Below are 114,479 nucleotides of genomic sequence, written 5' to 3' on the forward strand. Positions count from 1 at the left end.
ATCTCTAGTCAGAAATAAGTTTTGTATTTTTCGAGAACTTGCTATTGCAAAAGCTCAAATAAGAATGTTTGGAGCAACATCTGTGATAATTCTTTCAGAGTGGTCCAGTGTTTATATGGTGGTATGCTAGTCAGAGAATATATATATTGTTTTTCCTTTCGAGATTTAACTATTGTGCTCAAATAAGACCAGAGTGTTCAACAAGATATCTGTGATATATACTTCAGATTGCCCAATTGTTTACAAAGTTCCAGTCAATGCTCAGTTTTACTTCCATGATTGAAATATTACATTCCATGTTGTCACACTTTTATTCATGAAGTCACAGGGGGTGGTGGTGGTGGTATAACTTTATTTTTCAAAAGGTTAGGAGACTGACGAGTCCCGGTCGGGGCCCTTAGTCCAGGGCTCCGTTGGTTTTTCTTTAAGAAATAAAGCAATTTTCAAAACAAACTACCTGTGCACTGTCTTAAGATAACACAATCACCTAACTTTGATGAAGTGCCATAAAAGAGATAATGAAATGGAGCAGAAGGCAGGACGCTTTGAAGCATTTGTAATATGAAACAATCCCAAGCAGCACCAGAAAGTGAATTTCGAACGGCCGACGGTTGGCCAGTGTCTGGACAGCTTGGCCACTTTAAGTGCTTGGCCACCGGAGACATAAACAAGGCCGGCAAGGGTCCGGCCACAAACTAGCTGTTTTTAGCTTGTCCGCCGGAGACATAAACACTGCCGGCAAGCGCCTGGCCAGAAGTGCTCATTTTCAGCTTGGACGCCGGAGACATAAACACGGCCGGCAAGTGTTCGGCCAGCAGTGGTGATTTTCAGCTTGGCCGCCGGGGACATAAACACGGTCGGCAAGTGTTTGGCCAGCAGTGGTGATTTTGAGCTTGGCCGCCGGGGACATAAACACGGTCGGCAAGTGTTTGGCCAGCAGTGGTGATTTTCAGCTTGGCCGCCGGGGACATAAACACGGTCGGCAAGTGTTTGGCCAGCAGTGGTGATTTTGAGCTTGGCCGCCGGCGACATAAACACGCCCGGCAAGTGTTTGGCCACAAGTGCTGATTTTCAGCTTGGCCGCCGGAGACATAAACACGGCCGGCAAGTGTTTGGCCAGTAGTGCTGATTTTCAGCTTGTCCACCGGAAACATAAACACGGCCGGCGAGTGTTTGGCCAGCAGTGCTGATTTCCACCTTGGCCGCCGGAAACATAAACACGGCCGGCGAGTGTTTGGCCAGAAGTGCTGATTCTCAGCTTGGCCGCCGTGGACATAAACATGGCCGACAAGTGTTCTGCCAAAAGTGCTGATTTTCAGTTTCGCCGCAGGGACACCCATAATCTAAACTTTCATCGCGTTGACGAAAGTTTGGCATAACGACGGGCAGCGAGAGAAGCATCACGAGCGAGTGGTTGGCAGAATATTAGTGCGTGCATCGCGCGAACGCTGTTAGCGCAAGCAAACGATCACCGTTTTATTCAGTTTTTTTTTTCGTTAGACTTGAAAGGCTATTGTCTTAACTAGCACTGTCGTGTTATATGTTCATTTGGAACATTATACTAGAAGTGGGAAAATATTGTGCCCGTCGTTGTTCTATGAAAATAAAATACGAAAGCAGCGCCGACGTCATCTTCGCGTTAACAATACCGCTCTGTCGCCGCGCGGCACTCTTAGCGCGAATGCCACATCCGTGATTTTTCGGTTACTGCTCCACATATTTACTTCCCAACTGCACTCGAAGAAAAAAAAGTTGTAGTCGGGTGCATCGGGCGCAGATGCTCCCCTTTCCTGGAAGACGCACCCACCGTTACCCAGCCAGTGTACCTGTATACCGACCATAAGCCCCCTTTTCTACCTTAAAAACCTATAGGTGTATCAATGCACTCAGCTTAGTAAACCGCCACGCTAGCCATGCACCCCGATCAGCTTGTGCTTGAATCGGATAAGATTGGATATTTCAGACTTTGTGTTTTGGAAGAGCCTAAACAAGACGTCTCTCATATATTGATTAAACTTAAGCTAGTCTCAGTAATGTTTTATATAGGTGCTAGGATACTGATTTCCTGAGCCAAGGAAAGCTTTAACAGCTTCGGTTAAAACCGCAACGGAAACGTTCAAAATCGAGCCACACGTAAAAGAAAAAGAAAATGAACATCTCGACCTAGATGTGCAGAACGCTGGTTTTGTTGTTAACAACGTGATTGTTGGCGGGTGGTGGGCAACGCCGTGACGCTATTGACGCTATCGTGGTGATTGACGCCAGTGATGCTCGGCCGTACTACACAGTAAAAGTTTTTACACCTTTAAGGGTGTAAAAGGGGTGTTGTAGCAACTTACACCCTCGGCTACACCTTTTTAACAACCTAAAACTAGGAATACAACCTCATAATTTTACCGAAAAAGGTGCTGTTTCGTGTTACACCCTACATTTAGTGAAGAATGTGAGAAGGGTGTAGAAGAGGGTGCTAAATAAATAATGTGAAATGGTTTTGGAAAGCTTATATATGGCTCTGTACATAATGTACAGGTAAGATTTCTGCTTGAAAAGCAACAGTTGTTAGCAGTCTAGTTTCTTATAATGTCAGTTGTAATTAGGGATGTCGCGAACCACCCCAGGTTCGATTTCGAAAGGTTTCGATATTTGCGAAGCGAACTGAGGTTCGATTTCGAAAAATTTCGTTATTTTCGTACCGACCGAGGTTCGAATTCGAAAAATTCGCAACTTTCAATCACAGTGGAGTTTCGAATTCGAAAAGTTCGAAGCTTTCACGGTTTCTAAAATTTCGAATTCGAATATTTCGAATATTTTTTTACTTCAGGTTCGATAAATTCGAAGATTTCGAAATTCTTTAGAAATAAAATTCGAAAACTTCGAACGCTTCGAATTTTTATAGACATGAAGTTCGAACAATTCGGAGATTTCGAATTTATTTCCGCATAAAGGTCGAAAAGTTCGAAGGTTTCGATTCTCTTTTACCGCTAAATTCGAAAAAAAAAAACTTCAAAGATTTTGAATTCCTTTCTAGTCCAAGTTTTCAAAGTTCGAAGTCCGGTTTTCAAGTTCCTACACCGTTTGTTTCAAATAACGTTTTCACGACTCACAGGTTTTCAGAAAATCAAGTTTAGAAAAGTTAGGGTGTGATATCTAGATTCTGCGAAGTTGGTCAGGCAATTAAATGAGACGACGAGTGTCCCGGATGTGCTGGAATATTTGCCAGTGCAGAGTGACGTGTGACCATAGATCAGTAATTGTGACCGCCAGCCCGGGAGGGGGGAGGGGGGGGGGGAGGGTCTTTAACCTGCATCACATAGTAGTGATCACACGAACACACTGTTTTACGAGACTCATCCAGTTCGAAACGGCCAGGGGCGAGCAGGAGGTTGAGGCTCAGAAAAACTTTGAAGCGACCTGGCAAACTACCTCACCACCCCTTGCACGCTGGTAGTAATCCGATCGAACGCCGCCCGAGTGACGCTGGCATATAGTAAGTTAAGTTTGTAATTGTCCTGGAGGTTTATTTTCTGGGAGGAATCGCCTCGCAAAAAGCCGATACAACTCGAGGTCGAGGAGCGTTCTACCATACAAGTTATGTCGGAAGAGGAAAAATGGGGAGAAAGAGGGTAGCAGAGGGGGGGGGGGGGGGAGCTTCAGTTCCCTTCCTCCCTTCCAGATATTTCGGACTGTTAAAGAAAACAATACGGGGAAAGAGGGCGTAGTCGAGCTTATTTTAATCTGAAATTATTTATGCATATGTATAGCTACTGTCGCTCTTCACTGCATAAAAGATTGCGTAGATGGTCATTGTTAGAAACTCGTCAGAAGGCACTACTCGTCACATGCTTAGTGGTCCGGAAGTTCAAAGGCAATGATATGTACTGTCTGTGGTGTTAATTTAAATGCGATACCTCAAACAACTTAGACGAAAATAAATATCAAGTTTAGGGCATAATTGCATGTAGATACATGTTTGCACATTTCTTCGAAACTCACGTTGAATAACAAAAATCACATCTTAAAACGGTACTTACCTAGGCTATACGTAGATCATTCTTAAAAAAGTATAACATCTCTACCACAAATAGCTTCGGCTACAGCGCGCTTCGAATCTGGCACAAACGATAATCGTCAAAAACCCGTCGTCCTTCCTCGCCCCTTCGGGAATTTATTTCTTTAAAACTAAGCATGCCAGAACATTGAAACAAACGGCATTGTCTTTCGTAAGGAACGCAGCACTGCGTGTAAAAGTTCGAGAGAAAAAAAATTACGAATGTACCTCACTACTTGAATTCAAATGAAACCGTCCGCTGATCTTTCGAAGTTCGACGAACGTCGATCGTTTACCCTAAAAGGTCGAAGTTCGTCGAACTTCTGACTTTTCAGGATTCGAAAGTTCGAACCTTTTCGAATTTTCTTGATAAATAAGTTCGAAAGTTCGAAATTAATCGAATTTTTTGGTCAGTCAAGTTCGGAAGTTCGAGAAGCATCGAACTTTGCAGCGCAATAAATTCGAAAGTTCAAAAAAGATCGAATTTTTTAGCGTAATAAGTTCGACGGTTCGAAAAGCGTCGAACTTCTTAGCTTAACAAGTTCGAAAATTCGACTTCCATCGAATTTTACGATGTAGACAATTCGAAAAATCGAAATCTTTTGAACCTTTCGAACCGCTTGATTCGATCATCGAAACTTCGATTCGAAAAAGTTCGCGGCATCCCTAGTTGTAATTCATGCAAATAGCTGATAATTAAGTGCCTCTTTTGCATACAATTTTTATGTTTGAAAACAAAATTTTATATATGAGTTCATATTTAATTTTCTTACAAATCACTCCATGCTCAGAAATCGGAAAGTAGGGTGAAATGCTCTATACTAGCATTTTTTACAAATATTGATTGATGGAAGTGTACAGTAAGAAAATCAGTTAGTCTCGAGTTTATATCTGGCAACATGAAATCAAAATATTGTGAAAATGTTTGACAAATATTCATGACATGCTGCTAGAACCTGTCTCATGACCATGTCAACCCGAGTAAAATATTCATTTGAGAATATGGTGACATGCACAAAAACTCACACACATAAAGAGGCAAATCCCATAATAAACCAATCCGAGACATCCCATAAAAAATGGCCTATGGTCGTCTATGGGAAATTCAATGGGAGGCTATCACCCCCTGTAGCTTCGCATGGTCGGCCTTAAAAATTTATAGATACAGCTACAGCCAGCTATAGAAAAGTTAAGGGCCCTGTGTCTAAAGTCTCAGGGCTATGTTTCAATAACAACAACAACAATAATAATAATAATAATAATAATCAATAAGTTAGTGTTTTAACAGTGTCCAGGGACATCCAATTGTTCTTCTTGCGGGCGCAGTGCAATAGAACGAACAAACAGACGCTTGCGCGCTCGCAGTCGCACGCATACACGCGCGCACGCACGTACACACGCATGCACACGCGCAAACCCACGCCCGCGCGCAGGCGCACACGCACGCACAACCAGAAACGCACACGCGCATGCACGCGGACGCATCCACACGCGTGCGCACAAACACACGCACGCGCATGCACACACGCACACGCAAACAATTACGACGAAGGAAACGTTGCTTGAGTTAGTTTCGGTTTCGGTTTACACAAAAAAGAGACAACCTAAAGTTTAAATAAAACCTCAGATTTACTCACTTTTTGTCATGTTTTACATTATTATTTAGTGAAATTCTTATTGTTACTAATATAATTTATTTTGCTTAGTATAGTTCTAAAAAAAATAACAATAAATAAAAAGGAAAAGAGACTCTTGAAGACTGCGCAAGACCATCGCTATCGCAATCAGCTTCCGTTGGGCTCGTTTGAATGGTCGTTGAAGTTCGAGAAGCTTCGGAAATATCCTTTTTTTTTACGTTTTAGCCGTTTTAGTGGATATTTTAAATATCTTCCTTACGAATACCGTGCAAGAATAACAATCGATGACTGAGAGCTGGGAGACGCTGCGTCTTGGCAACGCCCGTAAGTTCAGAACCGCCCATGCACGACTCGTGCAAACGCCGGTTAGCCACTTTCTTCTGTTTCTGCGAAGTGGGCTGCTGTTTCAAACTTTGTTGTGTACCGTGTGCTTGCTAAGCTATGCTTAATTCTAACTATGCTTCTGCCCTGTGTTATTTCGTTATTTGAAAAGAGCGTATCTTCTTCAAAACCTGTGGCTCGCTCCGCAGTGTGAGAAAGATTCCCGCGCGGCGGAACCTTGGGCATGTTCTTTGCGCCGTTGTGCGGCGCTCGTCCGACGACGCTTGTGCGGAGCGTTCAAGTGCCGTCTGACGGCAGTTCAAGCATTCAGTCGCCGTCCCAAAGTGTTAATCACAGGTCATGCTAGTTTTGACATCTTGTCCTAACAGCCGCTCGCCACCGATTTGTTTCATAAAGCGGGAGCGAGAAAAACGTTAGAAGAGCGAGCATGCAGCATGTTTTTTGCATAAGCTAATGCCTGTGCGTAGAGACGCGCGGTCGCTTCGTTATTATTCCGAGTGTAAAAGCGCTAAAAACAACGGACAAACAACGCCCTGTGTTTGTTTCTTTTACTTATCCGTTGTTTTTAGAGGTTTCACCCTCGGAAATTAGGTCTCTTCGCGTTTACCGAACCGGCACACTTTTTAAGTTTACGATTGTGTGATGCAAAAAATAAAAGGAGTTTAGATGTCACGTTTTTTAGTAGTGGCAAAAGCCCTTACAAAAATCAGAGCAGCTAGAAAAAACAAAAACGTGAAAAAAGGCGGAAAAAATTAAAGGCGCCCTCCGGAGCTTTCTGCGATCGTCTGTTTATGTTGTTATATTGCATAGTAGGTGCAAGTTAATATGTATACAAAGTTTTAGATTACAAAACCGTTTATTAAGCAGATGACAGAAGAAATATATCGGGACTATTTCCTCTTGGAAGACGATCCCCCATTCCCTGCCCATCGCTAAAACTTGACCAATGGAAATGCTGCATCTCGCGGTGAATGCGAACGTTATTATTGCAACACTTTTTAAGGTTGTAAATTAGAGTTTGAGAAAAACGTAAACTGATTGTGGTGCGGGAAACATAGTCCGCAATTATCGCTCCAATACCAGCGAACTATGTTTTCTCCCCGCAAGCTTGTTGCTAGTGGGCGATGCGTCGGCGCGTCGGCTCGTCTGCTTCCCGGGGCGTCTGCAGGCGTGCGTTTGCGGGACACATGTTCCTCCTTCCCGTGGATCCCGACTCCGAAGCCAGCTTTGCGATCCTTCCACGTCAACGAGTCAAACTTTTCCTTGTCATCTGTGGAATGCGACTGCGTATTGCAGTAGCAGCGCGACGGTGCGGTGCGACGAACGACGACTGCCGAGCACAAAGTCCGGGTTCCTTGACGACGGTCCGCGCGTGTTCAAGAGATTCCTCCGCGGGTCGGCGGTCGGCCGCGTTGGTGACGCGCAGTGACGCCGGAATCCTTCGCTTGCTATTGGCTGACGCGTAAAGAGATGCCCCTCCCTTTTTCCGGGCTCATCTCAGAAAGGGGGGCGTGCCGTGGACTTTGATAGCAATTTTAATAGGGAAATCCGCCGCGCATGACCGTAATTTTATGATTTTTAGGATCCTTAGGGCCTGTAGATTGAGTTACCGCCATAAATAGATCATCGCATAACGATCCGGAGGGCCCCTTTAACTAATGTCAAACCTGAATATTTGATGGAGTTCATAGACTACCACCGTACCAACTCGCCCGGTTATTCTTTCTGTCAAAGAATAATAGCCAGTAGTAATAAACAAATAAATGCCAACTATTAATTGGTTACGAAGACGTAATTGGTGCAGTGCAGCCCTACGCTACTCTACTCTTTTAATGATATCAGGTAATGTGTAAATGTATAGGGCAGTTCATAGCAACCATTTATGTCCGACCTATTATATTGAGTTTTTTCTTTATATAAAAGTTATATGAAAAAAGTGCTCTTCCTAAATTAAGCCGCACCACTGAATGTACAATAGCGTGTAACGTTTATGTATGTTCTCAGCGAAAGAAAAGGATGCATTAAAAAAAGGCCAATCATTTTGTTTCCTCTCTGTTAGAGCTTCTTTCACGTACACGCAAAATGTGGGTGTCTACGTCTAAGAGAGTGGAATTGACATTTGCTGCAGGGCTGGAAGGCCTGACTCAGTTTGGCTAGCAGCTTGAAACCTATGGGAACCTGGGGAACTGAACCACAAGAGTGAGAGTGACACCCGCCTTGCACTTCCTGAACGAGGGCACCATGAGGAAGGGGGAGCTGCCCTAAAGTGAATGCAATAGCAGATGGGTCGTTCCAGTGAACCCCTATACAGATGATACCAAGCAGAAAATTATTAATAAATGTGTTATTAAAAATATGGAATGTGAATGGCACGGACAAGAAGGAGGAGATCAACACAGCGCTGTGTTGTGTTCAGATCCTCTGTTCCCATATTATTCATGATTTCTTTTCAATAAATGGCTACTAACTAGTCCAATCATCACCACTAGTCAATAAAAGTATGCTGCTATTTATTAGTATCCATTAACACCGTGCTTGCAGTTGAATCCTACAGTCATTTAATAATGGTCAAAAACAAAAACGAGGGTGCAAGCTAGCTAAACAGGCTAAACACATAATTTATTAAAGACGGGTTCTCTGAAGGATGACACAAACGCAGAGAAGTATCAAACACAGCTGAGTATTAATGGGCAAAAAAATGAATAGGCGACCCAAAAAAGAAAACGCAGGAGAAGACATGAAGTCAGTCTTTACAATTCCTCTTCTGCTTGCCACCACTTTACAAAGGGAATTCCTTCCTGGGCCTTACAGCGTTTTACTGTTCACAACCCCTGACATAGCCAAGGACAGTAAACATAAAAAAGCAACCTACTAACATTTGGGTAAATGTGGTTGAACAAACAACAGGGAATGCCTTGAGCTTTCAACCTAGGAAATAAAAAATATGCACAACATCAAGATTAAAAAAAAAAACAGACGGACGCATCACACCTGTTTCTAACAAAAATATAGGCCAAGAAACTTCTTCCACTCAATGGCAAAACACAGGGAAGGCACTAATAGATTTCTAGGTTTCATCATTGTTAGTGATTCTTTCAGTATACCCTTGTGGTCACTCTCTTCAGTCAAAATTGTTTCATCATCATCATTCATTAAATCATCATCACAGTTGTGTTCTTTAAAGGGGTACGGAAACAAAAATCGAAATATTCAAGTTTCGTTTGGAAGTGAATCAAGTATGAGGGATAATAACCGTAAATGATAATCGCACGTTTGTATTTTGAACGGCTGGCTATATTTTGCGTTCCAAACGGTGCACTCCAGCAAGCGCTCGAAGAGAAGCGAACGGAGAGCGCGATGCGTCAGGGGATATCCGGCGCAAACAAAAGCAGAAAGAAAAGATTCCCCGCGTTCGTGGAGTAGCAAGGCAGGCGTGGTTATCAGCTTTGCCCTTGGTGGCGCTGGCAGCGTTGTGGTGGTGTCAATTAGCCCCGTGCGCGACCGAAAGCGTCGCTGTGGTCGGCCTTCCACGATTGGCCCAAAAGCTGACTATGACGTCGGAAAGGGTATATCATCGACGGAAATAAGAGGAATGAAAGAACTTTAATTTCGACGGTGTTGGCAGTGTTGCTTTGAGAGCGCAATGATCTCAGGCTTCCACCATGCTATTTACAAACACCATCGAACTTGTTGTTCGCAAGGTAATGACGTCACAAGGGGGAACCATAGGAGGGCGCCACCAAAACATCTTGCCGCTAATAGCGTCAGCGCGTTACAACCGAGCCGTTCGAAGTACCCGTGGCGTGACGAGCGTGTGGCTGGCCCACGTGGGCTGGCCCAAGGAGCACGTAGCTTCCACAACACTGTCAGCTTAGGGCTGAACGGGGTGGGGAAAGCAACTTTTGTTCGAGTTTTAAGCGACGGGCTAATTAATCTTCTAGGGGGAGAATGGCTGTTTCCGGTTGCACGAACGAGGGTCCGAGAATGAGGGGAGTCCTTCCTTTCCGTCTTCTTGGACCGTTTGGTACAATGCGCGATTTGTGAGTTGAGCCAGATGCGCGTAGGAGACAAGTGATAAGCGAAGCGTGGGTTGCCTGCAATCCCCTGAGACAAACAAAACACGTCACTTGATCTCCAAACAGGAAAGCTTTACATGCTTCGTTTGTGGCAGACCATGATGTTCACAATGGTTCAGCCGTGCAGTGCGATGCTTGGGGCCACTGCTTGCTCACTTAGAGTTCGAGAAAGGGGGGTGCCGTAGCACTTCCCAATTGCCCACGGGGTTATGATGTGGCTTGCAAGGAGCTCTTTTGTATTACTTCTTCATGAAGTGAGTTGTGTTTAGTGTGACTCATTATTTCTTTATCACATGCCTCGTATGTGGTGATGTGGCAATCCCTCTAAGTGAAAAAGTGTAAATGTGTTCAGTAAACATGATAAGCTGTAAATCATGTAATAATAATATAAGAATATGCAATACCATATATGATTTTTGTACAATTTACAAGTTCTGTTATGTGTATTGGACACATTCCAATGTAATGTTCACTGGGGTCTATACTTCATTTCACCCTTCGTCCGAGCGCGGCGGACGCTACCAGCCAATCCAGCGTCGGGAGAGCGTCATGTGACCTTGTACTCCACATAACCAAAACGTCGCATGATACTCTCCCGGCGCCAGATTGGCTGGGGTGGCCCAGCATCCACTGGGCCACCCCAGCAGGTGCCCATTTCATGCCAAGCACCCTTTACCAAGGGTGTTAGCAAGCACCCTTTATGAAGGGTGCTTGCCTGAACGCCATAAGGGTGTTAGCCCAGGGACAAACTGATTTACACCCTTAAGTGTGTAAAAACTTTTACTGTGTACTCAAGGCTTCTCTTTCCCATTAGTGCCAGTAAGCTTGTGTAAACTGAAAAAATATTGTAACTGAAGAGTAGAGAGTTTTAGTAGATCGCTCCCATGACTCCGATAACGATACCCGATACTCCGCCACCGCCTCCCTTGCGCATGCATAGTATCGTTATCGGGGCTATCGGAGGTATCGGAACGATCTACTAAAACTCTCTATTGTTGCACTGTCCCTTCACCTAAAGCTATTTCTTCTTTTTTTTTTTTTTTTACTGCTGCACTACCGGGGGATCTTAATGGCGGGACAACATACCATCCCTGAACCCACGACGACTGGAATGGTGGTCGCAACCAGCGTCGTAAGACTTAGTACTCAAAAAGGTCCAATAAATATTGAGCAGACTTGCAGCAGCTTCGCGTGTCATTACTATGTAAAAGTTTCTGGGGTTGAGTTCTCAAACTTGACCTCCCGAAACTCTTGACAGTCTTCTGAGGAACACCCAAATTTTCTGGCAGTCTGTGATAAATTATGTATTAAGTGTATAACTACAGCCACTTTCGGCCAGTGACTGGCCGGAAGGCAATGGCTAGTGGCTGGCCAAACGTGAATGGCCAGTGGCTGGCCGAAAGTGACTGGCCAAAGCTGCATGGCCATTCTCTGGCCTAAAGTGAATGGCCAGCCACTGGACAAAGGTGAATGGCCAGTCACTGGCCTAAATTGAATGGCCAGTCACTGGCCTAAAGTGAATGGCCAGTCACTGGCCTAAAGTGAATGGCCAGCGACTGGCATAAAGTGAATGGCAAGTCACCAGACGAGGACGAAAACACTGCTATTGCCGAGCACTTTGGCCAAGCTTGGGCCATCGAAAATCTGGTTGGCCATAGTACACTTGCCAGCGATGGCCCATTCACAACGTGCTGCTTGGGATGTCCACGACAACAATATCCCTGGTTCAATCAGCAACTAAGAAAGCAACCTCTGCTAAAGCAAGCATTTCTTTCTAGAGGTAATCTAAATTAATTCTCAGTTCTTTGCAGGGGCAATCCAGATGACCTGTTGGTTTGGCAACTAAACCTGCGAACCTTTTCTGTCATTGTCGACTGCGTCTCGTGCCTTCTGCTCATAAAAAGTAAAAAAAAGGCTGTATCGATATCACCGCGATGCACTCGACACGTATCCGGAGGCAGCACGCTGGCTGTGCGACGAACTTCACAAGGTGTAGGAGCTGAAGAGAGTATGTAGCTTGTGGACGGCCATGACTGTGGAGCAGGAAGCGAAGTGTGCACTTTACGGCTTCCAAGGGGAGGGCTTCACTGAGGGCAAGGATGTGACGGGGTCCTTGGTGGTCAGGACCTCAGTCGTGGTGGCGAGAGGTTCCCTGTCGCTGGCGGCGTCCATGCTGGGCACCACCGCGGCGAGGGCGCTGAGGGGCTTCCCGACGGTGTCCCTGGTGGTCGGGACTACCGTCGTGGCGGCGGACTCCTTGCGTGTGGCGCTCCGCACGGGCACGTCTGCGGCGGGCTCCGAACCGGGCGACAAGGCGCTGCCTCAGAGCCTTCCCCCTCTCCGAGAGGCCAACCGGAAGGCCGACCGGAGGGCCGGCAGGAGCCAGCCTCTCGGGAGCCGATGCTGACCTCTCCGAGCTCGGCTCAGAACCGTCCGTGCTCGGCTCAGACTCCAACTCTGACTCTTCAGGGTCGGAGTCTGACTCCGGTTCTGGCTCGCTCGATGCAAGGCAGATGTTGTGGAGCACTGCACATGCCGAAATAATGGCGGTGGCTGTTGAAGGGTGGTAATGCAGAGCCCGGTGCCTTTGCAGACACCGGAATCTGTTTTTCAACAGCCCGATGCAGCGCTCCACAACAGACCTGATCGAGGAATGCGCCTTATTAAACCGGCCGCAAGCGGTGGAGGTCGCGTGGTTCCCGGGGACAGGGGTGATGAGCCAAGGCTCCAAGGGGTAGCCGCTGTCACTTGCACATGTAGAGGATGGAACATATTACATTCTTTACTTTTTAAAATGAAAGGCAAGAAAACAGCTGTGTGCAACTATGTCAATTATAATGTAACCTAAGTGTGACTTAAAAGTGTGTTAATATTTCTGCACTACAGTATCAGTTTACATTATATTTAATTAGCACCAGCTTGCCTGCAAACTCCCTGTTATTTCATGTAACTATGTGTTTTCCTGGTGGGTTGTATGGGATGTGTGCACGATTCCTTAGGGGTGCTGTGTTGTATGCAAGTGCATTATTAGGCCCTTGCATCCGACAGATAACAGCTCTGTTGCTTTTGGGAGTGTAGCCGTGACCTTAGGCACGGGCAGAGCAGGTATACACGCTGGCCTTGTCTTTGGCAAGCAAGGGGATAAGGCGCCAGTTCGACGAACCTCTTTCCTAATCCTCGGTGGAGTTGGAGATGGGGAAAAGAGAGGGGGTGGTTAGATTGGAAAGGAGTCAGGTCCTGTTGGGACACGGAGGGTCTAATAGGAGGAGCTATATAGGCAGACCGAAGAAGAAGGGTCAGGGAAAAGAATCCAGTGTGTGGGACAGAGACGACACGAGGACAGATTTGGCGAGCCCCAAGTGGCCAAGGAGGAATTGATCCCATTCCGTACAAACTGACTCAAAGCGACCAGGCGAGCCCCCAGGGATCGGCGAAAGAGCTCCAACTTCATGCAAAAACCAACCAGCAAGAGGGTACAGGCAGACGGTAACAGTGAGTGGGCCGAACTGGACAGCGAGTCGCACTGCGGTTGCATGCCTTGCGCAGTCTATCACTGTCGTGAGATTGGTGTAGTGTGGCTTTCGTAGCCTGCAGAGTGTGAGAGTTATGTGGACATAAACAGAGGTTAATGGCCAAACTTTGGGTGTTGTCTCACTTCAAGGAGTTCCAGCAACTGTGTCTGTGTGCCTCACAGCAAGCACAGTACGTGTGGTACTGTGGCTTTCAAGCAGTGGGAGCCACCGTGTGCGTAAGGAATGAATTTAGTATGCTCACCAAGCAGGAACCGGCCGTCGCGTGGCAGCTGCCCTTGCTCGAGTTGGTTTCGGAGCCAGGAAAATTGCCACACGAAGGAGTCGTGCACCGACCCGGGATACCGTGGGTCGATGCACATTATCCGGCAGTCGGCGTCACACACCTGAAAGTGAGAGAGATATTGACGTGTAATTACCTGAATCCACAAGTCGTAGATTGTACTTATGGTTCACAAAGCAGTCGCAATTTCAGAACCTTTTAAGTTATTTTGTCTGACACATGCATGTCAACACACCTTCCTGGATGCAAGGTACCTTGAAACAAAAATAATGTTTTTTTTTTCGTTTTGTTTTTTACGGAAGCTTTAACAGACAAGTATTATTTTTGGGAGAAGAGTCTCACGGCTCACATGCTACGTAGAGCACACGCTCGCGCAGTCGTGAGACCCCACAGCCCGCTGTCATAAAACGGCATACTTAAACCGTATCGGCAATACGTTTTTTTTTTCTATAGATTTGGGGCGCGTTTTGACAACGTAACATGAGTGTACTTACCACCATCACGTTGAGGGCGTAGAAGTACTTGCGGCACCAGTACGCCGCCTTCGTGACGGTGGGGTCGTTCTTGGACGGGCCGACGATGGAGACCATGGTCCCGTCCACGCAACCGATGACGCCGGGTATCCTGCCGAGCAGCCTGAAGCCCTTCTCCGCGTCGAACCTCTCGCTCGGCGTCTCGGGGAAGTGGATCCAGCCACGCTGGACCCCGAGACGACGCACGATAGCGACGGACACGGCGCGGACCGCAACGCTGACTGTCTTTTGGTCCCGCGCTACGTGTTCGTCGCTCGCCACCATGCCTTGGAAGCTCCCCGTGCCGTAGAAGCGCAGTGCACACAACACTTGAAGCTCCACAGTCATGACCGTCCACGAGGTACGCACTCTCCTCACCTCCGGTTCCTCGCGAAGTTCGTCGCACAACCACCGCACCACGATCTTGGGCAGGCGGTATTGCTTCCGAAAGATCTCCTCCGGGAGCTCGAATGAATCGCGGTGTTCCCGATACAGCCTTTCGGGCGAAAAAAAAAAGCTCTATTAGAGAAAAAGTCGAATTGACGAGACGGCAACGCCTCGCCGCCGAAAACATGGTGCCAATGACACCTAGTTCCGAGCAAGTACCTTTTGAAACGTACTCGGTACAAAACGAAACGTAATTTTGTTGTCACGTCCGGTAGCCGACTCCGCCCAGTTTTGCCGACTCCGCCCACATTTTTCTAGGGAAATTAAGTCACTTTTGTTTCCAACCAATCAGACGTGATGACGTCACTTCCGTGTACTAAAAAAAGGTACGTGTACAATGTCGAACCTAGCTATCCTGCTCGCTGACATGAACAAACATAGGTGGTTGACCCTGGCGAAACTGGAGCTGTGCTCTCAGGTGAGACCCTGCATGGTTTGTGTAAATTTCGCGTTTCCATTGTTTCTAGCACAGCTGCTCTGTCTGGTAAAGAGTTACTTTTTTCTATACGCAAATAATTTGTCTTTACTTTTGTTTGGGCACAAAAAAACAACAACAACAACTACAACAAGGTGTACATGGGCAGTGTCAGGACAAGTCACGACGAGCGCGTTAGTAATCTGTGAGCTTTAGTATGAGCCCTCTATGCTCTACTTTACGCTCTGCAAGAAGCATCGTTTCCACCGCGCATGCTTGGCCCGCTCTGAGTTGGAGCGTATAGTTAGCGGAGTGAGCGTGCGCTACGCTTCACAAGTTGTAGAGCGGACTAACCTCAGCGTCCTTAGCGTGATCGCTTAGATCTCAAGATGGCTGCACTTACTCAATACGCGTCGATGTTTTTCACCGTGACCTCAGCTTGAAAGAGGCGAATCAAGAAGTAAAGCGGACGCCGCGCGCGTGAAAAGTAAACCATTCGATTTGAGTTCTATGTAACACAATACAGTATAATCAAACGAAGTGAATGAGTTTCACTTTGCAACCAGCACGGCGTCGGTAAAGTCGTCGCGTTTTTGTGGACGTTCTAAGGCTACGCAGTCAGATGTACGGCCGGAGCGCGTGCTTGAACGCCGATTATACCTGTACACGCGCCCTCCTGTCGAAAATGCCACTGAAAGCTGACCACGAGCATAGCGCTCGCAAGCTGCACCAAAGAAACCATTCCTCTCAACTTTATTTATTCACATTCGCTCGCAACTTTTGAATTGTTTAACTTTCCTTCAGAAATGTTCGCCTTTCCTTGCTAGATTTAGAAAATAATAGAGACTTGAAAGGGGCACTGACACATCAAAATCATATTTTATTTTACTATCCGAAACGATTGAAAACGATGCCTGGACATTACCCTCAAAATTTGAAACTTGGGAATTCAGTAGTTCTGAATTAAAAAAACAATTTCCAAATGCCGAATTTGAAGTTCCCGCGCGATCCGCGCCAGTGCAGTGAGTCTAATTTTGCGGTCTCCTGCGACTTGACTTTCTTTCGGACCTCCGCTCCACGCTGTGAAGCTAAGCGCCGTTGGTACCGCGGCCCGAAGCGAGGAGGAGGCGAGCAGGCGGGATAAAAGGGATAGAAGGGTGCCGGCGCGGGAAGAAAACCGGTTTCGTCCCCGACTCGGCGATAATCCTCTGCTCGAGCGCCGCCAAGTTTTCCGAGGGAGCATACAAATCCAGGAAGCGACATCACACCGAAATCTTATTTTCGGTATTTCAAAAAGAAAGGCCGTAGTGCGTCCACAATTGCGTTAAAAAAACATGTTTTACGATTGCCGTTATTAAATGTTATAGAAAGGTCGCCTACAAAGCTTCTAAATTTCCTGATTTTTGACGTCACCGATCAAAAGAAGCAAGGAGGTGAGCGCGGGAAATATAAACGCCAAAAATAAAAAGGCGCGCGCGCGCGCGGGGAAATTTTTTTTCGCGATGCGGTTTTTTTTGCGTGTCTATGACTACAACTTGCTTCGTTTTAGACAATAAAAAAGAATACGACCTTTGAGGTGTCAGTGCCCCTTGAATGCAGCCTTTTTAAAAGTGCAACCCATGGTGCCGCTATTCTTCGAGGCCGCCTTATTTTGGCCAAGTGTCTAGGGAGCAAGAGAGCTGCGTCATTGTCTGTCGCGGATGCGAGTCTTATGGTGAATTCCGCTCGCAGATCTCGAGCGCTCCAGAAGCGCTCCATTTGGAGTGCGCATATTCCGCTCGCAGATCTGGCTCAAGTTGGTCATCTTCCGCTCGTAGATCTCTGGCAACGCCCGCTTCACGGAGCGCCCCAAACTCCGCCGAACTTGCTCTGCGGGTTTTCACGGATCTCTCCGGAAGCTGACAGAGCGGCCCACGTGATTTCCGTCTAAATCGGCGGTGCGCATGCGCGGCGAGGTTGGAGAGATCGGCGGGCCGGTCGGGTCGTGGAGTTGGATCTGTTCGGGTGCGTCGGTTGTTTACTCTGGATTGTGGCGGCTCGAACGCTTCTACCTCGCGTAGATCAGGGATAAAAAGCCGGGAATGTGGAGCGTGGCAAATCGTAAGCGCTGACGTCTGTGATCGTGAGAGGAAGAACGACAGAAAAGCCGGAGGCAGACGCAAGGTTAGGCCTATTCATTTTGCAGCCAGTGATTGTTTACCTTTTTACACTGCATTCCGTCGGCGTTTTCCCGTGAAATAAAGCAAGAAGTGGGTAGGCAACGACCGCGCAAGTGATGGTTTGTTACCTGTGTTTATTAAAGTCGTACTAGAAATCTGAACTCCACCGCTGGCAATCGCTGCATGTCCGTGCCCCGCCGCTTCGAGGCAGCCGAAAGGTATGTGACGGTGCCGAACGCGGACGTCTTCGTTATTTGTGACTGCGCCGCGGTACGTATAATTTCGCCCGGCCTGTGTCGCGTGTTACTTCTGCAGCTAAGCAGTGACAGTCGTCACTGGTCGTTGGAAAGATCAGCCGGCTAAGGCGTTGGTGGGCTTGTCAAATTCGAGCAGCGGCCATTCTGTACGGCGGAGGGAGAAGGGGTGGGGAGGGGTGTGGGGGGAGGTCGCTCCAGAAATGCAAGTTTATCTTCCCCTCGTCGATTTGGAGCGGGTCCCACGCGGAGCGGAATTTTGCCTCCCTCGCGGATTTTGGAAAGCGCTCCAGATCTACGAGTGGAATTCACCATTAATGAATTAGACACGAATGCTGCGTCAATTGGTTCTAGTCACAAGTCTCGCACTAAAAGCGATGCCCAAAATATGGCGGCCGAATATGTTACCCGTTTGAAAAGAGTTACCAATAACGGTCGAAAGAATATTCCACGTCAAGTTTTTGCCTGGTGAAAACCAGACAGGCATAAACAATGCAAAATGTATCTAACACAACCCTGGACTTCTAAGCAATAGTGGTAGATTAGAACACTTTTCAGAAGTTTCGTTTTAAATTCCGGCGTAGCGGGCCTCGCATGCACAGTTTGACGGCCTCAAAGCTTAGCGGCATTAAGGAACTATATTTATATATATATTTTTTCTTTAATTTACGATACAGTTTTTTTACAACCCTATACAATGAAAATGTGCTTTATCTTAGAGGACTAACAAGTCCCATATCACATGTTTTGGAGTGTTTAAATCCTGCCGTGTTGTAAGAGTGCCTTTTTGTTCTTTTTATTAGGCCGTCAAGGACAAGGGAGCGCCCTTGGACAACTGTTGGGGTTTTGTTGACCGCACAGCATGCCCACATGCCGTCCATCAAAAAATCAGAAGAGGACCACAAGAGGGTGCTCGTCGTGAAGCACCAGGCAGTGATGTGCGCAGACGGCATAATTTGTCAGCTGGACGAACCCTACAAAGACCATGGCCATGATTTTTTATTTGTTGTTCAATATTAGAATGCATAAAATGAACACAGTAAATCCCATTCAAGCGTTGTACTGAGCGAAATACCTGTTCAACTAGGCTGAAAGGCATCTAGAAATATTTTAATAAAAAAACATTTACTAATGACTCCCATTTTACTTCTCAGATGTGCGTGTGAATACTGCATCTAACCAAATTAGAGTGTTACTGTCGAATTCAGAATTGTAAAAAGTAGCCTGTGTTGCGTGGCCTTCTATTGCAAGAAAAGACCGTAGCACAAGTGAGGCTGAAACTAGGCAGGAGCTTAAGCTGAAAAACGCACTTTCAAAAACACACAAAAGAAATAAAAATAAGTGTAGTCAAGCAAAATGGTTTCATGTCACCCCTCAAGGCCATACACTACGCACCCATACACTGCGCTCCACTGTTAATACGAACACGAGAAAATCGCTTTTATTTGCAGTTTATTTCTTTGACAGCTATTGAAAGTGCTGATAATTTGTCGCTCAGATTAGTGCCCCAAACGAGCGCTTTATTCCACACCAATAGGCTGATGTCAGTCCCTCGAATTTAAGGTGAAAAATAAAAACAGGATATTGATTGTTCCCGCTAACAGTGTCGCGCAGTGTACATAAAGACCAAGGTACCCTATCACAAACCGAAGCATACGAAGATGAAAAGACTCATTTCATTGGGGAAAAAAAGTAGAGATATAAATGGAGCATTCAATTTCACTCATTTTCACTGTCTTGCTGCCTAAAGTAACCAAACAAAATATGTGTCCGTTTGCCGACTGCTTTAGTCTTTGGTCTTTATCCTTTTATTTTTGGCTCTGGAGAGCCGCGGCACCGCAGAAAGGCAGCAGCCCGTACCACCGAGGCCCGCAGTGCCGCGTCTAGGGAACATGGTAATGTAATGAGTATATACGTGCAAGATGATGACGACATGGGTTGTTGGTATTGCGGAGGGTGGCATTCCGATTCGCACAAGTCCAGACTTTGTGGAGGCGGGTTGGGCGGGTGAGCAGCGAGCCATGAGGATCTTGCACGCCGTTCGATCAGTGCATGAAGGAGCACCAGGAACATGATGGCACTGTTGCTCACTGGGGTCCACTGGGGTCAAAGCATCATGCTCCAAGGACGTAGCCCAGACAAAGTAGAAGCTGCCGCCTCCAAGGAACCGAGGCCCAGAGCTCAGATTGAGGCACCGCCGTCGCCCGGTGTGTCATCCTCTCAACGTCGTCGTCGTCATCTCGCATAGAAAAATCGAGCCCGCTGGCTTAGACAAGGCAGCACCTGTTCCCACCGTTCAGAAGCCGTGAAAGGATTGCGGCCAGCGATTTCTCGAAGCAGCCAGAGGTTCTTGACCACCGTGAAACGTTTTCTGGGGGACGCCTTTTCAAACAAAGTTTGCGCAGCCATCTTGGTGCAGCGAGGTTCATTACGGTCAAGCGCGCTCCCAAGCATGATTTCAAATGGTGAGCACCCATTTCGAATTCCTTTCCAGAAAAACACCATCTAGTGAACCTTTACTGAGAGTGGAACGTGCTTCTCGAAATGGCGACGAAAGCGGAGCTAACGCTTCGCGCTCAAATCCCAGAGCAGGTCGCGCCGCGATGGCGACTCCGCTTTCCATAGAGCGGAGCGAGAAAGCGAAAACGGTCTACTAAAACTCTCTAAAAACGCGGTGCAACTTCTTTAGGTTTAATGTAGAGCACGCCAAAACCTGAAGAGCATACCAAAATTTCGCAAGTAAAAAGATATTACACACAACTACCGAAATCCAGTCTGCATTAAGTTTTTGTATTGCTGCCAGTGGAACACCCAAATAGTTGGTCGTCGTCGACGTAAACTTATATCTTGAAAAACATCGGGTTTAGTAGCCCGTGTTCCATGCCAAAGGTCACAACACTTCTGCGATTTGACAGACGCGCCAGTCACTTAACAATAGTTCTTCACATCATCCGCGTAAGCGAGCAGTTTGATTTTTTGAATTTTGGCCTGAAAAAACCTCTAATGAGACTGTTCTTCATTACGCTTCTGCAAAAGGTCTCAAAATAAATGCTAAACGGTAATGGCGACAACGGACATTCTTGTTTTACTGATGACTCGACTCTAATGCACGGTGTTGGTTTGCCGTTAACGACGACCAGTGTAGTACATCCAGTGTATACCATTTGAACAAAACTAAAAATAATTTTTCTGACTTCAACATTTTTCAGTATTTTATATACTACCTGATGTTGGACACAATCAAAAAGCCTTTTATAGATCTATTTGGAGCATGGCTACCTGATCCAGTTCCTCATCACGCAGTTTTAATACATTTCTTGCAGAAGCGCCGAGCTAAAACTTTCATTGTTACTTTGTAGTCGACGTTCGCTAGTGCTAACTGTTGATATTTTCGGATGTTTCTTAACATTTGCTCGTCGTCTTCTTTGGGAATCAGTACAGTGTGCGTGTTCAGAAAAGAAGGCGGCAACGTTTTTTGTTTCGTACGCCTCAATTAATACAGCATGAAGATGACCAGCCATGAGGTGTTCATATTTCTTGTAAAAGCCGGCAGTCAGCCCCTCGAGCCCCGGAGAGTTTCTTTGACGCCAGTTCGTCAATGGCTCGCTCGATCTCGGCCACAATTACAGGCTCTTCAAGCCACTCCTTTATCTCGTCGCTGAGGCGTGGCCATTACCGCGAGATACTCTTCAAGTCGTGAGTCGCTGCCGTGATCTTGTCGCCGGAAGAGATTACTGTAGTAATCAGTAAATGATTTTTCTATGGCTTCGGGACGCCTGCTGAGCACGCCGTCGAGTTCTATTTAAAATATGTTTTTCTTCTTTACGTATTCTGCTTCTGCACTTAATGCCTGTTTGGTTGGCTGCTCGCCCAGGATACATTTTTCAGCTCGAGCTTGAACAAGAGCTCCTTTATACTTTTCTACTTCTAATTCGGCAATATTATTTTAACTGTCTTAAAGGAGCTCTGCAACAATTCCAGTGCTTTGCTTAAATAATTTGGGAGTGGGTGTCTCGACCTTTCTGAAGTAAAGAACTAAAGACCGTTTCCGCCCGCATGTCCCGGAGGGAATGGCCGGACCCTCATCCGGGTCCGGCCATCCCCTCCAGCTCTGTCCCACTCCGGCTTCTGGCGGCTGTTCGCGGTAGCACATTGAGCTGACGGTTTTGTTGACCTAGGATAGATGGCGCCACTAAAACTCCGTATAAGGAAAGTTTCGTCGATGATACCAGGTTTTCGACGCATATATATTTATGTTGGAATGATAAGATTTTTGGAAATTTACTTTTTATCAAGCAGTTATTCGCACAACTTACTATCTTTCTACAAGACCCCCATCGACGTCATGCCGCGTGATTCGCATCGCCGCCGCTCGCGGCTGCAGGTCGGGAAATATTCCAACATTTGCCTCACGATTACGCGGCGGAATCGCAACATTTTGAAGAAAGGAAATGTGTTGTCTGTCTTTTGTGAAAAGATAAACATTCTCAAGAGTAGAAGATGCCAATTCTTCAGCGTTAAAATTGTTGCACGGCTCATTTAGGCTCATCCGCCAACCTTCCTGGATTTTCGCGTTTAAGTTTACATAACTTTTGAAGGTCCGTAAGAAGCAGATTTTCCTCGGCTTCTTTTCAGTAGGCAAGGTGCTGGAGCGGTCCAAGGCACATAATTTAAATTCATATTTAAACCGTTTCCATCTTTCACTCGCGGTACTATTCTCATCAGTCATTTCGCTGAACAAAAAGTCGATGTACTCATTAAACACAACATCCTCGAGAAGTTTGTTTGTTAAGCTTCCACAGTTTCCATTGGAAGCTGTGTTTTTTTATTTTTCTCACCGAAAATAAAAGAGACCAAGGCATGATCGGAACAAAGACTGTTACTACATCGTAGTTGTCAAAGCCAGCTAAATCTTTAATGGACACATACACCCGGTCAAGGCGAGCATAGCTTGAGGACTGAAAATCCGTACACCATACACTTTCGGTACGCCTTCGGAAATTAGCAACGTCCTGTAACATAAACTCCGTTGTCATCCCTTCTAAAACTTGTGTGCTACTATTGCGTTGACGATGTTGAGTGGATCGGTTCCTTGCATCGCGTACACAATCGAAGTCACTTAACAGAACAATCTTTCTGTGACAGTGTAAATAAGAATAGGTGCACTCAAAAAACACTTCTCTTGCATTCGAGTCATTCGGTGTCTATATGTTAATTATCCTGTGCCGAACATTAATAATACTGCAATCACAATAACAAACCGCCCTTCACTGTCGGCAAAGGCAGATTCAACTTGTGCGTTCAACGATTTCTTTAAAAACAACATACACCCCCAGACATTCTATTCGCGCGCGATACGCAAACTTCATAATAATGTAAAAAAGGAGCCAGCAGTCGCGCAGTCTCTTCGTAAGGGCTGGTTCGAGGCTGCATCAGCCCGCCGGCTTGTCCAGGCCTCTGGGTTCGGACACCAAGCTCGGGGAAGGACGTGGGGCCCTCTTTTTCTGTGGCGCAGTCTTCACTGGTGGTTCAGATTTGTTTGATTCGTTGCCAAGCATCGGAGTGTCCCAGTCCTGCTCACGCGGCCGTTTTGAGGCGAGCGCACAGGCGTTGACCATGTTGACTCCATTGCCTTGCTGCCCCTCAGTCGCTTTCATCGGCACGTGTTTCGTCACCACTTCATCCATCCTTGTCGTCGCCTCGTCCTTCCTGGCTGACACCGCGTCAAGATTCGCTGCGGTGGCGGCGTCAGTCGTCTTGAGCGGGCGCTCCGACCCTGGCGCGTCAACTGTCTTGAAGGCTGAGCGCTCACAGGCGTCCCGGTAGAGGGAACCGCCCCCTTCATTGTCTTCTCCGCAGCCGCCTCGTCCATGCGGTGCTCAGCGCTGGCCTGAACAGCTCCGGGGCCCGTTGCCGCAGCGTATGTCTTGACGCAGTGGGCGGCGTCGTGATCAATCCGATGGCAGGACTGGCACTTCGGCACCCGGCAGTAGCGGCAGATGTGGCCAGTTCGCTCGCAGCGCAGGCAGAGTGTTGACCGGCGCCACGACGAGCACCTGCCCTCCGGCCATACGCAGCTGATGCGGCAGTTTGTCCAACCCGAGCTCAGGGTTGAGCCGAAAGACGGCCGTGCACGCCATCGACCCGCAGTCCATGACGCCCTGTACCCGCCTCCTCTCGGCTCGCATTTCGGTCGCCGTGCCGTGACGGGCGAGTGCGGCTTTCACCTTGCCATCGGGGACGTGGTACAGTAGCCAGTAGAGCTTGACGCGGATGTCGCGGTTGCCCGGGTCGACAACGATGCATCGTCCGCCCTTGACGACGAGGTCGCCCGCCGCAAGGGTCTTCCGCGTACCCTCAGGTGACTTGAAATTCACAGCCGAGACGTGATTAATCTGGCATGCCCCCGAGGCAAGAGCCCCGGGGAGCAGTTCCAGGTGGCCCAGGGCGTCGCGGAAGTACTCGACACGGTGCGGGATCCCGCGGACGTCAGCGTGCAGAGAGACGGCGTTCAGCACTGCAGATCCAGTTGGCAGAGGAGGCGGTATATTCTGACAGTCTGAAGGGGAAGCGTCATATGCCTGTCAGCGCGGCCCGGCTGGGACGCTATCACCGCTCCGACGGAGCTCGTGATTCACCAACCGAGAAGAAGAATTTCGGCCACGTGCACGCTCGCTTAGTGACGCGCGTGGCACTATGCGTTTGTGGCGAGTTGAGTTGGTTCTTTAATTTTTTGTTGTTGTGGTTTCATTCAAGCTTTGTAGCAAAATCAAAAGTAACTGTTGGGCTAGTCGAATAAACACTGTGGAAACAATTAACGCGAGGGACAAGGTGTAGACGGAAGATTCGGACCGGACAAGCGCTCACCTATGTTAACAATTGTCGACAGGTCCTTTATTCTTGGTTTTCCTGATATTAATAAAATGAGGTGAGACATTTGATATATGTTTAAGCTCTATTCACTCTACGTCGTAAATGCAATTTAAAAAAAAGTATAAACTACAATTCTTACAGCAAAAAGAAAAAAATTAGCTCGTGATCGTTCGATTGGTTGTAGTAAACTTATATTTATTTATTTTTATTTAGAGAGTTGTTGTGTACCTCCCAGCTGCGAATGACGTTTCCGACGCGTGAGTTTCATTCTAGCTCCGAACCTAACCGAACAAAGTGTGTCATGAAGTTCACGTACCGCACGTAATTTAAACCGGAGACGACAGACGACAAATGGGTTACATACAACACGCAATGTTGAAACTATAGTTGTGTGTGTCCCCTTTTTGTCATCCGTTGTCTCCGGTTTAAATTACCTGTAGCAGCTGTTTGACAGCTTTTGCTGCATGTTCCATTGCTATCATATTATTGTGTGTTTTGTTTTCTTCTTAAGGGCTGTACTTTTTATCATGCTTCGTCACTGCAAGTCTTTTCTGTAAATGTAAAAAAAAAAAAGTGAGTCATTATTATCGAGATTGCAAAGTTCGACCCGGACTCTTTGATGATGCTTGCCGTCATATTTCGATTATTTTATGTTCGTACAGAATTTTTTGCTTGTGAGCTAACTCCAGCTGGTATATGTTACGTCTGCAGCTAACAAACTTCTGACAACGAGCGCTTAGGTAGGCGGCGTACATGCTGCCGTAGCTGCTCATAACATAGTTGTGGAGTTACCGCGTGATATTCGCAGTGGAGTCATCGCCTGATATACGCCGTAGTTTCGAGCAAATGTACTCTTGAGAGGATGACTTTCTTTCATTTCGTCGCTCTGACGGGCAGCCTCAACTTCGCCTGGGCTCTTGTCTGCGCGTCACCAGCCACGGAGCTCCCGTTGCTGATGCCACACGTGCGACCGACTGAGGTGAATATTGCGCTGCTATTCTCATCTTCGCGTGTGCTTTCCTTTGGACAGAGGGTACAGCGTATGCTCCTTATTCAGTAACCCCCTGTTGTTTCGAAACGCTTGTTTCGATACCCGTACATATTGTATACACCGGGCTTACAACATGGAACCTAATCTTTGTTCATAGCAACCTGCTAAAGTGTAAACACATTTTGTACGAGAGAAGATTTTGTTACCGATAAGTTTGCTTGCATTTGAAATTCCAGTCACGATCGCGTTCTTTTCTTCGTGTCGACGTAAATGCCGGACGCTTTCGTGTTTGCAACAACGTGTTACATTGTTGTTGTTTTTTTTTTGTTTTTTTCTTAAACTTCAAGCAGTACGGAAGTGTCGTGGTGCTGAGGTGACAAGTTAAAAGCGGCGTCGCACAGCTCGGACATCGTATAGAAGAGACGCGGAGTTTCTCCGTAGACATGATCAAAGAAATATCTGCGGGCATCCCTAGTAAAAAAATCATTTGTATGAGAAATTTCTTGTGTCCAATCAACACATATGAATCATACAAGACATATAAGAACATATAAGAACCATATAAGAATTATATGAGAACTATATAAGAATCATATAAGATATATAAGAACCCCATAAGAAACTTATAAGAAACTTCCCACTAGTTTCTTATATGGTGCTTGTATGTTCTCATATATTGCCGCGCGCAGGGTCACGGACTTGTAGAAAGTTCTCGTTTATTCTTGCTGCGGACATAACTATCGTTTATCCCTGCTTTTGTTCTGCTTTTGTTGTATTACAAAGTGTTTGTTCATTCTCGCCCCGAGCGCGCTACGCTCGAACCTTCTCCGCCGAATCTTCGAGATAGTGACTCACTCTAGATAAGAGGCCGCCCGCGACCTTGTCGAGTCAGTTTCGCCTCAGCGTGATCGATCCTGCTGCATCGCCGCCTTCAACGCCCGCGACGCTCTGTAGTTGTCTTTCGTTTCCCTTTTGTTTTTGGGCACAAGTTCGCCCCATTAAAAGTTAAGTTTACTCAGTTAATCACCGCCTCATCACTTGTCATTGGTGACATTTTGGTGGAGGTGAGGGGTACCGCATGCCTGTGCAGCGTTCCCCTCCAAGAGCCTGCAGTGCAAGTCTGTCCCAAGCCCAGTGAGAAGACCACTCCCCGCGGAACCCGAAACTCGGACCAGCCGGCGCATCAAGGGAGAGGATCCTGAATACGGTTTGCTACTGGACAAGCCCAAGCTGAAGAAGACGACGATGGCCAGCCAGGCGCAGGCCCCGGCCGCTCCTGCCGTCGTATACCTGCCCGTCGCACCCAAAACTCCGACGCCGTTCCACGTAGACGCACATGAGGACATGGAGGACTGGCTGCAACACTATGAACAGGTGGCCCGCCATAACGGGTGGTCAGCCGAGCACTGCTTGCAGAACCTTTACTTTTCGATGGAAGGAACTGCGAGGCACTGGTTGGAAAACCACGAGGCTTCTTTGACGTCATGGGAGGTGTGCAAGCAAGAATTGAAGAAGACGTTTGCCTGCCAACACCGATGTGAGAGGGCCGAAGATCTCCTGCGAACAAGAACCCAAGACCTACATGAGAGCGCCACCAGCTTCGTTGAGGATGTCCTCCGCCTGAGCGCCCGCGCCGATCCTCAGGCTACCGAGGAGAAGAAGCTGCACCACTTGATGAGGGGTGTGAAAAGTGAGATATTCGGCGGCCTCATTCGCAATCCCCCGAGAACCGTCGACGGGTTCGTCACGGAGGCGACGAATATGGAACGGGCCCTACAAGCACGCGCCAGACACTATCAGCGACACCCCGGCGTAACCACTCTGGCGACATCCGGATCCGACCTTGGCACCACCCTCCCCGGCATCCGTGAAATTATTCGTGAAGTCGTCCAGGAGGAACTCAAGAAGCTCCTGCCCGCTGCAGTACGCCCGGCCTCACTCTCCATCGCCGAGGTTGTGCGGGAAGAAGTCCAGAGAACCTTCCAGCCAGAGGCTCCCGTCGTCGTGGCAGCCCCCAAGGAGCCCACGTTGACTTACGCCGCAGTGGCTCGACGGCCACCGCCTCCTCCTCGCACCTTTGTCGCGCCGCCCCGACGTCAGTCTCCTGCGCCGCAACACGACAGACTCCACGACGACCCGGTGCAGAACGCCCGCCCGGAGCCTCGCGCACCCCGGAAAACCGACGTGTGGCGAACACCCGACCGACGCCCCCTGTGCTTCCATTGCGGGGAAGCAGACCACACCTACCGCCGATGCCCATACCGACGACTTGGGCTTCGCGGGTTCCACCCGAACGACCCGCGCCCCTGTTATGGTGAACGACCTCGGGAGATCGACGAGTACCTGCGACGTTTGCGAGCCGTGCTACAGGCTATCCAGAATGCTGGACTGACACTAAAGCCGTCAAAATGCCGGTTCGCTTACGGCGAGCTCAAATTCCTGGGCCATGTCGTGAGTGCTCAGGGTGTAAGCCCTGATCCTGCCAAGACATCTGCTGTTTCAGAATTTACGAAGCCATCAGACAAGAAAGCCGTAAGAAGATTTCTTGGACTGTGCGCTTACTACAGGCGTTTTGTTCGCGATTTTGCCAAGATTTCTGCACCGCTCACGCATCTGACCAAGGACGACGTGAACTTTCAGTGGGGGGAGGAGCAAGAACAAGCGTTCAACGAACTGAGGGAAAGACTCCAGTCGCCCCCTATTTTCGGACACTTCGATCCATCAGCGGAAATGGAAGTTCACACGGACGCCAGCAACGCCGGACTCGGCGCGGTACTCGTCCAAAGACAAGACGGAGCAGAGAGGGTGATCGCTTAAGCAAGCCGGGCACTGTCCAAGGCAGAGAAAAATTACTCGACGACCGACAAGGAATGTCTTGCTGTCATCTGGGCGTTAACCAAGTTCCGCCCGTACCTGTACGGGATCCCGTTTCGCGTTGTCACGGACCACCACGCTCTCTGTTGGCTTGCCAACCTCAAGGACCCGTCAGGACGCCGCGCTCGCTGGAGTCTGCGACTGCAAGAATTCGACGTGACCATTGTGCATAAGTCTGGCCGCAACCATAACGACGCCGACTGTTTGTCTAGGGTCCCAGTCGAACCTCTTCCCGAAAGCACTGACGACGACGACGACGCCCGTTTTCTCGGTGCAGTGACAGATGCCGACATAGGAGCACTTCAACGAGAAAACCCGGAACTTCGCGCCGTGATCGAACACCTCGAAGGCCAAGGAAGTTCAGTTCCGCGAGTCTTGGCCTGAGACTTGTCAAGCTTCGTTCTGCGGCGAGGCGTGCTCTTCAAGAAGAACTTCGGAACGAGCAACCCTGCTTGGCTGCTGGTTGTTCCGGCCAGCCTGCGAGAAGAAATCTTTCAAGCATGCCACGATGACCCGACGGCTGGACACCTTGGCTACAGCCGGACGCTCGCCCGGATTCGTGACAAGTACTACTGGCCGAGACTCCCGAAAACAGTCCATCTGTACACAAGGTCGTGCCATGAGTGCCAACGACGTAAGAGGCCTCCGACGAAGCCAGCAGGACTCCTGCAGCCGATAACTGCCCCGACTAGGCCTTTCTAGCAGGTAGGAATGGATTTGCTTGGGCCGTTCCCAACATCGACGCAAGGAAATCGGTGGATTATCGTCGCGACCGATTATCTTACACGATACGCCGAGACGAAAGCCCTGCCATCGGGAACAGCCGTGGAAGTCGCCAAATTTTCCGTCGAGTCCATTCTCCTTCGACACGGCGCACCTGAAGTACTGATTACAGATCGCGGGTCATCCTTCATGGCACAGCTGATTCAAGAAGTTCTTCGGCTCAGTCATACCAGCCATCGACGAACAACCGCTTATCATCCGCAGACCAACGGGCTAACGGAGCGGCTCAACAAGACGATCGCCGACATGATTTTCATGTACGTCGACGTAGAGCACAAAACATGGAACGAGGTGCTGCCGTACGTCACGTTTGCGTACAACACAGCGGTTCAAGAAACCACGGGAATGACACCGTTCCAACTGGTACACGGCCGGACGGTTACCACGACGCTCGACGCCATGCTGCCTCACGTGCCAACCGGTGATGGCAACGACGACGCTCAACTGATCTCCCAGCGCGCGGAGGAAGCTCGTCAACTGGCAAGAGTCAAGATTCAAGACCAACAGTGAGTCGACGCACGCCGGTATAACCTTCATCGCCGGGACGTCCACTTTCAACCCGGAGACCGGGTATGGGTTTGGACACCAATACGGCGCCGCTGTCTCAGCGAGAAGCTTCTGAAACGCTATTTCGCACCCTACAAGATCATCCGATGCCTCGGCGATCTTAACTACGAAGTCCTTCCCGACGGAACGCGCCCATCTGCAAGACGTCAGCCGCGACCCGAGGTGGTGCACGTCGTCCGGCTTAAGCCGTATTACGAACGATAGAACTTTCCACTCTCGTCGACGGGTGAACTGTGAACTGCGGCTCGGGATTCTGCTGCCTTTTTGTTTTGGATTTGTTTTTGTTTTTGTTTTTCGTTTTGTGCCGCATCGGGACTATGCACTTTCTTATACACCAACTCATGTTTACAAACAAACCGGAGCGCCCCTAGCGGACGCCACCGGCGCCGCGCATGCACGAGGGGGGTGTGGGCAAAAAGCTCGCCGTCGCCCATAAACAAACCATTGAAACGCGATGTTGTCGGCGTCGGTGTGAGTCCCCCTGCCCTTTTTCGCGTTCGAATTGTTGATTATACGTCTTCCTGGCGATGTCTGACTACTTGAGCGGCGTCGGCGAACTTACCGAGGCTCGTTACACCGCAAAACTTCGCGTGAATAATGTGACATGTGGCGATTCATTCCGCGTGGACGCCGCAGTATGTACGCTAAAGCCTGATTCGCATGATGAGATTTCGCTCGCAATTCTCAGTCGCGACGCCACTCGGGCTGCAAAAGCGTGAACCGTAGCTGAGATGGTCGACGTCGATACTGAAAATCGCAAGCAGAATTGGACCAAGTGAATTAGGCGTAACAAGTCGGTGATGGTCACGGGTAACAATGATTAACATCTCCTTGTATCTACTGTTTACATCGAGCCTGCTTACCAACCTTCAAATTTAAGTCTTTTGAGGCCTGCACTTACTTCTTATCGCAAATAGCGGGCCAACATTTGGTCTACGAGCCGGCGTCGTCTAAGAGAGCAGACGACAAGCAGAATCGTTTGAAAGAGCAGACGACAGTTCGAACGATCAGGCGGCCGTTTGAACTTGAAGACGCACTGAACGTAGTCCGCAGGTGGTCCGCACAACTTTACGGTTTCTGGCGTTCATGTTGGAACAAAACAAATAAATCTGATCACCACAAGTATCCGTGAATTCAACCCAAAGTGCTTCCCGAGCAAGCAGTCGTTGTCCGACGGCGTCTGCTTTTCCCCTTTTCACGGCACATATCCAGTTCTCGGACGAACCGAGCGCGTGAAAACTGACCTTCAAACCTTTCTCGACACTTTTGGTACGGCCCCAGTCGCGGCGTTTTGGCGAGAAGACAGGTTTTTGTCTGGTTCCTTTCAAAACAACGCAGGAATACACGTCCGGCATGGGGACTTCTGCCCACAGCCCCAGACCGGAAGTGCGACCGACGCGCCACCACCGCGCCGTGACGTCACAGAGATGAGTTCGTGTATAGGGGGGGATAATGCCGCGCGCAGGGCCACGGACTTGTAGAAAGTTCTCGTTTATTCTTGCTGCGGACATAACTATCATTTATCCCTGCTTTCGTTGTTCTAGAAAGTGCTTGTTCATTCTCGCCCCGAGCGCCCTACGCTCGAACCTTCTCCGCCGAATCTTCGAGATAGTGAGTCACTCTAGATAAGAAGCCGCCCGCGACCTTGTCGAGTCAGTTTCGCCTCAGCGTTCGATCCTGCTGCTTCGCCGCCTTCGACGCCCGCGACGCTCTGTTGTTGTCTTTCGTTTTCCTTTTGTTTTTGGGCACAAGTTCGCCCCATAAAAAGTTCAGTTTACTCAGTTATTCACCGCCTCATCACTTGTCATTCGTGACAATATATTATATAGTTCTTATATAGCTCTTATATGGTTCTTATACGGTTCCTATATGTTCTTATATATCTTGTATGATACATATATGTTTATTGGACACATGCTTAGGGCATTCAAGGCCAAGATTCCGAGACATTCGGGCTAGTTTCAAAACTTCCCACCACGCGGCGCTCAAAGACCAACCTGCAGAATATTTTTCAACCAGAAAAAAAGTTCCCCTCGCCACACTTCCCATTTCCTCCTCTCCCATAGTTAACTTGACGGCGGGGAGACTCCTTTTGTTGCTTCATCTCGGGGCCAGATAAGCTAAGCGCATAATGGGCGATTTGCGACGGGAGGCACAGCGACCCCTTTCCTCCGGCGATACCAGAGAAGCGCCCGAAACTGAACTCTCCTTTCTGCAGCATTTCAGAGCCTAGCCTCTCGGGTTTGTCTCTGAATTTTTGTTTTGTTTTGCGATAACCATGCTTGGCTAGTCCGAGCATTTGACTGCTTCTGCCGTCCATGTAAAGTGACCCAAGGCCATGCGAGGATGGGCATAGGCCAAGAGCCATCGTCCAAAAACCCTAGAGTTCGAAGGAACTACCGCATTTTCCGGACTATAGCCCCCACCCGGTGCATAGTCCGCAGGGAAATATTTTGCGTCAAAAATAAAAGTGTTTTCTTAGATAGTCCGCACCTGGTACACAATCGGCACCCAGTGCAAAGCCCGCACTTAGCACCTAGTCCGAACGTAAAAAGTATCATACTCAGCAGATCTTGACAAACGCCTACTGTATTAGGTCACGATGAAGCTTTATCGTACGTAAATCAACATTAGTATAGTCCGTTACTCATAAAATCCTTCACGATTGTCATAGTGAAGGATCTAGAAAAATTAAATCATTGTATTGTCCGCACCTGTAGATATTCTGCATCGGGTGAATTTTCAACTTTTAAACTTGTATAGTCCGGAAAATACGGTACTACAGAGTGTATTGTGACCCTGGGTACTTGAAGAGGAAGCGGCGAGCCTTACAAAAAGTGTTTACGGGACGGGAACTCATGCCAGCGTGCGTACTCTAACATGTCCGGTGCTTTTACCCCAACCCACCTGGTGTTGCCTAAATGGGACACACGTTGAAATAAACAGTGCTGGGGGCTGTCAAACCGTTGTTTTTTTTCTGAAATTTGACCGAAACTCCAAATATTGAGATCTGCAAAAATCCATAATACGAAACAGCCTTTTTTTTCCGGTTCCTTGCATTTTTATATTGCGTTTTGAGATCCTACTAGTGACCAGTGCCGCGTTTAGACGTCATATTGCACGTGGCCACACCGGTGACTAGAACTCACCCTTCCGTAAGCAAAAGTTTAAAGTACAAGTTCACCCGTCAAATTTTGGAACTGTAATTACAATATTTCGTTAATTTTTCTCAAATCAATATCTCTTCTCGAAATGGTTAATCACTTTAGTACAGTCGCCCTCTTGAGATTTCTAGGCGAGAGATGGCAAAAGCACTTTCCAAAACTAACTGTTTTACATTACCGATTCCTTTCTTAAAAATCACTAAAATTTAATTATATCACATTACAAATTACTGATTACTAAAACTCTGGGCATTCTCTTCGTATTACATTTAATTTTTGCAGGTAGAGTTTGCTTGTCGATAATGAAATATCAGTCTGCTGTTGCAAACAGTGCAATGTAGGCGCAATATAATATATTACTGTCATGCCGCGAGCTTGTTCAGGAAGCCGCCGATGACCAACGAGGTTTTACGATGCGCTAATAACTCCAAAGTATCTGAATCAGTGGTGTCGCCATGCTGTACTACAGCGCAACATATGAGATGAGACCATAACCGTGCTCTCGCAAGCTCGTTTTTAATAAAAAAAGAAGATAATATTTTTTTCTTTAATTCTCTACTTGTGCTTGTAAGTTGCAACACAGCAAGAGCTACTCAAGTCTATTGGAATGTATCACTGATATCCGATAAGCTGAGGTGGCGTAACCTGTGCAGCATAAAATGCTTTGACGGAATCGTTTGTTCTTAGGATCACGCGTGAGGTGCGAGCTAACCTATATACTTACAGCCAAGAATAAAGGCTAAGAGCATTAATTTGAATGCGACGGAAGCACTTCGACTTTCCGGACTGCCGTGACTATATCTGGAATGACTTCTCTAATCAAGGTGAACACACGCACACATATACCGGAGGCACTGTTGAAGTTTCAGGGGCTCGGGTTTGCGTAGAGATTATCATTTGCGCCGATACCCGGTTTTCGCTTTGCTAAAATATTTCAACAACTGCCAGTCTTGAACGGGTCAACGAAAGAACTGATCGTTTTCACGTAGTTGGGTTAAAACTATGTGGTTAGGCTACTGTATGGGTGCACTACTAAAACCAATTATAATGACATCTAAATCGACAATCACTCTCATGTGTACTTTATCTCGTAAATAACACTTTTGCGATTGACATGTACTTTTGCGCGCGTGCACCGTCGGCAAAAGTCGCACCATTAAATGATCTCCCTTCTTTTTCTTTTCTTTTTTTTTTGAGCGAGAAGAAAGGGGGACGGGGAGAGAAGGTGGTTGAGGGTAAAAAATGTTGGAGATATGTGCTCTGATTGTCATGATTGTGCATTTTTGATCACCTAACCTTTACAGCTCCCACATGAACGCGACGTCCAATGATGTCAACCGCAGAAACAGTTTGATCACTACTCGTACATCAGCCTCTGCGTTCGGTTTTCAGGTTATTGTGTACCTTCGTGCGTGTGTGCGTGCGTGTAACTTTGATATTTGTATCTGATGTTTGCGAGTGCATATCTCGTAATATTTTCTAGATAAAGCGTTTAATTTTTTTTGTATATTCTTTCCGGAACGGTAAATCATCTAAAAATATTTTTTTACTCGAGTTTATAACTGAAAATATTTACAACGCTTCAAACGTGCTTCAATGTGAAAAGTTCCCCAACTTCAGCGTGCAATTAAAAGAAAACTTCGTTTTTCTTTTTATCTCGAGGAAAATATTTTACACTATATCGCGTGGTGTTCCATTAACACGTTGCATTATTTTGTCTCCATGCAAAATGCAGCGCTTCGAAATACACGAACTAGGCCACTTTGAAATTTTTACCCAATATTTGTGAGTTGTTATCTGGCAATGTCTTCAAGATATAGCATTGAACTATTTCTAATATGCTCTTCCCAAGAGGGCCTATCACCTACATGAAAATCATTGCACTAACTAATAACTGGACAAATTTACAGTGCGGCAAACAGCTCCCAGGGCCGAACTCGGTCCCAAGCAATAACAAAAGTTGCAAGTACGAAAAGAAAAACGGTACTGACATTTTCAGTGGCTTTTATTTCTACGCCACATAGTTTTATTGTGTCCAGAGTTTGCGAACTCAGGCTGAACTCAAGCAGGATTTACCAATGAACCACTCTAAGCGATCCATTATTCGCAAACACATTACAAATTACTGATTACTAAAACTCTGGGCATTCTCTTCGTATTACATTTAATTTTTGCAGGTAGAGTTTGCTTGTCGATAATGAAATATCAGTCTGCTGTTGCAAACAGTGCAATGTAGGCGCAATATAATATATTACTGTCATGCCGCGAGCTTGTTCAGGAAGCTTGTTCAGGAATGACCAACGAGGTTTTACGATGCGCTAATAACTCCAAAGTATCTGAATCAGTGGTGTCGCCATGCTGTACTACAGCGCAACATATGAGATGAGACCATAACCGTGCTCTCGCAAGCTCGTTTTTAATAAAAAAAGAAGATAATATTTTTTTTCTTTAATTCTCTACTTGTGCTTGTAAGTTGCAACACAGCAAGAGCTACTCAAGTCTATTGGAATGTATCACTGATATCCGATAAGCTGAGGTGGCGTAACCTGTGCAGCATAAAATGCTTTGACGGAATCGTTTGTTCTTAGGATCACGCGTGAGGTGCGAGCTAACCTATATACTTACAGCCAAGAATAAAGGCTCCGAGCATTAATTTGAATGCGACGGAAGCACTTCGACTTTCCGGACTGCCGTGACTATATCTGGAATGACTTCTCTAATCAAGGTGAACACACGCACACATATACCGGAGGCACTGTTGAAGTTTCAGGGGCTCGGGTTTGCGTAGAGATTATCATTTGCGCCGATACCCGGTTTTCGCTTTGCTAAAATATTTCAACAACTGCCAGTCTTGAACGGGTCAACGAAAGAACTGATCGTTTTCACGTAGTTGGGTTAAAACTATGTGGTTAGGCTACTGTATGGGTGCACTACTAAAACCAATTATAATGACATCTAAAGCGACAATCACTCTCATGTGTACTTTATCTCGTAAATAACACTTTTGCGATTGACATGTACTTTTGCGCGCGTGCACCGTCGGCAAAAGTCGCACCATTAAATGATCTCCCTTCTTTTTCTTTTCTTTTTTTTTGAGCGAGAAGAAAGGGGGACGGGGAGAGAAGGTGGTTGAGGGTAAAAAATGTTGGAGATATGTGCTCTGATTGTCATGATTGTGCATTTTTGATCACCTAACCTTTACAGCTCCCACATGAACGCGACGTCCAATGATGTCAACCGCAGAAACAGTTTGATCACTACTCGTACATCAGCCTCTGCGTTCGGTTTTCAGGTTATTGTGTACCTTCGTGCGTGTGTGCGTGCGTGTAACTTTGATATTTGTATCTGATGTTTGCGAGTGCATATCTCGTAATATTTTCTAGATAAAGCGTTTAATTTTTTTTGTATATTCTTTCCGGAACGGTAAATCATCTAAAAATATTTTTTTACTCGAGTTTATAACTGAAAATATTTACAACGCTTCAAACGTGCTTCAATGTGAAAAGTTCCCCAACTTCAGCGTGCAATTAAAAGAAAACTTCGTTTTTCTTTTTATCTCGAGGAAAATATTTTACACTATATCGCGTGGTGTTCCATTAACACGTTGCATTATTTTGTCTCCATGCAAAATGCAGCGCTTCGAAATACACGAACTAGGCCACTTTGAAATTTTTACCCAATATTTGTGAGTTGTTATCTGGCAATGTCTTCAAGATATAGCATTGAACTATTTCTAATATGCTCTTCCCAAGAGGGCCTATCACCTACATGAAAATCATTGCACTAACTAATAACTGGACAAATTTACAGTGCGGCAAACAGCTCCCAGGGCCGAACTCGGTCCCAAGCAATAACAAAAGTTGCAAGTACGAAAAGAAAAACGGTACTGACATTTTCAGTGGCTTTTATTTCTACGCCACATAGTTTTATTGTGTCCAGAGTTTGCGAACTCAGGCTGAACTCAAGCAGGATTTACCAATGAACCACTCTAAAGCGCGATCCAAACCAACGCTTCTTTTTGCGCCTGTAGGTCGTGCGGCTGCGGATGTGACGCATTTTGTGGCGTTTTTGCTGTTTCCGGGCGCGCTTTCTGAGTCAGAACCGTGCGCTTTGGTTTGGACGGGCGAAACTTCGGACGAGCGCGCACGCGCGCACGCAGGCACGAGCGCACAATCAAAGCGCAACTGCGACAGACTGGCCGGCCAGACGGCGAGAGAAAGAGAGAGAGAGAGATCGCGTTGTCATGTTGGAAGAGAATAAAAGGGGGGGAGGAGAGGGCAGCCAGACGGCGAGAAACGCGGAGCCGGAACTAGCTTGCCCTCCACCGATTAGCCGGGACACAAATGCGCCCTACTACGTCACCGCGCGTTTTTGTGCGCGTTGAGAAAGAAGTTGAAATCAACCAACTTTTTTATGCGCGCCCGGAAGAAGCGAAGAAGCGGCGCGACGTCATGAAAATACGTCACATCCGCAGCCGCACGACCTACAGGCGCAAAAAGAAGCGCTGGTTTGGATCGCGCTTAAGCGATCCATTATTCGCAAACACAAAGCAGCGTAGTCTGTTACAATCCGTTCTACCTTAAAATGGACCGCAGCGGACGCTACGAGTCATCGGAGCTAAATCAGTCCCGAGTGTGTGACACGTGACATGCGCTGAGTTTGGAAACACGCGGAGCACGAGACCAAATGAAGCGCTCGCAGCGCTGCATTGGCTGGAACGACTTGCAGCGTCCGGTGTGGTCCATCCCTGGGTATACAGAACATAATCTTGTACCAAAGCAGTATGTCTGACTTCCCGGATCACCCCGAAGACATCTCCAAGCAGCTCACAAAAGCGTCATTGTATATTGTGAGAATGTCGAACCGGACAAAACCATTATCACGGAGTACCTTCCGCACAGGACAAGGCGAGGCGTTAAGTGCTCGTTCAAGCGTTGTGAGAGCCAGTCCTTTGAAGACAGGATATAAAGCTACGACCCTCGTGAGCCAATCGGGGCATCGGAGCAAAGCACTTGACGATGTACCATTGAAACACGATCCTCCCACGGAGAGCTGTCTCGTGCGTCGCTCCTTTGCTCTGATTGGCTAACTGGGATCGTAGCTTTCGCCGTTTATCAAGTTATGGTGAAACAGAGATACACTCAGTTCGTGTAGCTTTTCTATCTGATAGTTTTTTCTGTTCCACGTATTTTTAAAGTCCAATGTAACGGTTTGAGCGGAGAACGTAACGTGGCTTTTCGAAGCTACTGGAGAATCCAGTGCATGTCTGTTATCTGTTTCAGCGGTCGTTTACTTACAAAAGCAAGCCGGGTCTTCCTAACAGAATAAAGTGCTCCTCGCCGACATTTACGATTCTGCTCCATTCCATGATCAGTTTAAGAAATAATCCAAATCCGAAAGCCCCGTTTCCATACCCCTGCCGCAAACCCCCGCGTTCTGTCACACATCATCAAGATCCCCCGCTTTTAAAAACCAACGCCCGCTTAACAATTCTCCAAGCTTCTCCCCTTATATTGCTGTCAACGCGTTTCTTCCTACACATTGTATACATGATTAAGCAAGGGATAGAGTTGACAACGCTACCAGAATTACTACTTTTGTGCACTTGTTTATCGAATGCGCTCTCGTGGCCCGAAGTGGTTATAGAGCGGAAGGTAAATACACTGCCGAAATAGTCTGTACATCTGTAACAAATAATTATTAATAATAAACAGAAACGAAGAAGCAGGTCACGGGCCACCGCAAAAACGTCACTGATGGCATTTCTAATCAAGATAGGTCATGGATATTATCAACCAACCAGATGAGGTGGTTTTATCCGTGGACTGAGCAAGGTAAGAAAGATGAACTCGTATTTCAAATTAATGATGGTGATTGGGCCGGACACTTCATCGAAGGCCGTCTCATCGAAGCCATTTCATCGAACGTTATTGAATCAAACGCCATTTCATCAAAGCCGTTTAATTGAATGCTTTAAAATAGTATTTGGAGATCGTTTCTCGTTTTCGGAAAAAGTTCCTTTTGCATCGAAGGATAACTATATTCTATTCCATATTTTCAATTAAATGTCAGGACCAAGAAAAGAACTGCTTTTCTCCGGCAATATAATGGTAGTCGCATGAGGACAAGCACGCGTACACTATGCAGTGCTGACTACCCCGCGACAACCAGAAAGTTTCTGGCTCAGTGACTTGGTGTGCGCCGCCTATTTGTGTCACACTTGTGCTACTAAGCTTGTCTAAAGTAGGGAACATCCAAGCTCACAATTGTTTTAAAGATGTCGTTTACGCACGAGAAAACCAGAAAGTTTTAGATGAGGCGATGAAAGGGATAAAAAAAGGGTACAAATATTTTCGGACATTTCATTATGCACGTAGTTCGTAGCTCAGGCTCAAATCAATCACGATTTCCACAAGAAGCTGTCTGGTTTTCGAAGCTTTCTCCCAAGCCTCCCCGTTATTCACAGACTTGGGCTTGAAACATTGAACCCAGACACAAGAAAGAACGTAGTGGAGCCTCCTCTCTCCCCCCCCCCCCCCCCCTCCCCCCTCCGCCTCGAGCGCCTCGATACCATGAGACATCGGAGGTGACTCAGTGCTGGGAAAAGTGACACGTGGCATTCGGATTTGGTGCAGCGATGCGCGCCAAAAAGCGAGAAGTCATATGAAACTTAGGGAGCCTTCATGTGCGCTTTGCTAATGAAACCCTCACAGCAGTGCATCGGCTGGAACAGCTTGTAGCGTCCGGATGTCCTACTTCCATCAAGCCCCACCTCAGCGACCCGAAGGAATTCCCCAAGCAGGCTCTAAAGCGACCACCATTGTGCGTTTCGAAAACCTTGAACGGGGCAATAACGTTATCACAGAGTTCCTGGTATACTGAACAAAGAAGAATGATAAATGCACCCCCCCCCCCCCCCCCCCCCCGGTCCTCGCTTTCAGCATGGATCACACACACCCCGTTCCAGTATTGCTTCTTTTTTTTTTTAAATAAATATTTTCAAGCGCGGGAGGCATGGGGTAGTGCGAGAGCGCCCTGTTTCAACGACCGCTCTTGTGAAAGTTTGCATAAGTTTTGTTTTTATATATTATTATGAAGCCGCCAGTCGCTGCAGTTATGGCTTAAATCTCTGATGAACCCGGATACTTGGCGTTTTACAAATTTAGAAAAATACAAGGAGAGTCAAATGGCTCTGTTTTTATTCGCAAGGTTGTTGGATTCTTCAGACTGGGGATCCGAACAATTCAGTGTAGGACGTTTCGGTGTAGGTCGTTTCGGTGCCGACATTTCGGAGCACGGACTTTCCGGTGTAAGGACTTTTTGATGCATGAAGATTTTTGTGTAAATAGACGTTTGGAAGTTCAAATAGCTGAGCTTTCCAGCAGGCATTGCGGACATTTGAATGTTCAAATATTGTGGCGGCAGTGGCGCATAAAATATAATGGATGTAATTATCAAGATGTCTTATTTGACTATGTTTTTCCCCCTAATGAAAATATACGATACGTGTAATTAAGCAATTATTTGCCTGTGTGATCCAATGAGGACATGTTCATAAAAGACGTAAGGTACACGGATATTTCGGTGTAAACGGCCCGTCATTTCTGGCAATAGCATGCTTTAATATTCTAAAGGTTAGAATATACGTCGAGGACATCTTTATTAAGATTTGTCATAAATATGTCTGGATGATAGGTATGTAACGTGCATAAGCATACGCATATGAAGTTATTCACAGGTGTGGCTTGATAATAATATATTCTGGAAAGAATGCCAGTTTCTAGCCCTCCCAAATACTATAACGCCCACGTATCACAGGTGAGTCGTCGTATACGTAATAAAATAAGAGTCTGAGGCCAGCTGCCTTCAAAAGAAATATAATTATGCACAAAGGGTAATGTGGACCCCTTTTATTTACAAAACGCGTGTGCTCACTGCTCTGTGACCTAATCGGCGTTGCTAGCAACGCTTCTGAGGAATCGTCGAGCATCATTGCAGTCCCTGATCCCGGCTTCCCAAAAGACGCTACACGGGGGTGCAAGTTTATACATTGTGGTCGGAGGCGAGAAGACACATGCTCTAACGCCCGTGGGGCGGTGGTGTCTGCTAAAAACTCGAGCAGAAAGAGAAGATGATATTTTTTTATGAAGTTCGGGCAAACAATAATCGTAAAATAAGGACAAAAGCGACTCTTTGCGTCGCTTTGTGTTCCACGACCATGCAACAAAAACTCCGCACACCGAATATTTCGAGCACCGAAATGTCCTAGACTCTTCAGACTGCTAGATGAAGCCTAAAACAAACCATTGTACTATACATGGGCTGCACCTACGCCACAAAAGGACGTCGCACGCCGGTGTCGACCATGCTGGTGGTTGAGACGACCGCGATTTGCAACAGAGCTATGGAAGACGGTGGTGCGTTGGGCTGCAGCAAGCGCTCGCGCAACAAAAAAGAAGCGGAAACTACACGGCCAGCTTCTACCGTACTCCGGCGATCGCAACGTGCACTGCGACGGAGATGCTGTCCAGAAAAAGAAGGCACGAATGGCATGCAGAGCCGGCTCAGGACAGACGTCGATGATGCGGCCGCTCATTATTGAGTTTGCGGGGCGCATTTATTTGTTAGCGGTGTGTGACGCACTTTCATAACGTGTTTGTGAATGCTGTCAGGGCCAATGCGACACCGACGCGCTAAAGTTAGTGGCCCCAGTGATGACTTTCCACTACACCATAAGTTTGTGTGGTAGAGAAAAACAGTCTAGTGAGGTGCACCTTGTGTTGTTGAGCAGCGCTTCGCAAACTTGGAACTCAGAAAATGTGGTTATGGTTGAGTATGAAGTCACTTCCTAATGTACACAACTTCACCATTCGACATAACATTCAATCTCGGCTCCTGCACCCAGCCGATCGTCAAGTGGTTCTGTGTGCTTTAAAGTGTTTGCGTACAATAAAGCAATTCTTTTTCGGACAAGGTAATCAATCTCGTGACATGCGCTCTACTGGTCATGCGCTCTTGTGACGTGCACTCTAATGGCAAGCGCGCTCCTATCGCAGCGCTCTCGAGTCGCGCGTTCTAACGTCGGCGCTCTAGTTACTAGGGATGCCGCGAACTTTTTTCGAATCGAAGTTTCGATGATCGAATCAAGCGGTTCGAAAGGTTCGAAAGATTTCGATTTTTCGAATTGTTTACATCGTAAAATTCGACAGAAGTCGAATTTTCGAACTTGTTAAGCTAAGAAGTTCAACGTTTTTCGAACCGTCGAACTTATTACGCTAAAAAATTCGATTTTTTACTAACTCTCGAACTTATTGCGCCTCAAAGTTCGATGCTTGTCGAACTTCCGAACTTGACTGACCAAAAAATTCGATGAATTTCAAACTTTCGAACTTATTTATCAAGAGAATTCGAAAAGCTTCGAACTTTCGAATCCTGAAAAGTCAGAAGTTCGACGAACTTCGAACTTTTAGGGTAAAAGTTCGACGTTCGTCGAACTTCGAATGACCGGCGGACGGCTTCATTTGAATTCAAGTAGTGAGGTACATTCGTAATATTTTTTTCTCTAGCTTTTACACGCGGTGCTGCGTTCCTTACGAAAGACAATGCCGTTTGTTTCAATGTTCTGGCATGCTTTGTTTTAAAGAAATAAATTCCCGAAGAAGCGAGGAAGGACGACGGGTTTTTGACGATTATCGTTTGTGCCAGATTTGAAGCGCGCTGTAGCCGAAGCTATTTATGGTAGAGATGTTATACTTTTTTAAGAATGATCTATGTATAGCCTAGGTAAGTGACGTCTTAAGATGTGATTATTGTTATTCAACGTGAGTTTCGAAGAAATGTCCAAACATGTATCTACATGCAATTATGCCCTAAACTTGATATCTATTTTTGTCTAAGTTGTTTGAGGTATCGCATTTAAGTTAACACCACATACAGTACATATCATTGCCATCTGCAGAATACAAAATAATGTATTTATTGTTTTTTCACGTTAAGGAATAGATTAACTTATTTGAGAAGATTTCTAATAGTGTTCAAGTTCAGCACGTCATTGTTCCTGGGACGTGTTTCTTTTAGCCTGTACACATTTTGGTAAAAGAAACTTGTTTCGAAGTTCTGAACCTCTGAATATGCAAGAATACAACACTTCCGGCAAATTCTTGATAGTTTTTTTTTCCAGATTTTTATCCTTGCATTTATTTTTTTATTTTTTTTTTACTATTGGCACAAGTATTTAGGTTGAAAAGACATAGCTTTGAACTTCCGAACCACTAAGCATGTGACGAGTAGTACCTTCTGACAACGAGTTTCTAACAATGACCATCTACGCAACCTTTTATGCAGTGAAGAGCGACAGTAGCGATATATATGCATAAATACTTTCAGATTAAAATAAGCTCGACCTCGCCCTCTTTCCCGTATTGTTTCCTTTAACAGTCCGAAATATTTGGAAGGGGGGGAAGGGAACTGAAGACCCCCCCCCCCCCCCCCCCTCGCTACCCTCTTTCCCCCCGTTTTTCCTCTTCCGACGCCACTTGTATGGTAGAACGCTCCTCAATCTCGAGTTGTGTCGGCTTTTGCGAGGCGATTCCTCCGTCCCAGAAAATAAACCCCCAGGACAATTACAAACTTAACTTACTATATGCCAGCGTCACTCGGGCGGCGTTCGATCGGATTATTAGCAGCGTGCAGTGGGTGGCGAGGTGGTTTGCCAGGTCGCTTCAAGGTTTTTCTGAGCCTCAACCTCCTGCTCGCCCCTGGCCGTTTCGAACTGGATGAGTCTCGTAAAACAGTGTGTTCGTGTGATCACTACTGCGTGATGCAGGTTAAAGACCCCCCCCCCCCCCCCCCGGGCTGGCGGTCCCAATGACTGATCTATGGTCACACGTCACTCTGCACTGGCAAATATTCCAGCACATCCGGGACACTCGTCGCCTCATTTAATTGCCTGACCAACTTCGCAGAATCTAGATATCACACCCTAACTTTTCTAAACTTGATTTTGTGGAAACCAGTGAGTCGTGAAAACGTTATTTGAAACAAACTGTGGAGGAATTTGAAAACCGGACTTCGAACTTTGAAAACTTGGACTAGAAAGGAATGCAAAATCTTCGAAGTTTTTTTTTTTTTTTTTTCGAATTTAGCGTTAAAAGAAGATCGAAACCTTCGAACTTTATGCAGAAAGAAATTCGAAATCTTCGAATTATTCGAACTTCATGTCTATAAAAATTCGAAGCGTTCGAAGTTTTCGAATTTTATTTCAAAAGAATTTCGAAATCTTCGAATTTATCGAACCTGAAGTAAAAAATATGCGAAATATTCGAATCCGAAATTTTAGAAACCGTGAAAGTTTCGAACTTTTCGAATTCGAAACTTCACTGTGATCGAAAGTTGCGAATTTTTCGAATTCGAACCTCGGTCAATACAAAAATATCGAAATTTTTCGAAATCGAACTTCAGTTCGCTTCGCAAATATCGAAACCTTTCGAAATCGAACCTGGGGCGGTTCGCGGCATCCCTACTAGTTACACTGAACTAGAATATAGGGGCAGTGGAAAAAGTGTCGACGGCGTCCCATCGGCCGTGTGAAGCCAGAAGTGCAGACTGCCGCGAGTGGCGCTGTTGTCGAAATCCGGAGGACATGGCTACTGTAACATGGGATATGGCGTCGCGTACGTTTGGAGAGCGATAACTAAATAAATTCTGGGCCGCTTCAAAAGCACTCGGGCATACGTGTCATAGACCTAGAGGAGATTCCTTATAATGAATTACAGACTGCTGAGCATCGCCATTCATGGTACAATTGACGGCGCGTATGCCCGAATTTGTGGGAAACGCCCCCTTTTTGGCTGATTTTGGCGTCTGAGGCAACATTTGGAGAGCGATAACTAAATAAATTCTGGGCCGCTTCAAAAGCACTCGGGCATACGTGTCATAGACCTAGAGGAGATTCCTTATAATGAATTACAGACTGCTGAGCATCGCCATTGATGGTACAATTGACGGCGCGTATGCCCGAATTTGTGGGAAACGCCCCCTTTTTGGCTGATTTTGGCGTCTGAGGCAACATTTGGAGAGCGATAACAAAATAAATTCTGGGCCGCTTCAAAAGCACTCGGGCATACGTGTCATAGACCTAGAGGAGATTCCTTATAATGAATTACAGACTGCTGAGTGTCGCCATTGATGGTACAATTGACGGCGCGTATGCCCGAATTTGTGGGAAACGCCCCCTTTTTGGCTGATTTTGGCGTCTGAGCCAACCTTTGGAGAACGATAACTAAATAAATTCTCGGCCGCTTCAAAAGCACTCGGGCATACGTGTCATAGACCTAGAGGAGATTCCTTATAATGAATTACAGACTGCTGAGTGTCGCCATGGATGGTACAATTGACGGCGCGTATGCCCGAATTTGTGGGAAACTCCCCCTTTTTGGCTGATTTTGGCGTCTGAGGCAACATTTGGAGAGCGATAACTAAATAAATTCTGGGCCGCTTCAGAAGCACTCGGGCATGGGTGTCATAGACCTAGAGGAGATTCCTTATAATTAATTATAGACTGCTGAGTGTCGCCATGGATGGTACAATTGACGGCGCGTATGCCCGAATTTGTGGGAAACGCCCCCTTTTTGGCTGATTTTGGCGTCTGAGGCAACATTTGGAGAGCGATAACTAAATAAACTCTGGGCCGCTTCAAAAGCATTCGGGCATACGTGTCATAGACCTGGAAGAGATTCCTTATAATGAATTACAGACTGCTGAGCATCGCCATTGATGGTACAATTGACGGCGCGTATGCCCGAATTTGTGGGAAACGCCCCCTTTTTGGCTCATTTTGGCGTCTGAGGCAACCTTTGGAGAGCGATAACTAAATAAATTCTGGGCCGCTTCAAAAGCACTCGGCAATACGTGTCATAGACCTAGAGGAGATTCCTTATCATGAATTACAGACTGCGGAGTGTCGCCATTGATGGTACAATTGACGGCGCGTATGCCCGAATTTGTGGGAAACGCCCCCTTTTTGGCTGATTTTGGCGTCTGAGGCAACATTTGGAGAGCGATAACTAAATAAATTCTCGGCCGCTTCAAAAGCACTCGGGCATACGTGTCATAGACCTAGAGGAGATTCCTTATAATGAATTACAGACTGCTGAGTGCCGCCATTGATGGTACAATTGACGGCGCGTATGCCCGAATTTGTGGGAAACGCCCCCTTTTTGGCTGATTTTGGCGTCTGAGGCAACCTTTGGAGAGCGATAACTAAATAAATTCTGGGCCGCTTCAAAAGCACTCGGGCATACGTGTCATAGACCTAGAGGAGATTCCTTATAATGAATTACAGACTGCTGAGTGTCGCCATTGATGGTACAATTGACGGCGCGTATGCCCGAATTTGTGGGAAACGCCCCCTTTTTGGCTGATTTTGGCGTCTGAGGCAACATTTGGAGAGCGATAACTAAATAAATTCTGGGCCGCTTCAAAAGCACTCGGGCATACCTGTCATAGACCTAGAGGAGATTCCTTATAATTAATTATAGACTGCTGAGTGCCGCCATTGATGGTATAATTGACGGCGCGTATGCCCGAATTTGTGGGAAACGCCCCCTTTTTGGCTGATTTTGGCGTCTGAGGCAACATTTGGAGAGCGATAACTAAATAAACTCTGGGCCGCTTCAAAAGCACTCGGGCATACGTGTCATAGACCTGGAAGAGATTCCTTATAATGAATTACAGACTGCTGAGCATCGCCATTGATGGTACAATTGACGGCGCGTATGCCCGAATTTGTGGGAAACGCCCCCTTTTTGGCTCATTTTGGCGTCTGAGGCAACCTTTGGAGAGCGATAACTAAATAAATTCAGGGCCGCTTCAAAAGCACTCGGGCATACGTGTTATAGACCTAGAGAAGATTCCTTATCATGAATTACAGACTGCTGAGTTTCGCCATTGATGGTACAATTGACGGCGCGTATGCCCGAATTTGTGGGAAACGCCCCCTTTTTGGCTGATTTTGGCGTCTCAGGCAACATTTGGAGAGCGATAACTAAATAAATTCTCGGCCGCTTCAAAAGCACTCGGGCATACGTGTCATAGACCTAGAGGAGATTCCTTATAATGAATTACAGACTGCTGAGCATCGCCATTGATGGTACAATTGACGGCGCGTATGCCCGAATTTGTGGGAAACGCCCCCTTTTTGGCTGATCTTGGCGTCTGAGGCAACATTTGGAGAGCGATAACCAAATAAATTCTGGGCCGCTTCAAAAGCACCCGGGCATACGTGTCATAGACCTAGAGGAGATTCCTTATCATGAATTACAGACTGCTGAGTGTCGCCATTGATGGTACAATTGACGGCGCGTATGCCCGAATTTGTGGGAAACGCCCCCTTTTTGGCTGATTTTGGCGTCTGAGGCAACATTTGGAGAGCGATAACTAAATAAATTCTGGGCCGCTTCAAAAGCACTCGGGCATACGTGTCATAGACCTAGAGGAGATTCCTTATAATGAATTACAGACCGCTGAGTGTGGCCATTGATGGTACAAATGACGGCGCGTATGCCCGAATTTGCGGGAAACGCCCCCTTTTTGGCTGATTTTGGCGTCTGAGGCAACATTTAGAGAGCTATAACTAATGAAATTCTGGGCCGCTTCAAAAGCACTCGGGCATACATGTCCTAGACCTAGAGGAGATTCCTTATAATGAACTACAGACTGCTGAGTGTCGCCATTGATGGTACAATTGACGGCGCGTATGCCCGAATTTGTGGGAAACGCCCCCTTTTTGGCTGATTTTGGCGTCTGAGGCAACATTTGAAGAGCGATAACTAAATAAATTCTGGGCCGCTTCAAAAGCACTCGGGCATACGTGTCATAGACCTAGAGGAGATTCCTTATATTGAATTACAGACTGCTGAGTGTCGCCATTGATGGTACAATTGACGCGCGAATGCCCGAATTTGTGGGAAACGCCCCCTTTTGACGGTTGAGGCAAGCTTTGGAGAGTGATAACTAAATAAATTCTGGGCCGCTTCAAAAGCACTCGGGCATATGCGTCGCAGAACTAGAGGAGATGCATTATTATGGCTTATAGAGTGCTGAGTGTCGCCATTGATGGTACAATTGGCGGCGCGTATGCCAAATTTCTGGGACACGCCCCTTTTTTGCCTGATTTTGACGTCTGAGGTTGTGATGACTTAAGAGATACTGGGCCGTTTCAAAAGCTCTTGGGCGCACGCGCAGCAAACATACATAAGATTGATTAATTAGCCGTAACAGCGTGCTAAATGTCGCCATAAATGGTACTCTTCATGTCGCGTTGGCCAAAATGTCTGGACCACGCCCACTCATTTTGGCATTTTTATTTTAGAGCGCAGCTCTTAGGGGCCCGTTCCCGGCTTGAGCGGCGTCGGCGTCGGCGTCGGCGTAACCGCAACTCTCGTAACCCTCGTGAGGGTTACGAGGGTTACGAGGGTTAATCTCATGAGGGTTACCCTCACGAGGATCACGAGGGCCACGAGGGTTACTTACCCTCACAACCCTCACGAGGGTTACGAGGGTTAGTTACCCTCAGAAGGGTTACCTTCACGAGGGTTACCCTCACGAGGGTTACTTACCCTCGTAACCCTCACGAGGGTTACGAGGGTTAGTTACCCTCAAAAGGGTTACCTTCACGAGGGTTACCCTCCACGAGGGTTACTTACCCTCGTAACCCTCACGACGGTTACGAGGGTTAGTTACCCTCAAAAGGGTTACCTTCACGAGGGTTACCCTCATGAGGGTCACGAGGGTTATGAGAGTTACCCTCACGAGGGTCACGAGAGTTACCCTCACGAGGGTCACGAGAGTTACCCTCACGAGGGTCACGAGAGTTACCCTCACGAGGGTCACGAGAGTTGCCCTCACAAGGGTTACTAGGGTTACCCTCACGAGGGTCACGATGGCTACCCAGGTCACGTGACCCCGGGGGGGGGTCACGTGACCTGGGGATACCCCCGAGGTAACGTGACCACCCGTTGACGTCATAGCCACTGATGACGTCATCAGTGACGTCACTGATGACGTCACCGGCATCCGCATCGTCATCGTCATCATCACTGATGACGTCATCAGTGACGTCACTGATGACGTCACCGGCATCCGCATCGTCATCGTCACCATCACTGATGACGTCATCAGTGACGTCACTGATGACGTCACCGGCATCCGCATCGTCATCATCACTGATGGCGTCATCAGTGACGTCACTGATGACGTCATCGGCATCGTCACGTGGCCCCAGGTCACGTGACCCCCCGACGTCACGTGACGCCCCAAGGTCACGTGACTTCCCGCCCCCCGAGGTCACTTGACCCACCCCCCCCCCAGTACCCTTCCCTCCTCCTCCTCAAGAGCTGCGCTCTAAATCGGCGTTACAGGGAGTTGTAAACGGCTTTCATTTTTTAATACCATTCTTGGGGGGGGGGGGGAGGAAGTGGAATAGCTGGTGAAATGAAATTTGGACACTTTGTAAAATATAGTTCGGATCAAAAAACGTTTCGACTCCTTAATTATTCAGCGCTTTAAGTATAATGTATTTGAGCTAATTACGCGATGAGAACAAAAAACAGAAAAAACCTGCATTCAGGTTCCGTGTTTATCAATTAAGAAAATATTCAGTGTAGTTGCCGTTTTGTTATACATTACATATGTTGCTAAAAAATGTATTTAGGAACGCAACAATGTCACTGAATCCTCGAGTCTCCTCACCAACTGCGGATTCTTTTTGGTATTTAAAGTTCTGGGGAACCACTTTAAATTTAAGTAATTTGAAAATAAAAAATGTTTCCATGGAGCTAGAGTCATTGGCTATATATATAGCAAAATGCAACTAAATTGATGGTGTGGTTCTCTTAGGGTTTGCATTGAATGTTGAAAAGACGTATGATTTTTCTGCGGTTCGCCATAGGAACCAATGAGTAAAAGTTTGGTTGCATTTTGGCCAGACTTAATATAAACCCAGAACCACGACATTTCTCGTGGAGGTTCAGGGCAGCGTATTAAAACGTGACAATAAAGTGCAAAGCGATTGAGTGATTAGTTTTCTTTGTATAAAAAAAGATCGCTTTGGTCCATTGAGTTACGGGCGCCGGCGCAACGGCGGCCGATAGATGGCGTAAGTAGTGGCGGCGCTCGCCTGTCCGAGAATCCTGGGGTTGTTTGGAGGCGTACGCCTCAAAAATGCCCGAAGCATGTTCTTTGTCATACATGCGTATGCTTTAAACATGTTTGCAGACAGTGTTTTGTATGAACAATATGACAGGCTCATGATACAATGATCAAACATACCTCGTACAATGCCTGCAGATTATCATATCATATATTGCCGCGCGCGCAGCTGGCCTAACGGCAGACTTGGACGTAGTTCAACTACTCTACTCAAACTACTGTAGTTTAACTACTTTTTCGAGTAACTTGGTAGCTTTCAATTACAACTTTATTTGGGTAATTAGTAGTTTAATTTAACTACTTTTTTCAGGTAACTTCTACTCAAATTACTAACTACTTTAGAAATTATATAGTGCTAATTTTGCCCATCACGAAAGTTTGAGCGCAGAAATGAATAAGACGACGGCAGATAAAGTGACATTCCCGAACAAGGGGCCCCCTTGTTCGGGAAGGCATCCTTGGGCCAAGATGGCGACGAGCAGCCGAAACATAACACCGGCACGCGCGAACGCAGGAAGAGATGCTTAACAAGCCTTGGTCGGGTATTGACCTAATCCGGTAATGCACGCAGGTGCCGCGTTTCCAGCTGCAACCATGAAAGACGGGGACACTCCGAGTGTTGTTATTGTTTTCGTGTTGTCTGTCTTTAGTGAGTTCTGACTCAAGCGGCAGGTTCCACGGGAGGCGCCACTGGAATGACCTCGCAGCTGGGCTCCTGTTCCCATGGTCGCCTTGTCGTCAGCGCATACGCCTTTGCAAAGCCGGACTCCCCCGCGCACAAACCCTGGCACGGATAATCCGTTCATGGGAGCACGTTCTCGCTTCCAGCTGCAACTGTATACACCAACTCAACTCTCCTACGTCACGCCGCGGTGGTGGCGCGTCGGTCGCACTTCCGGTCTGGGGTGGTGGGCAGAAGTCGTGGTGCGAGACATGCATTCCCGCGTTCTTTAGGGATAAACCAGACAAAAAACCTGCCTTCTTGTCAAAATGCTGCGATGGGGGCTGTACCAAGAGTGTCTGGAAAGGTTAGAAGATCAGTTTTCATGTTTCTGCCTCCTCCGTTCGTCCGAGAACGTGGATAGTAGCCGTGACAAGGGCAAACCAGACGCTGTCGAACTACGATTGCTTGTGCGGAAAACACTTTGTGGTCGCCAGATGTATTTGTTTTGTTCCAACATGAGCGAGACAAAACCGCCAAGGTGTCCGGACCACTCGCGGGTTCAGAGAGTTTTCAAATTCACACGGCCGCCTGATCGTCTGCTCTTTCGAACTTGTCTGCTTTTTGTCGTCTGCTCGTCCAAACAAAAGCGGCCCGTAGACCAAACTTCGACCCGGTGATTGCAATAAGCTCGATGTAAATAGTAGATACAAGATATTGATCATAGGTACCAATGGCCATCACCGACTTGTTAGGCTTGGTCTGTCCCCGCTTCCGATTTTCAGTATCGACGTCGATCATCGCCGCTATCTTCTACACTTTTGCAGCACGAGCGACGTTGCGACCGAAAATAGCTAGAAGAATCTCATCATGGCTTCGGCGTCCATTCTGCGGCGTTCATGCGAATGAATCGCCGCACGTCAAATTATTTACGCAATGTTTAGCGGCGTAACGAACCTTGATAATTTCGCTCAGGCGATTAAAGTGGTAAGACATTGCTATGAGGACGTAAAATCGACACTTCCAACCGGAAAAAAGAGTATGCAGACTCACACAGATGCCGACAGCGTGACATTCCAATGGTTTGTTGACGCGGGACGCGGTGCTTCTTGCCCGCACTCTATTGCGCACCCGTTTGAATTGTCGTCTGCTCTTTCAAACTTGTCTGCTTTTTGTCGTCAACTCTTTCAAACGACAGCGGCCCGTAAACCACAGGTTGACCCGGTAATTGCGATAAGAAGGAAGTGCAGGCCTCAAAACACTTTTGAAGGTTGGTTGGGGTAAGTAGGCTAAGTGTAAACAGTAGGTACAAGATGTTGATTATGTTACCAGTGGCAGTGGCCATCACCGACTTGTAATGCCCGATTCTACTGGCGGTTTTCAGTATCGACGTCCACCATCTCAGCTACGGTCCACACTTTTGCAGCCCGAGCGACTTCACGACTGAAAATAGCGAGATAAATCTCATCGCGGGAGTCAGGCTTTACCGCCCATTCTGCGGCATCCACGTGAAATGAATCGCCGCACGTCACATTATTCACGCAAAGTTTCGCGGTGTAACGAGCCTCGTTAATTTTGCTGAAGCCGCTCAAGTAGTTAAACATTGTTAAGAGGATGTAGAATCAACAATTCGAACGCGAAAAAGTGCACGGGGACTCACACCGACGCCGACAACAACGCAATTCAATGGTTTGTTTATGGGCGACGGCGAACTTCTTGCCCACCGTCCACCGCGCATGCGCGGCGCCGGTGGCGTCCGCTAGGGGCGCTCCAGTTTGTTTGTAAACATGAGTTGGTGTATACGAGCGACGATGCTTGTTTACGTAATCCTTCGCGTCCTTCCGACCATCCATGCCTGGGAGACCTCCTCTTTGTTAAAAACGATTTACTTGTCAGGCGTGTCAGCCGCATCAGAATATTGTAGTCGCCGTGGAGGATTGCAAGTTACCCTTAGAAGATCATTTTGTTGGACCCGGCGTCAGCGGTGAAGTATACTTCGGTTCATCATCTGTTAGACCAAAACAATTTTTTTTTTTTCAGTAGCGTAGCACTAGCACTACAACGGGACGCGCAGTCATCCGGATGATCTCATCGTCGTGGCGCGAGACTTCAATCCTTGACGGTCTGGTGCACTCGCTCAGCGTACTCTTAGAACGACGTCAGAATAAAGAGTCATAACAATCTCAACTTGACGAAGAAAAAAGAAAAAAAAGGAGGAAAGTTTGTTATAAAAGATCCTCCTACCCGAGGCAAACCTCACATGTTTAGTCATGGGCACCTAAGATGCCGACACTCGCTTACCCGACCCTGCACAGCCTGTTTCTCAAAATCAACGCTGCCGTTCCATCCAGCCCGTCGGTGGAACGTCTATTTAGCTTGGCTGGGGACGTCCTTAGAAGGAAAAGGGGAAAACTCTCCTATCAAGAACTTTGAAAGTCAATTGCTTCTGCGAGCGAATAAACTATTTTGGCGAAAACGCAAGCCATGGATAGACTGCATTTATTTTAGGCTCGCAGGGTTTTTCATCGATCAAAACTGCTGTTCATTTTGCTACCACAAAAATATAAAAAAGTAACTTCGAAAGTAACTTCAAAGTAACTCGCTACTTTTTACAGTAGTTAGTTGTTTACTCAATTACTATTACAAATGCGTAATTTCTACTCTACTCCAATTACTTTTGGCGTCGATACTCAGTAACTTAACTACCTTTTTTGAGTAATTTGTACATGTCTGCCTAACGGTTATTGTGCTTGCCTCTTACACGAAAAGGCGGGGTTCGATGACTGGCGGCGGATACACCTTTTTTGTTGTTTCTGTAATGTCGCGTTCTGGTAAATTAGAGAACCCTTTTGGGGGCCTTTTCGAGGTTAGAGTGTAATAGGCGCCGAAATTTCTACGCCGATTGTTCCAGAAGCCCACGCGTCTACGTAAGGGGCTTCGGGTGGCTAGCAGGGGTCAGTCTCGACCCAGCGCTCGATCTTGCTGTTACGCCGCCAACGAGGCCTACTACGCTAACCTTTATTTATTTTGTTTGAGTACTGGGTCGCCTTATTAAACGTTTCAGTTTCCTCAGTTATTCCTTGTGTTGTTACCTCGTCATTTGTTACAATATGCATATTGCATATAACGCACGCATGCATATATGCCGTTGTATGATATATTATCGGTGAAGACAGCGGCTTGGGGCTTCACCCGAGCCTTCACCTTATGCAGATCAAGCTAATCTGCAGGTTACTGTGACCAGGGGCGGTTGACGTTTTTTTCATTGGAAGTTGAGGAACTGAAACGTATACCTCATGACTTGAGGCGTGTAATTCACTGCATGCACACACGCGCACACACAAAAAAAAGCAAATTGAACGCTTGTGTTTACAAAGCGTTGGGTCGGGCTGCCTTTAAAGTGTGGCGACACTGGTTTACTCTCTAAAAATTAAATGTCCCCAAACGTATTTCTTTTTTTTTTTTGGGGGGGGGGGGGGGGGTGGGGGTGGTTTGGTGTTTGGAATATCAATCTGTCGCAGTCTCGACGGCCGTGGGAAAAAAGTATAATCATACACGAAGAAAAGGTAAATAAATGAAAAATAGATAAACATTTTAACACAGGAATAAATGCAAGAGTAAGTATTAAAAAAAAAACCGAAGTGGATCAGTACATCTGCTTTAATTCGAAATTTAAAATTTATCGAATTATAACATTACAAACAAAGCAACAACTCACCTGTCATCAATTAAAGCGCAAAGAAACTGTGGCACACGCGCGCATTCCAAAAGACTAATAAGAAGGATAAAATTAATGCTGGCAATATGCACTAGTTGCGACAGAAGACCAAAGTAAGCGCAATGTACTCGAGAACGTAATGAAAATTTAACCTGGTTATACACTGACGTAAAGGGACTAAAAATTGGTAACGCTTGTGATGACAATGTTCAATTAATAATAGGTAGGCGAGAGGACCCGCGTTACGATGGAGTTTCTCCCATTTTTCTGGTATCATATAGTTTGCGCATTTGGAGCGTGCCGAGGCACTAATTCTTTACCCGCATTTTTTTTTTTCTTTCTTTTTTGCACCGCTGGAAGCGGGTTGCGGGCGGCGCTTCATCGAAACACCCTAAAAAAATGACTACCCCGGATAGTCAAAATGACGTTTTGGAAGCTTTTACTACACCAAAGGCGAGCGACTAGCCTTTGGGCAGAGTGACGACCCAAACCACTGGGGACTTACCACTTTTCTGCAGGTGACGACAGGGGGTGGTGACTTTCGAATTCGATATTCACGTGCAGCCAGTCGTAAATGATATTAGTAACTTAGATAATTACATAAATACAATTAATTATGTTCTTCCTTAGCTTTCGTGATCCTTTAAAATCCACCAAAATCACATTTGTTGTGCGATTCGCGTAAATTGGTGGAATAAACATTTTATCAGCCCGAGCAGCAACATTGGTTCTTGACAGCTGTGGCCAAGGAACGACGTGATTGTTTGCCGAAATGAGGTAAGGACATAATTTATTGTAAAGGTGATTTATTTTAAAATGTGACTAATTTTATATCTGATCGTATTGAACCATCGAACACTGAGACTGAGGGCCGGCAGGGTAAACGTGCTCAGAGGTATGTGATTGTGTCGCCCGTACTGTTTTCCTCAACCTCGGACTGGTTGAATTTCTGAGCTCCACCCGTCGTGGTTGTGATCTCCCAGCTGTACGTAGTGCGTGAACTTTCCAGTTCAGTAGCGGGTTGCAGTCCAGTGGCAGTGTAGAAATTGGCTTTTACTAGATTGTTGCGTCGTCACAGGCGCTATTTGTGCTGTTACAAGTGCCAGCTCGAGCCCGAACTCGTGCCTCTTTCGCCGTTCGTCCTCTTCAGCTCCGATATTGTGCTCTATTATTCATTATTCCTAAAGCTAAATGTAAATTACCTCTGCCTCGTCACCCGTCAGGGCACCCCGTAGCCCTGCCGCTCTACCGGCCGTTCCTGGATGTCTGCTGCTCCCAAGTAGCAGCCTGATCGTCGAACCACCAACCTCGCCGCCTTTCCACCAGAGAACCACTACATTTTGGTGCGCCAGCTACCGCCACATTTCGGTGCGTCAGCTACTACTGCATTGTGGTGCGTCGGCCGCAACTATATACGTTTTATAGTCAGCGCGCAAGATGGACGCCCAGCTCTGGCCTCCCGAGAAGCTGGCGTTTACAAGACGGCCACTGTCTTCATTGGCCTCCTCGCTCGAGACCCTATGGCGGCGAAGAACCAGCGTGCACCAGCAAACGCCACGAAGTTTCATTGACGGCTGCCCGTACGCGAAAGAGCTGGCGTCTCCGCCGTTCACCACGGGTGCTTTCGGTGAATTGCAATACTGTGAAAGTATTCATTTCTCTTTCGGTGTTTTCCCCTAAGACAACGTTTTCATAATAAACGCATGTGACCTCAACATCAGCCTTTATGCCGCCATTTTCCTCCGACAGAAACTATCTCAAATATGACTAACTTTCCACGGATATGAAGTTTTTTCAATATCATTTCTCAATGGCTGCTTGTGTGCTTGAGAAGGTAAGTGTGTGCGCCATCTATACTCTGTTCACCCTTAAGCTGAGACCACTGAGGGAGCTACGCGCCTGCCGGATCAATCAGCCGCCTCCCTCTTATGACCTGACCCGGCTCTCTGCGCGTGGATATGACCGGGAGCGTGATAACTTGGTGGAAGAGAGGCGTTTGACTGGTCTGAAGATGACGTTGCTCCCACCATAGTCTCAGCTTAGAGGTGAACGGAGTATGGTGGCTGCAGCACCAATTATCGCAGTCCGCCCTTGTTTGGGCACACCCTCATGACATATGTATTGTAGTTGAGGGCTGTGCAAGCATTCGGCATGAACTCTACCTGGCTCGCATCCAGGATGGATGCTGTGTCAGAGTTCGGCAAGGACTGATGCAATTACAGGCTTCCTGCCCAACAAATGGTGACCACCACTGTTGCTTGATGTGATCATGAAAGTGTCTATTAAAGAGAAAATTGCCTCATCTCAATACATCCTTTGCGAAATTGTTTTCTAGTCTGACAACACTGAGAGTGTCGCTATTTTAATGTTAGCAAGCGTTGTCAATTCTGAAGCACGGCGGAGGCATCGGATACAACCGTACAGGCAGTATGCGGTGGCGCGGCAGCTGTGTTTTCCATCTTCCGACCATGGTATGTGGGCGTACAGTTTAAGCAACCTACCGCAAGTGTCTGACAAAACTTTCGGAGGCCTGTGCACACGCTGGCGACAACCCGCAGTGTATAAGCTTCCACAACGAAGGCATGGGACTTGCTCCGCTGTTTTGACGAGGCTGTCGCCAGCGTGCACACGCCTCTAAGAGTTTCCCCAGAGACTTGCGGTAGGTTGTTTAAACCGTTTGTTCACATTCCATGGTCAGAAGGCAAAAAACACAGCTGTGGCGCCATTGAACATTGCCCGTACGGCTCTCTCCGATGCCTCCGTCGTGTTTCGGTACCGAGAGCTTCGTCAGACAGTTGCGGTAGGTTGTTTAAACCGTTTGTTCACATTCCATGGTCAGAAGGCGAAAAACACAGCTGCGGCGCCATTGAACATTGCCCGTACGGCTCCCTCCGATGCCTCCATCGTGCTTCGGTACCGAGAGCTTCGTCAGACAGTTGCGGTAGGTTGTTTAAACCGTTTGATCACATTCCATGGTCAGAAGGCAAAAAACGCAGCTGCGGCGCCATTGAACATTGCCCGTACGGCTCTCTCCGGTGCCTTCGTCGTGTTTCGGTACCGAGAGCTTCGTCAGACAGTTGCGGTAGGTTGTTTAAACCGTTTGTCCACATTCCATGGTCAGAAAACGGAAAACACAGCTGCTGCGCCATTCCACACTGCCCGGACGACTCCCCTCGATGCCTCCACCCTGCTTCGGCACCGACGGCGCTTGCCATCATTACAATGGCGACGCTCTCAGTGTTGTCAGATCACTAAGAAATTTCGCATAAGGTCTATTGAGCCTAATCGACTGATTGCAATTTGTTTAACTTGACATAAATCAAAATCTTATGGCACAGTGAATCATACGTGGCTGGATGTAAAAGTAACCAGAATTAGGGCGGGCCGTTTGTAGTACCAGCTTAAACAGCTATAGCAGCGCCTAGCAGCACAACTTTCGAGTGCGTTTTCCAACCGGCATTCTCTGATATAATTTTTTTTTCAAGCGCTTCAAAATCATTCATTGTTGTGTTTGCAATGTCTGATATGAAGGAACAGCATGCGGCCGAAACACTTTTGTTTCCATATAAAAAAAAAACTGCGCCGGAGACTCTTGTAATGCTTCAGAAAGCTTACAAAGAAGATGCTAATAAGAAATTGCAAGTCTGTGAGGGGTTTTCTTGCTTTAAGGCCGGCGAATTATTGACAGACGATCAACCTTGTTCAGGGCGACCCTCAACCTCTTCAACTGATGAAAACAAAAATATTTGGCCATTGTTCACACCGAGTTTATTCCTCTTCGCAGAGCTGTTAATCGAGTGTTTTACCTGGGAATTTAGCGACACTTGCGAAACTCAGTATGACAGAAGTGCCCCGATGTGAGGCAAAAGAGGAATGATAGTGCCATCGCAACAATGCCCCAGCACACACAACCCTCTCACTGCAACAATAGTTTTAGAAAAAATGGCATGACACCGCTTCTTTACCACCGTATTCTCAGAACCTCGCACCGTGTGACTTTTTTCTGTTCGTCCGTATGAAAAGTCTTGAAAGGAAATCGTTTTGTAAATGTAGAAGGTCCTTCAAGTCAGACATTGCAAAAAATTAGGATCGATTTTGAAGCGCTTGGGGGAAAATATTAACAACATGCTGCTAGATCCTTAGCAGACGACACCGGTCGGCAAATTGATTCAGGAAGGGTGCCGCATAGCGCTGCTGGTGGCGAATGCTGGTAATACAAACGCCCACCCCTCCTGAAACTCATTTCAGTTACTTTTGGGTACCCCCTCATTATTTTTATTCTTAAAACTTTGGTTCTATGCCCCAGTATCTTGCTTGGTGCAATCATATCCCTTTTTGTGTTATGCATATTTTAACATACTTTGCTTTAGAATGGTGAAATGAATGCAGTGTTGCATGTTTTGATTATTTAATGATTGTAATGCATACATAACATTGTTTTTTGGTTAAATGTTCCCTGCTTTATGTAAGTTTATTGGTTTGTTTCAAATTCAAAGGTGCCAATAAGAAGGCTGCAAGGTTATTTCTGGTTTCAGAAAGTATTATACAGGGTGAAAAAAGGAGACGGCAGGCTCTTTAAATCGACCGGAAAATCCGGTTTCCTAACCTATCGCGCTACGACTTTGTGCAGCGTTGCCCACAGATGGTGCATTTTTTTTTTTTTGTAAAATTTGCAAAAAAGGAATTTACCTGAGGAAAAAGTAAAGAAATAAAAAGGCTTAGCTTCTATGGAAACGCAGCGACGCCACTGGTCTTCAAACAACACGGCGCCGTTTCGCACGGGAGACAAGAGATGGCGCAACGAACGCCGCCAACGAACGAGCATACGGCGCCGAAAGCCGGCACTTTAGCAGACGATCCTTTCGACTCAAAAGCTGCTCGAATTCCGCAGGCGGCGACAGTCGCAGAAACAAAAACAGGCGCGGTAACAACAAGGAACTGCAGTTCCCTGTCTGCTAAACACGCCGGCTCTCGGCGTCGTCTGCTCGTTCGTTGGCGGCAGTTGGCGTCGCGACCGCTTGCGCCATCTCTTGTCCCCCGTGCGAAACGGCGCCGTGTTGTTTGCAGACCTGTGGCGTCGGTGCGCTTCCATAGGAGCTAAGCATTTTTTTTCTTTACTTTTTCCTCGGGTAATTTCGCTCTTTGCAAATTTTACAAAAAAAAAAATGCACCATATGTGGGCAACGCTGCACAAAATCGTAGCGCGAAAGGTTAAGAAACCGAATTCTCCGGTCGATTTAAAGAGCCTGTCGTCTCCTTGTTTCACCCTGTATAATTATTATAGATTGATATAGTCAGTTACAGGTTAAGAAGGTAGCGGCAAATGCCCCTCAAAGGGAATCAGATATCCCTCCGCCACCTCCGCATCCAATAGCGTCCCACCGTTTCCGTGACGTCGCGGCCAACGCGCGAGGAAGGGCTTGCCTTTCTGTATATACGTGCTTTATCTTTCGACTTTGACTTAGCATTGTGGAAGACACGAGAGGGAGATTAGAGTTCTCCCCCACCGACGGAAACAAATACGACTTTCGGGGATTAGCTCCCCCCCCCCCCCCCCCCCCCCCCCCGATGGATACAAAGGCTGCTTTCGGGGGCCCGGCTCCCTCTCTGATGAATACAAAGGGGTCGCTGTCTGAAAAAGTGGGATTGGACACAAGTTGGAATCCATTGAAGAGGAACAAAGAGCGTTTCCAGTGGACTTTTCTTTCGACTGCGGAGAGATTTGAAACGGGCGCATCACGCTTGTGGGTGGAGCTTCTCCTACCTTCTTGACTTGTAACCGACTATAGTCCAGTGCCGGAAAAAGACTAATTTTCAGATTTCCATTTCCACAAAGTTTCAAAAGTACCTACAAGGTTGTTTTAAAAAATTCACATGTTTTTGAAAGGAAAATATTTTCAATATAAAATTGTATATCGGATTTGGAATATAAAAGAATACAAACCATTTCCACCTGAACACTTTGTCTCCATTAGAGCCACTTTATATATATATATATATATATATATATATATATATATATATATATATATATATATATATATATATATATATATATATATAGTTTTGGTTGTAATGCTCTAATGTTTTGAGCTTAAAGGGGCCCTGCAAGGACTTTTTTTTACTGGTTTTTAATTACCAAACCGAACCTTAGCGCAATGAACGTAGTAACTTAATGATACTTTTCTCGAATTTCGCTTTGTTTTAAAAGTTATTGGCAAATTAAAGTTACAAAAACAAGCAAAAAATAGCCTCCTTTATGACGTCCTTGGGTGCTTGAGTGGCGGTGAACTAGAAAAGGGGTAGTGGAGCTCAGCGAACGGCCACGGCTGCCACACTCCTTGTCGACGGCTCGAGAGGGCGCCACTAAAGCATGTTCTGGCTAGGCTGTATGAAGCGGGCAGCCAGGGCGGCTCGCATTGCATTTGCTGCGTGATTAAACACGAACTCGGCATGACACTTCATTGGCCACATACCACAGCAAACACGGGGTAAAGATAAGTTCGGAACGGGAGCCATTTCGCGCTGCCATATGCATACCGCCAAAAGGCCAAACCGCAAGCCAAAGCTGCTCGCCGAAGGCTTTGGGAACGCTCGGAACCGGTCGGATCCTCCAGTCCATACAACCGCAGCGCCGCCGCGTACACCCGGGACCTTTCTACGCTCGCCGCTCGTTGGTGCCTGTCCCATTACACCTTTCTAAAATGCACCGCCTTTTCCACCGCTTGGTGGTGGCTATGTTGACGGGTCATATCTTGTTTCCGTACTTTCTGAACTGCATTTCTTTATTTTCTAATCTAAAATAGTGAACAAAAACTACTTGAATAAATAATTGAAACGGTTCGCGCCACTTATATATTGTAATTCGGCTGAAAAGCTTTTAGCGGCTCTGACCTGTAGTAAACCCAAAACCGAAGACTTCACATATCGCGCGCTTTCGGTACCGCGAGCCGCCCCCGTAGGTGGGGGAGGTTTCCGTGTCGTCCGGTTAAAATATGACGCCCTGATATTTAGTTACTCTCTGCGTGCCCGCTGGCTTGCCCGAACCCCAAGAGACGTGGAAACCGCAAAAAAGTTAAACGCTTAAATATGATTGCAGGGCCCCTTTAATACACTGTTTATTTGAAGTGTCCCCACGCTTGGAAAATGGCAACCTTTTGTTGTCAACAGAAAACGGAAAGTTTTGAAATAATTTGAAAGAGGTATATATTTTCTCTGAATGCAGCACATAAAAAAAATCTCGACTATGCTAGTTTATATATATATATATATATATATATATATATATATATATATACACAATTGTACCACAATGCTTTTTTATTATAAGTTTAATTTAGGGGCTTTTAAAGTGAAGCGAGTAGAGCGACTCCTCTGTCGCTCGACCAACACGGGGAATAGTGCCGCCAGCGTTTGCCCGCTACAATTCAGTTACCTATGCTCAAGCACTAAATTTAAGGGAAAAAAGAACGAATCGAACAAGACTGAGAATTGTTACCTTTAGCCTATTACTGACTAGGAATGCAGATTACATGAGCGGAGCGAGCATAGGGCAACATGGCGTGAGTCCCTGCGTTAATCTGAAACCGAAACTGATCGGGAGCATGCCGTTCGGTGTTACTTTAGCCGATTACTTTCATAACATGTTGCCCTTCAAAGCGCTCGGTTAAGAGAGTTGTCTAGCCTGAGTCAGAAGATGGTAGGCCGTTTATATGAATCGGGTCGGAACGCGGGGGTGTTGTGTTAGAGTTGTTTGTGCCTTGTTGTACTGCTGACATGTATGCGCCTGTAACAGTGTTCGGTATTTTGGTTGGTGTTTGTGCTGTGTGTGTGATGGTGTATGAGCAGTCGTCCCGTGAAATCTAAAATAAGGGCATTTAATCATTTCTTTTAGCGCCATCTAGTGGTTACTACTACACTTCCTAGGTGGCGCAAACTGCCTCTTGATTCAATAAGGTATGTGTTGAGCAGTCCTGTAGTTATTGATTACAAACAGCTGGCTTGCTGTCCACTGGTCTCCCTACGTCCTTGCCTCTCAGTTCGATAACAGTCGTAATAATGGACCTTTTCCAAATACCGACGGCACCAGGCGGTGGCTGCACGAACGAAAAATCGAGGAAGTGACCTACCTGCGCTACCAATCGATAATGGTAGCTACGCTACCAGTTGCTTCACTCTCTGAGCTGCGTCGCGTGCCCAACGCGACTTTAAAGAGGGAAATCCGTAGCGTCCACCCAGACGTCGCGTTTTTCTTTCCGTCCACTTTTTTTTTTGTGTGTAACACAATTATATATATGCTGCAATTACGTGTTCTACTCGTCGATCTACAGCCTCATTCCGAATTTCCTCGATTTTTCGTGCCGACTTCCACCGCTTGGCATCCGACGCTCGCGCGTGCGCAGAACGCTTCTCGGAAAAGGTCCATTGAGCCATTCAGCCACTTAAATACTCGTTCTGTGTTGAAGAGCTGCGAAGTGCAGGCACACACGCGCACGAATCGATCCCACGTCGGTAGAGGTAGGCACAAACAAGAAGAGATAGAAAAAAAAAAATAGCAGTAGCGTTGCTGCGAGTTGAACGCCTCTCGTCGGTGTCGACGAAGGTGCCCAGCGATTTATCGCCGCTTACGACAACCATACTTTGTATTCAATAAAGTCAGCATGCCCATTCCTCGTGTAACGATTTCTTTCAGCGTTCGTTGTCGGCGGTAAGAATACTGTCATTCTAGCGAGATGCCGTCGGGTGCAATCGCGGCGATTTAGGCGCACACTCTGCCGTCCTTCCAGGATATAGGTACGGTACCGGTGTCTGGGAACGGTCGTTTAGAGTGTCTGATGGGGCTTGGAAGACGTCGAATAGGCGTATGCGCCCTATTCTCTCACTCGGTCGAAAAGAAGTGCTGTCCGCTAAGCCTTACCGGGGAATTCGAGCCTCGCTAACCGGCCACCATGTTGCTTTAGGGGGTGGTCAAATTTGACTACCTTCTTTCTGACTACGTGTAGTGTCGTCATTTTTACCCTAGCTGTCGTTATATTTGGGACAGCTTTTTACTACCTCCAAGGTAATCACTTAAAAACTTATTTTTCTTTTTTTTAGAGTGAAAGACCGCGGCCAGCCGCGAGGCGGTCGGAAGATATCCGCGGGTCGGACCTGGTCAGCGGTCCGGGGTTTCAAGATTTCTGCTCTAAATGATAAAATTTGCCAGTGCTGTACGACTGCTAGCCTGGGGTCTTTTTAACGTTCATCGCACAGATGCGAAACACGACCGTGCGCCTGTACTATATGCTCATTCACGGGTCCCAGTCGCTTCAAATACCGAGCTGGTGCCCCAGGTTTACGGCATGTGCCGATCGTACTCTCGCGACGATGACGCCGAGCCTTTGCGGCCCAAGTCCCATCCGAGCGAACAGTGAGCTTTCGCCTCATATTTTGTATTTGACGAGGCTATAACAGCCCCTGATCGAAACGGGCAACGGTACGGACTGAACCCGGGATATTTGGGTAGTGCAGCGCGAGCTTCCGCTCCATGCGCTCCGAGCTGGGGTGCACCGTCGACACATTCAGCTCCCGATCCCACCTAAACATTTGCTGACGCAGTAGAATTTATATTAAAAAAAATACCTTATGTCCTCGCAAAAACCAACACCTTCGCAAGTGCATTAGCTCTGACCACACTTTGGTCTACATGCGAGCTTTTGTTTTGTAATTTCAAACGAGCATACAAACTAGTACCGTAGAGTCGACATGCTTGCATGCATATAGCAGGTTTGGGCGGGAAAGGTGTGTTATTTTCTGCACCGTCAATAACCAGCGAGTATTTTCGCGTACCAGGGTCCCTAAACTCGTGAAACCCAAAGTTGGGGCCGAAGTTGAGGGAGCGCACCGATGGGATAATTACGACGATGACTTGGCGCTTTTGTCGCCAGCATCCAATCGGCGCGCTCCGCGAACTTTTTGCCCGAACTTTGTGTTTCACGAGTTTAGGGCCCCAGTACGCAGACGCCTCGGTGGCTTCCAGGCGGCTGTACGGCGGACACGTCCGCCTCTTGGGCTCGCCTGGAAACTTGGCGGAAAAGTCGGCGAGAAATTCGGCGCCTATGATTGGCCGGCGCCAAGGTCAAGTGTGGCATTGGCCAATCGCGGCCGCCAGATTTCTCGCCGTCGTTTTCGCCAAGCGTCCAGCTTAGGGCCCCAGGAGTCTCATGAGTGATGAAAACGGGCGCCGCGCGGCAGCGCGTGCCAGTACCCATGGCAACCGGTGCTGCCGTCCCTACGTCACTTCCGATCTGGAAGTGACGTAGGGTCTCGGATCTGGTCGATGCAGATAAAGCCGCGTGGTGCGCCTGTGGCGCGCCAAGCGGCAAGCGGCGAGTGCCACGCGCTAGCGACCATGTTGACGGAAGATGGCGCTGCATGGATTCATTAGTGATGACTCTAAGGGAGAAAATACACGCATGCCTTGGTCTGTATATAGGTGGCATTGCACATACTTGTTTCGGGCCCTTGGTCACATGGTTTGAATTAGTTATAAATAAAGGGTCCATGAGACAATCTCGGTTTCTTGTTCCAAAAACTCGGTTTCTTCGTGACTGCTTTATTTGAAATGTTCGTGCGAGGGACATCGTGCTAATATTTTTATACACCCTGTGTCTTTATGCAGAACCACACCTACCTCTGCACCGCTCTTCATGTCGCCTCAAGGACGCACAAGTATATTGGTAAGGAACAATACTGTTACGAAAGCTGGCCCTGCTGTAATGAACGTTTCAAACCTACGACGCAGTGCCGGTTGTTCGAAAATGCGCATAAAACTGCAGCAGAGACTGGGTGTAGCGGAGTTTGTTTAATACCGGCGCGGATGAAAGGGGGATAGACTAACGTGAAACTACAGATGAAGGTTTAATCTGCGGACTTGTGCCAGAAACAAGAAAAAAGAAAAACGAGCGTAGAAAAATTAGCAGCGCAGTGCATAGTGCAGTATGCTACACCTGGGGTCAAAGACGTGCATCACGTAGCAGTGGAACACGGCCACACGACATTTATCCAGTTAAGGTGGACACGGGAGCGGACTGAGCGTAGTATTATGATAAAAAAAGGAGGATGGATAAAAAAAGGAGGATGAATAAAAACAAATTAACGAAGCAAAGTTGTGCATAAATAAAACAGGTGTTTTAATGTGACTGACACATTTCTATCAGCCGCGATTTGCAGCAGCTGTGCGTGGGCGCAACCGCACGTTAAATTTCATAAAACGTAACTTTATGCAGGTTGCTGTACAGCCTAGCGAAACTTTATATATGACGAACGTGCTTTCAATATTCAAATGCACGTGTACCGCCTGGCATCTTTGTACGAAGAACACGTCTTGAACGCATGCAGAAACGAGCAGCGCGGTTTGTCAGGTAACTATGACTTCTCTAATGCCCGAGTCCCACTAGAGCGAAAAACAGAAAAAAAAAACGACAGCTACAAGCCTCAAGAGAGAGAGAGAAACAACTTTAATGGAACACCACATCAAGAAGCCGCAGGATAGAGGTTTACCTACCGCGGCTTCTCAAAAAGAAAAAATTCTGTTCCCGAACTAAAAAGGAATGCATGCGAGGTGGCTTTTCTCTGTTCTGGAAGGGATGTGACTTGGCGTGAACATCGGTGCATGGCATGCACCGATGTTCACGCCAAGTCAAACGTCGGGTGCTCGTTCGCTTTTTGTAAGGTGTTCGTGACTTCCGTCGCGATCTTGTCCGCTCGGGAGACGACTTCGGCTTGGATGTGTGGGTCCGAGCTTCGGAGAAGCACAGCCCAAGGGGGATCCAGCGGGTCCTCTTCTCTTTCTCGAAGGTGAGCGACGAAGTCCCGTAGAGTAGGTGAGGGAGGGTCGAAGGGACATTCCCAAAACAAGTGTGCAATGGTGGCCTTGGTCGGGCCAGTCCCCCCGTCGGCGGGGTCTGGTGGCGGGCAGCGAGCGCACCTCCCGTCGAAGAGGGTTGGATAGATATGCCGCAGAAAGGCCGGGCAGGGGAGGGTATTTGTCTGCAGCTGTCTCCATCTCAGGGCCTGGAACTTGGTGAGACTTTTGTCGGGTGGTGGATACAGTCTGCGTTCTAGGCGGTAGTGTTGCAAGATCTCTTGGAACACCGTCAGGCAGTCCTTGGACATCGAAAGGTGGTGGGACGCCGTTTCGTCGACGCCGCTAAGGGAGCTTGGCAGCGTGCCGGCCGGCATTCGGAGGGAAGTTGCTCGAGTTGCCGTTGCGTGTGCCGTTTTGTTCCCCTCGTGGGTCGAGTGAGCGGGGACCCACACCAGACGGTGTCTGGTGCGGTCGGAGCCGGGCTTGAAGGATCGAAGGATGCGTTCCGTTACCGCGCACACCCTGCCTCTGGCGAAATTGCGGACTGCCGTCTTGGAGTCGCTGGTGATCGTCGTTGAGAGGGGGCCCGCGTGGACCAGGGCCAGTGCAACGGCCGCCTCTTCCGCCACTGCAGTGGCTTTGGTGGTCACGGAGGCCTGGGCGACCGTGGATCCGTCGCTGTTTACCACGGCGATCGCGAAACAGGCGTTACGAGAGGCGCCGCCCGGGTACGGCGCAGCGTCCACGTGAAGGACGCCAGAGTTGGTACGATGCTGCTTGTTGAGGGCGTCAGCTCGCGCCTTTCTCCGCTCCTCGTGATGTTGAGGGTGCATATTCCGCGGTACCGGGCGGACTTCCAACGCTTTCCTAACCGTCTTCGGAACGTCGACCGGGGCCTCTTGCAAAGGTTCCGGCTCGATCCCCAGCCTTTCCAGGACGGCGCGCCCGGTAGGCGTCTTAGAGAGACGCACGATTTGAGAGCTCCGGTGCGCCTCGACGAGTTCGGACACCGTGTTGTGTATTCCAAGTTGCATGAGGCGGTCCGTAGACGTGGCCATGGGGAGTCCGAGGGCCAACTTGTACACTTGTCTTATGATAGAATCGAGCTTCTTCTTGTCCTCAAACCAGAGTCTTTCGCTATTTGACAGGCTTTGTAGAATAAAGGAGGCTATGCTCAAACACGAGCATCATACACGCGAGGGTATCTTTGGCACGCTTGCAATCGCTCGTGCTTACTTCACGCGTAGCGAACGACTAAACGCCTGCCAAAGGTACCATCGCGAGCATGATGCATGGGTTTGAGGCTTGTCGCTGTCGGTTGTTTCTGTTTGTCGCTCTAGTGGGACTCGGGCATAAGATCTATTCTGCTAGTTGTGCTGTGGTGATCCTTGCTTGCAGGTCGGCGGAAATATTTTAGATTTTCCTTGTTTTATAACATGTTTATTGGCAAAAGCAGCATCGCTCAAATCCATTCCATGAGGGAGCCAAACTCTGTGTCCCCCCGTACAGATCATAAACTGAACGTTTGTGAGTACATGTCTAAAAGAGACATCTTTATGTGCACGTTTTTTCACTGGCGTTGTATAAATGGAGTAACATTCCAGCTGAAATTGAAACTGCCCCTCCTTTCTTGTTAATTACAGCACTGCGAAGCTTACTGCTCAACTACTTAAAGCATTGCTAGATTGACTTGTGTTAATATTTTCGTGCTGGATTTTTTTTTCAAAGTTGTTAAGATGTGGTTATATTCAGTTTAATTCTGGTATCACTGTAACCCACACCCACACTCTGTCTCCCGGTTGGAAATGAACCTCACGTCGGTGTACCGGCTAGCGTCGACACGTTGTTGGCCTTGAATCCGCTGGAGGCTAGCTGGCGCGCCTCCTCTGCTCGCTGACTGATCACCCTAGGCGTCCACGTTCCCGCTGTCCACTGGCTCATCGGGCAGCATCAAGTCGAGCATCGTCGTCACTTTTTGCCAACCACCAGCTGAAATAGTGTCACTCCGGTGCTTTCTTGAACTGCCGTGTTATAGGCAAACGTGACGTACGGCAAGACTCCGTCCCACGCCTTATGCTCCACATCGTCGTATGCACATAGAAATACTGTCAGCGAAGGTCTTGATGAGCAGTTCCTTGAGCCCGTTGGTCCGCGGGTGGTACGCCCTGGTTCGTCTGTGGCTTGTGTGGCTGAGCCGAAGAACTTCCCGAGTCACCTGAGCCGTAAATGCTGCTCCTTGGTTCGTAATCAGGACTTCAGGGGCGCCGTGACGAAGAATGATGGACTGAATGAAGAACTTGGTGACTGCCAGAGCTGTCCCGAATGGGAGGGATTTCTTCGAGCGTATCGGGTGAAATAATCGGTCGTAAGGACTCTCTACTGATATCCCAGCGTCGACTTGGGGAATGGCCTGAGTAGATCCCATTCCGATCTGCTGGAACGGGGAGGTATGCGGTGCGATCGGTTGCAACAGTCCTGCGGGCTTCGTTGGTGGTTTCTTGCGTCGTTGGCATTCTTGGCATGACCTTCTGTACTGGTGGACGGTTTGGGGAGCTTGGGCCAGAAGTAATTTTCGCGGATTTGTGCCAGTGTCCTGCTGTACCCAAGATGCCCTGCCGTCAGTTTGTCGTGGCAGGCTTTAAGACTCTCCTGACGAAGGCCGGTGAGGATTACCAGGAGCCACGCCGAATTGTTGTCCCCGAAGTTCTTTTTGTAAAACATAAAGCACGCCTAGTCGGAAGGGGAAGCTTGTCAGGGCTCGCGAGAAGACAGGGCGAACTCTACTTCCTCCACCTTTCCAGATATTCAATCAGTGCGGGCAGCTCAGGGTCGGCTCCTTGGAGTTCCGCCAGATTGTCGACGTTTACTGCGCCCAAAAAAACTCTCCTCCTAGTCGTCGCCAGCGGCGGCCGTGGGGAGCTGGCTTGACGGGGTCCCTTGACAGACAGTTTGCGTCCTTGTGCTTGAGGCCGGACTTGTAGACCACGGACATGTTGAATTCTTTCAGTTGTAGGCTCCATCAGGCAAGGCGTCCTGTCGGATCCTCCAAGTTCGCAAGCCAGCAGCGCGAGTGGTGGTATGTGACCACTCTGAATGGACTTCCGTACAAGTAGGGACGAAACTCGGTTATCGCCCAGAAGGCCCCAAAGCGTTCCTTCTCCGTCGTGGAGTAATTGCTCTCTGCCTGAGAAAGCGTTCGACCTCCATAGGCGATCACTCGTTCTGTACCTTCCTGTATTTGTACCAGTACCGCGCCAAGTCCCGTATTACTGGCGTCCGTGTGGACATCAGTCACGGCATGCTGGTCGAAATGGCCGATGATCGGGGACGTCTGGAGTCTGTTTCGGCTCATTGAATGCGCGCTGTTGATCTTCTGCCCAGTAAAAGTTTACTGCGTCCTTCGTTAGGTCGGTGAGCGGCGCAGAGATCTTCGCGAAATGTCGGACAAAATGCCTGTAGGGCGCACAGTCGGAGAAATCTTCTCACGGCCTTCTTGTCTCGCGGCGGTAAAAATTCGGCCACTGCGCGTGTCAGGTCAGGGATGGGCAAAATACATGCAAATATGTATCTAAACACAAATACAAAATACTTCGTCAAAAATTTAATTAATTACAAATCTAATTACATTTCCAAAAAAGCATTTAAGTACAAAATACAAATACAACCAAATGCATTTGGTCTCCTCCAAATACTTTTCCAAATACATTCCTCAAAATTTGCGTCAGCGACTTCGGGGCACCTGCAACAGGTTTCTGGGTATCTCATTTTAATTTTGCATCGCACACTCGGGAGTTAGTGTGCGAGGCTCTAGTAACGTAATAGAAATATAATCACAAAAAAATGTAACCAGCTTGGACGTAATAGGTGAAAAAAGTAGAGCTTCAAGCAGCTTTTTTTGTCGATTATATTTTGGTATAGACCAACAAAAAACCGAGACGACCAAGACTCGCAGCACTAGCTAGATACTTTTTAATTGTTGCAACTCGCACCAGTTACGAAAATCTGGACGACCCGCGCATTTATAATGTTTGAGGCAAAAATATGGAGGGGAATTAGGCTGGAAAGCATCACAAGTTGTCACAAAACACTTATTTAGCCAGTCTGCCTGTGAACGTCGATTTCGTCACTACACTCTAAGCCCGGTCCCACTTAGTAAGAGGGACATTTCTTCGATTTTTTCCCACTTAACTTTAAGGGGGGCGACAGACCTCTTAATATTACATGGAGATTTTCCCTCTTAATTAAGTGAGACACCAGCCCTCTTAAAGTAGGCGATACGGCGTCTCCCTTAAATTTGAGGTCAGAGTCCCTTTTTAAGAGGGACATTTTTTATATTTTCTTCCTTAAATTTGGAGGGACGGTGGCCCGCTTAAAATGCAGGGGTATAGTCCCCCTTAAGTCGGGGTCACGCTGCTTATACATCATACAAAATACATTCTGCAGACATGTTCCGGAACGAGTCGCCGCGACATCCGTGCCTCGAACGCCACGAGGCAACCAAATCAAGAGGTTGCTTTGTCACGTGGTATATAAAGCACGGATGTCGCGGTGACTCGTATGGAAACATGTCTGCAGAATGTATTTTGTATGATGTATAAGCAGCGTGACCCCGACTTTAGGTTATCTCTTTTATTGTATCGTAGAATTTCTGCTCCTTCGTGTTTGGACTGTCAGCTGACATGCTGCACTGCAGTGATATAGTTCTCGCACTTTCGCTGATATTGTTTAACCAAAGTTATTCTGTGCTGCGTAACAGAATTGAAATTTGATCTGTATGTTATGTTTGATAAACGGAATCAATGTGTCAAATAAAACAGTAACAATCTTTAAGAGCAAACACGTGTTTTATTTGCCATGACACAAGAAAATATTTTGAAATGTATTTATCAAAATAGTAATTTTATAACAATGTTCTGGTAGCTTTTACGGATAAAAAAAGACGTTAGAACGACGCCAGAAATCGTCGTTTCTTGGAAACTATCACACAAAAAATTCCGTGCTGCAAAGTGACCCCTTTTGCCTATCATAAACAACAACAATACAATCGTGCTGAATTTTTTTTTTTTTTTTTAGCGGGTAGCGCAAAAAAATAGGTAGACATTCTTTCCCGCACAACACTTGGAAAGAAAATCAGCATAACTCTCGGAGGCAGCTCAGCGAATGTAGATGCCGAAACATATGATATTATACCAAAAAAATGAATTGCGACACTAAGCACAACAAGCGTGACGTTTTGCATTGCTTAATGTCACAACTCAGACTGAGTTTTTTGGTCTAATCTTATGTTTCGGCATCGTGATTCGCTGAGCTGCTTCCGTGAGTTAAGGTGATTGACTTTCCAAGTGCTGTTCCGGAAAGTAGATTCCTGTACTTTTTTTAGAGCGTAGTTACCTACTTCATAGCATTAAAAACGAATTATTCGGCGTCTCTTGCCATCAGCAGGAGCTCAGAATTTATGTTGTTTTTGAACGGCCATGAGCAATTGTCTGAGCTTTTCTGACATAAACTGAATCGAAACACTTCATTTTCAACGAGCAGACCCTAGAGAAGTCCAAAGGTTTGTCCACATGCCACAGGGTAGGAGAGTCCCGTTATGTAATACACCCATAAGCACATGACTAGTGCCCCCTCCATAGTCGTGCTAGCGGAGAGTTTCACTGACCGGCTCCCAGAAACGATCCGTTTCTCCGAAGCGAAGAAAGTCTTGGGTCCTGGAACTTTTTCGTCAGGGGTAAAATCGTCCTGCAAGCAGCATTGTTAAAAAAGAAAAAAAAAAAATATGCGTCAGCGTCAAGCTTACATTTCTATTTTTGCATTCGCTTTTTCACATACCATAGGTGATGAGAGAACTTCTGGCCAATCGAGACCGGAGAATGCTCCTAACGCTCAAGAATGTTGTCGGGTTGTCTCCGCAAAAGGCCCCTTTTACCTCTTCCAGTTTTCCCAGCATGGTGACGATCGTGTTATGGAACCGAAGCTGTGCATCCACCTTTAGCTGAGTGAAAGACCATATTGTTTTCCTTTAGATACAGAGAGTGGGAATGAGAATGAAGGTAATGAAGCGCTTTCACCTGTTATCAAGCAGGCGCTAGGAAACAAATGCGAAAATAAAGTGGAAACAGCTCAAAGATTCGGAACCCAATCTGTATACCATGAAATAGCGAGTGATATTAGCTTCTGACGTAACTTCTGCTACTATTAATATTTGGTACGAGAATAGACTGCTGTTTTAAGTAATTTACGAGAATCGTTTTCGTATTAGCAAGACAAAACGAAAACGCATTTAGTAGTAGATGACCATTAGAAGCCCCGTGTGCTTTGGAAGGCATGGATTGCATTTGCGGCTCGAAGCTGCAGAAGAGATCTAATGCATGTTTTAGAGAGCAACATAATCAAATAAAAAAATTATATTTCTGTAGACATTTCGGCGCAAGCCATTCATTTATTCTTTTTTTCAGAAGCAACGCATATGCCAACAGAACGTGAATAGAGCCTACCTACACACCAGAATACAAAAAGTTCATAATTACCGAGTTCGTTGTGGGCCGTGTGCGGGTGGCCGCAGTAAGCTCACCACTCAGGGTGGTGCGTTCCACCGCGCAGAGGGTCCCGGTAGAGCTCTTTACACGAGCAATCCGAGCAGAACCCCTGTCTGATTCCCTTCATGTACACCTTCGTTGCCATTGCCTCACTCTGAAAACAAGATTTTTAACGGTCACTCATTTAACGCCCATAGTCAACCTAGCCCGAAAGAGCCTAAGAAAAAAAAAATAGAAAAAAAAGTTCTGTTTATATATTTTTCGCGGATGTACCACACAGAAAAAAAAAAATTCAACCAGCTACAGAAAACAAAGAGCATAATAAACATCATGAATAAAACCTCCAAAAACAAAAGCATGGTACCCCGAAAAAAAAAAAAAAGAAAACGATAGCTTTGCCGGCGCGACCGTCAAAATATAACGAACAAAAAACTACGCTAAGGAAATACTAAAAAAAAAAAAAAATGTACTCCCGGGCCACCGCTCCACCCTTCCCCCCTTTCCGCAGACGCCGCGACGCCGACGCAACGTGAACGCGCGAAGGAAAAACCTCTTTCTATTTTTTTTTTGTGGGGTTTGAATTAGAAGTTCGTCCACTCCACCCCCCCCCCCCCTTTTTTTTCCACATACATACACACACTTTATGGGTTTTTGCTCGCCTCCCACTTGAGAAAAAAGTTAATAATCACTGCAACGCTAAAGATGACTACAACATAACGTTGCAGTGTAAATTGCTGTAATGAATTCTGAAGGCAAACAAACGCAAAATCGCCAATATTGTTTCCGTCAATCAACGCTCTCGGGCGGTCAACCTCAAGCATTTAGAGTTCACACCGAGAAACAAATCGGCGAGCCAAGTTTAGAAACACTGACAGCCCCAGCTAGGGTGCCTTTATCTTGGCTTTGCCTTAGGGAGGGTGATGCCATCCTCTGTAGTACCCGATGCCGACAGTGTACGCTCAGGGATAAAATAAAAGGAAATTGCCGGTAATAAAATGCCGGCGTAGCAGTGCCAAAGCTAGCAGCTCGAGCTGGGAGAAGAACGAACACGCGTTCAAAATTAAAAAGTAGACAAAAGCGTCGGACAGAAAATGGTCTGATATCACCAGCCTAGGACATACGCGTACACATTGGGACACCCTAGCCCGCTAAAAGCGTTTTGTACGAAAGACATTCCTGCGGCTCACGGCAGGGCAAACAATTAGCGACGCTTTGTCCATAGCTGAACGAGCAGATCGAAGCGACCGCGTCCGCCGACTACAGCTGAACACTCTCTCTCTACATGCAAAGGTCGTGCATCCCACAGCCAGCGTGAAAATATTGATGGCTCATTATTCCCACCCGCAATGCGCCAAAAACAAAAGGTTCAATACGATAGGATTACTCACCCGAAGGAAGTCAAACGAGCAGCATGACGCTTGCGGCTCTCCGGCAACGACCGTTTCCAGCTCTCCGTGAATTGGCGCGAAGCCTCAGCACCATCCGAACTCTTTGCCGTGGATTAGTGCGCCTGCCCCTCTCCTCCTGACCGAACTACATTGGTCCAGTTAAGAGGGACCAGTCCCCTCTTAATATGAAGGGAGACGCGTGAATCTTTCTGTCGGTCTTTCCTGTTCAGAGGGACCAACGAAACGGTTTCCTTTGTCTCTCTTAATATGTTGGTGTCCCTCTAGATGTTGCTATTTTATTTTTCAATTTCCCTCTTAAAAAGAGCTGTCCCCCTGAAAGCATTGTTGTCCCCTTTAAAATCAGAGGGACAGCGTTTTTTATGAGAGACCGGTTTTAGAGTGTATAAACCCTTTCCCAAATCAGTGCCATCTGGTGAATTGTAAAGCAGTTTAGGTTTTGCCATATCAATGGCGGAAATGAACTTGCATCGGCACCGTCACTTTCGCAAGCCAACAGCACGCGAGGAATTGTTCAGTGAATTCTTTCTCGATCACTTTCAGTTCGACGGTAACCAAGAACCTGCATTTAGAACAAATCTCCAACCCACTAAGATGCCTCGAGAAAATTCTATACACCAAAGTACTTTAAAGCAGATTGTGTGCCGTACACAGATTGACTGAATCTGAGTTATTAGAAATAAACGCTTGCGTAGCTCTTGCGTTCCATTCCTACGTCGCGTCGTACTGACCCCCCGAATGTACAGGCCTCGCAAGATCCGCTTAGGAGCATCTTCAACGTCTTCTTTTATCAGTCATTAGAAGGCCGCCATTGGTATGGCACAGATGCCGTTCCACTGATGATGATAGTGATCAAAGAGGGCAGACTGAATTTCGGAAAGGGTCTATTCTTGCGCTGGACAAGCACCGTAATCACAAAGTCACTAAACGCTTGTGCTTGATTGAGAGACACTGCAATCGGTGCAGAACGTAGTTTTCTTCCTGCTCTGGACAGTGACAATAAATTTTAGGTATGTATTTTCGCCCACAAAATTGTATTTAATTACAATTGTATTTGAAATACCCACGTTTTAGTATTTAAATACACACGTCAAATACGTTACCCAATTTGTAATTAAATACAAATGCAAAATATACAAAGTATTTGAAATACGTATTTCAAATACTTGTATTTGAAATATTGCCCATCCCTGTGTCAGGTTTAGGAGAAACACCTTTGTTGCTTACGACGTGGTCTAGGAACTTCAGATCGCCGTAAGCGAACCGACATTTGGAAGTCTGGAGCGTCAGTCCAGCGGTCTTGATGGTTTGAAATACGGCGCGGAGTCGTCGCAGTTGCTTGTCGAAGTCGCTTGAGAATACTATGACGTCATCGAGGTGAACGAGACAGCTCTGCCATTTCAGGCCCGCCAGCACAGTGTCCATGACACGCTGAGAAGTGGTTGGTGCCGTACAAGGTCCGAAAGGCATTACCTTAAACTCGTACAGTCCGTGGGGAATGACGAAGTTTGTCTTCTCACGGTCCCGCTTGTCGACTTCGATGAGCCAGTAGCCACTCTTGAGGTCCGTTGATGAGAAGTAACGGGCGTGGCGTAGTCGATCAAGCATATTGTCTAGGTGTGGAAGCGGATAGACGTCTTTCTTTGTCACAGAATTCAGCCTTCGATACGCCATGCAGAATCTCAGCGTTCCGTTCTTCTTCTTTACCGGCACGACGGGAGAGGACCAGGTATGCTTCAAAGGCTGATTGATGTCTTCCTCGAGCATCCCTTGAACTTGTTCTCGGATGACCTCCCGTTCTTTCACGGAGACACGTTACGTCAACTGGAGGACAGGAAGGGCATGTTCATCCGTAATAACGCGATGCTTGGCTATCGTCCTTTGGCGCACCCTTGATGACGTGGCGAAACATTCACTGTACTCGGCAGGAAGATCAGTCAGATGTCGTTCTGGGGCTGTGAGGGTCTGGTCGATGTCAAGCTCCGAAGGCGGCGTCCTCTTGTACAGCAATGAAGAGCAGTCTCCTGAGATGGGGGCGATCGCGGCTGAGTTTGTAAGTTCCTCGACGTGGCCCACGGCTGTGCCCTTTGTCAGGTGCTGTGATTATTTTCGGAAGTTCGTCACAATAATTCATGCTGCGCCCATCCTTGAGCTCCGTTACGCCCCTGGTAATGCCGAACCCTCTTCCCACGTTCAGTTTATTTATTTATTTTACCCTCAAAGCCAGACGCATTACAGAGGAGAGTGGTGAGAAAACAAACGAAATAATAATGGAAAATACAGAATAGTTAAGCAACAGGGGATACATGGTTTGGAACATTTGAGCAAAAGAGAACACAATCAACAATTGATGTAAGTGATGCAGATAAATGATTCCATTAATTCGAAACTTTAGAGATAAATGAAGCAAAATATTTGTTATAATGGAAAAATGGAATGCCTACTTTGTGACGGTGATCCAAGCGCGCAGACAGACATGAAGGTGGGGGAGGGGGGGGTTTATCAATTGATATCTAAGTAGAGTGTTGTGATGAAAAATTTTGTGAAAGACAAATACTAGAAATATTTTGGCGATGTGCGCGACTGGCTAGTGATAAAGTATTTTCATTGATGCTAAGCTAGCGGTACGATTATAATTAGCCAAAATGACACGTGCGGATCTGTTTTGAAATAATTCGAGAGAGTCAGTAAGGTACGTCGTACCGGGATCCCAGATGGAGGCTGCACACTTAAGCTTTGCCGTCACTAATGTTTTATAAAGAAATAGTTTGAATGGTGACGGGACCATAAAAAAATTACTTTTAAGAAAACCAAGCCTCGGGTTAGCGTTGTTAGGCACATAATTATTATGAAGGTTCTAGGAAAGATTATGTAAATTAAAAGTAACCTTACGAGCCATGCGTATTAGAATGTACCTGATAACATTTAGTTCCATTGACCAGAGTTCACACCTATTTAAAATGTAATCTAAATCATGCTGTAATTGCTTGGAGTCAGAGTCATTACATATTATTTGATAAATAGCCCAGTTGTCAGCAAAACATTTAATTGAGGAGAAGACAGTACTGGGAAGGTCGTTAATATAAATTAGAAAAAGTAGAGGACCTAAAACGTACCCTACGGGTAGGCCGGACGAAACAGATGTAAGAGTGGAGTTGATACCATTACAAGCTACAAATTGAGAACGATCTGCTAAAAATGCTACGATACAATTAAACATATCAGGATCAACGTTCAATTTACTTAGTTTTTGAAGAACATTATATGCTACCTTGTCAAAAGCGTTTGCAAAGTAAAACAAAAATGCAGTTCATCTGGGATCCCTGATCAAAGGCAACATAAAACTCGTTAGTAAGGCAGAATAGCTGTGTTTCACAATTTTCCTAAAGCCACGTTGACATGAAGAAAAATATTACTTGGATTCAAGGAAGGCAACTAGTTGTGTGTAGAGGATGTGTTCGAAGACTTTACATGAAATGCTAGTCAATGAGATGGGCCTGTAATTGTTAGGGGAGTGCTTTTCACCAGCATTTAAAGAGGGACTACTTTTCCGATTTTCCAGTCGTTTGGTTGAAGAGAGGCATCAAGTGACTGTTCAAATAGACTCGGAGACATGAGTAAAAAGTATTCACTTGCCGCTTTAAGGAATTTTGAATTGATTGCGTCTATACCAGTGGCTGGTGATAATTTAAGGCTATTTATAATTTTTGAAACACCGTTGGGGTCAACAACACCAGGGTACATTGAGGAAAAAGTGTTAACATGATAGGTCGGAGTGGTGTTACTATGAGGATTAGAAAAGAATTGATCAAACACTTCATTAAAATTATACCACCCAGAGATTTGTCAACCGGAATGTTATTTGCTGTTTGAAGTGAAATAATGGATGACCTATCAGGGGTTGAAATAATTCGTTCCAAAATTGTCGAAGATTATTTTGTAGCATAGGTGGCAATGATTGGTTAAAGACCTTAAGTTTAGCGTTAAAATTTTCCTTTTTTATAACACTCGGCAGCAACAGCACATTTTTGCCAGCGAACTGGACAAAGTGTACCTTTGGCGGCTTTAAATAAACGCTTCGTTTCTTTAGAAAGTCTCATGAGAACACCATTCCACCATGGCAAATGGGAATTTAAAATAATAGTTTTCAAGGGTATGTATTTTTTAGTGAGTAACCTTATCTCTTTTTTATAAAAAAGCCAGTTTCGTTCGACGGAATGCTCAAAAACGTTTTCCGAATATCAATGCCAAAAAAGTTCATAGATCTATATTAATACCATCAAACTTGATTCTACTGTAGTCGCGAATCACTTTTTTTTCCGGTTTATTTGACATGCCAAGTGAGCGCTAAAAAAAAATTGTAGTTACGAGTGGTTACTAAGCTCAAGAAGATAAGCAATATGACTAATTTGACTAGGCATAGTAGTTACAATAAGATCTAAAATATTTTATGTAGCAGCTGTTATTCTTGTTGGTGTGACAACAAGTTGAGACAAATGAAAACGGGAAACTACACTCAAAACGTTCGTGCCCTCAAGTGACAGAGAATCAGAATAGGGACATTCTAAATGCCAGACAATATTAGGGTAGTTAAAATCACCCAGTAACAAAAGGGGTGTTCTTGGAAAAAAATGACCGCATCTCCACGTGGTTAATGATGTTAATTGGGGCGAAGCTCTGGTAATGCTGAGGATACCGATTTCGTTTATAGCTAGTGCTGATGGTTCTGATATTGTTTTATTGCTCATAGGTAGTGCTGAGTTCCGGGTTGCGTTTCGACTTTAATATTACAGCTTTATGGTCGGTGGTCTCCGGAGAAGCTTGCTGTCTGCGTAGACGCTGAGCAGCAGCATACCGAGCTTTTCGTTCTTTCTTATCCGTGTCGGAAAGAGAATGTGTGGTATGGAACGTGGTTATATACGCATTTGAGCATTTGACCGCAGTGCCCTCTCGTCTATAAACGTTGAACCAATGCATGTAAAGTTTAATGCGATTAAATACGCATTTGACCGCAGCGCCCTCTCCTGTATAGACGTTGAGCGGCTACATCAACGAGGTAGAGGGGCTTAGAGTGATAAACCGGAAGTTCGGAAGTGGCACCCCCCCGGTTGCCGCCATATTTTACGCAAATGTGACCACTCGTCACGTGACCTCCCAAGAGCCGTGACGTCACAGGTAAGATGGCAGCGCCCAGAGCTGGCGGATGCGAGTTTGTTCGGTGCGCGGTAGCCGTGATGTGCAGCTGCTTTCCGACGACTTCGGGCTTCTTCGTGCTTGCTGACGCAGGTATAATGTGAAAATATGAAGGAATGAGACTTTATACCGTTTTTGCGCAAGATCGCTCTGGATCATCTGGATATTAACGCCTGTGAGACAGCATCAGCTCTGCATCGCCGTACCGGTGCTTGGATTCCGGGATGTGTCCGAGGATCGATAGAACTTTGAGTGCTTTTAACATGAAATTTTCGCATTCTCTTAGCTTTGTTTGAACGTTGAATTATCTAAGAATCTACGCGAAATGTATACGTCGCGTTAGGGCCTAAGGGAAGTTGTTTCAGCCCTCCGTCACCGAACAACCATAGCAACATTTAGCGAGGAAGCTCCTGCGATTTTAACCTATTGTACTAATCCACGATTCTACATTCGATCGCTTTTCTTCCTTTTTTTCTTTTTGTGCGTGTGTGAGTGCGAAGTGCACCCTTATTTTCAGCTACGAGGTTGGCGTTTTATTGAGTATGGGGAAGAATAAATCGTTGCAGGCACCTGCTTCAAAGCTATTCGACTTGCTATAAGAACAACTGTTTTGGTGCATGCATAGATTAACTGCGCATTTTTCCTGTTTTGTAGGATTTATTGCAGCTATACTCTTTCCCATCAAGAGTGCATTGTATTAGTCGGTCAATTATTTAATTGTTCTAATTACCTGGATAAGATGATTCATATTTGTGTTCATCCCTTGCCTGGAGAGCAGTCTTGTTGAAAAATGTTGACTACCATTCCTTTCGGTCTCTTCAATAGACTCTTTTTAAAAGTGTGGGCTGTCTATACTTCGCATCACCGTAACTTGGAAAAGGCCAACCGCCGCAGCCCCCTCGAGCCAATCAGAGAGACGGAGCGAAGGTGTGTGACAAATCTGTGCAGACGAGCACTCTGGTGATATGCTGTCATGTGCCTCTCTCCAATGTGTGTATTGACTCACCGAGACCGTAGCCTTTGCCGTCTGCCAAATTCTGATGAAACAAATTACAGTAGCTACTACTGTAATTACCCCAGGCTTTCATACTTTGGGTATTTGTTCGACAAGAATGTTATGTCCGCCATCCCTGTGAATTTGGCTCAGCACCTATTGGACTCGAATGCTGCATTGGCGTTCGACGTGAACTGGGGCCCATTCGTGTGCTTTGCGCCGAAAAAAATGGTGACGGTTGTGTTGCTTGATAAGGTTCTGCAAAGGGTCTATTGTGTCATACATATAGGAAGTGTCATGCTATATAACAATGCATCAACACATACTATTAAACTATATGCTCAGAGGTGTGTTTGTTTTTCCAATTAACAAGTTACAGCAGTGTGCTTTAATGCTATTATCATGTGTGTAGTTTTAAGTATCCTCTCTGCAATGCCTACGAAGGCCCCTGGAAGGAATAAATTAATGAATAACATTTTCACATCACTGGAGTTGGTTTTCGGATGCACCACATGTTCAGGAAAGGTTGATTGAGTGCAGCCCCTTGCAAGAAGTCTGCCAGTCTGGCATGACCCCTTAATTAATATTGAAGGGTCAGAGAAGCGAGTGTCCTCGTAAGGTCCAGAGCGTGCAATGGACACAATTCTCGGTGTGTAGACTCTCAAGGCATGAAGGCAAGCGGAAATATGTTTATCTGGTTAGTGTATCAAATATGTTTATTTCCACTTGATTACAAAATTATTGATTCTTAGTAAATGGTTCCATAACGAGTTCTTTCTGCGACAGTCTCGTGTCAGGCGTTCAGTCGCAGTACCTGTGGACCTTGTTGTCGGATGACGCTCCTGGCACGTCGGTGTTCAATTTGGTCGAGTGGCAACTTTGACCGACTGATGCTGTCTTGTAATCATACGTCATGTGCACTGAAGCTGCAGGGCTGGCTTCTAATCCGAAAATTTTCCTGGTAGTTTTCGGCATCAATGTAGCAAGTTCGGGCATGTATTGCTTACGTGGCTGTGCCTTTTGCTGTACCGTTGACTTGAAAGCTGGCAACAATTTTTGTTTGCTATCCAAGTCTGGTGATGCTTGCAGTTCACTTTTGAGAGCAACCAACCATTCTATTCCTTCAAGTCACTCAGGGGCATTCTCCCTCAAAGTTGGAAATTGTGTGCTTCGTGGAGTGGACACAGAAAATTGGTGTCAGCAAATTTTTAGGTATTGTCCTTGGACGACAACCGACACCAAATCCACTGTCACTGCATCGCCGCTCACCTGCTTTGTCGTGCTTCCCTCTTGTTGAGGTGATGGACATGAGGAGCTTTGGGGTAATCAGGGATTCAGAATCTTTGATTCAGCACCTTCGGCATCAGGGACAAAGGTCGCCGAAGGTAATCCTTAATCTCCCGTGGTCGCTCCTCGAGACGGAATCGAGGGTCGTTTGGCACGAACCCTCGCCGACCAATTCATTGGTACGGGCTGCTTTGGTAGACATGGTAGGCTTCATGCAGTGGTAGCAAAGTGGTTTTCGGTCGCACATTCGCATCACCTACGTTTTCCTCGGTGTACTTTGTTGAGCACAGTCCTACACACAATGTCAAGAATGCTTCAGCGTTAGAGTGTCTCACTGAATTGGCATTGAATACTAAGGGGCAGCCGGTGCGGTCGTCGTGCCATTGTGGCGTAAGTTGCCCCTGGTTTGTCAGATGCCGCTTCGCTCGCAGAAGTCTCGGTTGAAATACCTGTCAAACTTGCTCCGAAACAATCTCGGCAATCAAAATAAAAGCCGGGCAACTGATGGCAGGAAGTAGCTTCCTGATCTCCTCCCAGACAACGTCGTGGGTGATGTCGTGGATGCCTGGGAGGCTGGTGTGGAAGTAGTAGCTGGACAACTCGAGTGTCGAGACGCCGGGAAGTTGTTCATACTGGCAGGCTCGGGCATGCAGTGCACATTCCATGTTGGAAGCCTCAGTGATATGAACACTTCGACTGTTGTTGGGGGTTGTGGACAAGGCTGCCGAAGGTGTTGTCCCTCACGTGAGGCGCATGGGATTCTTAGGTTCTTGTCTTCTGTAGCATCAAGGTCGGCGTGGGCATGGGCGTGGGCGCTCGATCAAGCGCAAAACATCCTCCACGAGTGCGGTGGCGCTCTCATTGGGGCAGTGTCCTGGACAGAATCAAGAATGCGGCTCTCTTTCGTTGATGCTGGCTGACGGATGCGCGCTTCAGCTTGATCTTGCCAACTTCCCATGACGTTAAGGAGGATCCATGGTTCTCAGACCAGCGCCGGCAGTTGCTTCCACGAGAAGTATAGGTTCTGCAGGAGCTGGTTGTCTGTCCACCCAATGTGGCGGGCGACACTGTCATATTGTTCAATCCAGTCCTTGACGCCTTCATACAGCTTGCGTGAAAAAGCGTCGGAGTGTGATTTGCGACGGGCATGCAAACAATGGTGGGAGGGGACACGGTTTGCTGCTTCAGGTTTGTCATTGTTGGCTTAGTCAGCTTCGGACTTTCTGGCAGGAGACCGAATTCCGGTGGTTTTTCCTGGTAGCAGCAACTGGCTCGGATTTCAGGTGCTTCGTGGTGTATTTCCGAGGTTACTCCTTGTGGTACTCGGTCGTCTTGCGGTTGTTCTGCCAGGCTCGGGTCAGGACTTTGCCTACGGCTCGACAGGGGTATAAGACACAGAATAGTCCGCCAGCCGTGTCCCATTATCGGGTAACTCGGCTGAAGAGCCGCTGGGTTCACACAGAGTGAAGGGCTACGGGTAAAGTGCCCAGTACCTCCACCTGAACATACGATTACAGCTGAGCATGATCTGCAGTGTCCCAGAATAGTGAATATTGATAGAAGATAGGACTGCAACAAGGATCCGTGACAGTATAACAAAACTAGCAGAAGAGAATCTATCCTGACCACTGAAGAAGCTGCATTGCTTTAGTGGAATCCTGTCCGAATAAATCCTCTGCTTCGGGGTTTAGCGACTGCAGTGGACGAACTGAACTGAAATGGATGTGGGACCACTTTTCTGGTAATGAGCCACTGCAGACTGTTGCCACAAAGCGGCGTGAGCTGGGTACGTAACACGCTCGGTAAAATGTCCGGACAGCTTGCAATTCGCGTAACGAGTGTGGATGAAATGTTTGTGTTGACGAAACGTGCGACAGACCAGCGGGACAATACCAACTGCAACACCTGTGCTCCGTGAAAGTGCACGTCTACGCCGGGACAATTTCGGAAGCAGCACAGCATCACCTAAAGCATGGCACAGGAACTACCAGCTTGAAGGCAGCTCTTCGGTGCGCCGCACACCTGTGCTCCGTGAAAGTGCACTTCTACGCCGGAACAATTTGTAAGCAGCACAGCATCATTCAGCACGGCACGGGAACTACCAGCTTCAAGGCAGTCTTCCGGTGCGCCGCACAACCGAAGTGAGCCCTCGGTCATTTGATCGAAGCTGCACCGCGATTGCACACCGCCAAGCACGACTCAGGCAATTTCCGTCGCTAAACTGTGTATCCAAATATATTGCACACGCTTCACTGCAAACCTCGAAGATTCCGATGGTCAACGAGAGCACAGAAACGTTGCCTTAAATTTTATCCTAGTGGTATCCGAATCAATCCGAGGTCCGAGCAACGTAGGTCAGATTGTCTTTTCCGTGGCAATATCCCGGTCGGTCACCAGCGAAATGCACACCGTTTCTCCGTATTTTCACGTTATACCTACGTCAAACACCACGCTGAACTCTGAACTCGCTTTCGACCGGCCTCATATGACGGCTTCCGCGTCTGAAATCAACTTGCCGAGACGAACGACAACCAACAAAGCATCCGACAAGCTCCGGCCCAGCTGGGGCCAGCCGCTCCATGGGCGCTGCCATCTTTCCTGTGACGTCACGTATTTGGTTTGGTCATGTGACGTGTGGTCAAATTTGCGTACAATGGCAGCCTCCTTATGGGGGTCACTTTCGAGTGCAGACCGGAACCCCGGTTTATCGCTCTAAGCCCCTCTACCTCGTTGGGCTACATGCAACGTTTCATCCATGACATCCCCAGCTCTTGAGTTAGTACCAGATCTCAGAGCCCCCTACTCGTCCCGCAGTCGTGGCCGAGTGGTTAAGGCGATGGACTAGAAATCCATTGGGGACTCCCCGCACAGGTTCGAATCCTGTCGACTGCGCAAACATTTTCTTAATTTTTTAGGAAGACAGATGGGATGGCAATCGATGTGAGCACGGACGCCGGACAAGGCTAGACCCTAAGGAGATTCGCCCCTAAAACGCGTTACAATTGTATTTAGCACATCATGTAGTTTCTCGACGAAATCAACATCATACGAAGGTGGACGATAACAGCATCCCAGAATGAATCTTTGATAATGAATGGTGATACAGACGAAAATATTTTCAATGGTACTGTTACTATCCACACGGAATGACAAAGCCAATCAATGACATCGATTTATACGCCGCAACCATTTCCTAATTTCCTGTCTCGTTGAAACACATTGAAGCGTTTTTGGACAGGAAACAAATCTGCATTAGTAACCTTTGCCGAGAGCCAAGTCTCGGTTAGTACAACAATGTTTGCATCGCAAGTTTCAATCAGAGAATATAGTTCGTCTCGCCTTCTGCTAAGGCTACGCATGTTAGTAAACAAGAAGGACGCGTTAGATAGAATATCGCGACAACTACTACCCCTCACTGCAGGCACGTATCCAGGAAAGGGGGGGGGGGCATGGGGCTTGCCCCCTCTTCCCGAAATCTTTCATTTCGCTGGAGCCTCCTCTCCCCCCTCTCCCTCATAAAGCATATTGTCATAAGCGCCCGAATCAAAATCCTGGCTACGTGCCTGCCTCACTGACCGCTAAACTGGAGTAGTTGTACTCTCGGGTACCGAAGAGGGACGTAGAGGAACATCAGGAGCATGAGAATGAGACAGTTCCGAGACGCGGCGTAGTTCATGATCGTAGTTGTAACATTCATCCTTTAGGAGCAGTTTGTCATAGCTAAGCTTGAAAGTGGTACCATGCGAATTTCCAAACTTCAATAATTTCCTGCACGCCAAGTGCGTCGCAAAGGAACAATCCTCGCCAACACTGATGTTAGCTATTTAAGGTTAGCCCTTAGTCACAGCACTTAATCTTTTGTTTTAAAGGATAAAGGTTTTACGATGATGGGTCTGCACTTGTTGGCATGAAACTGCCCTAGCCTGAGAGCACGCTCGATATCAAAAGACGTGGCAGACGAGTTTGCCCATTTTCCACCGAAACAATCCGATAAGGCCGTTCTAACCTTTTCTTCTGCTTGCGACCACGTTTCAGCTGGATCATCTGGTATCCCGTAGGAAAGAACGTTGTTACCTCTTGATTGATCTTCTGTTTCGTCAAGCCTAGAACGCAGTGTGGCATCTCCTTTCCTAAGGTCTCCGTTTTTTTGCCTTAGTGCTCGCACTTTGTTCTCTAAAGTTCCTGTCTTGTTTTCAGCAGTTGTAAGCCGTTTCCCAATTTTTCATCCTTTTTCCTCGATGGATTTCTTATTTTGCTTTATTTCGTCAGTGTAACTCCGTAGACTTGTTTGTCCTGATTCGAAATTTTGTGATCCAGAATTAAGATCATGCAGAAGTTGTAACAACTGTGTAAACTTAGCCAGCTGCTCAGCATACAAGGGACCAAGATTTGACTCTATGTCGCCACAAGAAAGCAAAGATCGAAAAGAAAAAAACACATGACTCAACATAATGCCCCAAAAAGTATGGGCAGGGCAGCAGCAGTAAGAAACGATCGTCCGAGCGATAACACTAGCCTTCGTTAGCATCAGGACGTACGTGTACAAAGAAGAGTAACAGCTTGTAAGGCATTGTAGCCGCGGTGCTGCCGACCTCCCCACTGAAGAAATTGTTAATGTGTCTTGATTCTATAGCCCGAGATGGTGACGTGGATGTTTCACGTGGTCCCCCGGCTTACAAAGGCATCTGGTGGCCAAGCATGGTACTAGTCGTCGGGATGCTGCAAAAAGGTGACGTGTCTGACTTCATCATCACGACAGGGTCCCCTGCGTAGTTCATAATGCATTCCAATTAAAGATGATCCCTGGATATGTCGGTAGTCATTCCATGTGGCGGCAGCAAGACCTGTGCAGAGAAGAGCAACAGCTTGTAAGGAATCGTAGCCGCGCTGCTGCCGACCTGCCCACTGAACGTTTCCTTCCAACAGAGCTTCTCCGGACATAATTGTTGCGATCCCGACGGCATAAAGACGCTCGACAGCGGCGGTATGTCCACGTGGTCGGTAAGGGCTCGTACCGCGGCGGACGTCGTATCATGATCTTTTTACGTATGGGGTAGGCTCCCGCAGCGTAAACCTGTCCGCTCCAAGGCAGATGATGTCGCCCTATTCACACAGATGTAGTTGTGTTGTCCCACTTTTAATTGTTTATTCTTTCTTCGTCCATCACCTGAACCAACACGCTCTTTTACCAAGCATCACAGAGAAAGTTCATTCTAAGAATGACGTTGACGTCTCTTGAACAGTACTGGAGGACGACGAATTTCACGGGACAGGTCTCCCCGTGGATGTCCACGCATGCAGTGCACCGTCTTACTGGTGTGATGTGATGTCCACCGGCCGTTCGTACTTTCGGGCCATCCCACGGCGTCATCACCTTCGGGAGGCGGCGAGAGAGCTTCCCACTCAAGAGTCAAGACTGAGTAGTCTTGTCCGATGTCGTTAAGTGCCGTCGCGTCGTGTTCGTTGATGTAAACGTCAAGGTTATTCGCCACCGTCGCATAAGCGTCGTTTCGACGCATCTTGTCGCTAGTGTGGGAGCCCTCCAACGTTTGTGAATGACATCTGCGTCGTCCGTTCTCGGGTATACCACCTCCCGATATTGCCGCAAATACAGGCTTTCCCGGCGGCACCTATGAAGAGGCGATGCAGGGCGTCGCGGTGAAGGCGAGTGATATCCTCGGCGGTGAGACAGCTCAGAAGATGTCGAGCGACGTAGTTAGTTCTCGATGCCCCTATGTCTCTCCCTTAGGCGTCGTCGAGGGTCATTGAGCGCAAACCCTCCCAAGCCTAGATCGCGGTAGGGGCATCGTCAGTGAACGTGGTCGGCTTCCCCGCAGTGGTAGCATAGAGGGCGTCGGTCGGCCTTTCTCCACACGTCGGCCTCCCTGGGTGCGGGTTGTTCCGGTCGGACGTACTGAAACCGTTCTTTGTGACATCGGGAGTACTGCGATGATAGACGCTCATGGCGTGGAAGCTCTACGTTCGGGCGAGCAGGTGGCGGTGGTCGGCGGGCCATAGCGGCGTAGGTCAGCGTCGGTTCATCAGGGGCTGCCACGTCGACGGGAGCCTGCGGCAGGAAGGCTCGATGCACTTCTCGAACGACCTTGGCGATTGAGAGCTAGGACGGGCGCTCGGCAGCAGGAAACAGCTTTTTAAGCTACTCCCGAACAATGTCACGGATAATTTTGCTGATGCCCGGGGTGCAGGTGGTGATGTCTCAGAGGGACGGCGTGTGGCCAGCGACGAGGGAGATCGTTCGTAGTGACTTGTTTTTGCAAGGTTGACGCGTTCGATGTTCGACGCCTCCGTCACGAAAGCCTCGACGGTCGCAAGTGGGTTGCGCACAAGGCCTCCAAAGATGTTCTCTTTGACCCCTTTGCATAAGGATCCTCAGTTTCTTCACTTCAGAAGCTTCAGGACCCGTTCAGCTGCTGAGTCGAAGCACATCCTCAACGAAGCTGACGATCCTCTCGTTGGGGCCTTGAACCCTCACATAAAGCAGCTCCTCAGCGCCTTCTCGTCGTTTTTGGTCGCAAACGCTCGGCGAAGCTCCTCCTTGCGTGCTTCCCAGGTGATGATCGTCGCCTCGTGGTTTTCATACCAGGTGCGTGCCGTTCCCTTGAGGAATAACTAGACGTTCTGCAGGCATTGCTCCGGCGTCCGCCCATTGTGACGGGCAATGTTCTTCAACGTCCAATCTTCGACGTCCACGTAAGCTTCGCCGTGGAAGAATAACAACATACGAGGTGCGACCGGCAGGATCACGGCGTGGGATGCGGGAGCAGGGGTCTTGGTCGGCTGACCCTGGGGAAACATCTGGTTCGGCAACTTCGTCTTTAATTGTTTCAGCAAGGGACCGAATTCCAGAAGTTGGCATTAGGTACGGTGGCTTTCTCGGGTTTCGCCTAGCTCCACAGAAGGAAGTTATCCGGGTCCATAAATCGATCAGGTACGGCGGCTTCTTGGAGGCGTACGCGGAAGGGACATAGAAAGTACCCCGCATCTCCAACAGAAATGTCACAGAAGAAGGCGAAAAGACGATATATAATGAATTGAAAATAAAAATTTACTCGGAGAATTTGTGCGAGAAACAAAAGCAAGAACAAACGTCAAGCAAAGCAGCAACGAGCGGCGGTGCGTCGGCGTGACAGCTGCATAGCGCGAGAGTGGAATGGTGCCTCGTCGTCGGGAGAGTCAGAGTGAGTCGGCAAGGCCGCTCTCGGCTCTTTATCTACTACAGTAGGCTTCTCGAAGATTCGGCCTAGAATGTCCGGGAGCGAACTAGGACGAGAATGACTAAGCAAGTTCATTCTGGTCTCCTTAATTTTTACGCTCGGCGGAAAGACAAAACACGAATCTTTCAGACCTACAAATGAGCGTTCCTTCTCGGTCATGCACGCGGCAATATTACGTTGATTAAATTGCAACGACGCCTACACATCAACACGCGGCTCTGACGTCACGCGGCTGCGGTGGCGCTGCTGTCGGCACAGCGCATGCGCAGTCCGTATCTTTCACGTGAACCTGCTTTTTCACGCGCGCGCAAACGCGGACTTGTTTGTAAACAGTGTGTTGGCCTACGTTGGCCTATTGATTTTTGAATCGCTCATCACTCGGGCGAAAAATGCTGGGTCACCAAGCAGTGAACCCATGCGCAGCGTCTAATAGACAGCACAACGGGGCTACAGCGCATGCTCAGAAGGCGTTTCACAGCCCAGCAGACAATAATGGCTGCGCGCAGAAGGCGATTTTGGTAAAGGTCCATGGAGCTTTGCAAAAATCGCCTTCTGATTTAACCTACTCGATTTAAAACAATAGCGAAACGAAAATATGTGTCGAAATCTTGTTGGGCGTGGTCTATTCGCAGTGGCCTTTAAGCCCAACGCCTCGATGCATCGGATTCACCACATCCTCGTGTATGGCTGCCGGACGCCAGGCTACCGGGAATGGGACACCCCGAAGGCCGTGTGGGACTGCGACGAGATGTCCACGTCACGGAAACAATTCCCCAAACGCCCCATCTGCCAGACAGGCTCCCGAATCGTCTATGGCTGGGCAAGAGACGCCCCACGCCTGCAGCTGCCTGAAGGTACCGTCGAACTTAGCTGAATTTAATTCAGTATAATCTAGTTATTACTCACACTTCGAATGCGTTCGAACGCCGAACGCCAGGTTTGGTGCTCTGTCGCCCCCGCGCGCTCCTGACTTCTCTCCTCTCTCATTTTTTACTCGCATAGTTTTATATATGGCCCGTGATAGCAATTAACCGAACGGTAGTGTATCATAACCGTCGTCTGTGATCGTCACCGTCGCCAAGTGGCTATTCGGAGCGCAAGATCGTCTGCTTCTTTGGAGGGGCTCTGGTGACGCCAGAACGCCGAGCGCTGATTGGCTGTGATTAAAGGATAGTGGGTAGACCTCAAGGCACCTTGCTTTGAGGTCTCCCCACTGTCTTACAATCAAAGCCAATCAGTACTAGGCGTCGTTATGACGTCACTGCAACTCCTGCGCAAGGAGCAGACGACTTTCTCTCCGCATACTTAGCGGAGGAAGCTTCCCGTTATGCTTTCCTTCTTGTTCGGCACTCAAAATACGCATCTCGCGTGTGGTGGGTGGTAACTTTTCCCAGACTTTGAGAACAGTGGTGAATGTCTGGACCAGGGTGTAAGATAGACAGGTGGGGAAACGAGAGCCAAATGAGCGACCGGATTGTGTCCCCCTCGGTTTTCTCTTTTTCTGTGGCGCCATCTATGTGGAGTACCGCGAACTCTCACTCCGGGTGGGCAAACGGTGGCGACCGGCTAAATTGACGGAGATGATTCCTCGTGGATTTTCAATGGAGGACTGTCGTGCTCTCGGTTTATTTTGTGCACTCTCCCATAGAGTTCCGTGCAAATCCGATTCCGATTTTTTTCCTCTCGCCGCAGCGCCATCTGTCGCAAGTCGGGGGTACCCCCAAGCAGACGAGTACACAATCCGGTCACGGCGCTGCGGTAGACTTCTATGGGCCGTTTCCCCACCTGTCTATCTTACACCCTGGTCTGGACATTGTGGTGGAATTTACTATAGACAGAGCAGCCTGCGATGCCCGTGTATGTGGTGTGGTGTCGTGTTGTGCGAAACCTGCGAATTCCCTTGAAGCAAGAAGTTTCACCCCCACTTTATTTGCATGCAAATTGCGGCGATGGGCCTATGAATATTTTGAATATCTTGTGCAAAGGAATTACTGGCATCGATACAAATATACAATATCGTGTTGTTAATGTTGTTGTTGTTGTTGCTTTGTTGTTGTTATTGTTGTTCTTTTTAAGGAAAAGGGAAGGGGGGTAGGTTTATTGGAAAAAGGTTGCTTATAGATTTTGACTTTCAAAGAAATTTAATACTGTGACTTCTAAATCTTTTATATCAGATTTGGACGGTAGCCAGAAAATTTAAGTTTGAAATGTTCCAGAAAAGGTGAATATTTAAGAAGAATTATGGTTAATTTGTGAAATTTAAGTAATTAGAAGTTATCACAATTTATTCGTACCCTGACGTTTACCGCCGTCGACGACGTTATAACAAAGGAATCCCTTTTTTATTTTAACTATCCTTTATTTTAAATTATTTCCCCTTTTGGGGGAAACCGCTTTTATATTTATTGATTTACCAAACGTTTGCAAGCTCCGAATTTTTTTTACTGTTCTAAAGTAGTATAGAAAGTGGTGTGGAGAAAGAAAAATGAGCTATCAAGCAGACAAACACGTAGAGAAGTGGTTTTGCGTGGAACAATTAAGTGACAGAAACGAGAAGTCTCATCTAGTATATTAGCTAGTACAGTACTAGATAGGACTTCTTTTTGTAATTTAGTTTTTACACACGAAACCACTGTTCTACGTGTTTGTGTGTTTGACAGCTCAATTGTCCTTTCTATGTGCATTAGTAAAAAAAAAAAAATATACCAGGTTATTTTTGACAGTTGAACATATTTACCAATTCCTGACGGTAGATAAAATTTAAAAGCGCTGATTGTTCCAGGCGTTGGCATGAAGATCGGTGGCGACAGTGGCATCGAATTTCTTGTGATTCAAGCTCATTATGGCGACACGACTTCTTTTCTGGGTGAGCTTCTCTTTTGTTCGCCAATTCGTGATTTGTTTTAATAATGATTATTTAAAATATAGTCTTGAAAAAAATTATTAGTTTGAGTCCACATTTGTGACTGAGTACGACCTAATGTCGTTGCAACTTTTCATGACTGCTTACGGCGAATTTGAGACCACACTGGCAGACTGGCACATTGGCAGCATTCATCACGCAGCCCTAGAACGCTTCCCATCCGTGTAGAAGCTGTATAACCACACTAATGGCTTTGCTCAAATCTATGCGCTCAAGTCTATGATCTCAAATCTATACGCTATCAACGAAAAGGTATGGCTTATGATTAGTACTCCCTGTTTTCGGATTAATCCGGAAAACACTCGTCGGTAAAATATTCGTCAATTCGGATCCGGAAAACTCTGAATTTCGAGGTCACGATGGCAAAATAAGAAAGCAAGAAAGGTGGCATTTCATGAATAAGTTCGTCTGAGCGCAAGGTTAGTAAGTAGTCCTAGAAAAGAACAACGCACTTAATTTTTTTTAGTATAGGATTATTGACAAATCTGAGTTTCCCGTTTATCTCGTCAGGGTTTGTTTTCAGTACAACGGGTCAATCTGCTTCTAGGCGACGACAAAAAACACCGTTCCTATTTTTAATTTAGTCCATACAATTGTGCTTTGTTAATAAAGGAGGGCTTCGGTTCACGGTGGAGTTTGGCTATTTCAAAGTACCGACATTTATTGAAGCAAGACTTGTTTGCAAGATTTGTCGTGGGACAATTAGTACTGCCAATGTCAAATGAAGCTGTAGAAATATATCTTCATACCGGCGAGGTTTCATAAACATAGTGCATGTTTTTGTCCGAACATTTATTTTTATATTGAGCGTAGAAAAACTGGAACACACTAAAATTAAATTTCGAATTTCGAAGAATTTTAGAATCTAACCAAAATAAACTCCGTAAAAACAGAACCCAATTTAACAGAACGCTAGTCATAGCTATAGGGTTTCGTTTTTCGACAAACCCGGGAAATTAACCCCCCGAGCCGGTTTTAATCAAAATCGGGAAAAACCGAAAAATAATAAACTGGAGTATTCCTCTACTCAGGAAAAACCCAAGCTTCCACGGCCCGATAAACACCGATTTTTTGTCAGACACCGAAAATTGACACAGAAAAACACGGAACCGGCTAAAAAAATAAACCCCGAATTAAAAAAAAAAAAGAATTCAAAGAAAAAGAAACTCCGAAAACACGGCACCCTACTTATAACATAGCAGTTGCATCGAGCCCATGAAGAAAGAATGGGTAGAACTATTAGGAAATATAAACAGGGCGGAGATGCTCTTAGGCTTCCCGATAGATGGCGCTACGTTTTCGTTCGTCGAAAATGATGATGATGATGTTGAGACTATGCCCACTTCAAAGGGGATAGCCTCAAAATCATCATCATCATCATCGTCGTATGCAGATCACAAGCGTCTGCAACTAAAGCGCAAATCCGTGAATTAGTCTTCTGGTGCAAAATCGGAAAAGGGTATGCGTACGTAGGGGACCAACCAGCCATCACAAACTAAACAGCACGGCCGCAGTAGTCTAATTATGACGTCACGTACCAGAGGCGAGACACGGAGCACACGCAAGGCGCAAAAAAAAAAAAAAAAAACATAGAGAAAAAATAAGAAAACTAGGTAGAATACGGAACAAAAGTGTGACTGCAAAGTGATGATTTTTTTTTACCCAAAAATGTTTACTTTTGCATTTTTATATCTTAGATCTGCTAGATACTGGAGTAAACCACCTCGGTGGCTCCGATGTGGTTTACTCCAGTATCGGTGGCCCAGTGCTGGGTAAAGTAAAACTAAAAAGTACTTGAAGTAAAGTACAAAGTAAATGAGACGTGATGTACTTCAAGTAAAATAGTAAGTTCACTGGGAGCAATGTACTTCAAGTAAAGTAATATAAATACAATGTACTTACAAAGTAAATTACAAGTTTTTTAAACAATCATTCATGATTCCCTTTCATTCCTCTATACAGTAATTTTTTAACTGGTATGCATTGCCCAGGGGTAATCGGGGTGCATGACCTATTTTCAAAAAGAGCTGCGAATATTTGATAAAGCCATATGGCCATAGAGTAGTTATTCTCAGGAATAGAGCCAAATTCAGAAGTCCCGCTTCTGAATTTGGTGCCGCTTGCACTGGATTGTTGCACCCAAGGGGGTTAAATGTACTAGGAGAGAGCATGACGTCAGCCCCGTAGCTTCCGCAAGCAATCCTCTCACAGAGGAGTGTCCTCTCCTTAATGAAAAAAACAAAAACAAAAGAGTAAGTGTGCAAGTGAGGTGGTGATAATTAATCATAATGTGACACCCGAGATTGGGGTGCGAAAAAATTAAGGAACTTTAAAGTCGAAGGAAAAGAAAAAAGATAATGTCTCAAAACATTGTGGCATTCTCTGTTGTCTTTTTCTTCGACTTGGAAGTTCAGTTTTTCCGCACCACCAGTCTCAGGTTCTACATTATAATTAATTTTGCTCTCCTAATATTTTAAACCTCTTCGCTTGCGCTGACCTACCAAGAAGTAGCGAGAGTTCAAAAAGCTACGGCGGAAAGCCGCCCCCAGAACAAACCGAGCGATGCATCGTCTGCTCACGTTTCTGGTGAGAGTAGCGTATTTCTGCCACTGCAGCTTTTCTTCGAAGTTGACAAGGCATCATTTCGAGATACAAATTTAACAAAACTAAATTTAGGGAATATACTTTGAAGTCGGAAATTGTACTTTCCTCGGAAAGTACCAGAAAAAAATACTTTAAGTGAAGTACAAGTACATACTCAGAGAATGTACAGTCTCCGGCAAAATGAAAGACCCACTGGGAGCGCGTGGCCGAGGTGGTGGCTGGCGGGGGCGCTGCGAGCGCTCCGGGCCATTCCATTCTGCTGCGAGGGGAGGACGCTCACTCGGGGCTCAGCGCAATCTGATAAGCGCGTTTCGCATTAGCTGAGCCCGAGTGAGCTTCCTTTCCTCGAAGCAGAATGGAATTGCCCGGAGCGCTCGCAGCGCCTCCGCCAGCCACCGCCTCGGCCACGCGCTGCCAGTGGGTCTTTCATATTGCCGGAAACTGTACTTCAAATAAAGTTAAGGTTTCCTAAACCTACTTGAAGTAGTACTTTAAGTACAATGTACTTAAAGTACTTCCCAACACTGCGGTGGCCGAGTGGGCTAAAGCGCACACCCAGCTCGACGCGCGTGGAGCGAAAGCTCGCGCTGCGGAACCCAGAGATCCTGGGTTCGAGCCCCACCCCTGCCCGTTTCGATCTGGATGAGCATCGTACCGGCGTGCAGTCGTGCATCAATACTGCGTAAGCACGTTAAGGACCCCCAAACTAGCAGTCGTACTGCACTGGCAAAATTGCTCATCTACAGCGTAAGAACCTGTGTCGCCCCATCCTGGCAGACCTACCTTACACTGTATAAACACTAAACGTCCAATTTAACTTTTTTTTTTTTTTTTTTGGCTCCAAGGAGCGACGGTCTGTACGGCTCCCCCCGGTGGCGGGTTCGAATCCCGGCCGAGATGCCCGCAATATGACGGAGGCTTATTGCGGAAAAGGAGGCCATATGTAACCGAAGTTATGGTTGCTCGTAAAGAGACCCTTAGGCGGTCGAATCCTCCGTCCTCCGTTCGAACGTGCCAGACGCACTTCTTTGGTTAAACACGTAACCCCCCCCCTCCCCCCCCCCCTCCCCCCCCCCCCCCCCCACCTCCTCATCCACCTACCAGCCTAAAAAAACTTTATATGAAAGTGGGCGTTAAGCCTACTTGGCTCTCTGGATAAACGGAATGAAAATTAAGGCTATACATATTTCATCCAGATGGAGAGACAAGTGACAGCTCGGGAATTGTCCTCTCAGTGGTTCCTGGCAACAGCAAAGAGTATGTACAGTTTTTTGTGTTTTATTTTTAATGTTTCACGACGCTTTTTGTATATATTACTTGGTAATCTACACACAACTCAACTTCCTAATGTCACTCCGCTGCGGTGGTGCTGCTGTCGGAACTTTTGTCGTGTTGATATATAAAATGGATTGTACCATTCTCCCGTGCGCTACTGATATATATACCGGGTGTTTCGGAGAATAAAAAAAAAAAAAAAGAACCAGGTTTTACTCACCTCTCTAAAAAATGAAGTGCGCTTCGCCTAACGCTTTAGTGGGTAGTTCCAGCGGTTGGTACATACCACAAATTTGGCAACTTTTGCGTTATCGGATTCAAAAGCTTCAAAGGATTTGTGGGGTTTTTCGACGAGAAAATGGCGGCCAACAGATCCCGCTAGTACTGGAGATGAATGGTACATCGAATATTTGGAAAGCAGGCCCCATTTTCGCATTTAAAAGTTTCGTAAACAGCTTGTAATTTTTGATTGAGATAAAACTAAGTTTTGAAACTTGTGGACCCAACCGTCAGCGCTACGCTTGGGCAGAGACCGAGCATTCGGCAGCGAGTTGCCTATTCTTTTCTGGCGAGGAAAACACGGTTCCCTTCTGTCCCAAACACGTGGTACTCTGAATGTCCCATTAAAACAAAACTTAGGTCATGCGCGGATATCTGGTCAAGAAACATTTAAAGAATGCTGCAAAGCGGTTGGAAAGTTTGATGGCGACTGCTGGGTCTTTCGAGAAGCTACTCGTGTAATGACCTCATGTTTCAACTTACTTTTGAGCTTGAAATGGGTTGAATTGTATATATTTGAAAGATTACACGTATAGATTGACACACGTTTGAAGCTTGCATCTTCAGACATGTGCTTTTGAATCTGTTGCTTTCTACTGGATAACATCATTTGGAATTCGAACTCGTACATATTTTTAATTAAAAAAGAAGCGCTATGCGAGAAAAAAGAAAGTGTCAATTGCCACTTGATATAATTTTGCCCAACCCCACGGAAAGAAACAGGTGGCACCTATTAGCTGAGATCCCTCCGTTCGAGTGACTGATGTCGCAGCGTTATAGTAGAGAGTTTTAAGGAACCGTTTCTGCACATCCAATAGGGTACGAACTGCGCATGCGCTACCGCCGAAGACTCACACATGCGCAGTTCGTACCGGAGGGTTCACCGTACCGTACTAGACGCGTCCTCCGACTGGTGTGTCTATGGCGCCCAAAAAACGGTCCCCCAATTTAAAGAACGCCTGATGACGTCATTTCCGCCTGATGACGTCGTATATATTCTCGCCGACCGCGATCCTGGCGGTGTGACAGCAGCGGTGGTGGTTGCGGCAGACGCCTGTTCCGCTGCAGGGTCCCTCTTCTGCTTGACAGACCACGGAAGCTTCGGCAGCCAGGGGTTGGGAGACGCCGTGACGAACGCGACACTCGCCTTCGCTCGTGCTTTTTGTTCGGAACTTTGACGACCAACCGCCAGGATAGCGACATCCGACAGCGTGGCACTCCGGCCTTTTGCGACGTAGTTCTTCGCCACTTTGGGACCACTTTTGATGTATCGGCGGAATAGGATGCTAAAGAAACCAGTCGGAGACGCGTCGTTCAAGGCGCCGTAGCGACGGGGGCTTAACATTGCTTTTCAGGTCTATTTGAAATTAGATTTGTATACCGTTTTCTCAAGCTGTCATACTCCACAGCAGTGGTTCTCAAATGGGGGTCCGCGAAGGTATTTTAGGGGTCCGCGAAGCCCAGCCTCATTACTTAAGCCCGGAAATAAAGTTGTCTTTTCTCAGACTGAGAAGAGACGTTCCAATTTTCGGGCAAGTGTTTTCGTGTATGTGTCCATAGAAGTCTACTTCACACTAGCCCTTAGTTATAAGCATCTACTGAATCATTATCATACCTAACCTACACATTTCCCTTCCCCTCATCACCAACGAGATCCTCCGTCTTCTCCACCGATCCAGACGGGGTCCGCGAAACTACAATGGTTGAGAACCAGTGTCGTCACAAGGGAGGGGTGGGTGGGGGGGGAAGGGCGGGAGGGGGGGGGGGGGGTGCTGCTGACCTTAGTGACGCCACTGTTGAGAACCACTGCTCTACAGAATAATGTGAAGTGTAGACCGTTCTAACATTCGCCTCCTGCTCGCCGCCATCCTTGACTACTGGGCTGTGTGGAACGCGTTCCGTGCATGCGCAGTGGCTCCCTCTTCTTATGTGGAATACGGGACGCCGCGTATGTCTACACAGCCCAGTGGCTCGGTGTTTTTCGCCCAGGTCATGATCGCTGAAACGGTGTATACGGCCTGAAAAGTCCCATGCCCTTGAAAGGATGGATGGATGAATGCTAATGGCTATCTCTTGACAGCGGGCGGTAGCTTGCGCCATCTATAGCCTAGAAATCAAAAGAATGATTTAGCCCCTCTCCCTTTTAAGTGAATTTCTTCCCCCTCTGCATTTTTCTAACTGTTAGCAGGCAGTGGGGGATATCGACAGGATGACCTTTGGGATATCAGGCAAAAAAGCTACAACCCCCCCCCCCCCCCCCCCCTTCACCCCCGGCGAGCGAGTCGGAAAATTGTTCACTCGTGCTTTTGTTTACCCCCCGACCTAAACCAATGGTGACTCAGGCTTGGTTACCTGAGTCGCCATTGTTTGCCTTTTAATTGACACGTTTCTCTTGTTTCGATGCGCGAAACACGCAATTAGGAGCACTTGCTCGCCGCATACGAGGGACTTTATTATTGAAATCGTTGCATGCGCTTTTGTAACCCAGAAGAGATGCTTATCAAGAAGAAGTGAGATCGCAAAGCTAACTAATATAATTTGAAGATCATTAAAAAAACAAAAAAAAAAAAACAACACAGGTGAAAGAAAGGCAGCACAAACACGAAGTGCTGCTTTCGTTTGTATCAGTCTCGGATATTTGTTTTTATATGTTTAGATATATATTACGGCGAACACTCAAATTACCTCAGAGCCTTCGTTACTGGCTTTTGCATTAAAAAGACATCGAGTCTTATTTGGCAGTTCATTGACTCGTTTTCTTCTTTCTGTAGAGTGAAGAGGACCGCTGGAGTGTACGGACTAGACACAGGCGGGATGATTCCGGCAAATAGTTATGGTGACTCTCGCTTCATTGTGGTCTCATGGCTGGCTTCAAGTGTAATACATTTAGTGAGGTTTTAATCAATCATTGATCAACGACACGTGTCTGTGTGTGTGTGTGCACATCCGTTGCTCCTTTCTTTCAGGTCATCTTGAAGCGGCTTGCCAGATAAACGACAATGTGACTCTACATCCCTTTGCATTCCGTGTTCACACTCATATACTCGGTAAGTTTTGTCGATCAGGCAGGCAGAACAAACGCGAGACGAGATTTATAGGTTTTTTTGGGCGCTGAATACGCGTTTTAGTTTATTTGTTCTACAACAATCCACAAAATATTGGGAGTTTTTATTCTCCGGGGCATTAAATGGTGTCTCATGTGCTTGTTTTTGCATCTAAGTCAGTCTTATAAGTTACGCAACGTTTTTTGAGCAGCACAGGTCGATTTGTACATTGTTCTGAAGGTTAAGGTATACCGTACTTGGCGGACCATAGCCCACTTCCTGTGTATAGCCTGCGGGGACAAATTTAGGCTAAAAAAAAAGCTTTATTCAAATTGCCCACACCTGGTGTCAAATCCGCGCGTGGCAAATTCTCCTACACTGCACATCTTCACAAATGCCCGCTTTAATATCTAACAAAAAAAAAACAAAAAAACCTCGTAACACACATAGATCATCATTAACATACTCCGCAATTCACAAAATTTGTCACGTCTCGTCAAAATAAATGATCTGAAATAAAATTATCATTCTTGTATAGTTCGCTCCAGGAAAATTACGTTAATTAAGGTTCTTGTTGTTGTTGTTGTCTTTGTTATTTTTGTTGTCCTTTTACGGCTATGACACTCGGAAACCTTTTAGAGCAAGATACATGCTGTATACATTGTCTTATACGCTACTAGTGTCACGAAGGATTTTGGAAACAGTAGGTCTCGGTCGATTAAGCATTTAAGATTTCTCGTCATCTCAATGACCGGGGCGCAGTACTTTATACACCTTTCGTCATAAACTAATCTTCTGCTTGGTTGAAGTGCGCAATACAATGCGGAACACAAGTTTTTCTGCTTCTCGCACAGGGTCTGCGATGATGTCAGATCCCGTGCTCTCATTGGCTAATCGAAAAAAAAATAGTGGGTAGACTTCGAGGCACCTAGCATTGAGGTACACCCAACATCATTTCTTTCAATCGAAGCCAATCAGAGCTCGGGGTCGTCCAGACGTCACCGCAACTGCTGCGCAAGAAGCAGAAGACTTGCTCTCCGCATAGACTTTTCGCCAACGTTACTAAAACAGCCAGTTGGGAAACTCACCCTTGAAACCTGGACCTCTGGCGTCCACCGAGACCGAGCAAAATACGATAAGAGCGCCACTCTTTAGCGACGAGTTGAAACATGAAAGTTGCTTCATATAGCTACTGCGAGATGGCCCTCCGAGATGGCGCCACTGGCCCTTACCCGACTCGACTAGAACCATACCTGCAGCCGTGCAGTTCTAGCAAGGGACGCTGCAGGAGAAATGGTGGCGTTGCAATCGCCATTAGCTCGGTTCTCGAGTACGGATCGGAGCCACTTTTTCAAAGCAGGCTCTATGGCAGTTTCCCAACTGAGTGGTTCTAGTAACGTTGCTTTTCGCTAAATTACCCAAGCATCCAAGATAATGCTGGGAGCGTAGATCCACAAGCTGCACACGCTCGCCTTCCTTATACAAACTATTAGACGTGAATAACCAAAATAAAGCGTTTGTGGAACGCGCGAGCGAAGTGCCATTTGTTTTAGAGTTCTGTTTTCGAACAGTTACAGCTGCAGACGCCAGCACGCGCAGCGCATGCTGCGCGTGCTGACTGCGCGTGCTGCGCGTGCGCGTGTACGTTCCCGGCACTCTCTTTGACGCTTGGGCAACTCGGCGAAAGGTCTACATAGGCGCGCCTGCACCATTATGCATCGACATAAAAATCTCGCAGATATTTTTTTTTTAAGCGGGTTATTATTGTAGTAGTTTAGATGTGTTTTTTTTAATTTGCAGGAAAAGCTGTAACTGGCTATATTGTTAGAAATGGAACCTGGATTAATATTGGCAAAAGCAATCCCCTCGATCCACAGGCAAGCTTTATGTTGTTGTTGTTTTTTTACCCCACTATGCTATAGTCGTCGCCAGTCTAAGAAACGCAGGGGGAGGGGCGCTTCCCAGACATCTCCAGACAATGAGATTGCCGCATTTTCCGATAAAATCGCCGTGCAACCAATCACAAAGCGCGAGCATAATGGCTGCACGTCGGACCTATTATTTATGTATCGCTCTCATAAGCAAAAGTAACGAAGCTTCGAGATACGACACTGAGCATGGTTCCGAAAACTGAAAGACGAGCATTCTCTTAAAAGGACACTCAATGTGAATTTCGACATCGTCTATTTATAATGATATCTCAATTGCGCATTGTTGATTTTTTGAGAGCGTGTCCCACCTAGACTGTTAAAAAAAAATTCTTTCGGGGGCTTTTTTAAGGTTAAACTTTAATTCGTAGCGCGGTCCACAATCTTTCATGCGAAGTCCGCTTTTGTGGTGACCGTTTCATCATAGTGCGTGACAAACCACTCAGTCACATAAAGCATTCGTATTTCTACTAATTACCAGGAGAGTGAGTGACTTCTACTGCGACTTTATGAAATTATTACAACCATGCTACAATAGATTCAGCTTGAATTTTAATCAAGAAATCGCTTGGTTATATTTCTCTTCGACGAAAATGGACTGCAAAATATTTATGTCATACTTTGTTGTATGGCACACATTTTCTTAGGTCATACTTTTTAGTCAGGCGTTCTTGCTTCTAACCAATGCGGGCTTAAAGGGAAACTGACAGGGTATTTATGATCGCCAAGTTTTTATTTGTACATGACACATGAGAGCCCAACTACACAGAATACAATTCGAGGCTTGAAATTCCTTTTATTTCCGCCAAAAAACCTCCGATCGTGAACTGGCCGGTTTGAGTCGAGCTCACTTTTCTCTGTGCCCACGTGCCGTTTTCTATGGCTTAGACACAACTACCAAGTATAATCAAAGTCGTAAGTCATCGACAACACACACACAATACTAAAAAGAGAAAAGAAATATCACACCCATTTTTTGTGTCTTCTAAAAAGTTGAAAATACGTTGATTGGGGAGAGAAAAGTATCAGCCACGGGACTTCCGCCAACTTTCTCCTCCTCTATATTTTATCTTCCTCCCCAGTTCAGTTTCGGCTTGGAGCAGTTGCGTTTCTTGAGTTCATTAAAAATATATGTGACGCTGTAGCAAAATCTTGATTCGGTAGTCTTCTGACAACATAATAAATCGCCTGGCAAAAAAAAAAAAAAGAAAATAGAAATTGGGGGTGTCAGTGCCCCTTAAAGCAAACCACCCATGGGGAATCGGGTTGATTTCATTTGGTTACTTATATCCGCCGATTTTCTAGAGTTCAAGTTATGTTTATTCAAACGTTCAATAGTTAAGAAATACATTCGGTGAGATGAAGATCGTGAAACACAACTTCGGCTTTTGAGAGCTCCAGGTTTTGAGCTTTTGACAAATACTGGCTGGACCCTTGGCCCAAATGGTTCGTTTGTCATTTGAATTGCCTGAGTTAAACCACGCTTCGTTATGTAGGTTCGGGTGAACAGGTCAATCGCAGATGTATGCGACATCAAGTTCATAGTAAATTCATTGCTATCCACTGGTAGCACATCTAAAAACTTTTGCAGAGTGTAAAAACGCTGTTTTCTAGACATGCAGTGAAACATGTTTAGAACGAACCCACGTACCGCGAATTATTGTCGATTTTGAACTCGCGGAAATTAAACATTCGTCTTCTGGCCTGTCCTCCCCCCCCCCCCCCCCCCCCAAAAAAAAAAAAAGTAGGAAAGAAAGAAAATTCCAAAAGCTCAAGTTGCGAACATAATTGAGCAAAGAGAAGCGATTCAGAAGGGGAGAAAGCTAAAAAATACACTCTGCATGGACGCAAAAAAAATAAAATATATATATACATATTTTTCAGCTCAAAACGTTGCCCACGAAGAGAAGTAAATAAAAAAAAAAATAAGCTTAAAAAAAAAATCTGCACGCATGCAAAAAATAATTTAAAAAAATCTTTTCAGCACGTTGTTACAATGCGGAAGCGAAGAGATGAGAAAAAAAGAGATGCTCTCGTCTTTCAACAAACGCATCGTGGAAGTTCGTTGTAAATGTTTTTTGCTATATCGAATTACTTGCTATATCGGACTGATCGTAGCGTTTCCTGCTGTTCGTTATAAAAGGGTTTGACTGTACACCCATGGCAACACTCTTTCAGGACCCTTATTAACACGTAATAAACCCGCTTCAATTTTAAAATAGGCTGCTGCGGCATTAGACACATTTCGGTTTTGCAGGATGTAAACAGGGTGCCGAAAAAAGCGTGTATGGTGAGGCGAACCGCTTTTTGAAGAGTTCACTGCAGTGACGTCCGCTTTGGCCGTCGTTGTTTTAGCGACGATCTCGAATAATTCTTGCCTAAACCAATTCTTTCTACATAAAGATACATTCCTTGAACACATATATAATATGGGTTACGCGAAACATAAACTAAAACAAATAGTTGCGTATAACTTTTGCAATTGAGGGGAAGGTCACCTACGAATTAGAATATCTGAATTGTCGAGCATAAAAGGCGGTGGAGAAGTCACCTGGGTCATGAGTCCACTCTTGTGTGTGTTATTCATTGTGTCTGCATGTGCTGTTTTTGTGCATGTAAGAACTTTATGTGGTGCTTGTCGCTTGTAAACTTGCTGCTCGTAAAAATGTACCTAGGATGCTGCAAAGATCACAACCATCTTATTTTTTGGATGCTCACGAGCACCCAACGGATGTTAGTCCAGGGAACCGTTATTTACGCCCTTCAGGGTGTAAACCTTTTTAATGTGCACAACCTTTTTAATGTGCCGTGAAGCGAAGGGTATATTGATGAAATCGTCGAAAACTTTAAGAGAGACTGTCAAGACTTTCGATTTTAGACTTGGTGACCATGTTCACTGTTGTGTCGGCGTGCGACATTGTCATGTAATTGTATCTATAGTCGTTCGTGCGCAAGCGCAGGCTGCGAGTATGCATTTGAGCATTTTCAGTTTTTTTAGCGCTCTTGTAGTGATTTATAAAGCCTTTATGTTCATGTAAATCTCCATATACACTAAAGTAGGGGATGTTGTGTCGGCGTACTGCACCCTCATGCTGCTGTTTGTATTGTCGCTCGCGCGAAAGTGCGCCTGTATGTTATCGCTTGGTCTCTGGCCAGGTAACCTATTGTCCATAGAGCACCACTGCTGTTCACTCAATCGTTCATTCGTCTTGCCACTTTGCAATGTGTCCCTAAACCAGCAACACCTGCTGCCTCTGACTGCTGTCTATCCGTATATCTACATTAAACATTTACAGCTCTCAAAATGCTGACCTTTTTTTTTTCTTTTTTCAGATGTTTTATCCGTCAAAAAAAGGTGTGACAATTGTGAAGGGGGATATTTTGGTAGGTGCCACGCTTTTAAACTGGACACATTTAGGACACATTTAGAATTCAACGAAACCAAGAAACGCATTTGAGATGAACCGTCCATAAGCTAAGTTGCAGATAATCTGGAAGAAAACATTTAACAATAACGCGTGATAAATCATCTTTAATATCGATAGACCTCTTCCACATAAAAATGACACCAAGCGGCGAAATGTCGAAAAACGATGGGCGTTCAAGTGGGGAGTTGCGTTACCCTTTCCACCTCCTCCTGGACTTATCGGATTTGCGATGGATGCAGAAGAGGTAAAACAACTCAATATTACCAAGAAAGCAAGGCCTTCACATGACGTCATCACTAGAAAGAGTGGGGCGTCATCACGGTTGGATGGCGCAATGTCAGCGATTGGACCCGAACCCGGTGCCGAGCGTCCGATTCGACGCGTTGATTGGACAGAAGGCCCAGCCGAACGATGACGCCGCACTCGTAACCAATCCGTGTCTTCGCTCAATCTCACCGCGATGACGTCACAATTCTAGCTCACAGGCCTTGATTATTCTTGTTGGTGCTGACTCGGCGCTCTCGGTCTGCCTCAGAGCGGCGTGCTTTGGCGCCCAATTCCTCCTAAATTGAACTGGTGTAGACACCCATTCAGGTTTTCACGCTAAATTTAGCGCTGAAACGCGTCCCGCTAAACAGCAAAACAATTGAATTGAAATGAAAAAAAAAATTAATCACTATATGGAAATCAAGGTTTCCTCGCCATATTTTACAGTGAAATGCCTCCTGTTAGATTTGTGAGGTGAAATTAGGCTGGTGTATAATTACACAGCAATTTAAGGTTTTCGCCGCTTAATTAGCTATTGCGCAACGATGAAGGGAAGCACTTGATCTGACAGCTTGGTGAACCCGGAAGTGTTATTGCGTTTAATATTTATTTTTAGTTTTATCGTTTGTCAAATGGCTTAATTGGTCCCACGTATGAGCAGAATTGAAATCAGTTTGAAGAACGTGCTCAATTATCAGCTTGGATAATGTTTTTAATGAAGTCGGGGAGATTTTCATTTATTGTTCAGCTTAATCGCTTGCAGTGCTCGGCTTATCCACACAACCATTACAGGTACCCACAATTTACAAGTAGCCCCGACAAAACTGTGGAAGACGGATCTCGCACACAGAAGGCAGCCCTATAGACCGCCATTGAATGACGCCCAATAGCCATTTGTTAAACATTTGTTTGATAGATGGTTAAGCTTCTGTGAGTCTGGATAAAAGCGTGGCCACGAGCCCCGGCACTCATTGGTTGACGGATTGGAGAGGAAGAGTGAAGTGCTCAACACTGATTGGTTAGCGGGGAGGCCACACGACCATGGGTGGAGTCAAGAAGAGAAGTATAGGCGAGGTGGGAGGGGATGAGTGGGTTAGAAGGCTCTGGAATATCGCCATGTTTATCATTTCAAGTGTACACATTGCGCACGTTAAATTATCTGACGAAAAGCACCGTGAACGCGGGCGTCTTGTTGAGCAGGCTGGACGTGTTTGCTAAACGATGATGTGAATGTTTCTGATGCTAGAAGGCTTCACGGAAGCAACACAATTGTCTAGATATTTGCCGTACATTAATGTACGACTTTCTGGAAGGTAAACGGGGCCGATGCTTCGAATTTTACAAGGTTTGATTTTCGCCAACGCTCATGCGTAAAAAAAATGGATAAAATATAAGCCAAGTATTACAACTATAAAATTAAAAATTGCAGAGTAGTTGATGCCGCAACATAAAAAATACAGAAAAATACGGATTTTAGTTTATATTTCGGGGATGCGGGTTGTATGCGGGTATCGAAATGATAGTATAGGGGTAACAAAAATCATTGCATTATATCTACACTCCCTAAACATTTAACGTGAAAAATCCTATTTAAAATTTGCTTCACGTGACACACAGTCTTGGGTAAGTTACTTTCAAAAAAGTTATTCGTTACATTTACATTCAGATAAAAGCAGCGAAGTTACCGTTGCAATTACAGCAAGGAAAAAGTACATCGTAGCAGTTACTTTTTAAAAGTAGCAGCGTTACTTTTAACTTTTAAGTTACTTTTTCATAAAGCTACAAATCAAAAAAAAAAAGCAGATGATCCTTCACCCTAAATGTATTACAAAAAGTGCAAGTAATGTGGGCGCATGTTGACACAAGCCAAACATGACAACCCAGTTGCCGGAAAACATAATTTGATAAGTGTAAGCAAGGGCTAGACTATACTCGTTCAATTATACCTTAATAGTGAAGAAACCGTGAAAAGTAACGGCGAAAATAAATTTGTTACTCTCGTCGTTACTCTAGAAAAAGTACAAAAAGTACGGATGCAAGCCACCTATAAAATAGAGTAATTCGTTACTGCTAAAAGATACCAAAAAGCAACGAAGTTGCAGTAAAGCGGTACCTGTATCGTGTTGTTTTTAAGACTGACTACACAGTGCTTCTGTAAGTGAAGTAAGATCCTGCCAAACATTCAGTGGATGGCTCATTTCTTTAAAATTACAATTTATTCTTTCGTGTTAAACAATTGCTTATACGTTCCCTATCCATTTCTTTATTTTTGCTTCAGGCTGCACGCTGCACCATGAAAAACTTCAGGAGCAGAGACACTTACGTAGGGTGAGGATATTCACCTAAAGATGTTTATTCACTAAAATTGTCACTGCTTCATACATTTTATTGTGGTTGTATATATGCCATGCGAAATCATATTTTTATCTGTGAAATAGTGGGTCTTAATCCTGGTTCGCACATTCGTGTTTGAGTGTAACCGACTGCATTGAAGCCTCTCGCAACTGATTGCGACGAGCTAACACACTGACGCCATCTGTCGGGTAACCCTGGAACCTTTCCTATCTACGTCTATAGTTTATTATGTGTTCCGCAACATTCTTTCACTCTAGGCTTGAAAGAATTCTAACAATGTTATTGGCCAACTTATATATATATATATATATATATATATATATATATATATATATATATATATATATATATATATATATATATATATAGTACGTAGATTTGATCTCTCAAATACTACGAAACCTCCATTCATGTTGTGCGAAGATCTGAACTACCAACTAGCCCAATGGGCCACCTATTACAAGGCAGATTCGCTTCATTCGTACTTCTGCAAGAAGCATCGATAGAATAAGGCTCATTATTCCAGCTACTTTTACTGCCCCTGTGAAGCATTCAAATTGTAGTAATAGTTTTATTTGTGTTTTTGTAACTCTACTATGCCTGTGTCGAAAGGGTTTCACTAAGGTTTTAATTGCGATCTCAATATTTTCCTCTACAGCCCCACATCGGAAGATGAGATGTGCGACTTCTATGTGATGTACTACACAGACGGAGACAAGATTCTAGAAGAGGGTTTGTGTTACTCCGAAGCGTCCCCGACTTACTACTGGAGAACAGATCCGATGCTCAAAGACCACGTCACGCCCGCCATCGACGAAGACGCCAGCACTCTCGATTGATACGGCCTATGCGGAGATCAAGTTCGACTGCTTCTTGCGCAGCGGTTGCGGTGTCGTCAGAACGCCGATCTCTGATTGGCTCCGATTGGAAGGATAGTGGGTAGACCGATAGCCTCCTATGTACTGACAAAGCCTGGCAGACCGCCACGAGAAGTGGCCGCCGAAATGGAAAAGGTGGAGCGGCAGACAACGGATGAGAGGAGAGTCACGCGACTGGCGCCCCGCTGCGGCGAGACGCCGAAACACACTTCTCCCGAGCGAACAAGTGTGTTTCGGGTCCTCGCCGCTGCAAAAGCTGTGCGCTGACGTCCGAATTTTCCAAGAAATGGCGCTTTGATGCTCTTTGCTGCCAGATCCTTGCGCTAAAAATCTGCGACCGGCCACTCTTTGCCTCCGTCGTCGAACTGCCAGGCTTTGTGAATATAGAGAAGGCTATGATATAACTCTCAACGTCCTATGTGTGGGCCAAACACCCACTGATAGCATCTGAGCCAGTGGAGAAGATCCATGGTCGTTTGACGAAGTTAAAAAAAAAAAGAAACAATAAGCACGGGCATAAGCCTTACGGACTTTCGTCGTGTTCAACCCCAAAGCTGAGCGAATACCAAAGTTCCTATTAACCCCGAGATATTTGGGGGGCGCCCCCTTACGGTTTCCGTTCGTGACGTCATGACCAGTACTTGACTCACCCTGGTTGACGGGATTTGCCGCACCGCGAACCGGTGATTGGGCAGGCGTCGTCACTCAATGCAAGAAGCGTATGATTAGGCCAATCGCGAACTTCGACCACAGCTATGCTTTTGTTCGCGTACTATCGGGGAAAAATGAAATGCGAACAGAGGAGCGCGTGGTTCACGGTACAGGCTGCGCCGCCTGGAAGTGAACCTAGGGGCGAGGGTGCGTGGCCTACTTCGATGTGTTCACGCCCCTCGATTGGCGCTCCCCAAGCTTCAGCAGTGCGCCTCTTAGTGCGCTGAAAGCTATCACCGCTATCTTTGCTGGCTCAGCGCGTGCGGTGCAAAGAAGCTCGCCGCACTCGCCGAACAGGCAAAGATAGCGGTGACAGCTTTCAGCGCACTGAGAGGCGCACTGCCGAAGCTGGGGGAGCGCCAATCGAGGGGCGTGAACACATCGAAGTAGGCCACGCACCCTCGCCCCTAGGTTCACTTCCAGGCGGCGCAGCCTGTACCGTGAGCCACGCGCTCCTCTGTTCGCATTTCATTTTTACCCGATAGTACATCGCTGTCACTGTCGACTTAAAAAAACTTGAGGCGAGCAATTATTATGTGAATTCACGCTCCTTGATACGTGATTGCTCCCTGGGCGTTTTCAGCCTTCGGCGCGCTGCAATCTTTGTCTGCTGGGCTGTAGGACGCCTTCTAATTATTTTCGTCTGCGTACGCAGCTTGGTCACTCGACATTTTCTTTCCCGGGGTGGTATGGCGCTGGAAATGTCCGTAGTCTGAAAGTGTCAAACGCATTGTTATTACACGTAAATACGAAAACCTGACTGAATTCTTGAAATTCGGGGGCTGTGAGCTGGTTTGCAGTGCCCAGTATTGGGCGAATGAAATACATTGAACGATGCATCCCGTTAAAAGTCGAGTCTTTCTTTTTCTTTTTTATTCCATCTTTATTTTATTCGATGCACTTTTTCAGAGAGCGAAAACTAAGGCCTATAGTCGGTGACAGGTCACTGTAGATGCTCCGCCTCCAGCAAGCATTATACTCGCATTCAGTTCGAGAACAGCAGTAAAAGTAGTCCGGCTCCTCGAGGAGCATTACTAATTCCCGCCTTTTTGTAGTGAATTAAATAAAAGTAGTCCGGTTCCTCGCGGAAAATTTATCGTTATGTAGTTAATTAAAATATGTGTAGGTTCATTTTATATAAGCTACGTGTTGTTTTACCAAGACGTACTTGTTTCAAACCCCCAAAAAAGCATTGTTTCTTCCCCCTCCAAGCAAAGCTTTGCAAGAACTACTTTTCTCAGCGTATCAAAAATGCGTAAAACTTTTTTTTTTCTTGTTGCGCATGCGACGAAGTGTTATCAAAGGCAGAAAAAGCTTGCAATGGAGGCGGAGTAGTACATGTATAATGTGTGCTTAAACTGTCGCCGTCTATAAAGCTAATAGGTGCTATCTCAGTATTGCAGAGCGATATTATACGAGAAACATTGATTCGTGCTTGACGATACGACGTATTTCGTACATTTTGTTTTGCTGCCATGCTTCCATTATTTTGTTGTTTAATCACTTTTCTATATTTTTGGTACATATATGACTCCCACCCTCCCCCAATGTGATATCCGTCCTTGGAGAGCCTTTATGGATATTCCGAATAAATAAAAGAAATAGCACGTTCCAAAAACAAAACAAAAAAAGGTTGTTGCGTTTTTATTTTAAATTGAATAGACAGCTTATGTTAAGTAACGAATGAGTTTGTTAGAAGTAAATAAGATTTGTTTTAGAAAAGTTTATCTTTCTACAGTTGTGTCGGCATCGTCTTTTTTTTTTATCTGCCTATGATTGGGTTCACATTTTTGGACGTTTGCTCGCAGACCCGCGGCAGGGGGTGAGAGTGTGAACGGGGAGTCGTCTTGTTCTCTCAAGCGCGGGGGGCTTCGAGCAGCAGCGGGGCTCGGTGGAGAAGAGTTGGACCCCGGTCGTTAACAAACGGATTGAGTTTCAGTTTGGGGGGCGCCGGAAAACCCCTGTCTTGGGCTTCTGTCCGCACTTGTGGCTTTTAAGCGGGTGTGCTTGTGTCCTGCGTATTTCGCCGCTTAGTGTAGAAACCTTCGCTTTTAGTGGACGCAACAACTTAACTCTGTGGCGCCAGCCAGACGGCGAAGAAAGCATGTGGTGTCTCTACAAAGAATTTGGGTTTGACCCTTGAAGTGTCGGGGGGGGAGGGGGGGGGGGGGGTGTCAGGTTGACAGCTCGCTGGTCATTGGGTAAGAGTGTACCACGTGACAATGGGCAAATTTGAAGTGATTGGCCCGTCTCTGGAGGGAAAGGAGGCCCCTACGAGTCTAGAAAAGGGCTGCCGAGAGGATTCTCGAGGATTCAGCTTTTGAGATCAGGCAGATTCGGCTCTTGAGACTGGGGGACTAGAATATGGGTTTTAATTTTCCGAGTTTTGTCATGTAAATTACTGTTGACTTGTTGTCGTTTTGTTTTGAAATAAACGTGGCCACACTGGCCATCGTAAACCAACCAACGTCGTAATGTGTCCAGCGGGATCGAACAACTTTTAGTGTTTTTTTTTTGTGTTTTTTTTTTTGTTATTCGACTTCCCGGGGGACTTGCATCGGGCGAACATCATCATCGGTCGTCACCATCCTGACCGGGCCCCCTCTCCCACGGAAAGTTGACTGCCTATATACCGGAACCTATGATGAGTGTCGCAAAGCAAAATAGGCCGTCGACTTGTAAACGTATTTAAACAATATAAGATGGACAGCTCTGATACGGGTAGAGCGATATTATTGAAAAGACGATAACATGATTGTTGAATTTCACTAACTGCATAAATCACCATACTGGGACAAAAAAAAAAAAAAAAAAAAGTCTGGGGCCCGAAGATTCGAAGCCAGAAATAATATTTTCGCTCTGAAATTTTGAAGCTAGAGCGGACTAGATTTTTTTTTAATCTCTTTTTCTTAAAACGTTTTCTGCCTTTTTACCATAATGAATCCGCAGGGCTCAGCCACGTGAGCCGATTCCAGCTGGAAGATTGTATACGAGCACTGCATCGTTCAGACTGCGGAAGGCAAATATCAATCCGCCGAGAAATGTTCTGGTTCCCTTCCTCTGCTAATTGTACTTCGCATCTATTGTTCTGTGCAACGTTGCCAAGTCTAACACGGTAATGCAGCCCAGCACTGCCTCGAAGCACTTTATCTTTTCCAAGCCTCCTTCACAATAAGACAATATTATTTAGATTTTCATCGAATTTATTAAAGAAAAGATACAAGGACGTCAAATCTGCGTTGAAACGCTTCTGATTGCTACCTTCCGGATTTGTTTTGTCGCTGCCATGCAAGAATCTACACCGGGAAGCAATATGAATCATTATTTTATTTTGTGTGAAAGATGCAAGAAGAGCCTAGAATTTGATTATGTTCTCATGAAGCGCAGTAAAAGGCGCAGTCAGGTGTAACAGAGCCTGCGTACTCGCCGGAGCGATTCGTCTAGTTTTTAACGCGGTGATTAAATGAGATTTTACGAAAAAATTGCATAGTAATTCAAGTACCTCTAGCGCGTGCGAAGTGAGTCTCACTACATGCAGCATGTACACTAACATTTCGATCCCACTTTGGACAGTCAGAAAAAATCGGTTTCTCAATGTAGCGTGTTGCGATTTACTACAGAGGTGCGGCTAGGTGGTGCACGCATGGAGTTAAAATATCAACAAATGAACTTGCTTCATTCAAAAAAAAAAAAAAAAAAACTCTTTCGGGCTATCCGCTGTGGCGTTCGCAGACGACGGCACGACCGGGCTCGCGTAGTTAATTCTGCCGCCGACAGATGTCGCAAGCGTCAAGCGCACCGGCGCCGAGCTTAGCAGACGATTTTCAGAGACTTTCCACCATGGAGGTAGGAATAATAGGAGGCGACCAAGGAGGTTCTATATAACCTCCTTCGAGACGACATACCGGCTCAAACCAGATAAACGAAAAAATCTCAGGTGTGACCGTAAATGGAGGTCGCGGTAGGTGGGAACGACCTCAAAGGTGACCAAGTCCGTCCAATGGCGTCTTTCGGTTTTGGTCATCGCTGAAGCGGTGTCCCTCCAAACCGGAAGTCTCTTCCAGCCCCACTTCTGGTGGCGTCGTGTCGACCCAAGAAGCTTCCTCCCTCTTCTTACATCCCTTATTGAGACGCTGCCTGTTCTTTTTTTGTCTTCCTTTGCGTTTTCCGTTCCTTGCCCTAGTCTCAGGTTTAGCATCATGTTCTTACCTCCATGCTTGTCACTATGCCGGTTTTAGAAAGTGACACAGAGATATTCGTAAGAGAAGTAGATAGTTTGATACCTATATTTTATTGAGCCTTTTTAGGGTATGGCTGCTTCAGAAAACGAATTAAGGGAAAGTCCCCGGTTTTTTTTAAGGGCTTCGAAAAACTTATACACATTCGTCTGTCTATTTTTTTTAATAAGTATCGTGTAATTACTAATGATCAATGTGGGTTCATGAAGAATCGTTCGACAGATCTTGCATTACTAGAACAAAAATAATGTAATCTAGAGAGTATTGAGGCAGACCACATGGCTTTAGCAGTATTTATTTATTTTACGAAAGCATTTGATTATCTATAATATAATTTATTATGAGATTCTGGGTCAAGAACTTAAATTGCCTCAGTCATATTTTAGTAATCGTAAGCAGTTTGTCTATTTAAATGGTTTTTCAGGTGAAACGAAATCTGTCTTCTCCGGTGTGCCACAGGGGAGTATTGTGGTACCTTTGCTATTTAACATTTATATTCACGATATTGTTAACATAGATCCTCCTGCTACATTTGTTATATACGCAGATGATACAACCCTTTTATATTCGGCTGAGACTAGTGCTGAACTTGTCAACTGCGCAAATGATACTTTAACAGGGCTGCAAAATTGGACCTCAGACAACGGACTTAAAATTCATCGTAGTAAAACAAAAGCCATTCTGTTTCGAACCAAAAAAAAATAAAAGTGTTTTTATGACGAAAAGTCTCGTAATAAATTCAAATGTTATGGGGATAGTGGAGAATTTCAAGAACCTTGGCGTTATTTTTAACCAGGATTTGTCTTGGGACGATCATGTAAGCTATGTACTTCTTAGATTGCCCAGGGTCATTGGATTAATCTCACGAAACCGTTTTATTTCACCAAACAACATTAAACAAATTATATATCAAACTTTTTTTATATCCCGCTTAAACTACTGCCAGCTGGTAGGGGGTGCAACCATAAATTCAAATCTACAAAAATGCATCTAAAATAAATTTGTTCGCCTCATTGCGAATGTTTCTTATATTTCAAGCACCCAGGGTTTGCTTGAACAATATAATTTATTGCGTGTTTTCGATATGTACACGTATAAACTTGCGGTCCGTTTTAAGGCAAAAAAAAGTGGATATTTTGGCCATATTTCTTAAACAAAAGGACATATTACCTCTTATCCAACTCGTTCGCGGCACGTTGAGGTGTGCAATTCTTTGCCATAACACCTATTCCTTGCAGCCTCTAAAGTATATGGTACCCCTACTTTGCTAAATTTCCTCTTAAACAAAAACGTTGATATAATGCCTGTCACAATGCAAGATTTATCTTCTTATTTGAATTGAATAAATTGGCCTTCTGCGATAGGTTGTAACAAATGTTTCGTAAAAAAATTTAATATTTTGCTATTGCTTTGCATTTTACTTTCTTATTTGGAACTGTAAGGGAGCAGGGGGCTCCGTTAATCTGTTAAACAGCTTTTTTCCCCTGTTTCCTCCATTCCTGTAT

At 46.4% G+C, this 114,479-nt stretch overlaps 1 protein-coding gene and 1 non-coding gene across 2 annotated transcripts; both read left to right on the forward strand.

The window, feature by feature from the left end:
* The first annotated feature begins 25,438 nt into the window (after positions 1–25,438).
* Positions 25,439–107,986, forward strand: LOC115308859 (peptidylglycine alpha-hydroxylating monooxygenase). Its single transcript, XM_029966967.4, has 11 exons — positions 25,439–25,555; positions 65,203–65,260; positions 89,677–89,898; positions 91,827–91,910; positions 95,768–95,828; positions 98,897–98,961; positions 99,092–99,172; positions 100,970–101,046; positions 104,431–104,481; positions 107,071–107,120; positions 107,806–107,986. The coding sequence occupies exons 1-11, from the start codon at positions 25,439–25,441 to the stop codon at positions 107,984–107,986; spliced, it is 1,047 nt and encodes a 348-aa protein (XP_029822827.3).
* Trnas-aga lies at positions 84,620–84,701 on the forward strand. Its single transcript has one exon. It is a non-coding gene; the product is annotated as a tRNA-Ser (tRNA).
* Positions 107,987–114,479: the final 6,493 nt, after the last annotated feature.

Source organism: Ixodes scapularis, unplaced genomic scaffold (genome assembly GCF_016920785.2).
Source record: "Ixodes scapularis isolate PalLabHiFi unplaced genomic scaffold, ASM1692078v2 PGA_scaffold11__112_contigs__length_91849675, whole genome shotgun sequence".
NCBI classification, from domain to species: Eukaryota; Metazoa; Arthropoda; class Arachnida; order Ixodida; family Ixodidae; genus Ixodes; species Ixodes scapularis.

Excerpts from the sequence above, each read along its gene's own strand:
- LOC115308859 (XM_029966967.4), top strand. The coding sequence starts at position 25,439 with ATGACTTTCTTTCATTTCGTCGCTCTGACGGGCAGCCTCAACTTCGCC. Across the intron at positions 89,899-91,826 it reads ACGCCTGCAGCTGCCTGAAG|GCGTTGGCATGAAGATCGGT; the intron begins GTACCGTCGAAC and ends TGATTGTTCCAG. Across the intron at positions 107,121-107,805 it reads AGCAGAGACACTTACGTAGG|CCCCACATCGGAAGATGAGA; the intron begins GTGAGGATATTC and ends TTTCCTCTACAG.